At 39.4% G+C, this 144,179-nt stretch overlaps 1 protein-coding gene across 3 annotated transcripts; it reads right to left on the reverse strand.

The window, feature by feature from the left end:
- Window positions 1-9,549: 9,549 nt before the first annotated feature.
- Window positions 9,550-114,565, reverse strand: LOC132104074 (glutamate receptor ionotropic, NMDA 2D-like). Of its 3 annotated transcripts, none has more exons than XM_059509279.1 (15): window positions 114,346-114,565; window positions 104,682-104,814; window positions 93,782-94,391; window positions 85,433-85,699; window positions 79,700-80,028; window positions 67,897-68,011; window positions 66,575-66,780; window positions 63,735-63,903; window positions 63,239-63,392; window positions 54,098-54,223; window positions 53,628-53,857; window positions 52,632-52,792; window positions 19,433-19,620; window positions 17,483-17,715; window positions 9,550-16,303 (listed from the first exon to the last, which is right to left on the reverse strand). In XM_059509279.1, exons 3-15 carry the CDS (start codon window positions 94,337-94,339, stop codon window positions 13,262-13,264), a joined length of 5,778 nt encoding a protein of 1,925 aa, XP_059365262.1. In that variant the 5' UTR covers window positions 94,340-94,391; window positions 104,682-104,814; window positions 114,346-114,565; the 3' UTR covers window positions 9,550-13,261. The 3 variants fall into 3 exon arrangements, with proteins under 3 accessions (XP_059365262.1, XP_059365263.1, XP_059365265.1); XM_059509280.1 differs by lacking the exon at window positions 114,346-114,565 and adding an exon at window positions 108,021-108,132; XM_059509282.1 differs by lacking the exon at window positions 104,682-104,814.
- Between the last annotated feature and the right edge of the window lie 29,614 nt (window positions 114,566-144,179).

Below are 144,179 nucleotides of genomic sequence, written 5' to 3' on the forward strand. Positions count from 1 at the left end.
ATAAGGGAACAGGAAGTGATAAGGTGACAGACACCGTGAGAAAGGGGGACATCTAGTGGAAACCCAGGGACACAACCCAGACACTGTGACACTGATATGTCACAAAAACAAGAGCACACACACAGACATATACATATACATATATATATATATATATATATAATTTATATGGATAACTTGTAGGGTTAAAGGCAGATCGTACAGAGAGCGGTGAGAACAAGACAGAACAAGAGCAATGGGGAGAAAACATTTTTATGGATGAAAGAGAATTTTCAAACATTAGTGAAGTGTGTAATTTTTGGCCTCATAAAATAAAATCTTATATTCTTTGGCACTACTCCTGCAGTTACACACAGAAAGTTAAACCAACTGAATAGGAATATAATTTTATACCAGTTACAATTATTGCCTGTTTTCCATAACACACCAACATAGTGCCTAGTTATTTCTTACAAAAAAAAACAAAAAAACATCTCCCTTTTCTTTGGTCACTCAGTGCAAAGGCAGTCATTAAAACCTGAAGGAAGTTAATTATGAGCATTAATGAGCTTTTATGATACATAGAATCTTAGCTGGGTTAAACACTTGCACTGAAAGACAAACATACACACCTATCCATATTTGTCAAATGGTTTATAGTCAAATTAAACCGACAGTTTCGCCCCAGATCTGGCCAACATTTGGCTCACATGGATTACACGTGGGCCAGATGTGGGCCGGTTCTGGGCCGAAACTGCTTGCAGTCTGGGTAGCTGTTCATATGTTTACTTATTAAATTATTTTTTTAAAAAATCTGTTTACTGTATATGCACGTAAATATAGTGCATGGAAACTATTAAAGTTTTTGTGTGATGCACTCGATGTTTTTAGGACTGTTATTTTTTGTGGCTGTGACCCAGTTCAGGGCAGTGCTGTTCTTTGCCTCGATGTTTAGTGTGTGTGTGTGTGTGTGTGTGTGTGTGTGTGTGGCTTCGAGCTGTCCAGCTCTGCCACATCTGTGACAAACATCACTGGAACTTTTGAGGACCTCTGATGTATTGCATGATAGTTGTTTTCAGTTCTTATAACCGATCACTTTTAATCTAAAAATCTATAATCACATTTTTTCCTCAAACACTGAACAGAAAGAAATAATAAATGGTACTTTTTAAAAATATGTTAAAATCATATACCCACACACGTGATACACAAGATTCCAACTAAAAGTTTATATAGACTAATAAATTATTTCACTTGAAGCAGTTTAAAAAAAATATATCTTTAAATATTACATTTACATTTATACACAGCATCTAGGAAAATAATTATTCAAAATGCCCCATTCTTTGTGTCACGTAATGTTTCTGAAAAGCCCATGCTAAATGATAACAATAGCACAACATACACCATTATCATATATCATTATCATAAATTGATTTCTCTTCTAAAAATATGTGTGATGTTTCACTTAAAGACAGACAGACAGACAGACAGACAGATAGACAGACACTACTGTAAATAAAAAGAATATGATAATTAAAAATTTGACTAATTCAGTCAAGGATTATACAGAAACCCATTAGGTGAAATAAGTCTTTTTTTTTCTCCATAACTTAGTTCTGTCAGAAGTCTACTGAGAGCAAAAAGACACACTCACGAACTCAGAAACTCACAAGCCCCTTTAGGTCAAATACAGGCGCAAATCTGTTCTTATTATCTACATTGATACAGGGCTGCTAATAGTCTTGTTAGGAGAAACAGGCCCATTTATTAATTAATTTGACTAAATAGGATACCGAGGTGAGCCGGGAATGAACTAGGAAATGCTTAAGTGGTCAACAGTTAAAACAAGCCTCTTTAATTATCACCTTGACTTCACCATTAGTTATAGTTCAGAGAATATTATTACCTAGAATATTTCATAACTAAAGGGACATTTAAAATGACCATACACCCACTCTTGGCATTCACTCCTGCTCCCAGCAATTATCTAACAGATAGAATTGAGACTGCATGTCAGATCACAGTTTCTTGTTATCAGGAAATGTCTCAAGGCCACAGCTTGCCATTTGTATCTAACGATGTTTGGATCGCATGTTTGGAGCGGTTGCGTGTTGTTGGCACATCTCGGGTTTATCTCTCTCATGTCATTAGAGCTTGTAACCATTTATTTACCTCATTCATCATAACTGACTCCTGACAACTCATTCCCAGAAGTAAGAAAAACTTTGGGACTGTTTTGGTCTTTCAGTCTTCAGTTTCTTTTACAGTAGTTATTCATGCTTATTTTGATCTATGAATTAAGATGAACTCAAATTTTGAATTAACATCTTTTTTCCCCGATCATCTCAATGCTAATGCAAATTTTCTTGAATGCACTGCACAAAGTGTGAAATCAAGGATTTAATTAGTGTAAAAATACTGTAAATTTGGTGTTAATTTAAATGTTCATTTTTCTAATGACCTTTTCAATTTAAAAATGTATATTTTTATAGAAAATATTTAATGCAATAAGTGTTAATATTGAGATATTTTAAACTGGTAATTGAAGTAATAGTTTCTTTCCAAACCGCAGTCAATGATTTTTGTGAGTGACTTATTCATTTGAGTCAGTTCTTTTCAATCATTCAGTCAAACCACTCCCAAACTGATTAACTAGTCTGAAACAAATGAATAATAATAATAATAATAATAGACCGGAAAGGACAAAACTTATAATCTTCTGACAGCTATTTATACATACCAAATAATTTCTATTTTCATTTTGAATTTGAAAGTTCAATTCAAGTTTATTTGTATAGCGCTTTTTACGATATAAATCGTTGCAAAGCAGCTTTACAGAAAATTAAGTTACTATAATATTTAGTAGTAGCTTATCAGTGGTGAGTGTCAGTTAATGTACATATGGCAGAAATGTATGGAAAAAATCAATTAAAGACATAATTTGATAGTTCTGTATGTTGTTTCAGGGTTGGCATCATCTGAGGCCTTCTGATGGGTTGGCATCATCTCTTCTCAGATGCTCAGGATTCAGACTGGAGCTTGTGTAAATCCTAGTCACTTACCACTAGGTAAATAGGCCACTGTGTAAATTAGTGTTCAAATTGAATCAATTTTATATACATTTCTATTACATAGACTACTTTCATTTCATTTCATTTCGCTTTTATAAAATGTAATAAAATATAGGCTATATATTACTTATAGCCTACATTCAATGAGAGAATTTATGGCATTTTTGTACTTCTCTATTAGCTCCCATGCACTTGCAGTTTTCTCATTAGGGCCCGAGCACCGATGGTGTGAGTACCCTATTGTATCTGCTCTGTTTCTTATTATTAGTCTTCCGCTTCTCCAAAATGAATCGCATTTTGAGGGCTTAAACATGCTCAAAAAGTCATGAAACTTTGCACACGCGTCAAACCTGGTGAAAATTTTCGTCTGATATAGGATTCAGAAGAGGGTGTGGCAAAATGGCTCGACAGCGCCACCTATACTAAGAAAATCAACAGCCTTCCAGCTATGTTTCACGTATATGCACGAAAATTGGTACACATATGTAACACACTAATACCATCAAAAAAGACTCATGGAGCAAAATTCTAAACCCAACAGGAAGTCGGTTATTTTTAATATTATGAGCAAATTTTGTGCAATTTTTGCCATTGCCATGCATTGTATTTTAATAAACTCCTCCTAGAGATTTATTCAGATAAACACTAAATTTGGTACGCCTAATCTAAAGGCCTTTGCGATGTTAAATTGCGAAGATCTTGAGTTTTCGTCGAAGGGCGTGTCTGTGGCGTCCTGACGAATTTCGATGACATACAGACATATAGGGCCCTATCTTGCACCCAGCGCAATTGACTTTGTACACTGACGCAAGTATCATTGCTATTTTGCACCGGCGCAAAGCGGACTTTTCCCTCCACAGACGCACGTTATCAAACTACAGATTGAACTTGTGCTCCCTGGGCGGGTCGGCGCAAAAAAGAAGGCGTGATCCGGCGCAAATAGTCCCTGATGCTATCTTGCAGTTCAATAAAACTTTTGCGCAACTAACCAAAAAAAACCTGGTCTAAAGTCAATGGCGCAATGCGCATGTTATCAGATGCTATTTTAAGCGCACAATGGCCATAGTGTAGCGTGTGTGCGTCCATTCCTCTCCAGACTTCACAAGGCAATGTGATTAAGTTAGTAAAATAATTTAATTATCTTGGCATCATTATCGATGATAAATTATCTTTTGAGTCTCACATAACTCATTTAAAGAAAAAAAATGAAATAAAGCTTGGGTTTTATTTTAGAAACATGAAATGTAAGAAAGAGAAGTTTCTACTATGTCTTGCCTTTACTTATATACAGTTATGTGGTGTATGAATTAGATTCCTATCTACTTCTTTCTTCTCTGGATGCTTTAAGATTTAAATCCGATTGTAAGCCTTTAACTCTTAATTATAAATTGTATAATAATTTATCCTGGTCATTTTTGTATTTTAGAAGGAAAATTTATTTTTTATCGAAATATTTATAAAAACTATTCTGGGATTGTTGCCTTTTTATTTAGGTTGTCTTAAAAATGGTTTTGTGAATATTCCCTCTGGTCTGATAATTGTTTTACTCTCGTTTCACTTGCAAGAACCGAATTGGGAAAAATGGCATTTATGTAGGCTACGCAGTTCCATTTGAATGGAATAATATATTGGCATTTTAAATATATTATTCTGTCACGCGAAGAAGAATCATTGATTTGCTGTTGTTTCAATCTGTAAATGCTGTCAATTCTCGACCAGGACTCTTTGAAAAATAGGCATTTTAATCTAGATTACACATTTACAAAATTATTATATGCCTGTTAAACCAAAGCTTATTAGGTTGTGTTTCTCCTATCCCCATACAATGTCACCTGTGTTTTATGGCCAGACGAGAACATCTGTCTCCTCAGCTCTGCACCGCACCTGGCGCGCGCCTTGGAAGATCCGCCGTTAAAATATCGATCCGCTATGAAATATGCGCGTCTCGTCTTAAAGGGAAGGATATATGAAGCTCTGATTGGTTTATTTCATGTTACGCCCAAACCACACCTCTGAATAATGAAGCTACTTCAGACATGCCTCTTTGAAACTTGCGTCGGGCGCAAGAGTCATTTATTCCGCCGGCATAATAGCAACAGCGCCAAAGACCCGCCCACAAAGTTACTTGCGCTTTGCGCTTGATACTTGCGTTTCAGATCGTTAAAATAGGGCCCATAATGTCCAATCTGCCCCAAACTTCACGTTTAATAAGACTCTGAACCTGAACAGATTGACATGCCCATATTCAGTTATAGTCATAGCGCCACCTATTGGCAACAGGAAGTGACATATTTTACACTGCGACGAACTACTCCTAGAAATTTTATGACATCAATGTCTTTTTTGTGGTCAGTCTAATCTAAAGGCCTATGTGATGTTAAATTGTGTAGATCTTGAGTTTTTGTTAAAGGGCGTGTCCATGGCGCCATGACACAGTTTGATGTCTCACAACAGCAAGAGAAGTTGTTGTAACTCAGGCATAAAATGTTCAATCTTCCCCAAACTTCACATGTTCGATAGGAGTGCAGCCCTGTACACATCTGAAGGCCAATATTCCATTATAATGATAGCGCTACCTGCTGGCAACAGGAAGATTGACACATATTTGATATATTTCAGTTATATTGATGACTTTAAATGCATATTTCTCACCGTTCACCTTTTTACTAAAGCCACTCGCTGCCGGTGAGCCCGGGCGCGAGGGCCCGTTCATTGCTGCTTGCAGCTTTAATTCCTAATTATATCTCTCCGTTGAGAGTTTATTTATTTATTTTTGGGATGCAAATTAAATTCTATCGCGTCATTATTAGGTCTCCAAAATATCCTTCAGTCCCCGCACATATGACAGAGATTCCCCCGTCAAGCTGCCCCAGTTCAGCCTGAGAGCGCCCCCCTGCTGTCATCTGTGGCACATGCGCGGGATAAATGTATCCACCACTCTGGAGTTTATTGGTATATTTAATGCGTCAAGACAGGCGGGGCATATTTTCTTTGTATGTTGTCTGCCACTGATGTTCTTGCCCTAGATATGGCTGCAGTGGATTTAATAGGCAGAAGGCTGTGTAATTGGTTGTCATTCCAATTAATGAGCTAGCTGCTATGTTGTTGGACGTATTGGTTTGGGAATTTCCTGTAAGGAAGTATGGAAATGCTGTCCTCTTGTGGCATGGTATGAGAATGTATGGTTTTTCTATATTCCTAATTATTATTTTATATTAGGCCCAAAAATATAACACTCAACATACAGTGCAATCCAGTGTGTCTGAGACCAAATTGAAAATCAGTTATAAATTAGTAAATTAGTATTAGTATGGATCATTATCAAATTATACTTTTTTCACTCAAATTGTTATCCTATTAAAACTATTTAAATAATCATATTGCAAGATTTATGTTTGAAAAACTGAAGCCTTTTCACTAATGATCTCAGACATTCTGAGCAGTTTCTTTAAAGATCTCATTGTATACCAGCATTAATTATCATTTTGCTTATAGGCAATACATTAATTCAATATGTCAAACAACCTAGATGATAAAGGAAGCTAATTTCTTATGAAAGTTTTAAAGATGTCCTTTGAACAGAAATGAAACATTGCTACAAAAAGATCCTTGACACATCATATAGGGTTCTTTGGATTGCCAAACTGGCAGAAACCTCTGGAGAACCTCTAAAATGGAAGTCCCTGCAAGAGTTATAAAAGACACTTGAAATCAGAGCCGGATTATCCATAAGGGCACTTGGGCCAGTGCCCAGGGGCACCAACCATTCACAACAACTAGGGGGACACCACATGACACAAGCTTTAAAAATATTTTGATTTTATTTATTTTAAGTTGAGTTGGTCCACAACAAGTACGCGCAATTTTTTTTTAACGGCTACAGAAAATGAATCAAAATGGACAGACGTCAATTGAGTGGTTTTGCAAAAAGAAAGTTAAAGAAAGACAAGGACGCTACAATTCAAAATGTTCCAGGGATCGAAAGTGTTTTTTTAAACAAGTGAAGAATGAGCTCAGGACGACAATGACACAGAAGCGATTGACTGCACTCTCCCTGATTACCATTGAAGTTGAAGTTAAAAAATTACCGTCTACAGCCGCGAGAGGGCGCTCTATGCTGCTCTGTGCTCTATTATTTCAGTGTCGACTACAGGAGCACAGAGCAGCATAGAGCGCCCTCTCGCGGCTGTAGACGGTAATGTTTTCTCTTGTTTCTTGGTTCTAAATAAATGAGACTTATAGTCCAGTGCGACTTATATATGTTTTTTCCCCTTGTCATGAAGTATTTTTGAACTGATGCGACTTATACTTAGGTGCGACTTATAGAGAAATCACCTTAATTATGTCTGGAGGGGGGGGCTTTTGAGGCATGGTGCCCGTCTTAATACGGCCCTGCTTGAAATAGGTTACATATTTGAAGTTTTGTCAGTAAGGAATGGGTATTAGAGGTACCTTCAAAAGGATGATCTTGATGTTCTCCAGAGGCTTCTGACAGTGGGATGATGAGGAACCCCAAATGGTGCCTAAAGTAGGATATCTTTTCATTTTCTCAGCGATTAGCAAGCTCCTGCCCTCCACCTCTCAGGATTGGAGTAGGATAATCTCACTCCATGCATCCATCTCCTGTGATGCTGAAATCCAACTTCCACACAATAACAGGAGCTCTATCAAGATAGAAATGTTCCTGAGCGCATTTCACTAGGCGGCAGTTTATCAGTGCATTTTGGCAAATCACACCATTAAATTAATTTCAAATTAATGTTGATCATTTTATCTGGCTCTCCCTGTAACCCTAATCCCAGATTTACCTCTTTTGTCTATACGTCTGCCCTTTCCCCAATCTTTCTCACGCCTTCCTGTACGATTACGTTCATCTCTTATCTTCTTTCTCCTTGGCCTGATTTCTGCTCTACATTCTACTACAGAAAAGGAGAGAGAAAAATCTTTCTAAGTTTAGAGAGATACTCGCCCCTGCACTTGCACAACAAATAGAATTGGTTTAGTGATGAGACATAATTGAAAGAGTCAAACGTCACTCAGAGTCAGTGTTTTTTTGAATAACCTTTTGATCCAACATTGCAGTTCAGAGTAACAGCAGATGAAAAGAAAATTATATGTAAAATCCTTATGCATACTAATCAATACTCATACATGCTGTTGCATATAATCCTACAAAGTAAGCATATATCCAACAAGCCTTTTTTAACAACATTCTCAGTTTCTCCTTCCCTTTCACACTCTCCAGCTAAAGGACTGAAAGGTAAAGATTTTCTTACAGCTCGCCTCTGATTTCCTCCATTAATCTCCAGTAAATGGCCCCCATCGGTTAATTATATTCCCTCTGTGGTGGCATGGAAACAGTGTGGTTACATAAATCTTGCATTTGTTACTAATTCAAAAATGTGTGAGAGTTCACGGACTTATGATAACCAAACAAAAAACTCACACAAGGCACACATGCGGAATTCACTGCAGATCCTGGCATATTTGGAACGGAAGAATAAATGTTAGATTTATCTGAAATCCTTTGCTGATGATAGTGAATAGATAGCAATGCTACTGGACAGCCAACACCTGTGAACATCATGCAATTCAATATGGCCAAGGTGGTATTCTGTTTTCCTTGCAAGATACGAGTCACAATTTTGTAGTATTTACAGGCCTCAAAGTTCTGTAAAAGTAGGCTATTGTGACGCTGAATCAAATTTATCCAGAGGAACCTTTCATAATACAGGAGACTTAATGGAGTTAAGAGTTTTGTTTCAAATGATTCTCATTACATTTCTTAAAAGATAAAGGGCAGGCCAAAGATAAATGCCTTAAATTGTAGGGAAAACATCTAAAAAAATAAAAATTTATTTAATGTGTGTATGTGTATATATACCAGTTTTGTTATTTGTTAACTATTAGTTTCCATTAAATAAAATGAAGTAAAAATGCAATTTAGAAAAACACATAATTTGAAACTTTGCTTTAGCATTTAACTGAAATAAGTATTAATGAGTGAACCTAATACTGAATTAAATTAAATAATTAAAGAATTAAAGAATACAAAAATTAGAATTAGAAACAAAAAAAATTAAAACTAATATTAAAATAAAACAATAAATATTATAATATACAAATATTAAAATTGCTCTGTGTATAGTTAAGAGCTCAGACATTTTTTCCAATGAAGAATTTGTTGAGAAGTGTAGGCCCTGTCTAGAAGAAACATCTGATATATTAATGAGCTCTCATTTGTGATTTACAGCAGTATAAAAGGGCTCTCCCAACTCTATTAAAGCTTCTTTAAAATTCTCTGCATAAATCAAGGTAAAACGTAGGTGTCCTTAACAGTGGTTTCAAAAGGCTTTTCACGCTTTCTTTTCAAGCCCTCTCTCTCCCCAGAAACCGGGAAAACAAAGACTTACACAATTATTCACCGCGTCCGCTGTCAATCACAAACATTCTCTGTTGAGCACATGCTGAAAACAACAAAATAGACCAAACGGTGTTGTATTAAAAATCTTTTATTCTGTTCTGCTCGCAGCACAGCATAGTATAGTCTCCCATGGTCGAACGGCTCACTGAGTGGCCCCCCTGTGAGGCTCCCCTACTGAGAGGAGTATGGCACAAGAACCTAACACAGTGGTACCGGGGGGGCACTACTGTCCTGGCACAGAGTGGCATAAAACATAACTGGCTCTGCTCAGCTACATTATCATAAAGTATTACAGAGCAGCATCGCATGTGTTCAAATGTGTTTTCAGCATAACACACTGCAGCTCGGCACAGACAGAGCACACACACATACAGTTTCCAAAAAAGCCAGATCTGTGAGACACATGTGAAGACTGCAAAGATTTTGACATAGCGAGGTCAAATCCATTTGCTAAAGACCTGCTATGCTCAAAGTGATCCTAGTGTGGAGCCTACAGCTGTCCATCACCACGTCCCAAAACTTTCACCACAGTGACACATACAAACCTCAATCACAACGCGGGTTATTTGAAACATAAATTCATTGTGGTCGATGGTCAGCCATGTTATTCATAAAAACACAGTTGAAAACTGGTCTCTGATGTCAGCTGCAATGAGACGAGAGGACAAAAAGACAAAAGAAGACAAATTCAAAGATAATAATTTTAGTAGATAAACATCATATACTGTGTATATATATTTATATATATATATATGTGCAAGTTATTTGTTTAAATATATATTTTATATCTGTATGTATATATTTATATGCTGCTGCTTTGATAAGAGACTTATTCTTACAGTAATAAACAAACAAACAAAACATTTACTGTCAAAGACACTATCAACACAAGAAGACAAGTTTAGAGAAAGGCCGTTTTAAGATTCTTGGTGGTGGCAGTTCCTAATAAAACTTGTGCAATATGTCTGATATTCTGTCATTTGAAAATGAAAAGAAAAAAGACATTATCTTAAGGTCCTCACTTTTTTAGCCCAAATGTTTTATCAAAGATGTCTGCTGACTTTAATGTGCAATTGTGCACAATGGAATGGAAAGAGAAATCAAAATAATTTTGCGCAGCTAATACATGAAACATCTTGATTATCAAGTCTGCAGACAGAAATGTTTGAAAACAATACTCTTTTCTTCAGCTATATTGCTTTGCTGAACAGCTATCTAAACGTTACAAACACATATATGAGGTACATCTATATATATAAAGTAATCCAGACACATAATACACAACAAAGTTGGAGTCAATGGATATACATACATAAGCTGCCAAATATTCTAAATGTTAATGTCAATACTACTCAGAATTACTCCAAAATCTTTGACAGTGAGGCAAAGTGTTATGATTCTGGTCAGAAGTGACAAGACTTGTGTTACTGCCCTCCCAATTTCACCATACAGGAGTCATCAGTGTTTTAAAAAAAAAATAATAATTCATCATTATCTAGTACTCCAAAGTCTCTTGACATTACTGTTTAGCCCACTGACAACAGACCATACACCAATTAATTAGTACTATTTGTAAAAAGCTCAGCATACAACAAATAAGCTTCACATGGCTCAGATGCAGTTACAAGCACACACACAAAACACAGTTAGCCTGTTGGACTGTGCATGGTTCTGTGTCAAATATGCACTTAAATAAATTAATACATAAATAACAGCATACAATGTTTCAAACCAAATTGAAAGTTGTCAAACTTTACTGCTGGCTTGACAAAGCCCTGCGTGAAAGTTTTAAAAGCCTTGAGATTGAATATTTAAAGATCTATATATACTGTATAAACATATTCAGGATTTATTTCTATTTAGTCTGTTTTTTTATTTCTTATATAATATTCTGTGTGAAAAACACAAGCCTGATTAATCAGAAAAATATAAAACAAGTCAGAACAGCATGAAAGATTATACTGAGTCTGGTGGATGTAGCTTCAACATCCTCTGATTGAACACAAAGGTGCTGGAATTTTGAAAAGGCCAAAATATTTTTTTCCAATTAGAGTATGCTGGCTTTGTCAAGGCAACATCATTACAAAATTCATGAATCTGAAACAAAAGAAACTCAGTTTGTCATACTTTGCTAGCAACATTTTAAATAGTGTATAAACAAAATAAATAAAATTAAACATCGTTGACTCAGACCTGCTGCCAACACGCATTGCCCTTTGCAATATTCACAGTCATTTATAGCGATCACTTCAAAGATGCTAGCTTTTGGCTAATGGTAAAAGCTAAATTAAACAAAGATCTACCTGACTGGTTTGCTAATCAGTCTTTTCCTCACATGTAACTTAAACCTGATCTGACTTTTTTTATTTTATTTTTTTAACTTAACAGATATGTCTAGTAAAAGCATAAAACCGCAACTCTATTTTGCTCTCATTTGAGCAGTTTATTCTTGCTGCTGCTTGTACAGCTTAAGCAAACTTGCTAAGCAAGTATGGATATGATGTCCAAAACTAATAAATGGCAGAGCAGCTTGTAAAAAAAGGTGTAAAAACACAGTGTTAAACTGTAAACAGTGCTCTCCTTTGCTTATCGCTCTCTAAATGGTGACGCGTTTTTCATCACTCACTGACAATCTCGGTTAGCGAGTACAGTGCTGCAGTATGGCTAGACCTGTCATCCTGGCACTCTCAACATCAGCATTCTAAGCTACCCTAAATGGCTCCGATGAGAAGGTCACCCTCGAGAAAGCTACGATCTTAAAAGTGTCTTGGTTGCAACACACTGCGTTGTCATGGCAACATGTACATTCAGTCGAGAGGGGACGGGCTGCCACCGATTATAGGTAGTTGAAACATTGCATGTGCCCTACAGCACAGTCCTTATATTCTTTTAATAACTCAACACAACTGTTTTGAACCAGATCACAGAACATATATATTACATATAATAAAATAACTTTTAAATATAAAATATATGTATTGTATGTTGTTTGTAGTTAATTATGTATTGCTCAAGGGACGAGAATAAACACATGAGGACCTGTGAAATGGTTTCAATGGAACAGGACTGTACATCAGCTCCACTTTAGTTTGGCATTCAGCTTCAGTAAGCCAATATGTGATCAGTCATGGCTAACTTACCCTGTTGCTAGGAATACAAACACTGACAACAACACACAGAATGCTAAATGTCAGTTTGTGGAAGGTGGAGGTCAAGAAAAATGCTCTGACTGAGAACAGAAAAACGGTTTGCTACTTTCCTTTGTGAGTGCTTCCCTTGAGATATTTTGAAATATGTATATTGTATCGAATATACACAACTATTACATCATGATTCAGAGCTTTGAGAGCAAGAGAGATAAAAAGATGGGTGTGGGATGTTCAGGCTTTGTATTTTGACTTCAGAATCTCCCTTCGAAAAATCGTTCCAGAGCCATCGAGCAGCAAAATAAAATTTACCCACATTATTGACACTCCACCTTAAAGCCCGCCAGAAGTAAGAAAAGCAAAGCCAATCCCATAAAAACAGCCTCGCTAACATCAACAAGATTTGTCAGCATGGCAGTATTCCATTCTTACACAAGTAAAGAGGAAGGGCTACAATTTATGTGACATCCCAATCCAGGTTTGTCTCTGAGCATTAGAGCTTTGTGCAAGAGATGGGTGCCAGCGAAACAACCCAACTCGACTGCAATAAACCGTTTACAGTTTGTGGCATGAGCAGGTAATTTGATAGCCCCTAGGGGCTACTTGCTGATGTTCCTCATTTAATTTAATTATGTTCCTCAGACCTCACTCTCCACACTGGAGAAGTGGGCAGAGCCTCGACGAGAGCACAGGCTCTTGGTTTTAAGGGGAAGATGTGGGGATTGATACCTTTGAGGCTGGGGAATCGATCGCAGTTTCTGGTACTGGAGCTTAGCACTAGAGGAGGACAAAGAGGAGGGCTGTGGGGCACCAGGCGTAGATGAGACAACCGAAGGGGAGGACACTGATGAAGAGGAGGTAGGTAGAGGTACATGTATATGGTGAGAGGAAGAGGGTGGGGCTGGGAGTGCAGGGACCACTTGAGAGGGTAAAGATGGCGGTAGACTCTGAGGAGGGGACTGCGGTTGTCGGGACCAGTCTGAGCGTTGTGGTCTTTGTGCACTGAGGTTGGATTGGCTTCCAGATTTTGCCTGGCTCTGAGCCCGTTCCGGTTTTGATGATTGCCGTTTGGGTCTTACACTGCTGCTGAAACTATGGCAGTGAGGGAGTAGCTCCTCCTGACTCCTAGAAGTCATCCGATTCCATTTAGAGTGAGTGCTGGCAAAGTGATTGGGTGACTGGCAGGAACAGGATGTGTGAAGTCGACTCTTCTCTTGAGACCTGCTTTTAGATTTCTTTTCAGTCTTCACTGGTAATTTATCAACAGACCAGTATCTTCGAGGAGGTGGGGGAGTCAATGGAGTTGGAGGCAACTGATTTGATCCTAATCCTTCTGATCCACACCCTGTTCCTGCTCTGAAACCCAAGCTACTTTCTCCACCACCCCACCCCAAAAATGAATCATCTCTACTGTTTATGCTGCCTCCTCTTTCTCTGGCAGGGTAGGTGCCAAAGAACCATCCCCCTCCTCCAATTCCTCCAACTGCCCTTCCTTCATGACCCTCCCAATATCTCTCAAACTTACCAAACTCTCCTGAGGAACCTTCATCATCTGTGTAGATCTCAACAGCTTTTTCTCTATCCCTTTCGGATTCAGAGTCCATTCCTCTGCTTTCTCGTCGTCGCCCCTGTTCTTCTGGCCTACGTCTTTCCACTTCAGACTCCTCATTTTCTTCTTCTTCCTTGGAATCCCATTCATGAAATGACAGGCCTTCTTTCGAGCAAGGCTTAACTCTCTTGTTTTTTCCCAAAAGTGGACGATTTTCTCCACCTCTTTCTTGCTCATTTCTCTCAGCTCCTACAGACTTTCGTCTTTTATATGTGGGAAGCAAGGGTACAAATGATGATGGTGAATCGGAAGTTGGGTTTCTGCTACTCCAAAATTTAACGGTTGAAGAAGTTTTGTTTAAGCAAGAAAAATTCTTGTTGTTGGACCTTGGCCTGGAGTGGCATTGTGATTTTGGGCTTCTCTGAAGCCTTTCCGTTCCTCTACTGCCTTCTTCATCTTCTCTACCTTGATCATCCCTATCTCTCTTTACTCCATCTCTGATAATATCCCACTCATAACTCCTTGTAGAGCTTTCACTCTTTTTTCGGAGAGAGCTTCGCCTCATTGCAGGATAAGAAGAGTATTCCTGTGCTATTCCTTTTTCAAAGACATCTTTCCTGTCCATATCTACTTCCTCTTGTTCAGATCGTTTTTCCCTCTGCCTTCTTCTTGATTTTTCATCTTTTTTCTTTTTCTTTTTCACCTTACGCCTTTTACGCTCCCTTTCTTTTTCACGCTCTTCTCTCTTCTTTTTCTTTCTACCCTTCTTCCTCCTCTTTCTCTCTCTTTCAATTTCTTTATGATGTCGTTTCTCCTGCTTAACATCTCTATCTCCAGTTGCTCTTCTACACTTTTCTTTCTCTCCCCAAGAGGCCCACCACTCTTGAAGCTGTGCAATCTGGCTGCCTGCTCTGTCTCTAATCTGTGGCCTCTGTCCGCAAGGTTTACGGGGTGGTATAGGTGGTGCTGGAGGACTGCTAGGCAAGGATCGAAAAGATATCTGGGAATGACTTTTTCTCCTCCCCAAAAGCAAGCTTGACTCCTCCGTTAGCTCATCTGTGTCATAGTCCTCATATGCATCTCGTGCATCTGCCCGATATCTGAAGCTCTGTGATGATGTGTACGATGATGAAGAAGAGGGAGAATTGGATCGGGAGACTGACTCTGAAGAAAGGGATGAACTGGAGGTGCTGGAGCTGCTGGAGGAAGTGGATGTGTAGCATACATATGGAGAAGGTGAGGGTGGATTCTGTGTTGGAGAAGAGAGGGGCATAGGTATTGGCAGAGGAAGAGGAGGAGGACGACGTCCTCTTCTCCCACCACCATCCCTCATTCCATATCTGCCACCACCTCTCCTATCGAATGGAAGGATGTTTTCATACAGTGGCCCCCCTGAACCCTTCCTTTTTGAGAAGCTGCTTCTCCTCCAGATAGATTGCAGAGGTGGAGAGGGATGTGGCAAAGCAGGGTTAATTGGTAAGTGTCCAGAGGCTTGACCTTTAGTAGGTAACCGTGGGTTTCCAGAGGATTTTGTCCCTCGATGCTTAGTTTTTGGAGTTTGGGTGCCTATGTTTTGAGGTTCAGCAGAGACCCCTAAGCCTTCTGGATCAATTGGCCCATAGTATCTCTTGTACTCATTCAGACCCCCCTCTCCTCCTCTTATTCCTGCACCCCAGTGAGGGGGCATGCCTTGGAATTGTGTTAAGTCTGTTATCCCACTGTTCACACCACCAGGCTTCTCAGGGCCCACATTTGGATGTGTCCACCGATTCACAACAGCTAATCGACGATCATGCCTTGGTAGGAATGTAGAGCAAGGCATGGGTGCTCCAAGAATGGGACTGTTCAATGGCCCTAATGCCATTCCAGAATGTCCACCTGAAGGAGGGTTGCCAGGAAGAAGAGCATTGTATACCGGTGGCTGCTGGTGGTGTTGCTTTTGTTGCTGCTGCTGCTGCTGCTGTTGATGTTGTTGTTGTGCCATAGCGATTGGGGGATTGGCCACGGCTGTAGAGATCACATGAGGCGGTGGAGGAGGAGGAACCATGGAGACATGATGATATTGAGTAAGTGTGCTTTGGGAACCTCCAGGAGCTGTTTCATCCTCAAAATTGCAGCAGCTGTACATACCCTGTAAGAGATAACAAGCAAAAGATTTACTTAGCAAACAGTTCAGGATATCATACTATTCCCCTTGGTGACATACAACCTGATTTAGACACTTAGAAAATGTCTGGTTGTTTGCAAGGGGCTTTAAGGTGCTTCTCATTCTTTCCACAATGTAAACAAAGACGGATATTGATAATACAGAATGAATAAATGATCCATCTTCTATCATCCTTTTCCACCCCTATTCATTACTATGAGAGAAGTTATGGGCTTTCATAAAATCCCTCTGTGTGCGCAATGGTAATGCTGGATGTGCCATCACATTTTACAAATGACAGGAAATAAAGGGGTGTGCTGCAAAGTCCCCTTCTAAGGATTTAATGCTTGATTACAAGAGATTATTGTGTGTCATTCTTTGTCCTCAACAAGAATTGCAAAAAGAGAAATCTTTCCTTTTACTTGCAAATACATTTAAATGATTCCAGTTTTGATTCTTAGATTCATTCTTACATTTCCTGGGTTACTGATTTTAGTTTGTAGAGCTGGAATGAAATGATCATTATGACCTAATTCATGCATTTTATCACTTTCTTAACAGAGTTTCATATGAAATATTCACAAAATAAGTATATTTATAAGGGCTGTGAAAATGAATGTTAATACTTGTGATTCGTTAAATACATTTTAAAATATTATGTATGAAATAACACATTTGTTCTTTCTGAACTGACTGAAACAGTTTGGAGCCACTTTGAAAGTTTCTCACACACATGCACAAAATTCCCTATGGGAGCTCCCATTTATCAGTGGCCTAAATGACTGAGAAAATCATTATTCTACAGATTATTTATTTATAAATCAAACCCAGATGGGACGTTTAACAATTGTAAAGTCATTTGCAGCCTTTATATGATGAAATTTAATTATCACCGAAGCTCAAAAAGTGAAACATCATCCACAAATGGAACGCCATCATTCATAAATATGTTAATGTAATCATCAGTGGAGGAATGTGGGTCAGTGGTGGGGGAAGCATGCACATATATTTTGAGTCCCATTAGAACAAATTGAAGAACAATAATTACACACATTATTTAACTTTCTTTTCTTAAAAATGAACAGAATGCATTAACATTTTAATAAAAAAACAAATGACAGCCCTACTATTTATATCATCTTGCCTTTTATTTGGGTCACTCACCCGACTGAAAGCCAGTAGGAAATCCATTCCTCCAGAGCGGCCCAAACAGTGGCGTAGCTTCCAATAGACAAGATGCTCCCATGCAAACACCAGCAGACTTAGGCCCATGGCAACCAGAAGCATATAGAACACTCCCGCCATGTTGTCTATGTCCAGCTTGGAACTCATCACCTCAATCTTATCATTATGGCAGATCCCAGATAGCCAGAGTCGTTCAAGCATGTCAATTTCATCTGAAAAAAAAGGAAAATATGTGCACAATGACAGGAGATAAGAAGCATGAAAGATAAGTAGGCCTACAAACAGGGGAAAAGACAGATGGACAGAAGGGAAAAAAATAAAAAGAAAGGCTACAGAAAGCCAAAGAGCATTCTAACCCTATTGTTGGGAAAAGTAAGTCCTTATTTCAAGTCTACAGACTTAAGCTCGACAGATATAGTTTTTTTTTTTTGGGGGGGGGGGGGGGGGTATCGATATTAGGGGTTAAAAAAGATGGATACCGATATATTGGCTGATATTCTTATAGTACAGTATTCTTTTCAATTCAATTCTTTCATGAGCATGAATTCTGGGTTGTGGGAGGCTGGTGGATAATTTGAAGCAGCAGAATCGGGTGAAATATCTACAAATTCACCGACCTGGGTCGCCAGTAGCAAACAATGGAGCACACTCTACTGGACAAACTAAGTAATTACACAATTCCGAAGCATTTAATCTGATAGAAAAATATAATAATTCATATTGGCAGCATATCGGTTGCATATTCGCTGATACCGATATATCGGCGACAGGCTCATATCGGTGACAGGCTCATATCGGCCGATAATATCGGCTAAATTATATATCAGTCGGGCAGTACTACAGACAGGCTCTAGCTTCAGTTATTATTACACTGTGTTCCCAAAAAGTTGAAAATGGAAAAGAAAAAACTGCGGAAAAGAATCATGAAATGAGGTGGAAAGTGAGAAGCAGAGAAAGTGAGACTGGAGGATAATATCAGCTAAATGGAGGTCTGAAACAGCCTGGTTTCGAGGCTCTTGTGGTAAGACAGACTTGTAGAAGTTTGGAGATGAAAGGTCTAGAAAGACTAATGGACCTACCTCCCAACAATAGCCATTAGTACATTTATCAGAGTGAAAATGTCACTGTGGAAAAAATAAAAGCACAACAAGGGCATGTTTCTGGCAGAAAAATGACATATGCATTTAGATGACCGCTTTAAATTGAGGATTATTCCTTCACTAAATCCTCATTTCATATGAAACAAAGCATAAAAACAAAACCGTGCTGATCCGCAGGTTAATTGCATGTTTCAATTTATGACAATATGGCCTTGAAATATATGGCTTAGGTAAAATTTAATCATAGGAACTGAAGTCCTAATAATTGTAATTTTATTTATTAATTCAAACAAGCAAAATCAGCCCTAAGAATTTAAATCGAAATGGGAATGTGTAAAAATTAAAAATCAAGGTGTTCGACTACTGCACTATTTAATGAAGTGACACTTTGTATATTCATAATTATATTCATTTGCTGTGACAATTTTTCTAATATAATGTATCATATTTCAGTGAGACTCTTCCAGCTTCCTTTCACATTTATTCTTTGATCATTATGGGGCAACTCACTAGGTTCCTCATCGAGTTTCATCAAAGAAAAACAAGCAATGCAGGAGAAAAGCATGTGAATATGTGCATATTTGAAACAGAGAAAGGTGGAGGTACCTGAGAGAATCAGAAAAACAAGTGTAACACCACTCATAAAGGTTTCATTTCCAAAAAATTGTGCTCACTCACTATGATAACAAAACAATAGGAATGTTTGTTTGTCATAGTGAAAATCGGGGGTTTGAGACTGAGTATAGGAGATTACAACTCCACAAACAAACCACCATTAGATACACCTGGGGTGTATATAGGTATTCATTTTTTGTAAGAATTCTCTTACCATCTCCAACTAGCTGCAGGAGGGCAAGGTCTAGTGGCCGCTTCCATCGGGAGTTTTTGTGTAAGGCAATGCCATATCCTGTTGTAGCGAACACTTTGCCAGAGCCAATGGTCATTACTTTGCAGCCCTCGTCCTTACGAGCCATGTAATTCAGGACAGCTGCATCATATATGAATGCATCCAGTTTTCTTCAGAGAGAAAGAGGAAATGGAAAAAAAACAACACAAGGCATGGGTAAATTACTTCACAAGACTAATCATCACTTTATTGATTTTAAATTTGTGTGAGAGCAACTGTGTTGAAACAAAAACTGTATGTATATACCCAAACAATAAGAATTGGTTTACAAAAGATTTAAAAGTATGCCTTAATGAGAGGAAGGTAGCCTTTACGACGGGGGATAAGGAACTAGTTAGAGAGAAAAATAGAGAACTTAGGGGGAAAATTAAAAGTGCTAAACTAGAATATAAAAATAAAATTGAAAGTAAATTCTATAAGGGTAATGTAAAGCAAGCTTGGGAGGGACTGAATGTGATGATGGGAAGGAAGGGAAAGAAAACGAACCCCACTCAATCTCATAATGCATCTTTTGCTGATGAACTAAATGTATTTTTTGGCAGATTTGACACTGGTGAATGTAGCACTGAGGTTGATAGGATCTGTTCTGATATCCCCTAATATGAAAACATTACCCTGGAAGAACATGAAATTGCATACTGCTTGTCCCGCACAAAATCAAATAAGGCACCTGGACCTGATGGGTTGAATGGGCATGTACTAAAGGATTCTGTTTATCAATTGACCGGGGTCTTTACACAGTTATTCCAGCTTTTGTTAAATACACGAATATTACCAAACCTATGGAAGGTATCGACAGTTGTCCCAGTACCCAAAATTACAGGAGCAAAAGGAAAGGGTTAAATGATTTTAGACCAATATCATTAACATCTGTTTTGGGGAAATGTATGGAAAGAGTAATTATGCGGCACTTAATGTATTTTGTGAGTGATGTCTTGGATCCATTGCAATTCGCATATAAAAAAGCAAGAGGTACTGATGATGCAGTTTTAACATTATATAATTCAGTTGCTGAGCATGTACAATTAACTTCAAATTATGCTAGAATTTTGTTTTTAGATTTCACATCAGCTTTTAACACGATGAAGATTCACATTTTAATTCAGCGACTGATTGATTTGGGGGTAAATGGTGGACTTATCTGGTGAATTAAAGATTTTTTATCTAATCGCCCGCAAAGAGTGGCTATTAATGGCAAACTGTCTGGAATTATCACATTAAATACAGGAGCCCCTCAGGGAGCAATTCTATCACCAATATTATTTTCTTTGTACATTAATGAGTATAAGATAAAAAATGAGGGGTTTAGTCTCCATAAATATGCCGATGATATGGCACTTGTGGGTCTTATGAAAGTGGGAGATGTTGGTAGTGCTTCTGTATATTATGAACATGCTGAAGCACTTTTTGAGTGGTGCCAGTCGAGTGCACTGGTGATAAACACAAATAAGACAAAGAAGTTGGTAATAACTGGAGACAAGCGTAATATTTTGGGTTTGGAACCTGTAGTACTAAATGGAAATCCAATAGAATTTGTCAGTAATTTTAAGTATTTGGGGACATATATTGATGCCCAACTTAATTTTTTAGAAAATACTGATAGCATCTGTAAGAAGGCTCACCAAAGGTTACATCTAATTTGGAGGTTGAATCACTTTGGTGTGAGCAAGATTATACTCAAAATGGTTTATAAAAATTTTGTGTAAAGTATTCTGGTTTTTAATATGACATCATGGTATGGTAACCTGACTGTTGTGAATAAAGCTAGACTGTCCAAGATTGTGATTGAGGCAAGCAAAATAATTGGCAAGACACAGAGACACTTGAATGATCTTTATCGTGGAAAAAGTAAGGAAAAGGCTTTAAAGATAGTAGGGGATGTTTCTCATCCTCTACATAGCAAACTGCTGCCGTCTGGAAGACGTTATAGGCAACCACGAGTAATTAGGAATGTTTATCAATTATCCTTTGTGCCAAATGCTGTCAAGATTTTAAATGGTAATGATTGATGTGTGCTTTGTTTATTACATTCCCCCCTTTGTATTGTATTTTATGTGTTATGTGTTGTTGTATTGATGTATGTGAAGCCAGAGACAAATTTCCACTACGTGGACAAGTAAAGTAAAGTAAAGTAAACATGTAAAGACAAAAACACGGATGATCTTCAGGGAAATCCTATTTCTAAACTAAATAGCATGTAATCTGTAATTAGTGAAGCCAATCAAGCACCCACCTTAGTTCTGCACCATGCTTTTGTTGGTTTAACAGCACTGAAAATACTTTTTAGGACTTGGGATTTATTTATTTTTTTAACCTCTCTCAAAAAGTTATTTGTTGCTGCTGGCAATTGCCTTAAAAGACCAATTAATTTCCAAAACTATTTTTATCACCTTGTTTTAAGTTTTCAAGTTTGTTTTGATTTTCCCTCACAAAGAACCAGTGTAATATTTATTAATTAAGTATTTTTAGCAAAATATTCCAAGAGTTTACTCCATATAATGGACTTCTATGGTGCTCAACAGTTTGAACTTCCAAACTGTAGTTTCAATGGAGCTTCAAAGGGCTCTACACGATCCCTGCTGGTCTTATCTAGCGAAATGATCAGTCATTTTCTTAAAAAAAAATAAAAATGTATATTCTTTTTAACCACAAATGCTCATTTTTCACTAGCTCTGCGATTCACTTCATGCATTACGTTTTCACGTTGGAAAGGTCACACAGGGTTAGCTCTTTGTCTCTGTACTTCAGTTAAAAAAGGTAGGGCAGGGTGAGGCAAAAAACTCATTTTCTTCTCCAACTTCAAAATCATCTGACATTTTCTGTTTAGTCAGACAGGAACTAAATAGAAACAAACATGTGACAACATTATTGTTTTACCTTTTTTGTAAAGGGTGTTTGACTTTCTTTGCACGTTCACTTTGCAAACACTGGGTTGGTACTTCCTCCTACATCAACCTTTTCAACGTGACTATATAATGCATGGGGTCGAGCTAATGCAAGACAAGCATTTGTGGTTAATAAAGAAAAAAAAAAAATTATATATATATATATATTTATTTATTTCTTTATTTATTATTATTTTTATTTTTTTAGAAAATGACCAGTCATTTCGCTGGGCTATTCCTCAGCTAAGGAATTTCTATGACACTTTGGATTTTGCAAATATCACAATCAGAATTAGCTTTATTCGCCAAGTGTGTGCAAACACACAAGGAATTTGTTGTTTTTAGGAGTTCTTGGTACATACATACATAAATATATGACATTGAGATCAGAAATAACATTTAAATAATACTAAGGAAAAAAAATAAAATAAAAAAAAATAATGTGTATACATCTGGAACAGAACATTTTTGTACAGATTTGTGCATTTACTGTATATACAGCTGTATAAATAAAATATGTATTTACATAATACTTAAGAGAGAGTATTAGTTAGGAAATTAGCTACAGAAGACAGGTGGTAATTTCTGTGTTATGCCTAGTTCACACTACAGGATTTTAAGATTTAAGCCCGATTTGCAAGTTAACAAGCTCGCCAAAAGGTCGGACTATGATTGGAGGAAAATCAGCGGGTGATCAGAACTCTGCAATCTTTATGTGTGAACTTCTCAACGACACTTAAAAGAGTCTCACTGATGCATTGCCGACATCTCTCACAAATGACACCACCAAACAAACAAACAAACAAACACCAAACAAATATCTAAATATCTGGAATGGTCGGCCGACTCGACATATTGTTGTGTCAGGTGTCCCGACGAGCTACAGCCAATGAAGAGCAATGATCAGTGGAAACAAAACAGAAGCAGCAACATGGCTTTAAAAAAAGTTTGGACACAAGAAATGGAGCAAAATTTTTCAGAACAGATCATTACGCAAACAGCTTGCAGCACTAATTTCTTCTCGACGTCCATTTTCAAATGAACAACTCCTGTTTTACTTGTGTCATTCCCATTCCACTTCTCATGTGTGTTTTTGTGACAAAATGTGGTTTAGGGTCCGTGTAGAGTCATTGGGTGACAGGGTTGTTGTCAGCTGCTGTATTGTGTGCCCCCTTGTTGCAGATCATTTAAGTAATGTCGCGTAATGTGAACACAACGACAACTTCCAAGGCAGACAGCAAATCATGTAGACTGAATAGTCAAGTCAAGACACTTTTATTTATATACCGCTTTAAACAAAAAAGATTGCGTCAAAGCATATTGGTAACTAAAAGTAGGCTACCAATATGGAATACCAAAAACAGTGCGTCAATAATGCAAAATGACAGTTAAGGCAGTTTGTAAATGTCGCAGATATTTTTTACCTTTGAAAGGTTTTTGGTTTGTTTGTTTTGTTTTATAAATTTTGTGGTAATACTTGTGTGAAAATTGTATTGATCTACATGATAGTTTGGTAATAGTGACACCCCAGGGGGGAAAAGGAGTAATATAAGATGTATTGGTCATGTGATTTTATATTTTGCGTGCTCACCGGAAAAGGAAAAAGATAGAAGATAAGAGAGAAACACAAGGTGTCGCACACAAATCGAAAGAGGTAAAATAGAAAGAGTGTTCGAACAAAATTGTCTACTAATGTCTCCTGAGTCCCGATTGGAAAGCACACGGTATGTTTGTATGCATTTTGGTTATTGTTTATTTTTAATTTGATGTACTGTGTACATTGATTTCAGTTTTCAGTTTCGAGTGATGTCATGGTAGAATCACTTCAACAAATTTGATTGTAATTTTGGTTTATTTTTCAGTTTTTTCACGGTGTCCATTCAATTTTTGTGATATTGAATATCATGATTCCTGAAAGGAAGACATTAAAAGATTGAAGGCATCAGTTGAAGCGTGATTTTTCTGGTCTGGAAAAAAAAAACATTCAGGAGCCGTTAAAGTGAAAAAACGTCTGTTTACTTTCCCCTGGACGAGTGCAAGAGTTCATCGTGGAAAAGGAAAGATTGCCAGACCTCGATGTGAAGAGCATAGTCCAGTCGACTTCGGTGGAAAACTGCAGCTGTTGGGTAAAGTGAGGACGCCGCCATTCTACGCGATTTCGTCGCATTGAAACTATTGCATTTCGCGTGACTGCATTCCTTGCCGTGTGGAAGGGCAACGCAAGACAATAGTGCTGCAGTGACGAATGACAGCCACAAGGCGGCAACGTTGCGATGTTTTTGGACAATTCAGCTTTCAATAAGAGTTGCTACCTTTGGATTTGCAGGTCAGACTGTATCTTTTTAGCTTGAATTTTCATTTCTTGGTTGAATAACATTTATTCAAGTTAAAATAGTTAGCAAATGATTTTAACAAATGTTTGCTTTTCATACCTTTCAAGTTAAATTGATAGTGTGTAACTTGTTTAAAAATTGACATTGTGCTATTTTCTCATGGATGGAATTACAGCTTGTTAGCAGGGTAAAGCTGAATAATAGTGTAGTTTAAAGCAAGTTACCAACATGGATCAAGATAGATCAGAGAGCTGTGTCTTAGACCAAGTGATTCAAGCTCTTGAAGAAGAAAAAGCACAATTAGAGGGGAAATTAGAAACTGAGATTGATGCCATTGACAGAGAAAAATATGAAGAACGCTTAGCTGAAATTAATGCAGATCTGGAAGTTAATAAGACTAAATTCCAGGAGTCACCTTCACGAGTTGAGCAGGCAGTTAGACGATCAGAAAGAGAAAGGCGTCCAACTGAAAAAATGCTTGAGTTGAGACATGACGAATTAGCAAGAAGAGAACAGAAGTTTATGCTCACGTACTTAAACTTCAAAGCTGAAGCTCAGTTTATCAGATCCAAGCTGAAAGAAGAGTGCTCTAAAACCGGGTTAGATGATATGATGGTGACATCAGAGAAACGTGAAGCAGAGTTAAAACAAATATATGAGAGTATTCGTGCACTGAACGTCCCATCTCAAGATATAAGGAGGAGAATGGATAGCTGCACTTCAGTTACTAGTGAAATAACTGCACTACTGAAAGGACGTTGCGCAGAAGTTGGCATAAAGGAGTTTGATGCTGAAGCTGTAAAAGAAACACTCACTCAGTTACTGCAAAGAGATGACGCCAGGTCAATTTATGGTTCAACTGTATCGAGAGCTGAAAGAGATAGTCAACATGGAAGTAGTATGTCAATAAAAAGAGCAGAAGCAGCGGCACGCTTAGCTGCAAAACGTGCTGAACTAAAGAGAGAACAAGAAATATCAGCTCAAAGAAAAGAGGTACTAGCTCAACAAGAGAAGTTAAAAATGCTGGAAGAGCAAAGAGATCTTGAAGTAATGGAAGCTGAATATATTGTGTATGCAGAAGAGGAATCAAGATTAAATGCTGAAATAGAAGATTCTAAAGAAAAAGCACTATGCCTTCAAGTCAGCTGCCACTGCACCACAATAACCCTTCTTGCATCAAGAAAGAAACTTTAGCTCAACCTTGCACTGAAAATGAGCTAGAGACCAAAGTAGATGAGGTCTTGTTAGTGAAAGCACTAAAAGAATCCTTGGCAATGACTAAACTTCCAGCTCCAGAGCCATTCACGTTTACGGGTGACCCACTCAAGTTCACAGAATGGCGAACCTGCTTTAAAGCTTTGATTGAAACAAACTGTACAAGCCCAGCATATCGGTTGTTCTATCTGAAAAGGTACATAAGTGGAGATGCGCTTAGTGTACTAGAGGGAACATTTTATAGGAGTGATGAGGATGCATACACACAAGCTTGGGATGCCCTGAACAAACGTTATGGACACCCCTTTGTAGTTCAAAGAGCGTTCAGAGCAAAGCTTAATAACTGGCCAAAACTTGGACCCAAAGAATCACTGAAACTAAGGGAGTTTAGTGACTTCCTCATTTCTTGCAAAAATGCAATGCCTCATGTACATGGTTTGAGGGTTTTGGACGATTGCGAAGAAAACCAGAAATTGCTTCAGAAACTTCCTGACTGGATAACAACTCGCTGGAATAGGTATGTCACTAAAGCACTAGATGAAGAGAAGCCATACCCAAGCTTCACTGATTTTTCTGACTTTGTGGCAGAGGAGGCACGCATTGCATGTAATCCTGTTTCCTCTCTACTTGCTTTAAAACATGCAGATGAAAGGCCTGGAAAGGAGCAGAAACGTCTCAAGGCCAGTGCTCTGGCACAAAATGTTAAACCCATTGCAAAGAGTGCATTGGAAAGAGAGAAAGGCACTAAACTAAACCCTTCTGTCACTCAAGATAAGAGACAAATAGAATGTGTCTGTTGTCAGCAAAATCATTTTATATACAAATGTGAAAGGTTTGCGGCAATGCCTCTTGAGGAGAAGAAAAGGTTTGTTATGAACAACAAGATGTGCTTTGGTTGTCTCAGAGTTGGCCATGTCTCCAAAAACTGTAGAAAACGAGCTACTTGCAACATCTGCAAGCAGAGTCACCCCTCTCCACTTCATGAAGAACGCTCTCAAGGAGGAAAGCCAGAAGTGTTACCTGATGAAAGGGTTTCAACTAGCTTATGCAGTGTGGAGATCGATAAAGGTAATCACACTTCGATGATAGTTCCAGTTTGGCTCTCTTGTGCAACTAAGGACAGCACAGAAATTCTAGCTTATGCATTACTGGACACACAGAGCAGTAATACATTTATCAGTCAGGACATCTGTGACAAACTGCAAGCAAAGACAGAACCTGTGAAATTAAAGCTGTCCACAATGACTGATAGAGCTTCAATAGAGAATTGTCAGAGAGCAGTTGGACTAAGAGTGAGAGGTTATAGTCTGCAAGAGTACATCGAGTTGCCACCCGTATACACTCGAGAATACATTCCCTTGGAACGAGATAGCATTCCTACTTGCAAGAAGGCTCAGAGATGGATTCACTTGCTCAGTGTTGCAGATAAGATGCCAGAGTTGTTGAATTGTCCTGTAGGGCTTCTCATTGGCTTTGATTGTCCAAGAGCTCTAAAGCCAACCCAAGTGATATCAGGGAAGGATCATGAACCATATGCAGTCAAGACAGACTTAGGCTGGAGTGTAGTGGGATCCATAACACCCCATGGTTGCTCTAGAAAAGTAGCGGGGTTCTGTCATCGCATTTCTGTGAAGGAACTCCCAGCAATCACACCTGCTTCAGTAATCAGGACATTAGAAGCAGATTTTCGAGATACAGACTCAAGGGAAAAAACAATATCTCAGGAGGACATTCAATTTCTTCAACAGTTGGATGAAACGACTCAACACAACAAAGAAGGACATGTGGAAATGCCCTTGCCATTCAGAGAACGTCCTCAATTACCGAACAATAAGCAACTGGCTACGGTTCGTTTGAAGCATTTGAAAAGAAAATTGGAGCGAAATCCCAAGTTCAGAGAAGACTATGTGAGATTTATGGATGGTGTCTTTGGAGATGGTGATGCCGAAGAAGCAGATTCCACACCGAAAGAAGGCAACGCCTGGTACATTCCGCACCATGGGGTGTATCATCCCAGGAAGCCAGAAAAAATAAGAGTGGTATTTGACTGTTCAGCCAAATTTGAAGGTACATCTCTAAATGACCACTTACTCACAGGCCCAGACTTAACAAATGCTCTTACTGGAGTGTTGTGCAGATTTCGTGAGCATCAGATTGCAATTGTTTGTGATGTGGAAAAGATGTTCCACCGCTTTCATGTCAGTCCAGAAGATCGTGATTTCCTGAGATTCCTATGGTGGGAAAAGGGGAACACCGAAAGGGAACCCAAGGAATACCGCATGCGAGTACATATTTTTGGAGCTGCATCCTCTCCTGGTTGTGCGAACTACGGCATGAAATATCTTGCCAGCAAATATGAGAGGGACTACCCACTAGCAGCGAGCTTCATTCGCAAAAATTTCTATGTGGATGATGGACTTGTAAGCGTTGATTCCATCGAGAAGGCCAACAAGTTGGTCAGTGAAGCGCAGGAAGCCTTGGCCAAGGGAAACTTGCGTTTACACAAGTTTGTGTCCAATAGCAGAGAAGTCTTGAGTGCGATTCCAGAGAGCGAACGTGCCAGTGTTGTGAAGGATGTAGATCTGAACTACAATGAACTTCCAATGCAGAGTGTGCTGGGAGTAAAGTGGAACATAGAGACGGATACATTCTCATTCAAAGTTGACCTTAATGAAAAGGCTGCCACTCGGCGAGGAATTCTGTCAGTAGTTGCAAGTGTGTACGACCCATTAGGTTTTCTTGCTCCATATATTTTGACTGGGAAGAAAGTGCTCCAGGAGATGTGCAAACGAGGGGTAGGATGGGATGAACCTCTTCCTTCTGATCTCAAGCCAAAGTGGGATACATGGATCCATGACTTGGAGAACCTCCAAAAGATCAAAATACCAAGATGCTTCATTCCTGAAAATATGGGAAGAATCCAGAAAATAGAGCTGCATCACTTTTCAGATGCCAGCAGTGAGGGATATGGGCAGTGTTCATACATCAGGATTGTTGCTGATGTACAAGTACATTGTGCACTGGTCATGGGTAAGGCCAGAGTAGCTCCTACTAAGGTTTTCAGCATACCACGCCTTGAGCTGACCGCAGCCACAGTTTCTGCAGCAGTAAGTCATGTTCTTAAGGAAGAGCTTGATCTGAAGGTAAATGAGGAGTTTTTCTGGACCGATTCCCAGGTAGTGCTAGGGTATATCAAGAACGAAGCCCGGCGCTTTCATGTTTTTGTGGCTAATCGTGTGCAGAAGATAAGAGACTCTACAGATCCAAGACAATGGTTCTATGTGGAAACAAGTCAGAATCCTGCAGACTGTGCGTCTAGGGGTCTCAAGGTGGCAGACCTGATTGACTCAAGTTGGTTGATGGGTCCCAAATTCTTATGGGAACAAGAGATTAGCACTCATGAAAAATCCCCAGTGCTTCTTGTAGGTGACCCTGAGGTAAAGGTCCTGAAAACAGATGCCTGTATAAGAGGTAGCTTCCTTGAAAGACTCTCAAGATTCTCAGATTGGAATACAGCCCTCAATGCTATTGCTAGGATCAAAAGACTGGTGAACAAAGACAAGTCAGGGTTCATTAGTGTAGAAGAGAAAGAGAAAGCAGCTATTGTGCTCATTAAGGCAGCACAAAAGGAAGCCTTTGAAGAAGAACTGAAATTGCTCAGTCAAAACCCTGCTAAGCTGCCAAAGAACAACAAGTTATACCAACTTGATCCCATCCTCCAGAATGATCTGCTCAGGGTTGGAGGACGATTAAGAAAGTCTAACGCAACGTTTGAGTTGAAACATCCAGTAATTCTTCCTAAGGAAGGCATTGTCACACAACTAATACTTGACCATTGCCACAAGAAAACTCAACATCAAGGCCGCGGTCAAACCTTGAATGAGCTCAGAGCAAGTGGATATTGGATATTAGGTGCAAGCAATGTAGTGGCCAAGAACATCAAAAATTGTGTTACTTGCAGAAAGCTGCGTAGATCAGTCGAAGAACAACGTATGGCTGACCTTCCAGTTGACCGAGTGGAACCCTCACCTCCATTCTCGTATTCTGGTATTGACTGTTTTGGCCCCTTCTACACAAAACAAGGTCGGAAGGAATTTAAGAGGTATGGACTGTTGTTTACGTGCTTGAGCTCCAGGGCTGTACATTTAGAGATGTTAGAAGATCTTTCCACCGATGCATTTCTAAATGCCTTAAGATGTTTCATAGCAATCAGAGGAGCTGTGCGACAGATCAGATCCGACCAAGGCACGAATTTCGTGGGGGCTAAGAATGAGCTGGAGAAAGGTTTGAAAGATCTGGACCAAGAGAGGATATCTACATATCTTGCAAGCAAACAATGTGATTTCCTTATGAATGTTCCTGAAGCAAGCCACATGGGAAGTGTGTGGGAACGCCAGATAAGGACTGTTAGGAGTGTGATGAATGCTGTTCTGGCACAAGCTAAAGGAAGACTGGATGACACTTCATTAAGGACATTTTTGTATGAGGCAATGTCGATTGTAAATAGTCGTCCGCTTACCACTAACACAATAAATGACCCAAAGAGTGCTGAGCCTTTGACGCCTAATCATCTGCTCACGATGAAGTCCTCAGTGCCTCTTCCTCCTCCTGGCAAATTTGTCCGTGAAGATTTGTACGCTAGGAAAAGATGGAGGAGAGTGCAGTACTTGTCAGAACAGTTTTGGAGCAGATGGCGCAAAGAATACCTGGCCAACATAAGCCTCAGACAACAGTGGCATACGCCTAGAAGAAATGTTCACGTTGGAGATGTAGTAATTCTCAAAGACGACAATGTTCCCAGAAATGAATGGAGACTAGCTAGAGTCGTTGAGGCAAATGCAGAAGATGATGGGTTAGTGCGAAAGGTTAAACTGCAAATGGGAGAAAGTAAGTTAGGAAAAAAGGGTGAGCGATTGACAAACACATCCATTTTGGAGCGTCCAATCCAAAAAATTGTAGTAATAGTTGAAAACAGCTCTTAAACTATGAGTGTAACCACAAGGATTAGACTAATTAGTTTTGACATCTAAAATAGTAAAATTCAAACGAAGGCAAAAATAATACTGTTTATGAAAGTGTAGAAAGATGAATGAAAGTTAAGTAACAGCTCATAGGAAAATTGCAGGATTTATTTTATTTGTTCAAAATATTACTGTCATAAATCCTCGTAATTTTGGTGGCAGTGTAAATGTCGCAGATATTTTTTACCTTTGAAAGGTTTTTGGTTTGTTTGTTTTGTTTTATAAATTTTGTGGTAATACTTGTGTGAAAATTGTATTGATCTACATGATAGTTTGGTAATAGTGACACCCCAGGGGGGAAAAGGAGTAATATAAGATGTATTGGTCATGTGATTTTATATTTTGCGTGCTCACCGGAAAAGGAAAAAGATAGAAGATAAGAGAGAAACACGAGGTGTCGCACACAAATCGAAAGAGGTAAAATAGAAAGAGTGTTCGAGCAAAATTGTCTACTAATGTCTCCTGAGTCCCGATTGGAAAGCACACGGTATGTTTGTATGCATTTTGGTTATTGTTTATTTTTAATTTGATGTACTGTGTACATTGATTTCAGTTTTCAGTTTCGAGTGATGTCATGGTAGAATCACTTCAACAAATTTGATTGTAATTTTGGTTTATTTTTCAGTTTTTTCACGGTGTCCATTCAATTTTTGTGATATTGAATATCATGATTCCTGAAAGGAAGACATTAAAAGATTGAAGGCATCAGTTGAAGCGTGATTTTTCTGGTCTGGAAAAAAAAAACATTCAGGAGCCGTTAAACAGTTCATCATTGAATTCAGTGATGTCATCATCTCAGTTCAGTTTAAATAGTATCTGTGCAATCATTTGCAATCAAGTCAACAATATCGCTATAAATGTAAATGGCACAGCGTTAATAGCACAGCGATCTGCCGATGTTTTAAGCCATGTAGTGTGAACTAGGCTTTAGCTTAGTGCTGGGCGGTTTGACCAAAAATGTATATACCGTTTTTTTTTCAAAACTATACCGGTTTATGACGGGGTTTTTTCATGCATAATCAGGTGTACAATGCATTTTCTGCTGGCTGATATTTCAAGAAGTGCTTGCGGCTAAGGTGCTGGAGCAAATTGCTCGTGTTGCCTCCTTTGGCGACAATTTTAGCCCGACAGCACTTGCATAAAATGGATATTATATATGCATAATCTGCCTGCGGTGCATATGCAGTCCGCAGCACGGACTCATTGTGCTTTCACACAGGACGTGTTTGCAGTCCTCTACTGATCCGCGTCTGTTTAGTCCACAAACACAACATTTGTTCATTGTTTTGATATCATATCATGTAATAAAATATATAAATATATATATATATATATATATTTCAGCATCGTAAGTCTTTTATCACAGAACAGTAACAATCTTTCATATAGACATTAGTTTAAACTCAATAAATATAAACAACGCATTATTCATGCATTTTACTTCTAGGTTTGTATAATAAGCTGCTCAAGCAAGCGGCAAAACATTAAACACAATAATTAGCCTACTTTTCTTGTTAAAATATTTAAAATTAAAACACCACAGACAGAAACGGTCTCATGCATTTTGCATTTAAATCTTTATCACAAGCAATTCCACGGGTCTTAATGAACTTTGTTTTTCTGCTTTCATAAAAGTGAACACATATATTGTTTTCCTTGTTTATCTAAAAGTGCTCTTTTTTTTGTTTTAAACCTAGCCAAAAACCCATGTGACTGCGTTTCCATGTCAATCCATGTTTATTTTTCCCACAAACAATGCGCTTTCACTTTAATTCAGCGCCGGTGTTCTGACAAATAATGCTACCTATCAGATTATGCTACCAACACTGTATTTATCATACTGTAAGGGTAGGTTTAGGGTTGGGGTAGGTGTACATGTTAATAAAGCCTCACACCTTATTAATATCATGCATGAAGCAAAATCTGATAGGTAACACTTTTCGCTATCGAATTATGCTACCATTGGTTTTAATGGGAGGTAGCATTTTTCGACAAGGCAGCACAAATCGACAGAACACCGGCAGCACAGCAAAAATAGACTCAGTACGCTGCACTGCTGCAGAGCACCGCTCCTTGAACGCACTGACGGACCGCAACCTCGTGCAGGCGTTATGAGCATAGACTGTATAAAAACAAATATATTATAAGGTAACACCAGAGCACTGCTGTATTTACCCTCACCACGCCTTGCAGTCGCTGCTTTGAAGTGCAACATTGTAAAGGGTCCGTCTGAAACAGTGTCCCGCGGCCGCTGCGAAGCATAACATTCGTTCCGAACGCTGAGTAATTAAATACACCGGTATGGCAGTATATTCAAAATTAACATCGTAACGAGAATATACACCAGTTTTCGGTATGAACCGGTTTACCGCCCAGGACTACTTTAGCTGTAAAAAAAAAAACTTCTTAGGCCTAGATGTTTTAGTGCACAGAGATCTGTAACTGTTTGCCAGACAGTTACTGAAGTGCTCAGAACCGACTCAATAACAGCTGAGTAAAACTGTCATCTGCGCCTATGGAAGGTTGAACTTTTTCAGCTGACGAAGGAAGTACATCCTCTACTGGGCCTTTTTCACAATGGAATAAATGTGATTGTCCCACTTCAGGACCTGTGAGATGGTGGTGCCCAGGAATCTGAATGACTCCACTACTGCCACAATGCTATTCATGATGGTGGAAGTGGGGAGTGCAGGGGGTTACTCTTAAAGTCCACAGTCATCTCCACAGTTTTAAGCATGTTCAGTTCCAGGTTGTTGTGACTGCTCCAGACAGCAAGCTGCTCAAATCGGAATTTTATGAGCACACCACTTCTCTCATTTGTGTCACTTGGAGCACTTCTATAGGATCACAGCTCCTCTAACTAAAATGTCCAGTAAAATGTCTGAAACTCAAAAGTTGCCAAATAATTATTTGGCATGCCATTACTGATGTCTAAGAGCTCGTCTCTAGTAAAGCTGATTGGAAAAACAGTTACATTAAACAGGACAAACAAACAAAAATAGTAACAGTACCAAGGACTTACAAACCGAGGCAGCCATGTGCAGCACCATTTAAAAAATAAAATAAAATCACAGTTTTTAAATTACTACTTAAAGGTTACTTTTATCTATTATTTGCATTAAAAATCAAGTTTCTCAAGGATATTTAAAACAGATAAGTCAGGTGCACTGAAAATGCATTTCAATAAATATAACTGCATTTATGTGTTTTCACTTCATAAAAATACAGAGATAAATCTATAGAAAGTGTGAAGAAATGTCAATTATAAGGTACTAGGTATGCATTAATAAGCATCAAGGAAACAGTTACTACATGCATACATACTCTGTTTTTATATGCAGGTGGATACTCAAATACTCATCATGTAGTTTCTTTGCCATAAATGTGATAATATATGCGCACAAGCACTTTGCAGAATAGCTCCAAAAAACATTGATATTGTCTGGCTGCTTGCTTTGCTGAAATGAGAAGCACATACTAGGAGAGCTAATTTGTGCAAATAAACCAGATGTTAAAAAATTAATAAAAATAAAAATAAACACTACCTAAAATTATGACCGGATTGGCTAGCAGCAATTTTTGTCTGTGCAGTCACAAATACACATTTCTTCCATGGTGGAGACAGTTGAGTAACAGCTTGAAATGTGATGCTTAGAATACAGCATTTTGAGCAATAACTTTTCTAAGCAATCAGACTGAAAATTTTCAACTGCTGCATGATAAAACAAAGGCAAAAAAGGTGCCATTCTCTTTTTCAAATAATGTGATTTTTCCTTTAACACTTTTCCCTTTAATCTTATTACTCCATATTCACAGTGCTAAATAATTCAGCAGGTGAATTGCTTACAGTAAAGACATAAAAGTAAGTTGCTTTTCAGAATTCAAGAAAACTTTCTGCCTTATCAGAGTCAGGTGCACTGGTATGCCTCTTTTCTTTGATCATATTTTTCCCTCATTGTAACATGTCAACCCTTGCAGCAAAAACTTAAATTGACAGCTTATTACTGGCTACTCTTCAACCCTCCTGCTTAGCACACCTTGAGGTTATTAACAAGCTCAACTTGGCCCTCCAAGACCAGAAAGCATCACATTAGCATTCAAGGTGGCAGGTTTTGTCAGAAGCACTGTATCCAACAAAACAGAGCCCTTGGGGGGAATATGAGTCACACATTTCAGTAAGGGTGAAACCAAACGAACAGAACATACACAGACAGGTGTTTGACAGCACACTGGCCCACAGTGCAACCCAAGTAAAATAGGAAGGCAGTAAAAGCAGTAGGCAGGCTGTTGAGGTAAACAAGTGCCTCTGAGAATCAGATATCACCTAGCTGGAGACTTGTTGACTTATGGGCTGGCAGGCCTGCCTTGCATTGCACGGCTTGAAATTGAAAGTCTCATTCTGCAGGCTACAACTATTACACAAACCAAGTGCTTATGAATGACGGGCAAAAAAGCCTAAACACTGCCATTGGACATTCTAGCCCACAAACACAACCTTTTTTTGCAATGGGATGCATATTCATGCCCTTTGTATGCATAATGCAGGGACTTGAGCTTTAGATAGGACAGCCGTAGACACACACTTCTGTGCACACAGATCCTAGGGCAGTGAGGCAGTATTAGTGACACCACACTGCTGTTTAATAATTCTGGAACAATCATGGTATGAAGATAATACAGTAGCAAAAGTCGAGAGCTTGTTGATCTGAATGTGAGAACTTACTCTTGAGAAAGTGAGAATGTGAGAACTCATATTAACATTAGTATTTGTAAGTTGAAATTTACACTCACAGCTCTGATGTGAAAAGCTGAATATTTCAATTTGCACTCACAGACTGATCAAAACACCAGTGTTTTTGAATTGGAAGTTGTAGACTAATAGTTACAAATGTGTAGAATGACATTCACATCACATTCACAAATTACATACACAAATGTTTACGACATATTTACTTTTGCGGTTTACTTCAGTTTCGCTGCACAACGTCAAGTCGGCACTTAAAACCTCTCAGATCTGGCAATACAACTTCAAATTCTAGTGCTCTGACTTTTGCTACTCCTTTTGCACTATTCCTGATGCAAAACTCACTTGTGCACTTGTATATGCAGATGTGAGAGAGCAGAGCCAGGGGCGAGGCTTTGGTGCGAATGAAGACATTTTATTGGTCGATGCCTAAGCAATGAACAACACCAGCTATCGCGACATGCCAAGAAAGAAATTTGTGTTTTATGCATATGTATCAGTTATTTGTAAAACACTGCAAACAATTTTCACTGAATATCCTTAACTTTTACAGGATTTTTAGACACTGCATTCATTTTGATATTCAGGTATTATCTGGTAGACAAATAATGCAACATCTTTCATATGTATATCCTATTATTATTATTTGGTCTTGTTCCTGTCCTCGTTCTGTCTTATTAGTTTGATTGGGCATCCCATGCTCCTGTGTCTCCCCAATCATCCTCTAGGACCTTTAGGTCCTAGTCTGTGCAGTCAGTCTCTGTTGGGTCTACTTGTTGTCTACGTGTGCTGATCAAGCTCCTGTTATGAATTATTCCCAGTGTTTCCTTGATTAAAAGCTGTTAAATGTTTACTCCTGACTCCAGCGTGTTCCCTCAACAGTGTATCATGACAAGTATAAAGCAGGTGTCATTGTTAGCCTTTTATATTAATACATTAAACGTAATGACACAAGTGCCTAGATTTGAATTATACACACAACCATCCAACTATATGATTTGTTTTTGTATTTAGAGCAGCATTTTTATAGCATAAAAATAACAAAGATCATATTTAGTGTGACAGTATTAATAATAATTAGAACAGCCAAAAATACACGTAATTAAATTTAGTTTATGTTTTTTTTTTCATGTTTTTGAAAGAAGTATCTTATGCTCAATAAGGCTGCATTTATCTTATAAAGAAAACGTACTCGGTTACTAACGTAACCTCGGTTCTCTCTAGAAGAGGGAACGAGTACTGCGTCTTAGCTAAGACGCTACGGGAAAAGTCTCTTTTCACGAAATACTGAAGCAAAAAATTATCCTTAATTTTGAATAATTGTAAAGCGCATTTGCAGCAGCACACAGCCATAGACGAGATGGCTCGCTCGCTCATTGGCTGCTCTGCGGCAACTGCACAAGCCTATGGAGCGCAGGCTTCGCGCCCTTCATGCCACTTCCCGCCGAAACGGGTGTGGCCTAGCCCTATAAAGGGAGCTCGAAAAGGCTGACTCACCTGATTTATTTCATCGCCGAAGCGAACCAGAGTGAATCGTACGCACAGCAGAGAACGCAGTACTCGTTCCCTCTTCTAGAGAGAACCGAGGTTAAGTTAGTAACCGAGTACGTTCTCTTACGAGAGTTCTCTCGTACTGCGTCTTAGCTAAGACGCTACGAGAACCCCATGTAAAGCGTTGTGCGCGCAGGGATCACACACCAATAAACCTGGAAGCAACGCACAGGATTTACAGTGCACAGTCACCCGAGGGACTCACAGAGAGTCCAGGACAGGAGGGGGGGGGGGACCCTCCGTCTCATATCTAGCAGCGTCCGTAGACGCGGCAATATGAGATCACACAGTCTAGGCAAGGCCTGACCAATGTGGTAATGTGGGTCTTACGCAATACTGCCCATATAACAGTCGGCAGCGCATAACGCTCGCGATCTCAGAGTTCCAATCAGGGCCCTGATTCGACTATACTGACAGCAGCCTTGCTTGCAAGGCGGGAACCTCCAGGTTATAGAACCTGATAAATGTAGACGGCGAGGCCCAACCTGCCGCCATACATATATCCTGCAAGGAGATCCCAGTAGACCACTCCCACGACTAGGCGACGCCTCTTGTGGAGTGTGCTCTGACGCCCAGTGGGCACTGAAGGCCCCTGGAAGCATAAGCTAACACTATGGCGTCAACTATCCATATGGATAGGCTCTGTCTCGAAACAGCCATCCCTTTGGAACGTCCACTGAACGAGACAAACAGCTGCTCAGTCCGTCTAAAGACAGCGGAGCGAGAAACATAAGCTCTTAAAGCCATAACAGGGCAAAGAAGACTCGAGTCTCCATCCTCTCCTGACACCGACAGGGCAGACAGGGCAATAACCTGAGCACGAAACGGCGTGTTGAGGGATTTCGGCACATAATCGTGCCTAGGTTTGAGTATGACCCTTGAGTCATTAGGCCCAAACTCCAAGCACGACGAGCTCACCGAGAGCGCGTGCAGGTCACCCACACGCTTCACTGAAGCGAGAGCCAACAAGAACACTGTCTTGAACGACAGATGCTTGAGGCTAATCTTTGGATAGGCTCGAAAGGGGAACCTTTCATGGCCTCCAAAACCGTCGCGAGGTCCCATACAGGGACTGACGGAGGTCTGGGAGGATTCAGCCTCCTAGCTCCTCTAAGGAAGCGGATGACCAAATCGTTCCTTCCTATTGACTGACCGAGCGCTGTCTCAGAAAATGCTGCGATAGCCGCCACGTAAACTTTGAGCGTGGAGGAGGCTCTGCCCTTATCCAACAGCTCCTGTAGGAAGGAGAGAACCTCCGTCACCTCACAACTAAGGGGTGAACATCCCCGAGCTGTGCACCAGCTGGAGAACACCGACCACTTCGAGGCATACAGCCATCGTGTCGACAGAGGGTGCCAAATCGAGCCCCCGGCCTGCGAGAGGAGATCCCTCCTCAACGGCACTGGCCACGGGGCAGTGTCTGCTAACTGCATCAAATCTGGAAACCATGGTTGGTTCTTCCAAAATGGCGCTACAAGCAGTATTGAGCATCTCGTTTCCCTCACCCGTTCTATCACCTGCGGAAGGAGGGAGACGGGGGGAAAGCATAGAGCGGGCAGCACGGCCATCTCCGTGACAGCGCGCTTTCGTTCTTGGAAAAGAACGCGGGGCAGTGAGCGTTTTCGTGGGACGCGAAGAGGTCCACTTCCGCCCTGCCAAATCTCTCCCACAACAGCTGGACTGTTTGCGGGTGTAGAGACCATTTGCCCGTGGGAATGTTGTTTCTGGACAGCCTGTCTGGATCCAGATTCTGTAGCCCAGGCACATGAACTGCCCTCAGCGAGCGCAAGTTGCGCTGAGCCCAAACCAGGAGGCGTTCCGCCAACCTGTACAGGTTTCGGGACCCGAGACCGCCCTGGCGATTTATGTAGGACACCACAGACATGTTGTCCGAACGGACTAAGACGTGGTGGCCTTCGATTTGGGGACAAAAACGCGTCAGCGCGTTCTCCACTGCCAGCATTTCCAGACAGTTGATATGTTGGAGCTTTTCCCGTTCTGACCACAGGCCAAAGGATGGTCTGCCATCGAGCAGCACTCCCCATCCCGAAGTGGAGGCGTCCGTCGACACCATCTTCACTTTCTAGGAAGTCCCCAGGCTTACACCTGATTGGTACCAGTCGTTCGCTGTCCAGGGTTTCAGGGCTGTAACGCAGCTCTGATTGACCCTGAGACGCAGCCGACCAGATATCCACGCTCCGCGCGGTACTCGCGCTCTCAGCCAGAACTGCAGGGGGCGCATGCGGAGCAAGCCCAACCGAAGAACTGGAGATGCTGAGGCCATGAGACCCAGCATCTTCTGAATTTCTCTGAGCGAGACGGTCGCGCCGCAGCGGAGAGAGCTCGTTGTGCGCTGAATGCCCAACGCGCGCTGTGGCGACAGCCGCGCCGTCATGGAACGTGAGTCCAGAGCTATACCCAAAAACAGTATCGTCTGACTGGGGTTCAGCGAACTCTTTGTCCAGTTGACACTGAGACCGAGCTTCTCGAGGTGATCGAGTAAAATGGCCCCGTGTTCCACGAGCTCTGATCGTGATTGAGCCAGAATCAGCCAGTCGACCAAATAGTTCAGCACTCACATGCCTCTGAGTCTGAGAGGAGCGAGCGCTGCGTCCATGCACCTCATAAACGTACGAGGAGCCACGGACAAGCTGAACGGCAGGACCGTAAACTGGTATATCTGGCCCTCGAACGTGACGTAACGCTATCTATATTTGAAAATACACGTCCTTCAGATCTATTGACATTGAACCAGTTTCCTGGTCGTAAGCATTCTGAAACTGTGTTTCACCAATGCCTTGTTCAGCTGTCTTAGATCCAGTATGGGCCTGAGACCCCCGTCTTTCTTGGGCACTAAGCGTGCACATTTACTGCTTTCGACTCGCTGTCTGCCTGGGCAGAGCGTACGTGCACGGGTTTCGTTTTTACAGAAACCACGCGCCGTGTGTGACATAGTGTTTGTGGGCACTGAGGAGTGGGCACGTTTACTATGTAGTGCGCGTGATCGACCTGAGTCGATCTTATGGGCGCGAGCCCTGTGTGCAGGGCTGTGCTTATATGTGGAGAAGGGCACTGAGAAGTGGGCATCATCACTACATTTATAGCACCATCGGCCGTGGCCGGAACACCAGAAATAACACTCTTTTCGGGAAATATCTGGGTAGCCGTGACAACGGCTTTTGTGTGCAGGCAAGCGGGCAACTGTGCAGGCTTGCGCGTTGCAGAAAACCTTCCTAGAAGTGCTAGGAAGACTTCGGGGCTTCCGGCTTCACCGTTATCCTCTGCCGTGACTCCCGCGGCGCGGGGCGGCGCCTGGTAGAGCGAGAACGGGGTCCCGAGCTGTGTTGCTGACACTGTCGCGATGAAGCAGCTGGAGGCGGGGGGACTGAGAGCTTTGACTGAGAGCTTTGCGGGGCCGGTCTAGCGCGACTCGCTGCAGAACCGGAGCGCTTCGGCAAGAAGTGCTTAAAAGCTTGCGAAGCTTTCTGGTCCTCGACGAATCTCTCGACAAACTCGTTTACAGACGATCCGAAGAGGCCAGCAGGAGTCAGCGGGCTGTCGAGGAACGCAGCGCGCTAGCCACAAATGTCTCTCAGCCACCGTAGCGGAAGCCTTAACCCGTCCCATGGCCTGTGCAGCGGACTTAGAAGCGCGGAGGGAGAGATCCGAAGCACTCCTCAGATCCGCGAGACAGATAGCTTCAGGCCCCATCTCATCCAGCTTGTGGAGGAGATCGCCCTGGAAAATCTGCAGCATGGCCATGGTGTGTAGCGCAGACGCAGCCTGCCCAGCAGCAGAAAAGATCCGTGCGAGCAGAGATGACTTCATGCGGCAGGCTTTCGATGGCAACGCCGCTTTCGTCCGCCGTCCAGCAGAGGGCGGGCAAAGGTGCGTTGCTATAGCCTGTTCCACCGGCGGAAGTGACTGGTAGCCTCTGTTTTTAGCATCGTCCAGTGTGGAGAATGCTGGCAAAACAGACAAACGAGTTTGCGCCGAGAATGGAGCGTTCCAAGCTTTCGCCACTTCATGAAGCTCAGGAAGAAACGGGGCGGGCTTCGAGCTGGGAGAAATACGCTCATCCGGAAGAAAGCTACCGTCCAGCCAGGAACGAGAGGGGGGCGCTGGTGCAGACCACTCGAAGCCGAGGCTCGCCGCGGCCAGCGTGAGCATTCGCATCAGCTCCTTCTCGATATCAGCCCGTCTGCTGGGCCTCTGAGCAGAAGGCGCGAGATCCCCGGAGCTCGCCTAACCTTCACTGCCCGAAGCTAGCAGAGAGCACGTGTCCTCACCTGCTAAGCGTTAGCACTCGTTAGCTTGTCATTAGCGTCTTCATTCGAACCTATCGCTGTATTCTTTTCTCCTCTCGCTCCAGTTTTTCACAAGTTCATCAAACAACCGCAGTAAGAAGTTTCATCAAGCACGGTGAGTAATGGCTTCTCCCGTCATTGTTTCTTGCACCTCTTGCCACATGTACAGTTTATCTATCTCTGTCGCTGATGAGGGATTCACATGTGATAAATGCAGGGAAATAGTTAGGCTGACAGAGAAGATTTCAGAATTAGAGACACGCATCCAAACTTTAATTGAGGACAGTAAGAATGTTAGGGCTCTAGATATGGCTTTGGATGCGTCTAGCTCAGGGATTCCTGTACATTGTTCGGTTCTGGAAACAGAGCCCTTGCAGCAGGGCAACTGGGTGACGGTGAGGCAGCGTAGTCGTGGGTCAAAACACCGCTCTTCTGTTCCGATCAAAACATTAAACAGGTTCTCCCCACTCAGTGATGCACCCACTGAGAGACCTGATGAAAGTGCTCTAGTTATTGGTGATTCTATTGTACGGAACGTGAATATAGAGACACCAGCCACCATAGTCAAATGTTTACCGGGAGCCAGAGCGCCTGACATCTTGGCAAATTTAAAAGTGCTGGCTAATGCTAAACGTAAATACAGTAAGATTGTTATTCATGCCGGCGCTAATGATGTTCGACTTCGCCAGTCGGAGATCACTAAAAATAACATTAAAGAGGTGTGTGAACTTGCAACTTGCACGATGTCAGACACTGTAATATGCTCTGGTCCCCTCCCTGCTTACCGTGGTGATGAGATGCATAGCAGATTGTCATCACTCAATGGCTGGATGTCTAAGTGGTGCCCACAGAATAACATAGGTTTCATAGACAATTGGACAAGCTTTTGGGGCAGACCTGACCTGCTTAAAAGAGATGGTCTTCATCCCTCCTGGGGTGGCGCCACTCTTCTCTCTAGAAATTTGGCAAATAGTCTTCGTGTTTATACTTGACTAACTGGGGCCCAGGTCAGGAAGCAGACAGACTGGCTAAACCGACCATCTGCTAGCCGCCTCCCGTCACAGAGGTCAGTTAATTCTCAGCACATAGAGACATTTTCACCTAGATATCACACTATAGAGACTGTGTCTGTTCCCCGAACTAGAAAAAACAAAAAACGTCCAAACCAAGTTAAGATTAACAATTTAATTGAGGTTCAACAAATAAAAAACAGAAGCAATATGGATAAACAAATGATGAAGCTTGGCTTATTGAATATCAGATCCCTTTCTATGAAAACACTTTTTGTAAATAATATGATCACTGATCATAATATAGATGTACTCTGTTTGACAGAAACCTGGCTAAAACCTGATGATTACATTATTTTAAATGAGTCCACCCCCCAAGATTACTGTTATAAACATGAGCCGCGTCTAAAAGGCAAAGGTGGAGGTGTTGCTTCAATTTATAATAACGTTTTCAGGATCTCTCAGAGAGCAGGCTTCAAGTATAACTCGTTTGAAGTAATGGTGCTTCATATAACATTATCCAGAGAAACAAATGTTAATGATAAATCCTCTGTTATGTTTGTACTGGCTACTGTATACAGGCCACCAGGGCACCATACAGACTTTATTAAAGAGTTTGGTGATTTTACATCCGAGTTAGTTCTGGCTGCAGATAAAGTCTTAATAGTTGGTGATTTTAATATCCATGTTGATAATGAAAACGATGCATTGGGATCAGCATTTATAGACATTCTGAACTCTATTGGTGTTAGACAACACGTTTCAGGACCTACTCATTGTCGAAATCATACTCTAGATTTAATACTGTCACATGGAATTGATGTTGATGGTGTTGAAATTATTCAGCCAAGTGATGATATCTCAGATCATTATTTAGTTCTGTGCAAACTTCATATAGCCAAAATTGTAAATCCTACTTCTTGTTACAAGTATGGAAGAACCATCACTTCTAACACAAAAGACTGCTTTTTAAGTTATCTTCCTGATGTATCCAAATTCCTTAGCATATCCAAAACCTCAGAACTTGATGATGTAACAGAAACTATGGACTCTCTCTTTTCTAGCACTTTAAATACAGTTGCTCCTTTACGCTTAAGGAAGGTTAAGGAAAACAGTTTGACACCATGGTATAATGAGCATACTCGCACCCTAAAGAGAGCAGCCCGAAAAATGGAGCGCAGCTGGAGGAAAACAAAACTAGAGGTATTTTGTATTGCTTGGCAGGAAAGTAACATATCCTACAGAAAAGCATTAAAAACTGCTAGATCCGATTACTTTTCTTCTCTTTTAGAAGAAAACAAACATAACCCCAGGTATTTATTCAATACAGTGGCTAAATTAACGAAAAATAAAGCCTCAACAAGTGTTGACATTTCCCAACATCACAGCAGTAATGACTTTATGAACTACTTTACTTCTAAAATCGATACTATTAGAGATAAAATTGCAACCATTCAGCTGTCAGATACAGTATCATATCACACAGTGCACTATAGACCCCCTGAGGAACAGTTCCACTCATTCTCTACTATAGGAGAGGAAGAATTGTATAAACTTGTTAAATCATCTAAACCAACAACATGTATGTTAGACCCTATACCATCTAAGCTCCTAATAGAGGTGCTTCCAGAAGTCATAGATCCTCTTCTGACTATTATTAATTCCTCATTGTCATTAGGATATGTCCCCAAAACCTTCAAACTGGCTGTTATTAAGCCTCTCATCAAAAAACCACAGCTTGACCCCAAAGAACTAGTTAATTATAGACCAATCTCGAATCTCCCTTTTCTGTCCAAGATACTAGAAAAGGTGGTATCCTCACAATTATATTCCTTCTTAGAGAAAAATGGTATATGTGAGGATTTCCAGTCAGGATTTAGACCGTATCATAGTACTGAGACTGCTCTCCTTAGAGTTACAAATGATCTGCTCTTATCATCTGATCGTGGGTGTATCTCTCTATTAGTTTTATTGGATCTTAGTGCTGCGTTTGACACAATTGACCACAAAATTCTTTTGCATAGACTTGAACACTTTGTTGGCATCAGTGGAAGTGCATTAGCATGGTTTAAATCGTACTTATATGACCGCCATCAGTTCGTAGCAGTGAATGAAGATGTATCCTATCGATCACAAGTGCAGTATGGAGTACCTCAAGGCTCAGTACTAGGGCCGCTACTCTTCACGCTCTATATGTTACCCTTGGGAGATATCATCAGGAAACATGGTGTTAGCTTTCACTGTTATGCTGATGATACTCAACTCTATATTTCTTCGCAGCCCGGTGAAACACACCAATTTGAAAAACTAATGGATTGCTTAGTCGATATAAAAAACTGGATGACAAGTAATTTCTTACTGCTAAATTCTGAAAAAACAGAGGTGTTAATTATAGGACCTAAAAACTCCGCTTATAATAACCTAGAACACTGTCTAAGACTTGATGGTTGCTCTGTCAATTCTTCGTCATCAGTTAGGAACCTAGGTGTGCTATTTGATCGCAATCTTTCCTTAGAAAGCCACGTTTCTAGCATTTGTAAAACTGCATTTTTCCATCTCAAAAATATATCTAAATTACGGCCTATGCTCTCAATGTCAAATGCAGAAATGTTAATCCATGCTTTTATGACCTCAAGGTTAGATTATTGTAATGCTTTATTGGATGGTTGTTCTGCACGCTTAGTAAACAAACTACAGCTAGTCCAAAATGCAGCAGCAAGAGTTCTTACTAGAACCAGGAAGTATGACCATATTAGCCCGGTCCTGTCAACACTGCACTGGCTCCCTATCAAGCATCGTATAGATTTTAAAATATTGCTTATTACCTATAAAGCCCTGAATGGTTTAGCACCTCAGTATTTGAATGAGCTCCTTTTACATTATAATCCTCTACGTCCGCTACGTTCTCAAAACTCAGGCAATTTGATAATACCTAGAATATCAAAATCAACTGAGGGCGGCAGATCCTTTTCCTATTTGGCGCCTAAACTCTGGAATAACCTACCTAACATTGTTCGGGAGGCAGACACACTCTTGCAGTTTAAATCTAGATTAAAGACCCATCTCTTTAACCTGGCATACACATAACATACTAATATGCTTTTATTATCCAAATCCGTTAAAGGATTTTTAGGCTGCATTAATTAGGTAAACCGGAACCGGAAACACTTCCCATAACACCCTATGTACTTGCTACATCATTAGAAGAATGGCATCTACGCTAATATTTGTCTGTTTCTCTTTTGTTCCGAGGTCACCGTGGCCACCAGATCCAGTCTGTGTCCAGATCAGAGGGTCACTGCAGTCACCCGGATCCAGTATGTATCCAGACCAGATGCTGGATCAGCACCTAGAAAGGACCTCTACATCCCTGAAAGACAGCGGAGACCAGGACAACTAGAGCCCCAGATACAGATCCCCTGTAAAGACCTTGTCTCAAAGGAGCACCAGGACAAGACCACAGGAAACAGATGATTCTTCTGCACAATCTGACTTTGCTGCAGCCTGGAATTGAACTACTGGTTTCGTCTGGTCAGAGGAGAACTGGCCCCCCAACTGAGCCTGGTTTCTCCCAAGGTTTTTTTCTCCATTCTGTCACTGATGGAGTTTCGGTTTCGGTCCTCTGGCTTGCTTAGTAAACAATGTATTTTGTTTAAAGCGCTATATAAATAAAGGTGACTTTGACTTTGACTCTTCCTCTGACGCGGCCCTGAGATCCACTTCCTCGGAAGACGCGGCAGCAGACAGCGGGCGCTGATCATCGGGAAGCGATGCAGGGGAGGCCGGTGAAGCAGGGAGAACCGGCGAGCTCGGTTGAGCTGGAGGCGGTTCCAGTAATTGCTGGGAGCGGCGCTTTTTACGGCACTGCGGCGCAGCGGAGGATGCAGGCTCGGAGAAGAATGCCAGGCGAGTCCTCAGAGTCACCATCGGCAGTAGCTCGCAGTGAAGGCAGCCGCCATCAGCGAGCGCTGCATGATCCTCACCCAGGCAGGAGACACAGATGACGTGACGGTCTCCTTCGCTGAGCGGGGCTCTGCACGAGCCGCACGAGGGCATCTTTAAAAAGACGCAGCTCTTTTACGAGTGTGTGTCGCAGGGCGAACACACACAAGGATATAAAAGGATATAGCCGGAGAGCGCAGCAGGAACGGCAGTGGAAGGCGGCGAAGGCCAGCGGCTTCAGAAGTGGCTCGTCCCGCTGAGATGCTTATCAGACGGCGCTTGCTTCCTCTCGTGATCGAACGATGCGTGAGCTTCGCTGAAGAGATGAAAAATCAGGTGAGTCAGCCTTTTCGAGCTCCCTTTATAGGGCTAGGCCACAGCCGTTTCGGCGGGAAGTGGCATGAAGGGCGCGAAGCCTGCGCTCGATAGGCTTGTGCAGTTGCCGCAGAGCAGCCAATGAGCGAGCGAGCCGTCTCGCCTATGGCTGTGTGCTGCTGCAAATGTACTTTACAATAATTCAAAATTAAGGATAATTTTTTGCTTCAGTATTTTGTGAAAAGAGACTTTTCCCGTAGCGTCTTAGCTAAGACGCAGTACGAGAGAACTCTCGTAAGAGAACAACAACAGTTTATTATTACAATAAAAACACAAATATTGTGAAATATTATCACAATTAAGTAATCAATTAAGTAACTGTTTTATAATTTCATATATTTTAAAATGTAATTTAATCATGTGTGAATTTTCAGCATCATTACTCCAGTCATTCCTGTCACATGATCCCACAGAAATCATTCTAATATGCTGATTTGTTGCTCAAGAAACATTTCCTACTGACATCAATACTAAAAACAGATGTTAATATTTTTGTGGAAACCATGCTACATTTTTTGACAAATAGAATATTTAAAAGCATATATTTAAAAACAGCATTCATTTGAAATAATGTAAAGGTCTTAAATTTGGAAAGATTTGATGCATCCTTGTTGAATAAAAAGTACTGAATGGTAGTATAAGTTTCCCTGAACATTTAAAAAGACTGCCCTGTTATGGCGAATTGCTTGTGATTTATAAGTCACTTTGGATTAAAATCACTTTTGATCACTTCTATATTTTTTTTTATACATATTGATCTCTGCTACCACTGAATCTAAATCTGTCTCTGTCAGAAAGAGATGCATTAGCGAAAACACTGTGCTATTTATGGAGGCTATATCTCTAACACCAAGCATTTCTGCAGACTCTGTTGATTTTCTTCTTGATTCCTTTAATTCAAATGTTAACAATGTTATTGATGAAATTGCCTTAGAAGAAATTGGTAGCAAAATTTTGGAAGAAATAGTACAGCACCTCAAATTGTCAACCTGCTATCTTGACACACTTCACACATATTTTTTTCAAAAGGGTACTTAACTGTTTAGAAGCAGATCTCTAAGAAGTGAAAAAATACTGTGTTTTTTTACACGCGAAACATGAACATGTTATATTTGGGGTGGTGTTGTTTTATAATTTTCCGTTTTTAAATTCCTTTTTTTTTTTTTTATTGTTGCGATTATTATTATTTTTTATTATTATTATTTTCTTTTCAAGTCAAGTTGAGCTTAATTGCCATTCTGCTACATGTGTGGACATTAGGGGTGTAATGGTACGTGTATTCGTACCGGACCGTTTCGGTACAGGGCTTTCGGTATGGTGCACGTGTGTACCGAATGATGGAATGCAATATTTTGTGTGCGGAACATAAGAACATTTTTGTGTTTCCAAACGAACATATTAAGTGGCGGATGTCTCCGCGTTCAGCGCAAATCCCGCCCTGCAGCTGATTCTAAGGCCGGTGACACACTGGCTGCGTGGCGTTACTGCTGCGTGTCAGTTGCGTGACGGCTGCTTCGTGTTTTCTGTGTCTTTACACACCAGAATCGTGCCTGATGCGGCGCTGGCGCGCTGCTGCTACTGTAGGTTACATAGAGGGAGGCCGCCGACAGACCAACAATATCTATACTTCATGTTGAGCATAAATATAAAGCCTACTGATAAAGGACACCGTCAACAGTATTGACGGCAAAATAGACTGTTTCACAGGTGCAATATGCCAGTGTGTCACCGGCCTAAAAGGTTTTCAAAAGGCATCACGCGAGTGTGAACATCACTACAACTAATAAAAAAATGATTGTAATTCAAACGCAGCTCCCTTCGGCATTTAAACAGACCTTTGCTCTTAATTCTGATCGGTCCAACGCAATAACGAAATCTGAGCAGGTATAAAAACTGAAACTGTTGATGCTGCACTTCACACTTTGGAAAAGTTATATATATTTTTTAAATATGAGCAGGCCTACAAGCTGGGATTGGTAATGCTGCACTGTAATCATAGTTATTTATTTATATTTTTCATTATATTTTATTATATGATATTGGTTTGAGACTGAGAGTATTTTATTTAGTGGAGATTACTACATAAATACAAACATACAATAATTAAGTAAAACTATATAAACCTATACACAACTAACCTTCTGACAGATTTTGACTAAGTATACTATACATAAATGTTTGCCTATACATAAACTATACAAATGCTTAACATAATACTGTACATGTGCAAAGAGAAACATCATAAGTCAAGCAGCTGGCTGGGGAACAGTGCAAGATGTTTTTTAGTGCATGAGCATTTAAACAATCCCAAAACTCAGTAATATATGTATATGTACACACAGCAGTGTGTGTGAAAAGTGTCCAGTGCACATAGAGGAAAGTGTGTTACTACAGGTGGTTTGCACAGGCCCACTCTCCTGTGTGTAGCACACTTCAAATTGCACACACACACACACAAACATTGTTACAGGAGGTAGGGGGTTTGTGTGGTGTTACAGAAGTGAGCAGGGTCATCTGAGTCCAGGGCTCTCACAGCCTAGGGGAAAAAACTGTTGAGCAGTCTGGAAGAGACTGTGGGAGGGATGGGTGGGTTCCTTCATGATACCGTTGGCTTTGCTGGAGCATTGTGGAAGGAAAATGTCCAGGATGGAGGAGAGAGGGGCACCGATGATCTTTGCAGGTGTGTTCACTCTTCTGGAGGGTCTCGCGGTCTGCTGCACTAGAGGTTCCATACCAGGCACGCTCTGAATTGTTCCCCTATAGAATGTGGCGAAGATGGGTGGAGGGAGAATTGCTCTTTTCAATTCTCAAAAGTGTAGGCGCTGATGTGCCTTCTTGGAAAGCGACATGGTGTTGGTGGTCCAGGTGAGATCCTCTGTGAAGTGAACCCTCAGGAATTTAGAGCTGCTGATATTCTCCAAAGTCAAACTGTCAAAGGTCAATGGGGGGTGGTCAACGGAGTTTCTCCTGAAGTCCATCACAACCTCCTTTGTCTTACTCACATTGAAGGACTCAAATTGAGTCCACTCCATTCAGCCAGCTGTGCCACTTCCTCTCTGTAGTGCATTTCATCGCTTTTGCTGATGAGAGATACCACAATTGTGTCATCCGTGAACTTGATGATGTGGTTGGAGCTGAACTTGGCAGTGCAGTCATGGGTCAGCAGCGTGAAGAGCAGCGGGCTAAGCACACAGCCTTGTGGAAAACCTGTGCTCAGTGTGGTAGTGCTAGAGGTGTCGTAGCTGACTGATGACTTCCAGTTAGAAAGTCCAGGATCCAATTACAGAGGGAGGTATTTAGGCCAACAAGTTTAGTTTATTGAGCTGTTGTGGGATTTTTGCACTTCATCATGATTGGAGTCAGTGCTATAGGATGGTAGTTGTTTAGACAGGACACAAGTGATTTCTTTGGTACCGGTATGATTGCTGTGGATGGGGGACGACTGCCTGGCTCAGCGAGGTGTTGAAGATATCTGTTAGGACATCTGTTAGCTGTGCAGCACAGTCTTTCTGTACACGGCCAGGTAAGTTGCCGGGACCGGCAGCCTTGCTCGGGTTAATAAATGGCATTTCAAACCATGAATAAAAGTGGTTGAGTGCATCCAGGAGGGATGTGTCACTGTCACAGGCCTGTGGCAGGGGCTTGTAGTCTGTGATGGTCTGAATGGCTTGCCACAGGCTCTGTGTGTATCTGCTATCTGTGAAGTGATTGTTGATTTTTTGGGCATATGACTGTTTTGCATTTTTGTTGCCACAGGACAGATTGGCTTTTGCTGTTTTGAGGTCTGCTTTGTCTCCTGATCTGAATGCTTTATATCTTGGGTCTTTAGAAGCCCACGAACCTCTGCTGTCATCCACGGCTTCACTGTTTCAGTGTACTCCTTCAGGTCTGTGTCATTGTTGTAGGTGGCTGCCATTCATCTGGCCAAATTGTGATGAGTCTTTCAACTGGTTTGGCGAGTTTCAGAAGTGGTCTGTACGCTGGAATTAGCATAGCAGAGATGTGATCCCAGTACCCTAAATAGGGGCAGGGTACAGCCTTGTATGCAGTATTTTCTGTTGTGTAGACAAAGTCCAGTGTGTTTTTTCCCCTTGTTGCATAGTTCACATGTTGGTAGAACTTTGGCAAAACTATCTTTAAGTTTATGTGGATGAAGTCTCCAGCTATAACGAAAAGCCGTCTGGGTTACTTATTTGTTGTTCGTTGATGGTGCTGTACAGCTCACAAAGCACGTCCTTGGCATTTGCACACGGGGAGATGTAGACTGCGACAATAAAAATGGCCGTGAACTCCCAAGGCAGATAGAACGGACGTACACACACAAGCCACCCCCGCGTGTCTTACATTTACATTTAATCATCTAGCAGACGCTTTTATCCAAAGCGACTTAGAAATGAGAACAATAGAAGCAATCAGACCAACGAGAGAATGACAACAGTATGTAAGTGCCATGACAAGTCTCAGTTAGTCTAACACAGAACCCGTAGCTACGTCCCCCCCCCCCCCCCAAGAATAGGATAGACAAGAAAAGAAAAGGTAAGTGCTAGTATTAGTTGGTCAAGTGCTGGCAAAAACAGTGCTGTGTCTCTGTCCGTTCAGTAGCAGGCAAGTCCGTGCAGCTGAATAGCGGAGTCTGAGATGGTGTCATTTAGCCATGTTTCAGTGAATACAAACACACAACAATCCCTTGTCTCATGTTGTGTAGGCCGACTAAGTTGAATTAAGTCCAGTTTATTTTCCAGAGAGGGAGTGTTTGTGAGCATGAGTGATGGAATTGCTGTTCTAATGGAGTTAGCCCATAGCCTAGCTCATGTGTCTCCATGCTTGCCGTGCTTCTGTACCCTCTCACACAGTCGATGTCGCCGTTTTGTGTGGGTAGCGTCAGTAGGCCAGGCTGTGGTCTCGGGGTTTCGACTTCAGCAGCAGACAGAGGCCTCGTAGGTTCTCAGTAGTCACTGGCAAAAGCTGATGTTTGTACACACTGCCGATTTCCAGAAGGCTCTGTCAATCATAGATGTGTTTCAGAATGTTTATCCGATGATTTTGCGATAAGATGAGACTGTTCGAAGATGAGGAAACAAGACTAACGATAAAAAAATAGTTTTTGGGACCCGGAGTAGCCGCTGCGTCCAACCGTGTTGTTATCTTGGATCTTGTAACAAAACATTTTTTTATGTAAAGCACTTTGAATTAATATTGTGTATGAAATGTGCTTTATAAATAAACTTACCTTGCCTTGCCTAAAAGCAAGAGCTAGATGAATAAATGTCAAATCTAAGTTTGACTGCAGTACATTAAACGAGATATATCAATACCACACCTGCCCTGCAAGCACAAATCCAGTTGAAGACATAGCATCCTGTGGAAGTAGTAATGCCTGCTGAATGTTTTGTCCTTTCAGTGACATAGCACTAAGGAGGAAAGACAATCTTTACCCCCTCCTTCAAAATAGAGGTGAAAAGTGACAGCCAAAAAAATTAATTAACTCCTCTGTTGTGATCCATCATGTCATCCATATCAGTCAATTACCTGTAAGCACATCTGTTTTCCCCCTCTGCTTAAAAGAACATTGTGATTCATTGGGACAAAGCACTTTTGTGGTCTGATTTAGGATGAGGATTAAAGCTCAAGTTTGGCAGATTTTTCATTTGCCACGTTGGCTACTACTAAAACACTTCATTATACAGTTTATGCCTATGAATTAGTGTTGTCTTTCACGATGGTCGTCATTCACTCACCCAGTTTTAAGGTTGTCGATGGCCTCTTCCACACCTCTCTGATTGTTCCGCACCATGTACTGATGCATGTTGGGGTAATTGCTCCGTATATTCTCCTCCGTACTCCCATTTGGGACAGTGCCAAAGCGTAAGGGAGGATACTGCTCTGTGGGCTGCTGAAACTGAACACAACATTAGGAGATTAGGTTTCTGAACTAACTTTGAATGGAAACGCTAAAGTGTGTGGTGGGAGTAAAAAGAATGAAAATCAAATAATTGTTTCATATGATTATAGGCAGAATATTTATTTGCATAATTTGGCCCCAACTGCTCCACACAAACAAATGTCTGGTTCAAATGCAAATGAGACCTATTTAAAAAAAATATTTATAGTGTGTATCCATATCACTGCAATGTAATTTATTGCTGCACAACCATTAATTCAGCTTATACTAAATTTTGCTCACAGCTCAGCTAGGTTCACATCAGTTGAAATTAAAAAAAAAAAGATAAATTTAAATTAAAATATATTTTAATTTCAATAAAGATGACAAACAAAATCACGGAATGTTGCTTTAGCTAAACTAAACTAATAGAATAAAGTAAATAGTAACTAGTAAAAATCTGTACTTAATGTGTGGAATGAATAATGAATAAATTAATAAAAAAAATTCTTTAATACTTGCTAGCTCTGAAAGGGTCCTGTTTTACTATAATCTATGAATATCCCTTTAAGTTAGTGATAAATGGTCACCCAAGCCATAAAATAGGCAGAAACAATTCTATATCCAATAATTATAAATAGTAAATAATTATACATTTATAAACTGCAACAAAAAATCCTTAATATAACAATTATTTTATTTGCAAATAAATATTTATTATCATGGAAATAAAACAATCATATTCATAACATAATGTTTCCACACAAGTATGACCTGTATAAACTCAGCTCAACGTGATAACAAAAAAGCTGGAAATTTGTTACAAAATAAAATCACTTGTATCATTGCCTACCTTCTTATCACTGAGGCCAGACACAGTGTCGATGTACTCTTCTTGGATCATGAAAGCAGCCAGGTTAGCAGTGTAGCTGGCTAGGAAGATGACAGCAAAGAAAGCCCAGACCAGCACCATTATCTTACTGGTGGTGCCTCTTGGGTTTTCCACCGGAACAGAGTTATTAAACACCAGAGCCCACAGCAGCCAAATAGACTTCCCTATGGTGAACTTTGAACCTCCTGCCTCTGAGGGAAGAATAACACAGGAAGGCCAAGTGAGACATGTTTAATTATGACATAGTAAGTGATAACAGCAAGTATAAAGGTAGACAACAAAAAGACACATGAGAAAAGGAGGAACACAGCTCGAGGTAAACTCTGGAAAGTGCTTACAATGATAATAACAATCTGTAAACAAATCCTTCATTTCTGATTGCAATTATGAATATACCACGAGCAAAACCTTTAAATTTATAAACAACATACTCTTTCCACTCTGTAAGCTTCGGTTATATCCAACAGGGCTGAAGAATTCGAATATGAAGACGGTCACTGCTACCACAGACAGGCACATGACGAACATCATCACCCAAACAGCTGGGCTGTACGGCTCTATAATGGTGGAAAAAATATACAAATGAATGGATGACAATTCAAACTATTTAAAGGGATCATGACATTTATAATATATATATATATTTTTTTGTGCCAATATGTTTATAGTTTAGAATTTGCTGAGTATTGCCCACACTATCTAAAACCCTTAGAATTAAACAGCTAATTTATCTGCCTCTTTGCAAAGCCTGACTTAAACAGCTAATCTATGGAAAAAAAGGTGCTATACAAACTTTTGAAATCAGATTTGAAATGATAATCACATTTTATCATTCTTCTTGTTTAGGAATACAGGTGCTGGTCATATAATTAGAATATCATCAAAAAGTTGATTTATTTCACTAATTCCTTTCAAAATGTGAAACTTGTATATTATATTAATTCATTACACACAGACTGATATATTTCAAATGTTTATTTATTTTAATTTTGATGTTTATAACTGACAACTAAGGAAAATCCCAAATTCAGTACATCAGAATACTTGAATATTGTGAAAAGGTTCAAGATTGAAGACACCTGGTGCCACACTCTAATCAGCTAATTAACTCAAAACACCTTCAAAGGCCTTTAAATGGTCTCTCAGTCTAGTTCTGTATGCTACACAATCATGGGGAAGACCGCTGACTTTACAGTTGTCCAAAAGACGACCGTTGACACCTTGCACAAGGAGGGCAAGACACAAAAGGTCATTGCAAAAGAAGCTGGCTGTTCACAGAGCTCTGTGTCTAAGCATATTGATATAGAGGCGAAGGGAAAGAAAAGATGTTGTACAAAAAGTGTACAAGCAATAGGGATAACTGCACACTGGAGAGGATTGTGAAACAAAACCCATTCAAATATGTGGGGGAGATTCACAAAGAGTGGACTGCTTCAAGAACCACTACACAAAGACACACTTTTTGAATGGAATTATTGAAATAAATCAACTTTTTGATGATATTCTAATTATATGACCAGCACCTGTATATCCAGTCTATCCTAATTCCATACTACATGCAAGCTTCTGAAAACCCAATAAGTGTCACTGCAGGCAAAAAAAAAAAAAAAAATAGGCACCAAATTATTATAATTTTTTTTTTAAGTGCCACAGAATTGTTTATTACACAGAATCTGTGCCAATATCACAGACCATAACTATGTCAGCGTCATTTGGCCATTTGAGTGTAGTTTGGACTCCTCCTCAATTTATCCTATAAATGTTTTCATATGTCCTTCACACATTTAGTCTGTTTTTCTTCATCAGTAACATGCAGTTATATAAGGGGTGTTGAATTTTATCATTAGATCCTTGCATTGTTTCTTATTATGAAGACAACAGATTAAATAAAACATGAATATGGAATATAGAACATATATTTAGCAAAATGCTCTTCTTTAATTGTTTTTTTCCTAGCTGACTAATGAGCTTATGGATGTCGAATAATTATTCAGTGGTAAATGATTGTTACATGGCATTGTTTACAAGCTTTACACGTTTTCCGCAGTTTGAAATACTGAAAAAGCGATTACACAAGACAAATAATAAAAGATAATAAAACCTGCGATTATTGGACAGCAAGTGCGCTACAAATAATATGAAGTTCACACATCAACCAAACACAGCATTTAGACTAAAGATCTTTGTAACAAGAAGCCATATTAGTAATGAATATAAATTAGGATTGTTTACAACATTGTTAATGTCCACACAACTAAAAACCTGGCATTTTCTAATTTGTTCAAGTTGTGCACAAAATAGAATGCACGCAAAACAAGCAGTAAAAAAAGGGAATTACATGCAAATCTTCAAGCTAGTGGTGACTTCAGCATTAATCACAAATGAATATTTTAGGTCACAAATGCAAATGTTTTAGTTGCAGTCTGCCGCCCTGCACTGACATGCAAAAAATCAGAGGAGGAAGTTCAATGTATTTATTTAAAAAAAAAACATTTTATATAATATAATATAATATAATATAATATATATATATATATATATATATATATATATATATATATATATATATATATATATATATATATACACATACACAGTCGTGGCCAAACGTTTTGAGAATTACATAAATATTAGTTCTCTTACGAGAGCTCTCTCGTACTGCGTCTTAGCTAAGACGCTACGGGAAAAGTCTCTTTTCACGAAATACTGAAGCAAAAAATTATCCTTAATTTTGTATTTTTGTAAAGCGCATTTGCAGCAGTACACAGCCATAGGCGAGACGGCTCGTTCGCTCATTGGCTTGTTCTGCGGCAACTGCACAGCCTATCGAGCGCGGGCTGATGCAACATCAGACCAATAAGGGTGCTTCGCACCCTTCTTGCCACTTCCCGCCGAAACGGGTGTGGCCCAACCTATAAAAGGAGCTCGAAAAGGCTGACTCACCTGATTTTTCATCTCTTCAGCGAAGCTCACGCATCGCTGGATCACGGAGGAAGCAAGCGCCGTCTGAGAAAGCACATCAGCAGGACGAGCCATTCTGAAGCTGCTGGCATCGCTGCCTTCCACTGCCGTTCCTGCTGCGCTATCCGGTGCCTATATCCTTTTAATTCTGTTATATCCAAGCTGTTCTTTATCTGTGTGTGTGTGTGTTCGCCCTGCGACACACACTCGTAAAAGAGCTCGCGTCTTTTTTAAGATGCCTTCCTGCGGCTCGTCAGAGCCCCACTCAGCGAGGGAGACCGGTACGTCATCTGTGTCTCCTGCCTGGGTGAAGATCATGCAGCGCTCGCGCTCGCTGACGGCGGATGCCCCCACTGCGAGCTGTTGCCATGGTGACTCTGAGGACTCGCCTGGCCTTTTTCTCTGAGCCTGCATTCTCCGCTGCGCTGAGGCGCCGTAAAATCATCGCTTCCAGCGTATTCCGGAACCGTCTTCAGCTCAACCGAGCTCGCCGGTTCGCCCTGCTTCACCGGCCCCCCCTGCATCGCTTCCCGGTGGGCAGCGCCCGCTGTTTGCCGGCGCGTCGTCCGAGGAAGTCGATTTCAGGGCCGCGTCAGAGGAAGAGGACACGCGCTCTCTGCTAGCTTCAGGCAGTGAGGGCTGGGCGAGCTCCGAGGATCTTGCGCCTTCTGCTCAGAAGCCCAGCAGACGAGCTGACATCGAGAAGGAGCCGGGGCGAATGTTCGTGTTGGCCGCGATGAGTCTCGGCCGCGAGTGGTTTGCACCAGCGCCCCCCCTCTCGTTCCCGGCTGGATGGTATTTCCCTTTCGGATGAGCGTACTCGTTCGTCTGTCTCACTAGCATTCTCCACACTGATGATGCTAAAAACAGGAACTACCACTCACTTCCGCCGGTGGAACAGGCGATAGCGACGCACCTTTGTCCGCCCTCTGCTGGACGGCGGCAAAAGCGGTGTTGCCATCTAAAGCCTGTTGTGTGACGCTGCGTCGGCACTACTAACGATGGCTGTCTCAGCGTTTTCTGCAATGCGCAAGCCTGCACAGTTGCCGCTTGCCTGCACACAAAAGCTGTTATCACAACAGCTTCAGCAACGCAGCTCGAGACCCCCGTTCTCGCTCTACCGGCCATCGCCCCGCGCCGCGGGGACCGCGGCAGAGGATTACGGTGAGGCCGGGAGCCCCGAGCCCACTGCTCAGTGCCCATCTCCACATATAAGCACAGCCCTTCACACAGGGCTCGCGCCCATAAAAGCGACTCAAGTCGATCACGCGCACTACATAGTCGACGTGCCCACTCCTCAGTGCCCACAATCACTATGTCACACGCGTCATGTGGTTTCTGTAAAAACGAAACCCGTGCACGTTCGTCCGGCCACGGCCGATGGTGCTATAAATGCAGTGACGATGTCCACTCCTCAGTGCCCATCTCCACATGTAAGCACAGCCCTGCACACAGGGCTCGCGCACATAAGATCGACACAGATCGGTCGAGCGCGCTGCATAGTAAACGTGCCCACTCCCCAGTGCCCACATACACTATGTCACATACGGCGCGTGGCTTCTGTAAAAACGAGGCCCGTGCACGTACGCTCTGCACAGGCAGACAGCGAGTTGAAAGTGGCATATGCAGCCCACAGTCACTCGCAGACATATCGAGTCCCACGGGACCTGCTCAGCCTTCCCCCAGTCGGTTAAGCGCCGGGACGGGGTCGAGGAGGAGCGATCTGCCCGCTGTGATCAGCGCGCTCCCCGCCTCAAATGCGCAGCACACCCGAGCGCCGCCGTTGCCCGGTCAACAGAGCGCGCTTCGCATCCAGCCCTTAGCCATTCATGCAGATGCATGGTCAGCGCATCCAAGGGTATCGGATTGGGTGCTAGGCATTATAAAGAGAGGCTACTCGCTACAGTTTTTTTCGACGCCCTCCGCGCTTTTCAGCGCACGTCGAAACTACGGTCAAAACAGAAGTAGCACACATACTTCGAGCCGAAATATCAAAACTGTTGAGCAAAGGGGCTGTAGAGCCTGTGTCTCAAGCTCAAAGCGAGGGGGGGGCTGTACAGCAGATACTCTCTGGTGCCCAAGAGAGACGGGGGTCTCAGGCCCATACTGGATCTAAGACAGCTGAACAAGGCATTGAGGAAACGCAGTTTCAAAATGCTTACGACCAGGAAACTCCTCGCGCAGATTCGCAGAGGGGACTGGTTCATGTCAATAGATCTGAGGGACGCGTATTTTCAAATACAGATAGCGTCAAACCACAGGCGATATTTGAGATTCGCCTTCGAGGGCCAGGCATACCAGTTTACAGTCCTCCGTGGCTCCTCGTACGTTTACGAGGTGCATGGATGCAGCGCTCGCTCCTCTCAGACTCAGAGGCATACGAGTGCTGAATTATTTGGACGACTGGTTGGTTCTGGCCCGATCACGAGCGGAGCTCGTGGACCACAGGGCCGTTTTACTCGATCACCTCGAGAAGCTCGGCCTCAGTGTCAATTGGGCGAAGAGTCCGCTGAACCCCAGTCAGACGATCCTGTTTCTGGGTATAGTTCTGAACTCGTGTTCCATGACGGCGCGGCTGTCACCACAGCGCGCGATGGGCATTCAGCGCGCAGCGAGTTCTTTCCGCTGCGGCGCGACCGTGTCGCTCAAACACTGTCAAAAGATGCTGGGTCTCATGGCCTCAGCATCTCCGGTTCTGCGGCTGGGCCTGCTCCGCATGCGCCCCCTGCAGTTCTGGCTGAAGGCTCGGGTGCCGCGCAGAGCGTGGGCGTCTGGCCGGCTGCATTTCAAGGTCGATCAGAGCTGTGTTGCGGCTCTAGCACCTTGGACAGCGAACGGCTGGTACCGATCAGGTGTAAGCCTGGGGACTTCCCCGAGTGTGAAAATGGTGTCGACGGACGCCTCCACTTCGGGATGGGGAGCGCTGCTCGAAGGCAGACCGTCCTTTGGCCTATGGTCAGAACGGGAAAAGCTCCATCATATCAACTGCCTGGAAATGCTGGCAGTGGAGAACGCGCTGACGCGCTTTTTTCCCCATATCAAGGATCACCACGTCGTAGTCCGTGCGGACAACATGTCCGTGGTGTCCTACATAAATCGCCAGGGCGGTCTCGGGTCCCGAAACCTGTGCAGGCTGACGGAACGCCTCCTGGTTTGGGCTCAGCGCAACGTGCGCTCGCTGAGAGCAGTGCATGTGCCTGGACTGCAGAATCTGGGTCCAGACAGGCTGTCCAGAGGCAATGTTCCTACGGGCGAATGTTCTCTACACCCGCAAACAGTCCGGCTGTTGTGGGAGAGATTTGGCATGGCGGAGGTGGACCTCTTTGCGTCCCACGAAAACGCTCACTGCCCCGCGTTCTTTTCCAAGAACGAAAGCGCGCTGTCACGGAGATGGCCGTGCTGCCCGCTTTATGCGTTCCCTCCCGTCTCCCTCCTTCCGCAGGTGATAGAACGGGTGAGAGAAACGAGATGTTCAATACTGCTTGTAGCACCTCTTTGGAAGAACCAACCATGGTTCCCAGATTTGATGCAGTTAGCAGATGTCGCCCCGTGGCCGGTACCGTTGAGGAGGGACCTCCTCTCGCAGGCCAGGGACTCGATTTGGCACCCTCAACCGGAGTTGTGGTCCCTCCATGTGTGGGCGCTCAGCGGTTACCCGCTGATCTCGCAGTGGGAGTGCTAAATACCATCACTCAGGCTAGGGCTCCGTCGACACGACGTCTGTATGCCTCGAAGTGGTAGGTGTTCTCCAGCTGGTGCACAGCTCGAGGTTATTCACCCCTTAGTTGTGAGGTGACGGAGGTCCTCTCCTTCCTACAGGAGCTGTTGGATAAGGGCAGAGCCCCATCCACGCTTAAAGTTTATGTGGCGGCCATCGCGGCGTATTCTGAAACCGCATCCGGTCAGTCAATAGGAAGGAACGATTTAGTCATCCGGTTCCTCAGAGGAGCTAGGAGGCTGAATCCTCCCAGACCTCCGTCAGTCCCTATGTGGGACCTCGCGGCGGTTTTGGAGGCCTTGAAGGGTCCCCCTTTTGAGCCTATCCAATCGGTTAGCCTTCAGCATCTGTCGTTCAAGACAGTATTCTTGTTGGCTCTCGCTTCTGTGAAGCATGTGAGTGATTTGCACGCGCTCTCGGTGAGCCAGTTGTGCTTGAAGTTTGGGCCCAATGACTCAAGGGTCATACTCAAACCTAGGCACGGTTATGTGCCGAAATCCCTCAACACACCGTTTCGGGCTCAGGTTATTGCCCTGTCTGCCCTGCCGGTGTCAGGGGAGGATGGAGACTCGAGTCTTCTTTGCCCTGTCAGGGTTTTAAGAGCTTATGTGTCTCGCTCTGCTGCCTTTCGGCAGACGGAGCAGCTGTTTGTCTCGTTCGGTGGACGTTCCAAGGGAATGGCTGTTTCGAGACAGACTCTATCCAGATGGATAGTTGACGCCATAGCGTTAGCTTATGCTTCCAGGGGCCTTCAGTGCCCGTTGGGCGTCAGAGCACACTCCACAAGAGGCGTCGCCTCGTCGTGGGTGTGGTCTACTGGGATCTCCTTGCAGGATATATGTATGGCGGCATTTTGGGCCTCGCCGTCTACATTTATCAGGTTCTATAACCTGGAGGTCCCCGCCTTGCAAGCAAGGCTGTTGTCGGTATAGTCGAATCAGGGCCCTGAGGGAATTCTGAGTTCACGGGCGCTATGCGCTGCCGACTGTTATATGGGCAGTATTGCGTAAGACCCGCATTGCCACATCTACGGATGCTGCTAGATATAGGACGGAGGGCTTTTTCCCTTTTCTGTCCTGGACTCTCTGTGAGTCCCTCAGGTGACTGTGCACTGTAAATCCTGAAATATAATTACAAGCACTTCATATGTTTCAAAGGCTTTTATCGACAATTATATGACATTTATGCAAAGAGTCAGTATTTGCAGTGTTGGCCCTTCTTTTTCAAGACCTCTGCAATTCGACTGGGCTTGCTCTCAATCAACTTCGGGGCCAAATCCTGACTGATAGCAACCCATTCTTTCATAATCACTTCTTGGAGTTTGTCAGAATTAGTGGGTTTTTGTTTGTCCACCCGCCTCTTGAGGATTGATCACAAGTTCTCAATGGGATTAAGATCTGGGGAGTTTCCAGGCCATGGACCCAAAATTTCAACATTCTGGTCCCCGGGCCACTTAGTTATCACTTTTGCCTTATGGCACGGTGTTCCATCGTGCTGGAAAATGCATTGTTCTTCACCAAACTGTTGTTGGATTGTTGGAAGAAGTTGCTGTTGGAGGGTGTTTTGGTACCATTCTTTATTCATGGCTGTGTTTTTGGGCAGAATTGTGAGTGAGCCCACTCCCTTGGATGAGAAGCAACCCCACACATGAATGGTGTCAGGATGCTTTACTGTTGGCATGACACAGGACTGATGGTAGCGCTCACCTTTTCTTCTCCGGACAAGCCTTTTTCCAGATGCCCCAAACAACCGGAAAGGGGCTTTATCGGAGAATATGACTTTGCCCCAGTCCTCAGGAGTCCATTCACTATACTTTCTGCAGAAGATCAATCTGTCCCTGATGTTTTTTTTGGAGAGAAGTGGCTTCTTTGCTGCCCTTCTTGACACCAGGCCATCTTCCAAAAGTCTTTGCCTCACTGTGCGTGCAGATGCGCTCACACCTGCCTGCTGCCATTCCTGAGCAAGCTCTGCACTGGTGGCACTCCGATCCCGCAGCTGAATCCTCTTTAGGAGACGATCCTGGCGCTTGCTGGACTTTCTTGGATGCCCTGAAGCCTTCTTTACAAGAATTGAACCTCTTTCCTTGAAGTTCTTGATGATCCTATAAATTGTTGATTTAGGTGCAATCTTAGTAGCCACAATATCCTTGCCTGTGAAGCCATTTTTATGCAACGCAATGATGGCTGCACGCGTTTCTTTGCAGGTCACCATGGTTAACAATGGAAGAACAATGATTTCAAGCATCACCCTCCTTTTAACATGTCAAGTCTGCCATTCTAACCCAATCAGCCTGACATAATGATCTCCAGCCTTGTGCTCATCAACATTCTCACTTGGCCACGACTGTACATTGTACCAATTGAGCTACAGGTGTTCCTGTACCATAATTGGTAGAGCATTGCGTGAGCAGTGCAAGGTTGTGGGTTTGATTCCCAGGGAGCACATGTTAGGTAAAAAATGTTAACCTGAATTAAGTAAGTTGCTTTGGGTAAAAGCTTTGGGTAAAAGCGAGGAAAATTGGATGATGACAAGACCATCTTAGCTATTAACAAAAAAGTTAATTGTTAGGGAGAGGCCAAGTTGGATTGCTAAGTACAAGATTATATAAAGATCCTTCTTAATAAACATTACCATTTGGCGGTGTGCCTAAAGAGTCAAAAGATAATCAGCAAAAAATGTTGCAAATACAAAATTTTACAGTAAACATGATATATAACACTAAATCTAAATAAATTTTAAACCTGTAGCTCAACTGGTACAGCATAGTGCTTGCAAAATCAAGGTCAAGAGCTTGATTCCGAATGAAAGGTGCATTCAGATACATTGTTTTACTTTGGATAAGTGTCTGCCTAAAAGTAAAAATGAAGTCTGGTGCTCCCTCCTATTCCCTTACCTAGGAAAGCAGATGGTGACACTGTGCCATTGCTACGAGAGACCATGACACTGATGCCAGTCTCCACAAACGGAACAGAGAATTCCACAACCTCTGACCTCTCTTCATTAATAGTCAAGGAGCCGATTGCCATGTCAGCCCGCTTGGACACCACCTGGTGGGGAAAGAGGTTAATCAACTACGAACAGAGAATGTGGATTTTAAAAAGTTTGTCAAAGTAGTAACTAACCTTTATGGACTACTTAGTCTGAATATTAAATCTGAATGTTAAATTCAGTTAAATCAGAATGTAGCTTAGTTTACACATTAAAAAAAAAAAGTTTCAGATTTGTTGTATAATTTATATTCAAAAACATTTGCCTCCATATTATGGCCTGGTGCCTTATCGGTGTCACAATTCAAGACAAAAAAAACCCTGCTGCACCTGAATTCAGTCAACTTTGTGATAATAAAATCAAGGTGAACAGAGAGTCGAGAGATAAAATGAGGGCCTGACCTCCCCGACCATTCCATTCCACTCTCCATCTATGTTCTTTCCATGCCTGCCATTGGTCACCAGATAGAGGTCGTAGGTGAAGCCTACTATTTTAGCCAGGCGCTTGAGAACATCAATACAGAAGCCTTTGCAGCAGTGCTTTGTGGAGTGAATGACCTCAACAACCATGCTGTAATTGAAAAGAAGAAGAGAAAGACATAGAAAAGGAAAAAAAAAACAGAAAGGGGACAGTGACACAAAAGAAAGAAATAATCGAGAGAAAACAAGTAAAAGAAACGAAATGAACATCCCTGCTTAGAATTCAGTGCTTTGTCACCTAAGGCTAACACATAATCTGAGGTCTATCAGCATAAAGTATAAGATTCTTTAAAGTAAATTGTCTACTGTTTTAAAAACAAGCACTACTTAATAGAAACTGGAGCAGTGATCAAACAGGAAAATGTCATTATCTAAAGATTGAATTATTTATATTTTTGTATTTATTTTGCCTAATTAAAGTGACTGCACCACAGCAATAATTACTGTAAAATATACACTGGAGGTGAAAAAGCAGTCATTAAAGTGTCTATTCATAAAAAAAAAAAAAAGTTCCACAATTTGAAATATGCGACGGCGTATTAGTTAAAAAATCTAAGGGCCCTATCATACACCCGGTGCAATGCGACGCAAGGCGCAGCGTAAGCGTGTTTGCTAGTTTCAGTCTTGCGCCGTTCGCATTTTCCCATCCAGCACCACGTCGTTTAATTAGCAAATGCATTTGCACCCATTTGTGTGCCCATGGGCGTGCTGGTCTAAAAAAGAGGTGTGTTCAGGCGCATGCTGGCACATTGCTATTTTAAGGAGCTAAAAATAGACTGCACCATAGACCAACTCAAATCTGGTCTAAAGTCTGGCGCAATGTTTTTTCTTTGTTATTTAAAGAGCGTGTTAGTATAGGCGGGTCCACAAAGTGCGTACACGCTGCTTATTAAACACAGGGATGCACAGCAGCACACAAACATGGCAAATATTAAAAAGTAAAGGATTGCAATGCATAATTTTTTGTAGGCTAATTAAATATATATATATATGCCTACATGTCATAATGGATAGTCATCGCATGTATCAGAATTAGGCTATCTGTTTGCTCGCACACGAGCAGCTCCGTTTCATCTCGGAGACGCATTCTGTCTTTGCACTTGTCAAATTCCGCCGTGTAAATAGCAAATCCTTCATGGCACGAGTGCAACTGGCTCTTAAAGGGAATGGAAGATGAGACTCTGACTGGTTTATTGCACGTTACGCCCAAAAAACACCCATTACTCATTAAGAGAAAAGGGACAACCCATTTAGACCATGCGCCTGGGCGTGTCAACAGTTTTTCCATCGTTAAAATAGCAAAAGTGGATTTGGACACGCCCTGAGTGCACCTGCGCCGTGCGCTTTACACTTTCCATTTAGATATTTAAAATAGGGCCCTAAGATTACCAGAAAAAAAGTGAAATACTTCGCGTAAAAAGTTGAAATATTACAAGAATAAAGTCAAAATACTTCGAGAATAAAGTTGAAATGTTTCAAGAATAAAGTCGAAATTATGAGAATAAAGTCGAAATAACAAGAATAAAGTCGAAATACTTTGAGAATAAAGTCGTAATACTGCGAGAATAAAGTCAAAATATTTTGAGAATTTAAATCGAAGAAATTAAAGTTATATTATTTTGAGAGTAGGCCTTTATTGCGCATGTAAATGTCCTGGATTGAGAGCATGGGGAGAAGTTGCAGGCCACCGGAATTGATTTGAATATTGTTGCATCCAAATGGCTGCATCACCTTACTAGGATGAGGAAGAGTCAGTATCAAGGACTCGCGGAAACAACTTAATATCAAGAATATGATATTTATTAACAGACTGAACAGGAACAACTTTTTATCTTAACATCAGCTCACACACCCAATCGACATTCCTTTGGGGGCTGCTGTAGCTCTCTTATTTAACACTTTTTTTAATACAATACAAATATATGTGGGATTATTAGCAGAAATCATACTGTGTCATATTCGCAGGGACAGTATGCTTGGAAATAATATTTCATATTTTCCATTGCATTCATTATTTGTAAAGTGCCAGCCACCCAATAGCAATAAGATTTGTGCTTTTGATAGACCTACTTTTAATTTCTCAGCTTTCAAAATCAGTTTTATAGCGAAACACAAATTGTGTCTTAGAATGTGTTTTTCAAGCTCTTTAATGATCAGATCGCTGTATTTATGTGAAACAATTCATTAAATTAAATGTTTTCTTAAGTTTTCTTTGTGAAAATTCGAAATAAGTGAAAATTTATTCTCATAATATTTTGACTTTAATCTCGTAATATTTCAACTTTATTCTTGTAGTTTTATGACTTTATTCTCGAAACATTTCGTCTTTATTCTCCTAATATTTCAACTTTATTCTCATAGTATTATGACTTTATTCTCGAAACATTTTAACTTTATTCTCGTAATATTCGACTTTAATCTCGTAATCTTAGATTAAAAATTTTTTATAACATGGAACTAAAACGCTGTCGTAGAAATAATATAGATTTTTTTTTTGTGATTGAGAAATTCTGCATTTACATAGAGTAAATGAAGTAAAGTGCTCTAACATAGAACTATCCTTGATCAACCTCTTCCATTTATATGTGCATTTCTAATTTATTCAAATTCCGTAAGTGCCAGTGACAGGACAGGAAATGAATGCCCCTGGGGTAATGTGAATGTAATTTGCAATATCTGCATATTCACTGACACATTTGCCAAAGTGATAACCCCAAAGGTTGAACATTTCCAGTCTAAAAATCCACAGACTGAACCTTGACCTGTTGTTGAGTGGCAGACGGCATGGCACAGAGTCTCTGATACAAGAGCCTGTTCCAGGATCAGCAGGCTCTACAATGACAAACGGCCTCTCCTCCAGAGTAACCACACGCAGGTGCTGGGAGTCATCCAGAGGTTTGAGGAACAGGCCGTAACGGGACCAGGGAGGGTAACGCAGACGGAGCACTCCATTTTCCCACCAACCTACCTACAACAATAAGAAGATACCATTAAAATGACACAAAAACATTTCTGAGACTTCAGACAGATGCAGAATATTTCATAGTGGCACGTTGAATATGACTGGTGTAGGCATCTGACATTTTCAACACAGTTTGTGAATGTAGTGCCAAGTTTATTAAGTAAGAAACTGAAGCTGAATCACATATAAAATGTCTGTCTTCCCAAATGACAGCTATTTTATCTTTCAACAAGTCATGTAAACCCAAACCTTTCAAAGCTACTGCAGCATGGCACCTTTTTAACCTCACACGATTCCCAATCCCAAGTGTTAACCATCCGTCAGTAAACATGACCATTAAATATAATAAACTAATATACTTTTGTTCTAGCTCGACAATGAATGATTTCAATTTCTGCAGCTCCACTGGCACGGTTCTGAAACCAGCCACTAAAAGTGCATGAATACCAAAAACGTTCCTGCAAAAATCTATTATTTCTTATGGCTTATTGACGTTTGCCAGGAAAATGCTGTACTTTACGTGCAATCATTTGCAATTGCCACTCAATTGCATTCAAGTGCATTGCTCTGTAAACAATTTCCCTTTCGAGAGTAATTTAAACTAACAGACAAGTTATTGGGAAAACAGGAACGTTGTGAATTACACAATAAAACATAAATAAGCATGTATAAAAAAAGGTATGACCTGCAGACTATTCATTTTTATAACTTTATTTTTACCATGAATTCATACATTTTTAATAGAAGGAGAGAGAGATTACAGTGAACTGCAGGTTGATAATTTTGCTGCATTATATCATAAATGTACTAAAAGTATATCAAAAATCAAGCTTAGTTACGTTAATAACACAGTTTATACATTATAATACAATTAAAAAAATTGTGTCAATGCAACTTTCGGGCTTTGCACAAAATGTATTGTAATGTAATGCAAATGTGCATATATTTATTGTTTGATGCACTTCAGTCCCTTCTGTATGTGACACAACGATTCATTTCGAATGCATTCTACACCAGTCACAAGGCAAAATGTGATCTCACTTGGGAGCTGCATTTAAAACAGTTCAGTGATAACCATGAATGTCTAAACACTTTTAAGCATACTAATGGCTCCACCCCTACCTCCTCCCAGCCTCTTCCTGCAGTGTAGGAGATTACATCCAGGAGCGGATTTGCCAGATAACCATCATTATTAAAGGAATAGTCCCGTCCAGATAGAGTTATGTTACTGAAAAACCTGCAGGAGGAGAAGAGGGGGAAAAAAGCGGGGTGATAAAGGAGGAGTCTGAGTGAAAGTGATAAAGAGAAGGAGAGAGTGCAGTAAGAGATAAAGAGTGATAGATGGGAGTTCCATTAGTCACCTCTCCACTTGGGGTGGTGTGTGTGATTTGTGCTGAATACTTAAGGGATTCTTAAGCAAACCCTCTCTGCTGAACATTAAACAGAAATGACAACACTGAATCGCAATGAACATAAAAAAGACATTCATTTACAGAACGACCGAAAACTCAAGATATGACTGCCTAACCAAATAAATCAATAAATCAATGAATGCAGAAGAAAAGAGACTGAATGGAAGGATTAAAAAAACAAATGCAGAAAGTAAAGCTGAATGAACGAACAAACAAGCTAAATTTTGAATGAAATATGAATGAAAAAAATAGTTGATGAATTAATGAATAGCTAGGGTGAATGTATACTGCATTTGTGAGGAGATAAAAAATACCTTGGAAAAAGGGTAGATGGATGCATAAATGAATTTTGCAAAATGAAGGGTGCTGAAAGATGAATTTCCCAGATGTATAAATTAGGAAATGAATAAGCAGAGAGAAAAGATGGATGAACAGTCGGATACAATATGAATGAGAGTAAAAAGGATCAACTTCATGAATAAACGTATATCTGCCTAACCAAATGAATTAATCAATTAATTAATACAGAAAAAGACAAAAAAAGGCTGAATGAATGAGTAACAAACAAGCAAAATTTTGAATGAAAAAAATGGATGAATGAAACAACAAATAAACGAAGGAGAGGCGCATCTATTTGTGAATTGATAAATAATATATGGATTTTATTTATAGAAATTAGAAAATAAATAGATACTTTTGGAAGAAAGGGTAAATTCATAGATGAATAAAAAATTAAGGGTACTGAAAGATTACATGAATGTGTAAATTAGGGAATTAATAATAATAATAATAGTCAAGTCAAGTCACCTTTATTTATATAGCGCTTTAAACAAAATACATTGCGTCAAAGCAACTGAACAACATTCATTAGGAAAACAGTGTGTCAATAATGCAAAATGACAGTTAAAGGCAGTTCATCATTGAACTCAGTGATGTCATCTCTGTTCAGTTTAAATAGTGTCTGTGCATTTATTTGCAATCAAGTCAACGATATCGCTGTAGATGAAGTGTCCCCAACTAAGCAAGCCAGAGGCGACAGCGCCAAGGAACCGAAACTCCATCGGTGACAGAATGGAGAAAAAAACCTTGGGAGAAACCAGGCTCAGTTGGGGGGCCAGTTCTCCTCTGACCAGACGAAACCAATAGTTCAATTCAAGGCTTCAGCAAAGTCAGATTGTCCTGGTGGTCGTCTGAGACAAGGTCTTTACAGGGGATCTGTATCTGGGGCTCTAGTTGTCCTGGTCTCCGCTGTCTTTCAGGGCAGTACAGGTCCTTTCTAGGTGCTGATCCAGCATCTGGTCTGGATATGTACTGGATCCGGGTGACTGCAGTGACCCTCTGATCTGGATACAGACTGGATCTGGTGGCTACGGTGACCTCGGAATAAGAGAGAAACAGACAAATATTAGCGTAGATGCCATTCTTCTAATGATGTAGCAAGTACATCGGGTGTTATGGGAAGTGTTCCCGGTTCCGGTTTACCTAATTAATGCAGCCTAAAAATCCTTTAACAGATTTGGATATTAAAAGCATATTAGTATGTTATGTGTAAGCCAGGTTAAAGAGATGGGTCTTTAATCTACATTTAAACTGCAAGAGTGTGTCTGCCTCCCGAACAATGTTAGGTAAGTTATTCCAGAGTTTAGGCACCAAATAGGAAAAGGATCTGCCGCCCACAGTTGATTTTGATATTCTAGGTATTATCAAATTGCCTGAGTTTTGAGAACGTAGCGGACATAGAGGATTATAATGTAAAAGGAGCTCATTCAAATACTGAGGTGCTAAACCATTCAGGGCTTTATAAGTAATAAGCAATATTTTAAAATCTATACGATGTTTGATAGGGAGCCAGTGCAGTGTTGACAGGACCGTGGTAATATGGTCATACTTCCTGGTTCTAGTAAGAACTCTTGCTGCTGCATTTTGGACTAGCTGTAGTTTGTTTACTAAGCGTGCAGAACAACCACCCAATAAAGCATTACAATAATCTAACCTTGAGGTCATAAATGCATGGATTAACATTTCTGCATTTGACATTGAGAGCATAGGCCGTAATAATAAAAAGTAAACAGAAAAAGATGGATGAATGGACAGGTCAAATAAAAAAATTTAATCAGGAATTATACTATCAACTATCAATAAATAAACAAATGGGATGAATGAATGATAAAAATGAAGAATGGACAAAAGGGTAAAAATGAATGAATGAAAAAATAGAGAAAAAACGTGTTTAAACTGCACTCATGGAATAAATAGGGGAATTCAGAATAAACTGATAAAATTTGTATTTATTTATGTTTTCACTTATTTTGAAAAAAATTATGATGGATGCATGAAAAAAGCAAGGGTAAACAAAAGGATAACCTTCACAGAGGAATGACTGAATGAGTCTATAAAAGAGGAACTGGGTGGATGGAGGATGAATGACGTGCCCTAAGGCACTGCTGCCACAGCTCCGACTGCACTTTTATCACACTTCCAGATCGGCGGCAAGACACTGCAGTCATCTTGCCAGTGGCTTGTTTTCAATATTCAGTGTTAGGATGCTGCCGAGATGCTCTTGTTAGTGGCCATGACAACTAGGAGCACGAGAGTAGCACTGAACCTCTAGAACAGACGCGAAACGTGAACATCACAACAGAGTATCTTTCTCCGCTGCGCGTGTGGAAGCTGCTCCTCTGGTTGGGCATTTGTCAGCAGTTTTCTTTACACTGCTTATGTGGTAATGGCCAGAGAAAAAGACTCTTTCAATCAGCTTGTATTTTCATTTTTTTATTTTAGCCCATCAATGCACTGGACGCTCTGCTTGTTTTTATGACACGTCTCATGAGTCTTCCCACTTCAATCTTTGGGAGAAATTGTACTTGATATCTGATCCATAATTTATGTCAGGGTCTATATAATAGATTATGTTCATTTCAAAAGCGACGGATGCAATGACAGCTACAGTGGGCTTCTGGTTTAATGCCCTGTTTAATAGATTGTGAGGAATATTGCTTAGCTAAACTTAATTCCTCCATCTTGAAACGGCACACTAAACACCTTTAGAAATACAAAATGATGATTCTAAAAAGCACAGTTTATTTATAAGGGAATCATATTCGAGTTTACAAATCACTCTCAAACTTCTTTGATCAATCACACTTCGGCAATTAAAGAAAACGCCCAATTCTGAATAATTAATTTTTCCTCGCACTCATTTCGAGAGTGCAATGGAGAGTGTGACAATCTTAACAACCTCGAGTCGGTGATGCCAGCACTCACACTTTCCTCGTTCCCTCACTCTAGACCCCTGTAAGGTTGTCATAGCGACACAGCCATTGACATTACATGTGTTCTGCTAATGCCTTACGTTGAGGGGTGAACAAACAACCTAAAGCACAGCACGTGGCAGAATACAGATGTCACTTGTGTCAGCACAATGAAGATGTGAAAGAGAGAGGCAGGAAAAGGAAGGGAGCGTGAGCCTGACACAAAATGGAAATGTAGCAGTGATGTACTGTCACATGGAATGTGAAATGAAGCAGTGGGGGGAAAGTGTGTGGCACACACACCAGGACAGGAGAAGGAGAGATGTGGAACGTTTAAACATCAGAGGGGTGTTTAAACATCAGAAACATTTGAGGGGTTTTAATGTGTTCATTAAAGCTGCATGAGTATGGTGATGAGCAGAGGCACTGCCCTCTGCAGCTGTGTGTGTTTGAAAGAGGGAGCATCTCGAAGCAATATGGCTGTATACACTCACAAGATGGTTTCCATATGATCAAAAGTAATAAAGAGAGAGAGGCTATGGAATCTAGTGAGATTTAGACAGCATTTTTGGGGTTCACGGACAGGTTCAAAAGTTAATCTAAATGGCTAAAAATGCTTTCTCTGTAAGAATGTTCATGCTCACCCATGATGATGCCCAAAAACATAAGTAGGAAGGAACATTCAAATATGCCTACTAAATTTCAAAAGTGCTGTCGGAAGGAATGTTCAGGCTCACCTGTGATACCCAAAACGCTTTCTAGGCACAATTAAGATGCCTGTGATGCTCAAAAAGGGACTCTAGGGTTATCCAGCCAAAATAACATTCTAACGGGCCTCAAAAGATGTAGACACGAATGCAACATTCAAACACATTCATCTAGTGAATTTTTACATGCAACAGTTGAAAATCTGTGCAATAGAATGCAAAAAAAGAGTTCTGTTTGAACTGTCCCCAATGATGCCTATGGACATTCAACATTCCTATCCTGCTTAAAAATGCTGCTTGTTGAAAACGTCTGGGTTGGAGCATTCAAATACATACATTTTGCTCAAAAATGGTCAATGTAGGAATGTTTGAAAGCATCCACAATGTAACATTTTCATGTGCTTAATACCTCAAAATAACGAATCTAAAAATCATCCCCCAAAATATTGGCTAAGGACAAGTAATGTGCCCAAGGTGCCCAAAAATGCGGTTCGTAGTAACGGTCTAGGTTGGAGGCTTCAAACACATCATGTCCAAAAAAGCAGTCAAATGTTCCAATGATGCCCAAAAAAGGCCTGTAAGGTTATCTAAAGCTGTCTTGGCAGGAACACTCTACCAATGCCTGCTGTCTATGAATATTTGAAATACTGTGCATATACTGCCCAAAACTGCTGCTTGCTTAAATGGAATATGTCAGTGTCTTCAAATATATCTATAATTCTAAAAACAATTCATTTTCAGAAATGTTTAAAAGCACACATGATGGAACATTTGCATGTGCCTAATGCCTAAATATGCGTTTAGGAACATTTGAATATGCCCGTGATGTCCAAAAATTGTGGGATCCTTCAAATGCATCTATAGTATAGTGCCAAATTGTAGAAATGTTTGAATATACCTGCAATACAAAAAAACTAAATCCAGGTAGCAATGTTCAAAACTGCAGTCAAAGAATGTGCAGCTGCCCAAAAATATTATTTGTAGAAACAGTCTAGCTAGGATCCTTCGAATGCATTATGTCCAAATGATACCTATGATATCAGTGTAATTTGATCCCAAAAATGGTATAATATTTGAATGCATCTACAATATGATGGCCAAAAACGAAGCCTATGCAGGAAAAGAAGGAATATTTGAATGCACCCATACAGGAAAGTTGCAATGTGCCTGTGACGTCCAAAAAAAAATGTCTAGATAAGCAGCTCACTAGGTTTTGAAATGCAACCAGAGAGAGAGAGAGAGGAAGTTGGCCAAGTTGGCTGAAGACATCGATACTGCTGCGACATCCTGCACAGACAGCATGAGTTAATAGGAGGAAGTGGGCGTAAGAGTGAGTGAATGAGGGATGGAGCAGACCTTGAGTGAGTGAAAAAGTGAGAGTAAGATTGAGTTTGAGTGTTTGTGGGTGAAGCTGGGTGGCTGCGAGATCAGTTCCGCTGGTGACAGTCTGTGATATTTCCCCCTGCATTCGGCGCACCATAACCAATTATCCTATTTACATGCAAAGCGACACTGTATGCATGCTTCTTTAGAGCTGCCCACAGGGGGAAGACAGGAGTGGAGAGGAAAAATTAAGGGATGAAAAGCAGGGGGACGGGAAAGAATGAGTGCAAGAGTGAACGAAGAGTATGACATGAAATGGAAAGAAATGAAATTAGAGCGGGGACATAATGTCGAGAAGGACAGTTATTATGAAAGAGTGCAAGGACTGAGAAATGCAAGGGCATGAAAGTGTGGGTGGACGTGAAAAAGAGGCAAAATAAAAATGACAGGAAAACGAGTAGGGGGATTTGAGAGACTAAAAGAAATCAAAACAATGAGAAACGAGAAAAACAGCCCAAAAAGAGGGTGAAAAGGTTGAAAGGAGAAAGGCAATGAAGGGTGAATAACAGTGGGCAGGAGTGCAGGTGAGCATTCATCACACTCCATTAACTTAAGCAGTAACAAAAAGTTAGCAGTAGGGGGCAACAGGTCTGTTCTGATATGCTTACTCATAGCAATGCCAGCACTCTTGTCTCCTGCTCTAGCCTCTAATGGCTGATTTAGGAACAGCTCTCGGCTCATCTGCTTCAGGATTTAATCTGGAGTGACTGCATTATACTGTTCCCAGAGCAGACGTTCATATGGTGAGATGGTCAGACGAATCTGAATAATATACAGTAACCGTATATGTAATCTGTGAACTAGTGCCATTGATTGACTGCTGATAGTGCTGGAATATAATGAGGATAGAGAAATATAAATCAAATCGATATTCCATTATTTCATCAACTCAAAAGTGGATTGTAGATAAATCCTATTCATACTAGAAGGTGTTTTGTAACTCTCAAATATCAAGTATCGGTGGTTCATATGGCTCAGAAAACTTCATCAATATCAAACAAAATAAGGCAAGATGATCCATGAATCTCACCACACTTGTGAAAAATTTTCAGGTCATATTTCTATGGGAGCCCATTTCTGCCACAGAATAAAAACTTAAAAAGGGAATGGTGACTTTTAATCTTGTAGTTCTGATTTATTTCTCAGAATTCTGTTTACATCTCACAAATCCTTATTTATTTATTTTTTTGTATGGAAGCCTGTTTCTGGCACAGAATAAACTTTTTTTTTTCAGATTTGAGATACTGTATATACTCAGAATCGCAAGTAAAATATCACAATACAGTGGTGCAGGTATGACATCAGAACCCAGAAGACTAATTTGCCGCTACTTCCTTTAAGATTTTCCTATGGGGTTTTATAACGGAATAAAGCCTGTGGCAAACATAACTTGACGATACTTTGATGTTTTGTTCTGCAACAATCTGCACACATACCCCAAACTGTCTTATCTACTGTAGTTATCTATTAGACATACATTTAAAAAAATAAACATAACAGCTTCAAAATTTGCATTTCAGTATGGTTGTGTGCAGCTTATAAGTTGTTGAACAAAATGTCAAAGTATTATCAAATTATGTTGACCACAGGCTTTAATTTTACTCATAAATTTAAAAACTCCACTATTAAATCCCATAGGAAAATCTTGAAGAAACCAGAGGCAAATTAGACTTCTGGGTTCTGACATCATACCTGTGCCACTCTATTGTGAGATCAAAAGTAACAACTACCTTTATTTTTTATTCCATGGCGGAAACAGGCTTTCATATCTTACAAATGAAACTCAAAATAAAAGAATAAGAAAATATATTTAGCTTAAAGAAAAGGTAGCCTTTTTGAAGGACCATTGAAGGGATAGTTCTATCAACATTTACTCAACCTCATGTCATTTCAAATCTCTATGACTTTTTTTGTCCATAAAATTAAAGCTAATGGGGTCCAAATGAACACCGTCTTTGCATCATGACATTATTTTCTTGACAATTTCCCTCAAATTGTCATTATCACAACGTGGCAAAGAAACAACAACAACAAAAAACACACACACTCACTCATTACTGTACTGTTAAACAAATAATGGCGTATTATTAAATTGGTAAGGTCATTTAATGATTTCCTAATGAGAATCACCATTGAAAATAATGAGAATTACCAAGAAATTCAAAAGTAAAATATCCTGATATACAGCTGTAATGAGAACGTGGAATGGAAATATGCTTAATTGTCATAAAAAATAATGTCACAGTGTTACAATCTTAATAGTACTAAAAATAGGCATGATGCAAACTAAATTTTTTTTTTCTGGGGGTTGGAACTATAATATGATCCAGACATATTGGAGACCCATCGGTTTAAAAAAAAATAATCAGAGAACAAAATTGTACTCTGTGACTAACCTATAAAAAGCTACACAGAATGTGCTAATGGTGTCATATTCCTCTACTCCTTAAAGGGGTCATATGATGCGATTTTTTTTCCTTTCTCTTTGGAGTGTTACAAGCTCTTGGGGCATGAAGAAGATCTCTAAAGCTGCAAAGACTAAAGTCTCAAATCCTAAGAGATATTCTTTATAAATGGTAAATGGACTGCATTTATATAGCGCTTTCAACAGACCACATGGCCATCCATAGCGCTTTACAAGTTGCCTCACATTCACCCATTCAAACACCGACTGTGGTGTCAGCCATTTAAGGCGCCATCCAGCTCGTCGGGAGCAGTTGGGGTTAGGTGTCTTGATCAAGGACACCTCAACACTTGGTCAGGTGGAGCCGGGGATTGAACCACCAACCTTCCGGTTTGTAGACAACCTACATGAACCACTGAGCCACTGCCACCCAGTCTAACCTACTCTAGACTGCTCAAAAATGTTAAGACTCGTCCACACTCTCCTAAAACGTCTCGTTCTAACACACCCCTACATCTCTACGTCACTAAGTGGAAAGATGTGTATAAGGGCGCCCAAATGTACACACAAAGAAAGAAGGCGTATTCCCTCTTATTCCCTCGGTTGCTGCCGCTGCCATTTCGTCAATGTGTTTTATTGTCAAAGCCTTCCAAGCTTCTGATTCACAGCCTGTAAGTACATTATTTATATTGAAATAATTTGCCAGTGATGATTCAAATGCGAGTTTTGAGCAGTCTAGAGTAGGCTTGTTTGTTGTTTCTCAGATCACAAATGCAGACATGGTTTTATGCTTACACAGAGCGATTCACAACGTAACGTGTAAAAAGACAGTATAAGTCATTATAATCAGTAATTATGTCCCAACTAGATGAAACAAATGCCTCGTTTGTAATGGGTTTTTATTGGTTTTGTCTCGTCAAGTGATGTCCAAATCGCAAACAGAGAGGAGTAGAGCAGAGCAGAGTGGTCTCATGCTACTGGCCTGGGAGACATATGCTAAGGGACGTAACATTCCCGTCACACGTTTGAGTCATTCGGACAAACACAACGCACTGGATAGCTGGCAAATCAGAGCACACCTTGCTTTTAAGACCGATGAGCCTTGTAAAAATGTATGCATTTCAGAAGGTGGCGCATAGAGGAGAAACAATAATGTTCATTATATGGAAAATAATGTGTTTTTTTAACCTTAAACCGCATAAACATTGCATTACACCAAATAAACAAAATAATGTTCTTTTTAACAGCATGATGATTACAGTGTACAGGCTGTCCGTTGACTCTCTGAAGGAATAGCTGTTGCAATCATTTGAGGTAGAGAAATTTTCAGGTGAAGAGAAATTCATTTAAAATATGGATCATTTTGGTTACACCTATAGACGGTTTCATCGGGAGCACGCGCCTGGCCCTAAGTTAACTTTCGGTCTGTGTTGTGTATATTCGTCTGGCTAGCCGTGCCATCTACAAATGCAGTTAAAGATTAAGGTGATGAGTAGACTGAAGTTGGGCTCACGTGGTTGTGCTGTGGGATGTGTTTCCCAAACATTTATTTATTTGTGAAGACTCGCCACAATTTTAAAACTGATCGATTTTCCAAAAGGCTTCATTGAATAAACAAGAGCACGTACTGCACGTTTAATAATACTAATTAACTTACATTTATATGTTTAAATATCAAAACGAGGCACGGGCATCGATTTGCCTTTTCATTAAGTCCGCCTGATTTACACAGTAAACATATTTTGTTTATCATCAAAAAAATATCTACTCTAGACTAGAGGGACCTGGCTGTTGTTATTGATTCTATTTGGAAGTCTACAGGAAGTTAGGGCCACAAAAGCGTGCATGCGGAGTAACGGTTATTTATGTTGTTGCCGTTGAAACCGTCTATATGCAGATGTCACATCAAACAAAATCTGATGATTGATAATGGTGTTTGTAGAGTGGGTTGAGAGAACGCTCAATATGAAAATTAACCGGCCGGGTCAGCTAACCTAATCTGATGGCACGTTTAAGTGATTGACATTCGAAGGTGGTTAAAGGATTTATGATTCTCTCAATTCATGTCATGAACACTTCTGAGAGAGCTCCCCCCACCATAAAAGACCTTCGACAATGCTGTTTGAGGCCACAGTTTTTTGGAGCGTGATTTGTGAGAAGCATGACTGACAGGCAGCAAATCCCTGCAGTGTGGGCTATCAAACACAAATCAAACGCATGTTTAGTGTGTGTGTGTGTGTGTGTGAGACTGAACACGTGTGGCCTCATTGGGGTGATGGGTGAAAAGAGACCCAGGAAACACAACAAAGGTTTTTGGTACAGTCATCACAGTTGCACTGTTTGGCACCGCTCTTTGAATTTCTGTGCTGCAAAAGATGAAACAGGAACTTATTTTTTTTTTTTGCCGTTTATGATGCACCCGGTTTAGGGCCATTTCCTCTAACAGTGTAGTGTTCATACATAATTAACAGCAATGATGCACAGCCTGAGATTTCAGCTTGTTTTAGGAGTCTGTGGGGAGATATATTATAACAAAAATGTAATAAATATTTATTATCAAATAAATGCTTTACAATTTTTTGAGTGGAACGAACCAGGACTGGATTTGGTTCAGTACTTTTATTCTTTAAAAATGCAGCTGGACATTCTTCTCCCTGCTCAATCATGTGCAGATCATGGTTTCAAATAAATACTTGTTCATGATTATCTAATGACGTCATAAAATTAAGAGATGTGTTTTGTGGATTCAAGTTTTAGCTTACATTGAAAATGAAACTGCTTGCTAATTTCACAAATAATTACAAAGAAACATCAGGTAGCACATTAAAGGGGTCATATGATGCGATTTAATGTTTTCCTTTTGTCTTTGGAGTGTTAAAAGCTGTTCGTGCATACAGAAGATCCATAAAGTCGCAAAGATGACAGTCACAAATCCAAAGACATATTCTTCTTTATAATAGTGAACGCTCAGCCATACCTTCCTAAAATGCCTCATTCAGACACGCCCCCACATGTCTACATCACCTTGTGGGAAGATCTCCATAACACCGCCCAATATTCACGCAAAGAAAGAAGGCGTAACTTTTATTCTTATTGTAGTAATGTTGTTGCCACCACCACAATGATGTGGAGATGCTGTTAGTTTTGTTATCAAAGCCAAACTATTTTGTTTAGCCTTCCAAAAGAGAAAAGTACAACCAAAATATTCGAGTGTGTGCAGCGCATTTTACGGAGGAAAGTTTTCTGAACATGGTAAGGGGCTTAACATTTCCATCACACGCTTGAATAATTCAGCCAATCACAATGCACTGAATAGTTAGCCAATCAGAGCACACTTTTCAGAACGTTGAGCTTTGTAAAAATCGATGCATTACAGAAAGGCATTACAGAATTTTTAATTCAGTAAGGGGTAATAAAGGCTAGAATCAATGTTTCCACGAAAATATTAATTGTTCAAAAATAATAATAAGAAATGTTTCTTTAACACCAAATCAGCATTTTAGAAAAATATCATGTGCCATGGAAAACTAGAGTAATGATGCTAAAATAATGCTGAAAATTTATATTTTAAATATATTACAATAGATAATTATTATTTTATATTGCACAATGTTCACAATATTTCACAATATTACTGTTTTTACTTTTGAACCCAAAACATTTGAATGGTGGTGTATATTGTTCTTCTTTCTGTTTGTTTTTGGATGAGACAGGGATGTACACCAAACAAAGCCATGAATTTGTCAGCTATCAAGTAGATTTTCTCACCTGATCCTATCCGGCACCCTCTGTGTTTGATTTCCATCCATCATACAGTTTCCAGCATAGCTCGTCCCTCGGGCCCCACCATACTCCCTACGTAAAGCCATAGCACCGTGCGTCAATACCGACACACCCTTTGCAATTCGCCGTCGTGGCTCGTCCCTCCATCCTTGGGGTCGCACAGTGAAAACAGCCTTGGGCAGACCCTCAAGACCAAGTCCAGACAGAGCCGGGCCCACCGCAAACCACATATGTGAAGGAGTAGCCTGCCCGGATGCCCATGCAGCTTTAAAAATGTGCTCTGCCTCTTCCTGTGAGCAATATAGGAGCCTCACCTGTAAAGAGTGGCAGAGCAAGAAAGGATTAAGTATTCAAAGGAACCACTTTTTCATTTTAAAGTCGACATAAAATTATAATGCATTTACTCATTCATGGTTTTGTTGTGCATGATGATCAGTGGTGTAAATTATTGCATAGAAAAATAAGAACAAAATATATATATATATATAAAAAAAAATTCTTTAGTCATGCAAAGAATATTAAAATAAGCTAAAAAATAAATATGCTGACTTTAAGAGACACCAAAATATTAAGTAATAAATAAGCATATTAAAAAGCATCAAGCTCAATAAGCTCTTCCTGGCTCCTCATACTTCTATGATTTCAGAGATCTTCCTATCGGAACAGAGTGGTTCGGTCAGCTTGTTATACAGTACATGTACTAACTCATGTTCTTCAATATCCTTAGCATTATAAACCTCAAACCAGGGAAGTGGTGTATGAGGGCTTTTTCTTCACATGTTTCAGAAAAAGGTCAGAGAAGTCAGACATCTTAAAATTACTTTGATGTGCAGGGGTGTTGTTTTTCTTGCTGGAGATGGGTTGCTTATCCCACTTGTCGACATGTAGCCACAGGCTCCTGACAGGGAGATAAAACTACTCTTGAGGGTTGTTGACTGGTGACCTGTACTTCTCCAAAACTTCCTACAGTTAACAACTGTAGTGAAAGTAGAAGTGTGGAATCACTAGATCTTCCAGCAGGGGCAAGACTAGTCTTTGGATACTGGACTACACCCCCAGATGTTTTTTCAGTGGTCATGAGTCTTATTTATTTTTATGTGCAAAAAAGCTAAATAAATGGGCAAAAATAAATGAAAATCCTTAAAACTAAACATCTAATATTTTTGGCACTTGCAATTGATGACAATGCAAACTTTGACATGTTGTTGGCACTGTAGATGGTTCCATTCATTCACGTTTTAACCTGAGAGGCCTAAGCATTGATATTCATGATGCAATATTTAACCCTTTAACATGTCTTTATTACACGGCTCTGTGGAATACTTGATTCTGGAAGCTTTGCGTTTGTTTAGCTGATAAAATATTAAAACTTGATTCAAAATGGTGTACAATTATTTAATTATGTCATCCTGGTATTGTGGACTCACTTTTCTCATTTCTTACAAACGCAGCTGCTGCCATTTTGCTATGATTGTTTTGTGCGCTGTAATGGATTATAAGATAACTAAACTGGTAAGATTTTAAAACATTTTCGTCTTAAATCCTTTATTGCCTTAATTATTTATGTTGTGTAATAAGTGGTTTGACAGCACCGTTTCCCTTAAATGTCCGTCTAGTTTGAACTTGCCGCTTGCTCGCAACTGCTGTTCACGAAAGCTCTGCGTTCAAATATTTCAACTCAAGATCAATATTTTGCGTCTAATTATTTACTTATGTGGCAAGTAGCCGTGTAATAAGCATGGGGTCCTGATCACCCTGTCTGGGTTTATTCTGAGATAACAAACGGCTGGATGTACATTATCCCTTACACAATATATATAATATAATTTAAAGTATAATTTAAAATTAAAAAGATGTGCAAAATAAAATTTTACCACTGTTTTTAAACACTAAGTGAAAGCTTTGAATTGTAAAAAAATAAAAAATAAAAATAAAGTGATGAAAAGTGAATAAATTTAATTATTTAAGCATTTAAACACTGCAATAATTATTCATATAATATCATATTTTAAATATAATGTATTTATTTTCAATACCTATTAATAAAATTTCATGGTTATAGCAATTTTTTTTTTTTTTTAATTGTGTCAAATTTTTGTAAGTTTAATATTTCAGGTAATGCAAGCATTTTCCAACCACTAGAATATCAATAAGAATTGCGTCAGCTGACTTTGACTTCAGCGTTAATATTCTTTTTTTTCTAAATTTTTAGAGAATCGTCTGCTGTTATGTGCTGTTTTTCCCTACATTTGGCAAAAAGTATTTATTAATTCATTGCTTTATAACTGTTGCATTTCTTCCATGCAGGGTCTCTGAGGGTTTAACATGTGAAGGAGGAATGGATTATAGCCGTTTTGATAATGGAGCTTGTCGATAACATCTGCACTTTCATGTACACTGTATTTTTGTAATTTGAACAGTATTTTACTGTAAATTTCTTCAGTACTGTGAAACAATTTACTGTAAACTACTGTAAATTTACAGTAGTGAACTTACCCGCAAAAAACTGTCCAATAGCAAGGGAGATTTCTTTTTTCTTTTTTTTTTTATTGATGGTGGAAGTGGAAGGAAAAAAGGACAAAGGAGAAATGATATACCGTTAACTCAACAAAAAAGTTAGTATATTATTTCTGTTTTATGTAAAACTGAGATATTTTAAGATGTTTTCATCTGTTTACAGCAAACTGACATTATTCATCGTCTCGTTTTTCATGTCGGGAAGTGGAGCCTTTTTTTCTGACTGTCGGCCAGAATGCCGCCATAATGGTGGTAACATCGACTGGTGAGTTAATTAACGTCACGTAAATAAGTCTAAATAAACTTTAGTTAAACAGAGAAACACTTTGTACATTTTGCTGCGCTTTAATGCAAGTTAGCCAATCTAGCGAGTCTTTAAATTAACCTTTACCGCGAACTAACGTGCAATACTGAGGGGTAAAGGGGCAACACAACTGTTTTAGTGGAGATTGTAAACAGTATTTTCTAGTACTTTTTCAAATTTATAGTCTGGATGTCGTCTGCAACATCGGAGGTGTATTTTGGAGCCTCTTCTTGTGAATTGCATAGTTTCGATAACTGGTAAGTTAATGTCAGTTAGCCGAAGTCAACCATTTGAACACAGAGAAGCATAATACCTTTTCTACACTGCCTCTTTGTTGCAAGTAAGGTAATTATTTTCAAATGCAATTTAAGTTAGAAAAATGTACACCAATGTTGTATGTAACATCAGAGATGGTCCATAAATTCAGTCACAGATTCAGAACATCGAGCTGACATGAAATAATGTTACTGAGGAAAACTGAGTTAAGAAACACTACTGTTAAGTACATCTTTCTTATTTTATTTTCAAGTTTGTGGTCTTGTTGTCAAGTTGGATCGAAGGTGTGTTGGAGTCTTTTCTTGTGTTTGCTATCATAGTGGTGGTAACAACAGGTGAGCATCCACCAACTACTAAATTACGTTAGTTAAATTAGCCACGGGCTGCTGTTCTCCACTAACTCACAGAACGAGTAGACTTTTTAAAGGCAGGAATGGGCTAGCAATATACACTACTAGTCAAAAGTGTTTGATAGTAATATTGTGATAATATTGTGAAATATATATATATATATATATATTTAATATAACTGCTTTCTATTTGAATATATTTTAAAATTTAAATTTAAATTAAACTAATGCTATTTTTTTATGGGGTTGGGGTGATAAAAAAAATCATAGATTATAGCTTTTTACAGGTATAAAATGTTTAAACTAAATCAAAAGAACCTCTACAGTACTGATACTGTAAATGAGAATATGGCAATAATACTGTTAAGTAAAATACAGTAAAGACATCACTGTACTGTAAATTAAAATACAGTAATACTACTGTAATACATCCAGCTGCTAGTAAGTTACTGTAAAATTTACAGCAATCTCTTTACAGTGCGTCTGTTGGGCCCTTACTAGGGTTGTAGGGGTGGACAATTTCTGGTAAATTTCCGGAAACTTTCCAAAAATACCTGTAATATTCAAAAAAAAAAAAAAAATCCTGGAAAGTTTCCAAAATGTCTGGAATGTTTCCTAAATTGACTGGAAATGTTCCACCCTAGCCCTTACAAAAACCGAACTGACATTTAATAACTGTGAGAATTCACATTGCATCTAGCTGACCCCAATTTTTTTTTCCATGTTCTTTTCCATGCAGGAACTGTGACAGGCACTTTGAATGTGCTCCTGTATCATTCACTGATTAGGGTTAGAAAGTCTGGGTGCTTGGAAACTGTAGGGAATTAATCAGTCAATTGTTGAACATTGAGGATGTCTAATGGCATAGCCAGTCCTGTGGGGAATTGAGTTGGCCACCTTTGGTTCAGATGGAGACTGTCATTTAATGTCATGCTTCTCAGTAACATTACAGATGCCATCCCCCCTTTCGTAGGCCACGCGACCTCCTTCTCTTTGGGAGTCTTCACGTAAAGGCCAAAGAATGCAAGAGAGTGAGAGAGAGAGAAGAAAAAGAAAGAGTGGAACCAATACCTGAGTGATGTGGGAGAAGGTTAATCGAGAAATTAAGCTGGAAATATGGAGGAAGTGACTTATCAAACGCATGAGGAGCTTTACCTTATGTTGCTGATTTTGGAGTGCTGTGGAATAATTGCTCTGGGGCATTAGAGCTGTCTTTTTTTTTCTTTTTGTTGTCATATTCATATTTCTATAATTAACCAAGAATGATTTGGTAATACAGTTGTTTAATTGTGCTGGCAGAGAAGCCACTTTGAATTAAAAAGGGGGAAAAAATGAAATAAGAGCTGGTGGAGTAGGAATGATAATTCAATTAAAGGAAATTAAACCATTGAAGAGAATGAACTTGACAAATCGCAACTGAGAGAAAGAGCTTCCAGTGCAGTTCACAAAATGGACTGATTTATATGAAGATTTGAAAAAAAATTACAGATTAAACAAGTATGGAATTTGTGAAAACGTTGGAATGACCAAGTTTTTGGCTTTTAAATGTATGCTGCCCCAATAATAAATTAAAAACAGTCTCTCTCTCTAAATGATCACGATAAGATAATACTAATGTTATGACAATTACAATAAGATAAGAATAGGATCTCATTAAAAGCCTGGGATTTAAACCTGGAAATTAACATTTTGTGATTTAAATAAAATACGTAAAAATTACTTAAAGTGAGATCTAAAAATCTGATCTTATTAAAGATTTCTAGGCATTGACCCTAGAAATAAACCTTTAATGATTTAAAATGAATGAATATGTATGAATGAATGAATCTGGAATTGAACCATTTTAGGATTTAAAAAGTAAAATAAATAAAAATGTATAATATGGCACTATTTCAAATTAATCAAAAGTAAGTAAATTTGAAACACTGGTCATGTGATTCCTTTGTACAGACAGTCTCTTGTTCTTTTTTCTATTGATGCTCAAGATGCTCTTTGATCATTCTCAGATCATGCTGGAGAACATGATCATCAGGTTTCAAACAAACTTGTTGAGGTCAAGCAGCTGCTTGAGTGCTGCTGTCATTAAAGCAAAAGAGAGACAAACCACATCTAATCTGGTATGTTTATTTTTAAACTAAAATGTTCATTAAAATATTTGTTCTGATAATAAATTTGTCAGTGAAATTTTTTAAATTGCAAAAGCACACAAGATAGAAGCATTGTTTCTAGTGGTTTCAGACCTTTGGAATCAGTTGCATTCATATTCCTGACCTGTGCTTCATTCTCTTTCAGCAGCCTGCGTGTACGAACCCCACCCGGGTCATCAGTCAGGTTGAGCATCACCACGCTCTTTCTCTCCCAGCCAATGAAGGAGCCATCTATCATGCCTTCTACCATGGCCAGGAAGTCCTCATAGCCGTGGTGGCGTGTGGTAACCACAGAAAAAGCCGTCCAATCAAACTCCTCCAGAACTTCAAAAATGACATCCAGCTGCAGGCCAGTGGAGCACAAGAACTGCAAGTAGACGGAGCCGCTCTCCTGAAAGAACAAGAAAATATGGGTAAATATGGTAAAACTTTCCAACATTATATTTAGCATAAATAGTGAAACTTCTAAAAGGACCGAGGCATCACAAAAATTTCACGTCCCTTTCCAGCCTAAATTTTCTATGATCATCAATCATCTACAACCCCAATCTACAACATCGGGTCTTTTTCTCTTTCCTATAATTTAGCCTCTGCTTCTTAGTCATTCAGATCAGTATAGTCATTCTTGATACCCACACGAAATGACGTAAAGGATTCATTGCTATTCATAAGCCTGTGTTTCAGGTGACATTAGTGTCCTTGGCTGCTTTAGGATTCGAAACAGTCAGCTCAGCTTTGCTTCAGCTCATCTCAGCATCTTTTTTTCTATACCCTGGAAGGTGACCATTCCACTGCACAATCAAAGAGATTTATTACTCTGACATAAAGCCGTATTTCTGATAGTGAAAAATAGCAATGCTTAGTCTGGCACTTGCTAATGCATCATAATCATAATCAAATATATCAAGAATGTGGCATGACACATGTTTTCTGCCTGCTGGTGACACTGGCCATTAAATGAGAAGTGTGTTGAAAATTCTGACGAGCTATGAAAATTCTGAAAATTCAGAAAATTCATGAAAATTCTGACGAGCTATGTCTGACCTCTGTAGATCTTTGAACGATCATTTCTGGGCAGATGTTTTGTGTATACTGCAGCTGTTAACACCTCACATTAGAGTAACTAGTGTAATTGCAGTGATGCATATTACAGACAAAATTACGTAAATCTGCATGTTAACAGCTTTATCTGAAAAAAAAAAAAGATTAGTTTATAGAAAACCTTTCAAGTGTATTTATGCCTTTAGAGAAGTTTACATAGAGAAGTGTGAAGTGCTCTGCGAGAATGAGGGCTTTGTGTCTGTGCATTAAAAACCTCTGGGTTAAATACGCCTGGCTTATCTGCACAAAAATACATAGTTTTTTGTATAGCTTCCCTTAATATAATTTCATTTGCTAGGGTTGATGGGTTTACACAAACCTTCACCCTGTCAGAGCGAGCGAAATGATGTGACCATACAAGATGGCCTCTGTTTTATTAAACAGCTGTCAGTGCACACAGTTAGCATATACTGCTGACAGCTTTGTTGATCATAATGAAGGTGACCTCCGATGTCTAACATAGGAGATAATACAACATAAATTGGTGTTACATCTATTTGTGAAAGTGAATATTAGCTTATATTTTCATATACTGACCTTGGCTTAAGCATATATTTGCTGGTCTATAACCAGTTCTGGGTAGATGACTTGCAAAATTGTAGTCTGTTACTGGTTCCAAATTGTATGACAAAAATTTTAGTCAGTAACGTAATCCATTACATTACACATTTTAGGTAATATAATGCCAACACGTTAATATCATTGATTTAAATAGGACAATCTTGAACAATATTGATATAAAAATACAAAGAGAAAGAAAACAGTTTTCATTCAATATATTTTTAACAACATGAAGTGCATTGAACACTACATCAAGGTTTCTCAAACTGGGGTTGGTGAAGGAAAAATAATATTTATTAAATTATTACTATAACATATTGACTCCATTGTTATCTTTTCACAGACATTATTACTTCTGGATTTTAATTAATTAGATTTTCAAGAGCCAAACTAAAATTTTTATCTACATTTTCTGAGTCATCTATATATGATTTAATTATTTTGTGACTGCAAAAACAGCCTATTCAAGTTCAGTATTAATCTATTTATTTCTATAGTTTTATAAAGATTGAAATAATAAAAATTTTATGAAGTCAAATCAATGAGCTATCATCTGTGTTAAATGTGTAACCCAGCCTGCTGGGTAAACAAGCACCCCAACTTGTCAGATAAGATTAACACAGCATGTCTTCGGTCTATTATTTACTCAACATTGTGTTTAAAAACTACTCAAATTGGCTTGATTTTTGTCACTCAACACGTTATATTACATATTCATTACAACACAACATCTCAAATATGCAAAACAAGTGTTCATACAGTGTGAGCAAAGGATAAAGCCAGGCTATTACATTGAGTCTTTCAAATAATAACCAGACAGAGGAGCTGCAAACCTGGTGAGGAGAAAAATGTCACGACTGCAGAGCATTAACCAGGCATAAAGGCTCACCTCCGCTCTATATTTAAATGAAGACTAGCTTGTAAAAGCTCAAAGAGCTTACAGTAGTACTGTAACTTGCAGCACTGCAGCACTTTAAATGGGCCAGGTTACATTTTCCACACTTCTACATTGCCTTCAATAAATTTTATACATCAAAATTGGAGTGGGTATATGTCTTTTCTTATATTTTACTGAAAGCAAGAGTGGGGGAGAGAGTCATTTCAGACCTTTCTGATGTACATATTCAAAGAAATTAAAATATTTAATTAAAAAAAAATTAAATGGTATTTATAATTGATGGTGATGATGTTTTTTTAAATTATTTACAAATAATAATAATAATAATTCCTATTTTTCAATGTTTGCATTTATTTAAAACTAAAGCAAAATGCAATTCTCTATTTCCATTTTATTCTTTTTGGGGGGAGTTCGAGTGCCTGAGGTCTTTGTGTTTTCAAAAGAATCCCAGTACTAATAGACTCCAGTCTCTTCTGATGCTGCAGCTTTGATTCGGCTGAAATCAATCTACATTGAGCACTTGAAACTGGATTTGCAGCCTGCATTAAATGCATTGGAGGTGGGAAGGTTTAGATTAAATTGCAAAACAATACACAGTATATTAAACACTACTAGATTAATTTAAACTCTAAATGACCCAAGATGTAAATCTAAATAAATCTATATGCTAATGAAGTACCTTCTGTTACCAATTACATTCTGTCTACTTGGAGAATTGGAACAGTCTGCTCTGAAACTTATAGATCAAATCTATACAGGTAAGAATATAAAATCAATTCTTCTTTTCCCCTCAAAAATGACCTATTTAAATGTGACAGTTTTTTATATGAACGCGATTGTTTTAGGAGTGGAAATTTAGATCCTTTGTGTCTATTTCTCACACATATCACATATAGATAACTGAAGTGTATAACAATTTAAATGGGTTGACTTCTTTGAGGAACACTTCAACAGCTTTGCCCACTTGTAATCAGATGTCACAGCCTTTGAAATGACTGGATTCCACAATGATAGATTTAATGCTTTTGCTAGGGAGATCTGAAAGTCTTTAGGATGTACTGCAGTGATGCATGACTCTCACATATTTTATAGCATTGCATAGCTCTGTATTATAATTGTGTAGCATCCGAATCCTGCTGGTTTCATATGCGCACACTGTGCTTGAACCAGAAGTTGTTCATGTGCTAGTTTGTGCCCCTGAGACAGCAGTTATTGTCTGTACTGCATTATGTGCCATATTGAGGTCCAGATGGGCCAAGATATTTTACTTCATTTAAAAGCTTTTAGAAAATAAAATCGACCCTGGAAGGCTATAGGTCTAAAAATTACACCGAAAATCTGCTTAAAACAGAAGCAATATGCAATTTTACATTTATTTTTCTTTTTTTTTGGAAGGAGAGCGAGTGGCTGAGGTATTTTTGTTTTAAAAAAAATCCCAGTACTAACAGACTTCTGTCCCTTCTGATGCCACAGTTTTGATTCGGCTGAAATCAATCTACATTGAACACTTGAACAGCATTACATTTTGCAGCTGTGATGAGTGCCAAAATAGTGTCTGAAACATCTACTTTCTTCTCACATTAAAATATTTAACCACATGATCTAATTAATTACTGGCCTAATTAAACCAGTTAAGAGACTCCTTTGTGCCGTGCTCTGGTTGGTGGTTTGTGAAGAGGTAAAATAAGTCTCTGGAGACATGCCCTGCGAGAGAGTTAACTCCATGGCTCCAAACCCACGCTCTCTCCAATTCGCAACACATGAGCTTTTCTAAGTGTAGTTAATTAAAGCAAATGAAAATGTAATGTAATATTTTTCCACAGGAGAGAAATGCGGTGGCGGAGAGGCTGTCTCCCGAGTGTGAATACAACAACATAGGTAGCCTGAAACTTATTCGAGTTTAATTGGTCATCTTAATTATGCGGAAATCTTATTAAGTAGTAAGACACACTGAATTTTTTTTGTCCACCGTCACACGTGAGTGGCAGATCCCGGTTTGCTCGGAATGAATAATTTAAGTAGGGATTTTTCCAAACAAGCCTTGTTCAAAAGGAGAAGAAAAAAAAAAAGTGCAAAACAGACAGAGATTTTAAATATTGTAAATCCAGGGCATGTGTTGACAGCATGAGGCTTAAGTGACTAAAGAGACCTTCAAAAGGCACCTGACTGAGTCATTTCAGCACATAATAGATGCACCGCATGTGTTTGTGTACGAATAATACCTGCACACTGTAAACACAGTGGGTACAAAACAATCTTCACATGATTTTCAGTTACTGATGGCACATTACTTTGAAAATACAACGTCAACTTAATACTGTACATACTAGTTTACATTTAGAATAAAGGTGCTTTAAGCCGTTTTCTTTGGAATTCATCAAATCAAATCCTGACAATCACTCAAATGTGTCCTGAAATATCTTACCTGACACCCCAAGGCTCTATTAACAATCTGGGAGTGGCCAACACCTTTTCAACCAATCAGAAATCCCCTCTGCATCTGCCATTCTGAAATGTTTTTGGAGAGTGGATACAACTTTGGAGGGCAAAAGGTACAATATTCTCAAGACATGGTTGAATGATGGAACATCACTTTCACAAACCTCTGCCCTTCTCCCTCTAAGCCAAAATTTACATAAATTCCAGTACGTATAGATGTAATTAAAGAATTACCTACCATAACATTAGTAAAACATTTTACTGTTGTACACAGGCCTCTTACACAACAGTTTTTTTTTGTTTACTAGTGCTTAATACTTTGAATAATTACCCACTGTTTCACTAAAATTAGAAGAGGCATATCTGGGGACAGCTCAGTGCTTTTCCAGGCTGCTGAGAGCAGTGTACATCGGGAGAACAACTGTGTTCATGGCTGAAAAATGACCAAATAGCTTACTATTACCTTATTATCTCTGGGGGAAAGTGTTATTGTGCATTCCAGAAAAAAAGAAAAAAAAGAATTAGGTCTAAAGAAAATGGTAATGAGCTTTAGTTTATTTTCAATTACAGTCGTGGCCAAAAGTTTTGAGAATTACATAAATATTGGAAATTGGAAAAGTTGCTGCTTAAGTTTTTATAATAGCAATTTGCATATACTCCAGAATGTTATGAAGAGTGATCCGATAAATTGCATAGTCCTTATTTGCCATGAAAATTAACTTAATCCCAAAAAACCTTTCCACTGCATTTCATTGCTGTCATTAAAGGACCTACTGAGATCATTTCAGTAATCGTCTTGTTAACTCAGGTGAGAATGTTGACGAGCACAAGGCTGGAGATCATTATGTCAGGCTGACTGGGTTAGAATGGCAGACTTGACATGTTAAAAGGAGGGTGATGCTTGAAATCATTGTTCTTCCATTGTTAACCATGGTGACCTGCAAAGGAACGCGTGCAGCCATCATTGAATTGCATAAAAATGGCTTCACAGGCAAGGATATTGTGGCTACTAAGATTGCACCTAAATCAACAATTTATAGGATCATCAAGAACTTCAAGGAAAGCGGTTCAATTCTTGTAAAGAAGGCTTCAGGGCGTCCAAGAAAGTCCAGCAAGCGCCAGGATGGTCTCCTAAAGAGGATTCAGCTGCGGGATCGGAGTGCCACCAGTGCAGAGCTTGCTCAGGAATGGCAGCAGGCAGGTGTGAGCGCATCTGCACGCACAGTGAGGCGAAGACTTTTGGAAGATGGCCTGGTGTCAAGAAGGGCAGCAAAGAAGCCACTTCTCTCCAAAAAAAAACATCAGGGACAGATTGATCTTCTGCAGAAAGTATAGTGAATGGACTGCTGAGGACTGGGGCAAAGTCATATTCTCCGATGAAGCCCCTTTCCGATTGTTTGGGGCATCTGGAAAAAGGCTTGTCCGGAGAAGAAAAGGTGAGCGCTACCATCAGTCCTGTGTCATGCCAACAGTAAAGCATCCTGACACCATTCATGTGTGGGGTTGCTTCTCATCCAAGGGAGTGGGCTCACTCACAATTCTGCCCAAAAACACAGCCATGAATAAAGAATGGTACCAAAACACCCTCCAACAGCAACTTCTTCCAACAATCCAACAACAGTTTGGTGAAGAACAATGCATTTTCCAGCACGATGGAGCACCGTGCCATAAGGCAAAAGTGATAACTAAGTGGCTCGGGGACCAGAATGTTGAAATTTTGGGTCCATGGCCTGGAAACTCCCCAGATCTTAATCCCATTGAGAACTTGTGGTCAATCCTCAAGAGGCGGGTGGACAAACAAAAACCCACTAATTCTGACAAACTCCAAGAAGTGATTATGAAAGAATGGGTTGCTATCAGTCAGGATTTGGCCCAGAAGTTGATTGAGAGCATGCCCAGTCGAATTGCAGAGGTCCTGAAAAAGAAGGACCAACACTGCAAATACTGACTCTTTGCATAAATGTCATGTAATTGTCGATAAAAGCCTTTGAAACGTATGAAGTGCTTGTAATTATATTTCAGTACATCACAGAAACAACTGAAACAAAGATCTAAAAGCAGTTTAGCAGCAAACTTTTTGAAAACTAATATTCATGTAATTCTCAAAACTTTTGGTCACGACTGTAGACTGCACAAAGGGGTCTGTCTGGCTAGCCTAGTTAGCACCAGCTGCTAGATGGGGGCAGTCAAAAAGTGTTCAGCAAAACAAATAAGAAAGTTGGAGGCATGACATACACCTTGATGTGAAATAAAATGAATAAATAATTATAACACAAAGTTTAAATGAAGTAAAAATCAGCAACCAGTGGAACCAAATAAATAAGAGACAAAATTAAAAAAACATCCCAAATCACCTTAGATAAATGACAAAGGTCAAAAGGCTTTTCAAAATCCATAATTTTGCCAAATGCTTTTGCATTTCATTTTGACACGAAATCTTACATCATCATCTTGTCCGTCTCACCTCACTCTTCTTGTCAATCAGCTCAACTCACTCTCCTCACGAGATAAATGAAATTTGAATCCAGCAGCTTATCTATGATGCAGCTGTCATTTGGCATGTTCAGTTTTTAACTTTAGTGTCTGTTCTCTAACTGAACTAAATTATTTTTACTACTCTAAAATTCAAAATGACAGTGGGCAAGTGATGTAACCGGTGTTACAGCTTAACAAGGGTAACACCGTCAACACCAACTATCGCAGAAAGCCTAGTGTGAACCCTGTCCTGCAGCCAATTTTAAAGATTTCACTAGTCATGTCAATCACACCATTGATTGCCTACACAACACTGAAAAAAATATTAACCCCTAACCTTAACCTACACCTTAACCTTAAATATACTGTAGTGTTGGTAGCACATCCTAATAGACAGAATTACCTTTTGTTTGCAATCAAGTCTATAAAGCCTTTTCTTGACATGTGCATGACTGAATTGACCAATGAAATCGGCTGTGGTTTAAAAAATACTCCAGCCAAAACTTCGCTTTGAAACTTACACATGAAATGAAGCAGAGGCACAGAGTTTTACAAACTTGTTGCATGAGTTTCACAAAGCACTTACATCACGCCTCACAGAGTGCTGACAGTTGGCTAGAAGCTATGGTTCATAGTTTTAAAATATTAATATTTTTCCCTCACACACACCTATCGTTCCATTTCAGAAGACACTGGTTCACCAACTGGGGTCGTATGGAGTACCATTGTGTTTATACTGTGTGGTTTTTTAAGTGTCAACTTTGAGGGACCAACAAAACATGGACACATAGACTCACAAAGATGGATTATATTCCCTAAAATGTCCATTTGAGTTCCACATAAGTAAGAAAATCATATACATCTGGATGAATAAATAATTAAGAGAATTCTTTCTGTTTAGAGAAACCATTTATCTTGTTTGGGGAAATCACATCTAATATATCCAATATATGAAGAACCATTAAATCTTACGCAACATGAATGAATCTTAACTCTTACCTGTGGCTCCCTCCCCAAGCCAGCCCCTCCTCCAACGGCAATCACAGGCACTCCTGTCTGGGCCGAGACAAATTCCAGCATAGGTGCTAATGGTGCCCGGTTGGGCGGTGGTGGCTTCTCTTCCTCAAACACAAGGCCTTGTAGTGGAGTGGTAGCCAGTAACTCACACAACTGTAGCAAGAGGCTCCCAGGACTGCTCTCGTTCACGGCCAGCCAGATCACATTCGCGGGTCCCCATGGCGTCATCACGCTCTCTCCCACCTGTCCTGACCAGGCCCGACTCAGAAAACCTGTCCCCGAGTTGCTGCTGCTGCTGCTTGGCCCGGCACCAGATCCGGAGCCTGTCGAAGAGGCACCGCCCACACCCCCCACCCCGGCACTCGTTTCCGGGAGGTGGGAGGAGCCGGAGTGGACTACAGCGATGTTGACTCCGCCCGAAGCCCCTCCAGAGTCCCTCTCTCTCTCCCGGGGGCGGAGCAGCAGTGGGGGTGAGGGCTGGGCCGGCCCAGTGCACGCCAGCACAGCCAATAAGAACGAAAGGGCAGGCCTTGCCGCCATGACACAGCCAAAGAGTCACTTGGGTGGGTAGCGTTTTATGCAGGAACGAGACCTTGAGGGAGAAAAGAAAGAAGGACTGTTAGAAACAACATAACTGAACTGAACAAAGGGAAAACATGAAAGGCAAGCCATCACCATACGGTCCATTAGCATCAATTAGGACACCACTAGATACCAAGATACATTAACCTCGGCAGCGGTATTTTAGTCTGCATGGGGATTGGAGAAGAAAGCTAACTTGTCTCACCTGCCTGAACCCCACCATTCCCCAGGGAACATGGGAAACCATTACTTCTCTCGCACTGATTCATGCATTAGATCTTTCAATGCAGGAGAGAGTTTCGATTCTCTGCAATAAATCTGCCTGGTCGTAAAGCGTTTATCCCTGCCTGGGTAGATCCAGAACAGACTGAGTAAATAAAAGTGGATATAAAGAAGAAGAGAGGGGATGAGGTCGCCCTCCGCACCTTTTGTTTGTGTTCCTCACACGGAGCAAAAAAAGCAAGAGCACACAAGAACAAGAGAGGGAGGGAGAGACAGCACGCTTGTGCTGATACAAATGGAAGGCCATGTAAGTGCCAGCAACACCATGAATCATTTTCTAGTCACTTTGTACACCAGCCATCAAAACCTACCCACCCATCCCTCCGCCTTAGCTGTAGATGTGCACGTACACACTCTCTTTGATTAACATCCCACTAAACACACTTATTTACACACAACTACCTGTACGTGAGTGCACAGACAGGCAATAGTGTGATATACCATTTGATGTATAGCACGAACATACCTATACTAGCTCTAATGTGCATATTAAGTAAGGCACTGACTCAGGGATTGGCAGCATATTCACACACCCACAAACGCAAATGCACATCTATTTCGCTATCATACTGGCTACGTTTCAGTCTGCTAATGTCATAGCTTTGAACCAGAAGACATGCTGACGTCATAATTTCTTCTCTCATTTAGCTCCTTCTCTCTCCTCCATTAATTCTCTTTGTGTTTTTTTTGACACTGGGAAAAAGACACACAGAATGGGGGATTAAGACTTGGGAAAGCAAGATCCGTCTGGGAAAGACCAATGGTGGGGGAGGGGGTATTGGGTGAAAAAAATTAAAGAGATCTGGACATTTGGATGGAAGCAGAGTGTGTGAAGTGGGAATAAAGAGAAGTTCAATAAACGTAAAGGACAGATGCCTAAAAGGGAGTTTTGAGTAAAAGCAAAAGAGCCTATAAGAGGGTCTGCTGCATAATTCAGCACATCATTACTGCATAAACACTGGCCTACAAGCAAAGACTGCAGTGGCGAGAAAGCGAGAAACACTGTGGACAAAATGGAAGAACACAAACAAAATGTATTTGACTCTTGTGTTATTATGACCTGTGCACATTACTTCAAGTGAATGTCAGGCTTTTGAAAGGGCTATAGGTTTCAGCTCTCATTCATTGTGTTGAAATCCAAAGGGACTGTAGACCAGAGAAGGCGACTTCTTTGTACATCAAGCATAAAAATCCATTAAAATTTGAACTCCGCTTCAAAGAAATACGTAATGGAGGAATAAGAAAACAATAACCCGTACAGTAGAACGAGTCTAGATATGAACATCTGTTCTGGATAGTTAACTATGATTATAAATGAAGCTGTGGAGGTATAAAGCTCCTTATGTTTGATTAATATGGGTTATTAGTAAGATAGCGCAAAAAAAAAAAAAAACACCTCAGGCAAAATCATCAGAATCATCAGGCGGTAATGCATTACACATAACGAGAGTTACATTATTAGACTACTATTGGTCAAGTACTAGTCAAGTAATGCATTATTTTAATCTAATATCTAAGCTATTTTTTCAAATAAGTAACGCCAGTTATTTAGTTTCTCATGTATTGACTGACAGCACTCCTGTCCTCATGTTGAGAGAAATCAGGAGCAAGTGCAGAGGTGTTGTGTGCACTGTGTGAACATGACGTTACTGTAGTTCTAGACTAAATGACAACATGTATTTACTCCTCTCACTCGCACAAAATCCGATTCAGTATTCCTCAATTAATAAAAACAATCAAATGCAAACTCAGGACACGACGCAATAACGTTCCATAAAAAGCAACTAAGTAATGTAGTTTTAGTTACTAAGTAATGTTAGTTACTTTTTTAGGAAGTAACGCAATATTGTAATGCATTACTTTTAAAAGTAAATTTCCCCAACACTGCTTCTAAACATGCAGTAAATTGAAAAGGAGGTTAAATATTTGAGAGGTTAAATATCTAGGCACTATAGATATTTCCAAAGGTGTTTTTTTTCAATCCCAGACTAACATGGCAATGTAATTAAGGGCAATTATGAACCCTGCAAAGGTGCAAAAGTAAAAAATGTTCAGCTTTGTTTGACGCAAAAGTCTGGTTTGTTTATACCAAAGAACTGCATGACTTCTCATGAAAATTAGTTTGAGGGTTCTTGTCATCTAGGCCAGTGGCTGTGCCCTAAGGAGGTGTGCAGCACGACTCCTAAAACATATATATTTTTTATTTTTAATATGCAAAAATAATGAATACATTTACTTCAAGACTTCATTAAAATAGTTATTGTTCTAGGTCTCATTTATAAAATTCTATTTTTAATTTTAAATATACATTCATGCATCTAAATGACTCCTGCATAGCCAGCACTGTTACATCAGTAGTGCAGAATGTGAATAAGTAATGTTCGCTTGTGCTGATACAGTATACCCACAAGTGCGTATAACACAATTTTACTCTGGGCAAAAACCAAGCCGATCGACAAAATGGCAAGATGATAGTCTGTTTGCCCTTAAAGTCTGTGAGCTTGACTTTCTAAAGACAAGCTTAAAGAGTGGGCTGCTTTTGACTCTGGAACACAGAATTCAGCTACAATATCGACAATGAAACCAGACAGCTGTTCATGTGCTTCTTAAAAGCAATGGGATAGTTCACCCAAAAATGAAAAATCTTGTCATAATTTACTCATCCAATGTTGTTCCAAACCCGTATGAGTTTCTTTATGTTGAACATAAAAGAAGGGATTTTGAAGAATGCTGGTAATCAAACAGGTGATGGTCCCCATTGACTTCCATAATATTTCTTTCCCTACTATGGAAGTCAATGGGGACCAACGAATGTTTGGTTCTTAAAAAATATATTATTTTATATTTACAGTAGCATAAGAAAGACATTTTGGGGTGAACTATTCCTTTAAGACTGCTCTAAATTTATAAATTTAATTTTATTCAATATGAATGTTTTGAAATACCCTTGAAATAAATTTGCAATATCGAAAAGGTAAAGCAAAACTTGTTCCCAATTGTTATAAGAATTGTAAAGCTCGTCACATCAGAAATTAGTGTGAAAGCAGACTAGGGGAGAACAACTGAAATTGGGTAAGGACTGAAGGAATCATTCAAAGTGTGAAAACACTTTAAGTCAGGCAGTTTGGCCAGTCAGTGACTGTCTGGTGATTAAGACTCTGTGCTGATAACGCAGACATCACAAATGTGATTCTGGGCAGGACTGACACATAAACTGGGTAGTTTCTAAGTGAAGCCTAACACAATCAAGCCTTTCATCAAGACGCTTAATACCATGTTGCTCTAGGGAAACAGCTCCTGCCATATGTGTACTATATTGTCTGCTAAATGAAACCACACTGGCGACTAAACTTGTACATTGAAATGAAAAACCACAAAGCACTTCACAATCATTTAGTAATTATTACAATGTTTTGTTTGTTTTCAATTGTAGTTCAGAAAATATACATTACTTAAAGCTAGATGTTGTGACAAAGTAGCTGATGAAAGACAAAAATGAACTAAATGCTGCTAAACACAAGATATACTCCAGTCTCAGAACAATCCACAGGTCTAAAATAATCAAACTATCACCCCACAATTGAACACGTCTAACATATTCAAATTATGCTAACAATTTAAATTATAACATAAATACATGTAAATAGTATGTACAATTCTAAAGGGACAGTAATGCAATTTTTATTGTTGTGTGAGTTCATGTTGTTTGCCCAAGAGTATGACGGCAATAAATATTTCAGTCTCGACAAATCAGTTGAGGGTTGATAAGCAGAATTGACAATTCTGGAGCGAGTGACCTCATGATGAAATGAGTCAAAGAGAAAATGTTTTGTGGCCAACTGTAAAAGCAGTATATGTTTTCTGCATGGTGACCACATCTTGGCACATCACTGCTCTCCAATATGTACTGTAAAGACAGTTTCTGGTGCTCAAGAAGCTTAATCAATAATCTTAAGCAAAATGAGTAAAATTAGCATTTCTACAAAAAGATTCACGATATAATAACCCTAGTAAAACATCCTATGCAATATATTTATTTCATACTAAGTACACTTAAAATCCATTAACATTTATTGACTTAACACTTACTGATATGAAGTTGTAATTACACTTTATTTGGAGTATTTCTGTATTGCATAATACATATTTCTTAATATTATGCGTAAAATTAGTTTTAATAACTATTAATAAGGATTGTATGATCTCTGTATAATATCAGTCTTTAAATGCAAGATATTTAAATTGTACCTGTAGTATACTTGCAATAGTTCCACTTAGCATGGGCCAGTAAGAGATTTTGATGGTATAACAACCTTACGCAAAAATATCACAGTATCACGGTATTGTTGTTACAGCTCTAAAATGAGATATTTTTTAATGTCTTAAAAATGACAAAAAGTAATAATAATAATAATAATAGTAAAAAATTCCACTTGAACTCATGTGACAGCACCATGTCACAAAGCAAGAGTGATAAAGAAGTGGCTCGAAGATCATTAAATTGAAATTTTGGATTGTTTTGGAGCTTGACAGCCATAGCCTCAATTCACCTTCAATATATGAAAAAAAGAAGCAGGAAATTCTTAAACTCACCTTTTGCGTTCTACTAAAGAAAAGAAGAAGAAAAAAATCACACAGATTTGGAATGACATGAAGGTGCATAAATAATGACAAAATTGCAGTATGGTTCTTTGAGTATTTCAGAACTACATCAAACAAGATAAACTGTGGAACTTGTCAAGGTAACTGAAGGGCGAAATAAGAGCTACTCGTCGCTTAACAAGCAAGTTCTTCTCAGTGTGGTTCAGCTTGAGGTACTAGCATAGGTGGCAATAAATTTGTGGAGTTCTGTATACGACTGACTGACTCTAAGAAATTGACTGGCTTGGAATCAGTTCTCCTCATGACTTGCCAGCATGCATATAACTTGGCATATCCTAGAAAAACATGATCCGTTCACAAAGCTAACAAGGATTTATAGCCTTTTTTAGTCACAGGTATTCTACTTCCGAAATTACACTCTTTTCAAAACAGCAATTTGTACTTCTGCAAATGTCTAAAGCTAAGTACAGTGCTTTGACAAGCACTGGTTGTGCTTTTGGTAACCGCAGAGCAACCTTTTTGTCAAAGAAAAAAAAGAGCTTTACTCACAGCTCTGGAAATTGCTGCCTCTTCAGGGCTTTTTCATGTTAATAATGCACTTTTGAATAATATTTATTCTCTAAAATGACATCTCTGGGATCATTCATTCTTCAGCTGTGCCCCCATCCCTCCACCTCACGAGGATTTAACTGCAGGTAAATTTACAGCAGCACACTTTTATCAGTCTTGAATGACTATAAAAATCGCTCAGTGTTCATTCATTCAGTGAACCCCTATAAAAATTCCGGTATGGCACTGTAGCATCTGTGTGGGGGGTTTCGAGTAGCTTGCTAATTTCTTCTTACATGTGCAAGTTGCTTGTTGGGGGAAAAATAGAGGGCTGAACAGATGGTCACTTGTTCAGATCATAGGTCTGCAGTGCAATGCTTTCCAGAGAAAAGCACTCATCTGAAATGACTCTTTTGGGGGGAAAAAGGAAAAATAAATAAATATATAAGAGATGATAATCCGGGTAGCCCCATGTCATGCATCATCATCTGAAAAAGCCCACCATGAACTTCTTCCTTGCGATTTTCAATGTCTGGGCAGTATTGAATGCAGTATCTTCACAATCAAAGCCTCTTTTTTTGTGAAAGACCTGGATGTTGTGAAAGCCGCCATCCCTGCAGGTCTTTTTTTTGTTGTTGTTGCTGCAAGGGATGTGGGTAGATCACTGTCTGCGTTGCGCAGCGCTGTCTAACATGCACTGGTCTGTGATTTGGACATGGTGATGAGTTATGGTGGAGTCCACGGTGTCTCATCTAACAGCACGAGCCCTTCATCATTCACAGCTCATGGTGCAGGTTTTTAAAGACTTCTCTGGATGCATTCAACAATTTCTTCAAAACCCATTTCTTTCTGTAACATTCAGAATGAAATCCATTATATATACTTATATATATATATATATACATACACATATACACACACACGCACACATTTTAAAAATAGAGGTGCCAGGGTGAACTGAAAAGCAATTTTAGCAGCAAGGCCATAGAAGAACCATTTTTGGTACCCCAAAGAAACCTTTAGTGAAGAAGAAGAATCTTTTCCACTTTGTCACTCTTAAAAACAAAAGGCTCCTTCTTGGCATTTTCTTTGTTTATTTTTGAATCTTTAATATTAATGGATTAGAAAACGATTATTTTAAAATTGTTAAAATTACAAAATCTCTAAGAATATTTCACTGAACGGGAATCAAAAATGGTTCTCCTATGACACAGCTATTAAAAACCCTCTTTAGTTAATTCAGGTACATTTATTTTTAAAAGTGATTTTGTGCAAAGGGAAGGTTCCCAGAATGTTGAAGTTTCTTCATGGAAGAATACTTTCCAACAAAGAATCATTTGAAAACTAATTCTTATCAATGAACGGCAGGCCTTAATTTAATCCAGTGGAATTTATTGGTTTGTGAAAAGTGGGTGTTACTTATAAGAATGGGGCCAGGTGGAAGCCGTCGAAAAATAAGAGGAATTGGCAGTATCAAATAAAAAGAAGTCATTACGGAGATGGAGCAGGTTATTACATTTTGATGAAATAATACAAATAAATAAACAAATTTTTTCCCTTTTGAATATCATGCATCAATGAATCATGCAAAATGTAACCATTGATGTCTATCAAGCAAGTAAATAAGGTCAATTCTGATTTCATGTCGACTTTAACAAAGATGGATCCCACTGCCCTTTCCAACAGTTCCTATTTCACAGAGAATAAGACTATATGTGGTTACAATACAGAGTTCAGAGTGATATTATTGTACAGTACAATGCAATACATGAGAAAACGTCCACCCACAAATGTCACTCCAGAGTTTGTGTAGGTCACCACAGTCACCCGCACGCAAGTTTTAATGACATAATATGCAATATCTTTAAACCCTGTTGTTAATTACTTTGGATAATTAGCAGAGCAGAGACCCCATTCATTGAATACATTACAGAGAGGAACCTTGACGTAATTTGTCATCCCGTTGGTCTTGCTAGTGCAAAAGGGCACACACACGAGTGCTCTCTAAGCCATCCAATAACCTTCTCTGTGGAAAAGGATTCTATAGTGAGGTGTTATCTTTGGATTCACAATCAAGCTGAAGATCCCCTCCCACAAAACACATCCTCTTAGCTACACATTGCACAACCTTGACCCAAAAGAAAGGAGAAGAAAAGTGAAGAAAAACAAATTAAATTCTGTCAAGACGAACTGCTTTTCACGGCACTGCAGGGCCCCTGTTCTGACAGAGATGGAATTTCATGCAGCTAAAGATGGCTTCCTCTCACTCATGCCCAGCCTTGTCCCTCGCAACAGGGGTGACACTCCGTGTGCTACACACTCCTAAAAAATACTAATTCATATGCCGAGGTGCCAGTCCGCTACAGGGGACCTCCATCCCCATTGCAACAGAAACTAACTTCAGAGTTTGTCTTGACACAAAAACCCATCTTTACAGCGTTAAAATTAATATTTAATCACACATTTGTTTTGAATACGATAATGCCATCAATCGCACATTTGTTTAGCGTACAATAATTGCATCATTAGTTCTCTTTCAGAGGCCCACCTTCATGAAACGACATCTTCATTCAGTTTTCCACACAGTTCGACAAGTTCACCAGCGCAAGGAGTATGGAATTGCAATTTATTGCACCACAGACACATTACTTCAAGCATATTCTTCAAGAGCATGTCAGCAGATTGTACCTGAGAATCAGCAAGCCCCGAAGCACAATGAAGTTATAGGAGGCAAAATATAACATGATACATTGTTGGTAAAAGAAAATCTCAGTTGATGCACTGGTGCGATCTTTTGTATCAAGAAAAGGATGACGTGATGAAAAAAAAGTATTGTTGTAAATGAGGTGTTAAAAAAAAAGAAAAAAAAGGATGTTACAGTATCTGTGAAGCTCCAAGCATCCAAGCATATGAATCGACACGTGCCGGCCAGCTCTGCTGTATTCTGCAACAAGGGGAAAATAATCAACAGGCATCACTGTGACCTTGTTTCCAGTGTTCTTAACAACCATTTGGCTAATTAGATGTAGACGAGGCTAGGGAAATGAGGGCGAAATTCAGCATGGCTGTATTTTACAGGAAATTACAGACTGCAAAAGGTGAAAGAGGTTGCGAGCTAAAGGAAAGAGTGAAAGCAAAATATATAGGCCACAGACAGGGAGGAACAGACATGACATAAAAAAAAAAAATCTGGGAGCGAGACAGGGGGAAAGAAACCATGAGAGGAGGAACAAGAAATATGAGGACAGCCAAGGACAGTAGGAAAAAGGTCTGATACAGGGAAGAAAAACAAGCAAAAAAAATGCTATAAGTATGCTAACAAAACTCTTTTTCCTACCTTTCGTCTTGCAAGTGTTTCCTGTGTTTTTCACCAGGGCTTAAATGGATTCAGTATTCCTTCTTCTGTTTTTTTTTATATTGCAGTCTCATTTGCCTGAGCTAATGAGCTGATATTTAGCTGGCTCAGACACAGGCTCTTAAAGAGAGCTGCTGGGAATTGCAGGCCAGCCGGGGGCCTCAGGGCCCACTCCACCACGCAGATTGGAACTCTCACACAGATCTGATACAGGGTCAGTCACTGGTTTTCAAACACTATATCATTTCAATTTTAGCAAAAAATGCACTCAACCACTTTCAGCACATGTTGAGATTCCTTGCATAGCTGACATTAAAGTATATCTGATAAATAGTCATAAACAGTGTAACTCACTTCAGGCTTTAATGAACATGAGCTTTTTTTTTTTCTAAAAATGCAACCTTTAATTAAAACTGGGTCAATCTCACAAAATCTAGAACATGCCTAATTCATATTTCAAACCAAAATGGAAAAGGAATAACATTTTGCATACATCAAATTATAAAAAATCAAAAAAACAATTTCAAGGCAACGCCCTAATGCTTATATCTAATGAATGAATTAATCAATTAAACTCGTTAAAAAGTACAACAGAAATTATATATTTAATGTATATTGCATATGTATTAATAAAATTACAAAAGAGATATAGTTCTTAAATATATATAAATAAATAAATATATAAATAAATAATATATATATATATATATATATATATACACACACACAGTACGGACCAAAAGTTTGGACACACCTTCTCATTCAAAGAGTTTTCTTTATTTTCATGATTATGAAAATTGTAGTCACACTGAAGGCATCAAGGGCTATTTGACCAAGAAGGAGAGTGATGGGGTGCTGCGCCAGATGACCTGGCCTCCACAGTCACCAGACCTGAACTCAATCGAGATGGTTTTGGGGTGAGCTGGACCACAGAGTGAAGGCAGAAGGGCCAACAAGTGCTAAGCATCTCTCGGGGAACTCCTTCAAGACTGTTGGAAGACCATTTCAGGTGACTACCTCTTGAAGCTCATCAAGAGAATGCCAAGACTGTGCAAAGCAGTAATTAAAGCAAAAGGTGGCTTTTTTGAAGAACCTACAATAGAATATGACATTTTCAGTTGTTTCACACTTTTTTGTTATGTATATAATTCCATATATAATTCCACATGTGTTAATTCATAGTTTTGATGCCTTCAGTGTGAATCTACAATTTTTATAGTCATGAAAATAAAGAAAACTCTTTGAATGAGAAGGTGTGTCCAAACTTTTGGTCTGTATTGTATATTATAATCTAATAAGACATTATTTAAAATCATAATATTTGTGAAGAAATTCCAACACAGCGGAAATTACTACATGATGAATTTGATATGAGCGAGTACTCCGTTCTGGTCGTAAACTGTAGATTTTTAGCAACGGATGTGGTCAAGTATAATAACAACAAAAAGGGCAAATGTTTCATTACATGAAGGAAGAATTCAACAAAGAAAGCTGTAAAATGACAACATTTACCACATCAGGCCACATCACTGCAATCTCCAAGGCTGCAGTCGATCATGGGGCTGTCGAGTATAATAGAACTGTCCCTGATGACATCTACTAGTTATCTGTGGTGTGTGTGGGCCACACTGTGCCATTCATATTTCTGATGAGAAAAAAAATACACACACAAACACACACACACATAAACATACATATAGTTAGATCTTCGCTGGAGACCGAAAGATTAAAAAAATATGACTTAGGATCAATGTATTTTTAATCAATAAGGCTGTATTTTAAAGGTTAGGTTTGAGGTTGTAGTATAGCTTTATGTTTGTTACCCTGATGCAAGTTAAACCGCACACTACACATGTTACTCTCCTTACAGGGTTGACACAATACCCAAATTGTAGTAGTTCAGTACACATACCACACTGAGACTGCATGTAACAAATTTCCACAGCAAAATCTAGTAATATTATACACTTCATTTAAAAAAGTTAAATTAAACAAACAAACAAAAAAATTGGCTTTAGGCATTTCTAATAAAAATATGACTAATAATAAAACAAGGAGAAGGAAATAAATTAAGAACAGCAAGTGATTTTCATGACAATACTGTTGTTTGGTTAAAATAACAACATTAGCACTACATGCTGCACAAACAGATCCAATATTTTACAGAAATCCCATTTTTGTGTGTAAGTGCTCTTCACAGATCATGCAAATACATTCACATGACAAGGTTCAAAAGCAACTTGGTAGAAAAATACCAATATTTTTGAATCCCTATTTCCCACTGTAATATGATCTACAACCCGAATTCCGGAAAAGTTGGGACGTTTTTTAAATTTTAATAAAATGAAAACTAAACGAATTTCAAATCACATGAGCCAATATTTTATTCACAATAGAACATAGATAACGTAGCAAATGTTTAAACTGAGAAATTTTACACTTTTATCCACTTAATTAGCTCATTTAAAATTTAATGCCTGCTACAGGTCTCAAAAAAGTTGGCACGGGGGCAACAAATGGCTAAAAAAGCAAGCAGTTTTGAAAAGATTCAGCTGGGAGAACATCTAGTGATTAATTAAGTTAATTGATATCAGGTCTGTAACATGATTAGCTATAAAAGCTTTGTCTTAGAGAAGCAGAGTCTCTCAGAAGTAAAGATGTGCAGAGGCTCTCCAATCTGTGAAAGACTGCGTAAAAAAATTGTGGAAAACTTTAAAAACAATGTTCCTCAACGTCAAATTGCAAAGGCTTTGCAAATCTCATCATCTACAGTGCATAACATCATCAAAAGATTCAGAGAAACTGGAGAAATCTCTGTGCGTAAGGGACAAGGCCGGAGACCTTTATTGGATGCCCGTGGTCTTCGGGCTCTCAGACGACACTGCATCACTCATCGGCGTGATTGTGTCAATGACATTACTTAATGGGCCCAGGAATACTTTCAGAAACCACTGTCGGTAAACACAATCCGCCGTGCCATCAGCAGATGCCAACTAAAGCTCTATCATGCAAAAAGGAAGCCATGTGTGAACATGGTCCAGAAGCGCCGTCGTGTACTGTGGGCCAAGGCTCATTTAAAATGGACTATTTCAAAGTGGAATAGTGTTTTATGGTCAGACGAGTCCAAATTTGACATTCTTGTTGGAAATCACGGACGCCGTGTCCTCCGGGCTAAAGAGGAGGGAGACCTTCCAGCATGTTATCAGCGTTCAGTTCAAAAGCCAGCATCTCTGATGGTATGGGGGTGCATAAGTGCATACGGTATGGGCAGCTTGCATGTTTTGGAAGGCTCTGTGAATGCTGAAAGGTATATAAAGGTTTTAGAGCAACATATACTTCCCTCCAAACAACGTCTATTTCAGGGAAGGCCTTGTTTATTTCAGCAGGACAATGCAAAACCACATACTGCAGCTATAACAACAGCATGGCTTCGTCGTAGAAGAGTCCGGGTGCTAACCTGGCCTGCCTGCAGTCCAGATCTTTCACCTATAGAGAACATTTGGCGCATCATTAAACGAAAAATACGTCAAAGATGACCACGAACTCTTTAGCAGCTGGAAATCTATATAAGGCAAGAATGGGACCAAATTCCAACAGCAAAACTCCAGCAACTCATAGCCTCAATGCCCAGACGTCTTCAAACTGTTTTGAAAAGAAAAGGAGATGCTACACCATGGTAAACATGCCATGTCCCAACTATTTTGAGACCTGTAGCAGAAATCAAAATTGAAATGAGCTCATTTTGTGCATAAAATTGTAAACTTTCTCAGTTTAAACATTTGCTATGTTATCTATGTTCTATTGTGAATAAAATATTGGCTCATGTGATTTGAAAGTCTTTTAGTTTTCATTTTATTAAAATTTAAAAAACGTCCCAACTTTTCCGGAATTCGGGTTGTATAAAATCTGTTGTCTTCATTTGATGCCTAATTATGGGATGAAATTAGACTCAAAATTATTGATATTTTTGCGTGCATCTATTAATGTACTACATCAATTTTATATATGTATCTTATGAACCACAAACAAATGCCTTTCAATTTGATTCGGGATTAAATGATTGTGCAGTGATTTGTACATATACAGACATGTTTGCGAATGAAAATGTTCAGTTCTGCATTAATATATCATAAACTGCTCATGCAAAAAGGAATTCATGCATATGTGGATCGGGTGACACGCGTGCACTAATTGACGTCTAGTTCAAGTCGATCTTGTTCTGTTTATTTGGATTTTGAGACTTCATTTTCACAGTTTTCAGCATTTCACGTCCCACGCACACACAACTACTAATGAACAAGGCCCAGTGCAATTCATTAACGTGTACACGATTTGAAAAATTTGCGAATGTGCGTCACTACACTGAAACAAATGCTTTTCAACCGGTGTCTGCAGAGTTAAGAATTACATTAATGTGCAGCATTTTGTTCAAATAGAGAGATATTTGTGAATACAAATGTTAGTCTTTTCACGTCGCCTGATCCACAAATGCACATTTTAATCCCTACATGCACAAATTATGATAATGATAATTTAATACAAACTATAACATTTGTATATGTCTCTATTTGAACAAAATGCTGCACATTCATGTAATTCTTAACTCCGCAGACAGCGGTTGCACTGTTGCTTTTATCGCCTTGCTCTTTACCCACTAACAAATGCAAAATGGATGCATGCTTCATAGATAACTATGACTGCATCATTAATAAAATTAGCCGCACCCATTAATGGATTCTGCAGCTAGATTAGAGATGCCATTGAACCTGGAACAGTGCCATCAATGAGTGTTATATCTTTGTTATGTTTGGCTGTAACATTAAATTTACTGATGGTCTGCCAGAAGCCTACCATCTCGGTTCGACGACCTGAAGCGATAACTTTCCTGGGCATCAGTGGAGCGGCTCATCTCGCTCACTGGTATATGAAACTGGCAGCTGCTCAACTAGAATTCCTATAAACTGAGATTTGTAAAAACCCAAATCACAAAGCATTCACTAAATGGACATAAACATGAAGAAGACAAGATTTGGCACAATCAGTATGCACCACAGTGTCTTCAAACAAAATGAATCTAGCTCAGACTTTAGTGATTGATGTGCTCTCCACTTTAAGCCTTGATTGACTGATGGCATTAGAGTGAGTAAAGCATGTTAAGATAAAGCCAACGTGGGTCACTCAGAATTCCAGCTGTGGTCTGAGTTTCTTGCAGCTTCACTTCACTGTTGATATAAAAGTCATAACCATAAATTCAACCTTCATATAATCTCTGTTTTCATCCTGCAATCACATCCTTGTTTTTGAAGTCTTGTTGTCTTAATGCTGTCTCAAAAAAATTGCATCTCCAAGAATATTGTCCACATGCATCAACTAAAAACAACATAGTTCATGCACTTGGTATTCGTATTAGTCCCTGACCAGATAGCATTCCCAGACTCCCAGAAAAAAAAAAATTGTACACAAAAGACAAATCTTGGCCATGTCGAATATGACAGCGCAGTTCCCTGTTTGCCAATGCACTTAAATGAAGATGGTGGAGTAATGGTCTGGGCAGAAACATCTGGCTGTGATGCTCTAGTCTGAGAGCATTGTTACGGCTAGAGGCATTGTTAGTGCAAAGAGGACTAAAGTAATAAAATGGTTGATGATAAATAATAAACAGAAAAGCATTGACAACACACCTGAAGGCTTATTTCATTACACAAGGACCCTGCACTTTATTAGAGCTAATGAGAAACAATCCCAGGGTAAGTGTTACAGTTGAATGCTTCATAATCACTCTTCTCATCCTTTGATACTGATGTCATTGGATTTATCTGTCAAATGGGCTTCTTCATCTTCAGTACAATCACTTTAAGCGTGGCTTTGACAAGCAAACCGTATGGCTTCTGAATGCTAGCCTGACATATGTTCCAAGCTATAACAGGTTTAGGGAACTAGCTGGTAAGAAAGAAAAAAAAAAAAAAAAAAAGAGGCTTCCCAATTGTTTAGCACTTTATTTCTCTCAGCAATGTGATTAAAGAGAGAGCAAACAGGGACTTTTGTGAAAGTCTCATGCTTCTCTGGATTTTTCCTTAAAAGAAAAAAAACACAAACAATCTCAAGTGTCTCCTTTAGTATTTCAAAGAGAGCTCAATAATGTCACAAAATGCTCTCAGATGTACCCAGGAAGTCCGCCTTTAAAAAGCGATGATTTCATTATGAATTTTCATCAATTTCCTCTGAAACCAAATGATCTGAGCTACATCCAAATTCATGCATGTATGTATGTGTGTAACCTTTTCTTTGTAAAGTTATATTCAACTTCAACCACCATGACAACATAAAGCCTAAAATTACTGTAAAAATCAATTTAAACAGCTTTACAACCCATAAATTGGTCCCATTCCCTTCCAATGTAATCGTCTCACTGCAACCTTGATATATTTTTTTTCTTTTATAAAAAAATAAATAAAATTTAGGCTTAAATAATTTTGTGGTAATGAACATTATAATACAAATACTTTTGCTTAACTTGTACCTAAAATATAAATGTAAAAAAATCTGAGTCCCCTGAGCTCTGACAGAGCAACCTCCAAACAATAAAAATTTCCTATGGAAGTTTATTTTTTTTTTTATTTACCTCAGCAAAGAACACATTTACCATAAACATTAAAAAAACAGTCCTGTCCAAAACAAATTAGCCTCTTGCCATGAATACGTAATAAATTAATGCTTCCTCCTTGAGTTAAAAAATGAAAAGAGCAGAAAAAAAAAAAATCATCCATTACATCAAACACAAAGCTGTATCCCACTCAGGAGACAAAATAAAAATAAAAAAAAAACTTGCAAAGGTGAGGAGCTTAATTTGAATCATATCCCAAAGCCCAGTGGGTTGGAGGAGAGAGTGGAGCACCAAAGAGTAAATGTGACAGTAGCAAGCCATATTGCCCTACGCTGAAAATCCCATCTGTGGAGGCCCCTGGGATTTAATTTAAATTGCTTGCAGGGAGCCAGTTTCTGTCTCACTCTCTCAGGGGAAAGAGAAGGAGGGAATCCCTGCAAACCCCACCCTACCATCCTCCCGCCTCCACAAGATATCATGTCAGATTAATTCAAATCCAGGATGAGCTTGGCTAGCTTTGGTTTCACAGGCTCTGGACTCCAGAGCTCAGACTTCATCAAGCACAAATGCACAGATAATTTACAGCTGATTTCAAAGCCTGATGTTAACAGAGTGCAAAATAGCACTTCGCCCTCGTTCCATTCTCACTAATGTACTTACTTAGATGAGCAATCAAGCCCAGCGGAGAAAAGACAAAGACATCTTTCGACCAAATATCTCACCTGAGACGGGGGGACAAAACTCAATGGGAATAAAGTTCAAACTAAGGCAACATATGAGAGTAGTGCACTTTCTGGAATCAAACTAAAAATCAGATGAATAAATACATCTGGGGAGTCTCTGTTGGTATTAAGAAGGAAGTGTGGAGCTATCCATTCACAGTGATCAGAGCACATCGGGGTCTGGGCGAGATACAGAAAATGTCTGTTGCGCATTGGAAAAGACTGTGTTTAAATATCATGTCACTCTGTCACGGTACAGCGGGGGTCTGGGTGTTTTTTCTCAGCCAAATAAAGCAAAAACAGGAAATTGAATAGCTAAAAGGAAACCTGAAATACTAGTCGGAAATAGATGATACACTGAACTTCACTTCATTAAATGTTTAATTTCCATTTTGGGGGGATTCAACAATCAAGGGTTTGATTAAATTATATGCAATATGGTTATATTTGCACTTTCTGTGGCAGTCACAAGGTTGTCACTGAGTGGAACATAAAATGATGGAAGGCTTAAGCTATTTGGAATTGTGGCTTTGTTGCACCATTGACTTCCTGTCACATGCCTTTGAGGTTGACCTTGCGGAAGAGCCAAAACCATGCCTTGACAAAGTTGGATCGAAAATTAAATTATTGTTTTCTGAGAGTATCTTGGGAGTATGAATGACACTACAATTTGCATGTGGACAGGAGTTTATGAACAAAAGTAAAAATAAGGTGAAACCACATCACTGAGACAGTGACTTCCATTATTTAAAAGCTACATGTGCACAATGAGGGCTTCCAAAAGAGTTTGGTTCATCACACTGAGCATAATATCACTTAACTTAACTACATTTATTCTTGTTAGCTGCAAATGGACAATGTCTGTTCTCCTTGGTACATCTATAATGTTGAAATATGAAAGAAAGACAAATCTCCTCAGTTTCGCAGTGGGCCAGCCCCAGGCATCAGTAAGTTGAAATATATCACAGACATAAACATCTTGCACTTTATGTGCTTCAAAGCTAGCAGTTTGCTGCTTCAGCGTCTTTCCTGGTAGCATACACAGGGTTTTTCTAAAAGGAAAATGCCTGCTATTTCCAGATGCAGCCAGGGCCTGAGTTGTTCCTCCCAGTGATCTCACTGCTGAACAGTGTGAAGACAACATCAACAAACAGGAATCGTCAAGGAGAAAAACAGGAAAAGCAGGATGCAGAGCTGCTAAAAATCATTAGCACTCTAGTTCTCAGAGAAGCTGCGCTGCCAAGATTTCAAGTCTCACTTTGCATAGCGTAGTATACAAATCCTATGGTAACAAGTAATGCCGACTGGTACCATCCTCTTCATTTAGATTCAATTCCAGTGTTATATGCCTATGAGTTTCAGACCGTAGGAACTGAAGGATATAGAAGTTATTTTAACCATACCACGGTGAAAAGGTTTGACGAGCCTTTAATGGATCCACTTACAAAATTAATTTACCCGTCTCATCTTACTAGTTAAATAATAGACATAGAAATATTCAGTATCTTTGTGGATTTTAGAAGCCCATTTTTGGACACCTGTTGAGACATGTCGTGGAATATAGAGAGGCTAATAGCTTCTATATCTCTTTTTTGACATTTAATTAAGTTTAAAGGTCAAGGTAAGTCCTTCTGGGGGGTTTTCGGGTATGATTAAAATCTATTATTTAACTTACTACAGACTCAAGGCAAATACAGGTGTATTCTGTCGGGGCCCTGAAAAGAGTATCCACACCCTAATCCGGCAAAACACTCCTGTTCATCACACAATTAAATGATGTAATGGAAAATATAAGCACGTCACACAAGTGGTTTAAAATCTAATTAAAATTATTTGTTAAAAAAAAAAATATGTGATTTATTTTTTCAAATATGTCAAAATGTGTTATTTTAATTCAGTTCTGTCTTAAGATCAGATGTAGAGACCGCCCTGCCACAAAAAAATTAAAATAAAAAATCAATGATAATGTAGTCACATTTAAACTGCTCTGAAGTCTTGTGAAAAAAATATTAGTCAGTCTCAGTCTTGTATGCTGGATGATGTAACAGCTCTGATGCATAGACATGACAGGGCTGGACGTAGGAGGTGGCTCCTCAGAACAGCTGGGGTCTGGCAAGCACCAAATCCCATAGGGATGGGGCTTGAAAAGGCTAGGGGAAAGCAGGACGCAGTTTGGCTTCTCTCTCACTTTCTCCCTGGGATGTGCCTTTTCAAGACATCTAGGCCAGCTTCCTGTTGGTCAGTCGTCCCAAAATGCCCTCAAGCTGTGCTGTTTCAACTGAAGCATGTCAAGGTTTTTTTTATTTGTGTGTGTGTGTGTTTATATGGTGGGTGGTTATGTTCTTGGAGTCAACAACTATAACCTGGGGAGGACTTTGAAGCAGCAGCAATCTCTGAGACAGACCAAACGGTGAACCCCTCCTCCAGTATCACCGGCACCTTCCTGCCATCTTCAAAACCTGTCAGCCACCTTTAGGTGGCTCCTGCAAAAACCTGGCTTTCCCATGGGGAATCGTCTAAGACTGTCAAACGAACTCTAATGCCTCAGACAGGTCACCAGCACAACTTCAACGTTTAGGAAGGAGGTGGCTGAAGGCTTTGTGAAGTACTGTCAAATACACTGAGTACCCTATATAAAACCTAGACATTGAGAGCTGGGTGTGAGAAACGAGTAAAACAGCAGCGGCACCAAAAGTAATTGAACCTAGGACCCATATGACATTCATAGCAATCAAAGCATTCTGATATTTGCAGCAATGTTAAGCCCGCTGAACAATAAAAGTCAGCTTATTGCTCCTAACACATGCAGATTTCTTGGATCTTGATTGCCCAGTAACAAGTGGCACAAAAAAGGAGGCAATCTGAGCTACAAGAAAGAAAGCACCTCAATTAGGCTACTGAACTGGCACACTGGCTCTGATATTACAGACTTAATGAAATGAATTGGATTGGATTCTCGCGTTGGAAAAGCATTACATTCATTTAAAGACTATACTGTGACGTGTGACCTATTTTAATATGTTACACTTCTAAAACAAACTATATTCCTGTGAGTTTCAGCAATGACCCCATTACTGTGTTTTATATGAGGAAAAAACACGTTTTGAAAAAATAAAAAAAATAAAAAATAAACCTTTAAAATGTCGCGGTATTTTTGCACTTGCGGCTACACACAACATGACGAAAACTGATTAATCATTTGATCGCAACTCAAACAAAAAACACACAAGCAGAAACAAATGACTGCATTAAAACTGCAGTGTTTTCACATGAACGTTAACAGTCATAGGCCTATATAAGACTATTTATAACAGTATGTCAAGGAAATTCGCGCGACCACTTGTCAGACAAAACACTGGAATACGGAATGGCTGTACATACGTGCTCTCCTCCGTGGACTGCTGCTCTCGGGAAGGAAGCATGCTAGGATTTACCCATGTCTGTGAGATAAAGTTAAGACGCTATTCTTGAGCCCGTAGGGTAAGAGTCACTACTATCCTATATGTGCTTCGGATGTCTAGGTTATAGTCGGTTTAGTTGGACAGCGAGAGAGAGAGAGAGAATAGGGAGAGAGAGAGAGAGAGAGAGAGGGAGAGAGAGAGACCTTTCGTTATGTGCACGCGCATCAATGACAGAGGGGTCAAACCCCTCGCGCACCGGCCGGTTGTCGCCTATCCATCAAAGTGGATATGCGCACGAGACACAGGAGCGATCCGGCGCTGACGCAAAAGCGTGTCTCGCGCTTGTCCCTTTTGCCAATTTGAAGGGCACAAATCCGTTGAGGACTTGACCAAACACCCCACACGAAAGCAAAAAAACAAAACAAAAAAACAACAACCAGCATACTCACTGTTTTTCAGGATCCAGACGCTCTGCTCTCCCTGCGGCACTTCGTCACTTGTATATCCATTCCACTGCTGCCCATTTCCAAGACGTTTCCACCCAGTATGTTACAGTATGTTACTAAAAAGAAAAAGAAAAAGAAAAAAAAAACCGTACAAAAAAAATTGTACGCACACACAGTCTCGACCTCTCTTTACTCAGCCTGTCTACATGTTGCTGACTAGCCCTCTCCCACCCTCCTTACCTCCCCCCTCCCCTCTCTCTCTTTCTCACTCACTCAGTCTCTCTCTCCAGTTATTTTGTTTAAATTCAGTATATACGCCCCGTCACCTAGCAGCCTCTCTCTCTCTCTCTCTCTCTCTCTCTCTCTCTCTCTCGCGACACGTGTTGAATGCTAAACTTGCAGTTGTGGACGGTTGCAGGAATGTTTTAAAAGCGCCTGTGCACGCGCCGCTGGCTTATCACTATGCAATCAAGATAGTTATTATAGCCCGCTTCCTCACGCCTCCTCCCGTGCTTTAAATCCAGCCGGGATCGTTCCCGCTTTTTTCTTACAGACCAGGAGACGCAACTTAGCGTCTAGCCGCCAAAAAGGAGAGGCACCAGAGATATAAAACGCTTGATCATTACGACCAAACTGTTCTCTGACCTGGGATTATCCGTTGCTTGCTGTCATTGTGTTCCACAGAACGCTAGAAAAGTCATTTTTATAAATCGTTAATTTGTATCAATCCTTCATGGGGTACTCCTCCTACCGAGCCGGTCATTTTGTTGTCCTCTGCTGGACATCTGGGTGTTGAATGCTGCAGAGAACGTGAGTGCTCAGCACTCTGCTGTCCTGTGACTCCTGTCTGAAGGTAATCACTTTATGCTGTAGATGTGGACAGACTGGGAGATGCAGCAGAGCACGTTCGGGTGACTGGAGATCCGGTGTGTGATGAGCAGAAAGGTGTGATTTTGTCAAATTGAATTTCATCTGGCCACACCCCGCTGGACGTTGAATTGAATTGACAGGAAGATACATTTATTTAATTGGAATAAAAAAGGTCAAAAAGAAAATTTATATAAAATGTATTAAATACACTGATATACAAATATATATTAAATAAAAATTCCATTTGTTGGCATTTCAAACCTTTTTTAACACTGTAAAAGTGTTTTAAAATTTTACACCCCCAAAAAGCTAACATTTTACTATAAATTATCTTTGCCTTATATGGTAGAAAGTAGAAATGGTATATTTCAAACATTATATTTAAATTTATATAACATTTTTTCTACATAATTTTACTGTCAGATTTATATTTTAAAAAATGTACAGTGTATCTGTCTGTATATCAGTGCTATATTATATCATTAAGATACTATTATAATTGTATTCATATTTTGAATGAATAAAAGTTTTTATTTTTATATTTTATTTTTTCAGTTGAATTTTAAAGTTTTAGTCATTTAGTTGTATGTTTTTGTAGTTTTTTTAGTCTTTATATTTTTTATACATTTTTTATTTTAGTTTTAGTTATTGTAGTGTATTGTAGTGCATTGTTAAAATAAATTCAAGTGAGAATTGTTGCTAAATGTGCTAAATAGCTAAAGTATTGTATTTATATATTTTTTATATTTTTAGTTTTTTTTTACTTCATGCTTAAATCTAACTAGAAATATTTCAGTCTATTTATCAGTCTATTGGTATCTGTTTGTCTATCTGTAAAACTGCTGTTATTTAAAAAAAAAAAAAAAAAAAAAAACTTCAAACAAACCTGTTAAGCCAAAATTAAATGTTTGTCGTGATGAACTTTTTTTTTCTAGTTAAAATTATATGAATATTATATGGCTGCAGTTGTGTCAGTTCTTTTCGTTTTAATTCTACTTAAATTCAAATTGGATTTCTCAATCCTGTTATCCAGTTTCTATTCAGAATTTAAAAGCCATGCTCAATTCACTTCTGAATGGCACACAACCCTGGTGTGCCTGTGTGGGTGTGTGTGAGTGAGCAAGCGAGAGACGCATGGGCCAAGAGGTGTGTATCTATGTGTTATATTTGTGTGACAGATTGACAGTGTGAGTGTGTGTGTGCACAAGTGTGACTGAGAGGAAGATTGCGGGTGTGTTTGTGTGCATTCTGAAAAGCTGCACATGATTGTATTTCCACCCGTCTGTATTTGTCCATAAATACTCAGCAACCTTCAGTTGCCTTCAAATATTAAAAAATAGCTCTAATTAATTTAAAAGCACAGGACTTGCATCCCATTTTTGTATGGTCTAGCCAGTAATTGGAGGGCAGGGCAGTGACCTCTGTTGGCAGTAACAGTATGATATTTTTATACAGTGGAGACTGAGCCCAAACACAGTTCTGAGATGAAGCCCCTTGTGTGGCACCAGGAAATAGAATTATGCAGGACGAACTGTGTAGAACTAATGTGAATTTTATGAAAATTGCAGTCTACTTCCGTAAAATCTAGATATGAAGCTTCTAACAGTTTCCCTGCTATATTATTTTAGCTTCTACCAAAGGCAAGTGAAAAATGTAGCTGTACAGGAAGCAGGTCTCTGTCATTATGACTCATTCATGTCGTAATCATTCTTTATACATACTCATTGAAGTATTAGTGGAATAAATGGCTCTTTTCTTATTTTCAGTGGCATTGGCTAGTGAATGTGTCCATCCAGGTGTATCTATGCCTGGTTCATCTCTAAAACTTTAAGTCATTACTTCGAGCCAACAACAAAATCAGCTGTTGTCACTTTCCAGTGGAGAACCATTTTATCAGCAGTCTTACACTGCAAGCAAAGAATGAGAGTGCTGTTTCCTGTACAAGTTTTCCCCTTTACTGAGTCACTATATATGTACAGTAGAGGGAAAAATGTAATCCCAAATCTGCACCAATGGAGATAGAAATAGATCAAGGTTTTAGCAGGATATATAAAGGTATATATTGCCAAGGTATAGATTAGCCAACCCATAAGATGCCTTTTATTTTGTGGAACACACAAGTTGTTGTTTTGCAGAACGGCCAAAATGTTCCATACAACAAAAATAGACTAAATGATGACTGTTAAGCTACAAAAAATGAGAATAAAAAATAAAATCAAACCAAGAAAGTCATACATAGCATAAAATATCAGTAATTTTCATTTTAGGTGAACTATTCCTTTAATGCAGAGTAATCTGAAAAGTAACAGGTGCATGTTAATGCTTTAAAGAAGAGTGTGACATTCTCATATTGATATTATTTCATATCACTTGTACCGTGCAATTTAGCTTTATTATTTTACATGCTCAGACAGGAATTATGTGTTTTAAGGTACAGCCTCACAACCTATTTATTAGTTTTGTCATCTGCTATTAGACATTTATACACTTAGCTGGGGTGGTGCTAGCGCAGTGGATAAGACACATGTCTTTGGTGTGAGAGACCGGGGTTCGAATCCACTGTGAGACACCAATGTGTCCCTGAGCAAGACACTTAACCCCTAGTTGCTCCAGAGGTGTGCGACCTCTGACACATGTGGCAGACCTCTGACACATGTGGCAATTGTAAGTCGCTTTGGATAAAAGCGTCAGCTAAGTGTATAAATGTAATGCTATTAGAAATGGCAGAAACTTATTTTTAATGTTAATGATTTACTCAAATACAAACAGCTAGGGGGCTTTACGGCTTTGCACGATGTGCATATTATTTTGTTTACAGTGAGTATATTATTTATGAACCTTGGGATTGCAGTTACTGACAGAATCACCTGATTTGTTTTGGATATTAAGACAACAGTTGGCAAGTGTGTGTTGTTCATATCAGAGATAAAACTTTTACATGTATTAAGAGTTCTGAGAATATGCCAAATTTAAAAATATATATTTTTATTTTTTATTTTATTTTGTTGTTTTTGTAATTAACACATTCTTTTGAATAAATGAAAAATATTCAATTTCTGTATCACTAGTGTTACTAAACAGAATAATGAAAAATAATCATTTATTTTAATAGGTTTCTGCTTGAGTTTCAAACACCATCTGAATAAGGTGCTGACCTGCAATGCTAGACTGCAGTGTTCACATTTCTATGAATCACAACATTTCACTCTTGGGTATTTCACGTGTGTGTGTGTGTGTGTGTGTGTGTGTGTGTGTAAGAGAGATAGAGACACTGTGGCTTCGTTCAGTGTCGATCAGGCTTTTAGAAAATCACAGAAAACAGAACAATTAAAATGTAATAAATGTATTAATAAAAAAAAATAATAAAGTATCAATGGTGTTAAACAATTAATTGCAGGTTCTAACAGCCCTACACTCAGAAAATTCTGTAAAAAAAAATAGAGCCCAGTGTAACATTGGGAGGCGTAACACAGTAGTGGATCCAAGTGCAGGCTTTTATTAGAATCATGTCAAAACAGGCAGGGTCAAACAAAAGTAAACGGGTATAATCCAGCGTTATACAAAAGAGCAATCCACAAAACAGGCGAAGGTAAGGGCTGGCAGCAAACAATAAAAAATCTGAAACAGACCATGGTCAAAAACCAGGCAAGGCAACAAGGAACAAGGGAAACACAGGAATTAGGGAATGCTACAGGCTAGACAATACTGAGCCATGACTAGCCGCGTTTCCACTGTCGGGCCAAGAATGGGCATGTTACTGCGTGCCAGGGCCAGTCGTGTTCCCACTGTCAATTCCGGTGCTTGATCGTGCCTCGTCGGTGCTTCCTCGGGGCCAACAGCCCAGGTTTTTTGGCCCGATGAAAACCTTGGACCAAAGCGGTCAGCTGGGGCTAGAGGAGTGGTTATGAACAAAGGCAGAGTTTCTCCGCATCTGGAGAGCATCAGCACTGCGAATCATTTCATAAAGCCAACATCTATAACACCAGCATTAAAAACTTTCTAAAATAAGTTGAGCTCAAAACTCACTTTCAGTCAGCAGCCAGTGTTTGAAATAATTTGATCCTGTGTGGATTATAATCACCATACAAGGCAGAAATATTTATAAGCGATGCAAAAGACTATGCACGTTAGGCATTAACGTTTCCATAGTAAACATGGTAAATGCGACCACTTGAAGAAATCAGACTTCAGCTTCTTATTCTCTATCACAATCGTGTATTTATTTAGTAACATATTTTAAAGTCTCGTCTCAAGAGTTTAGCTCTAGGCTATGTCATAATTAATGTTTTTTTTGTTGTTGTTGTTCGGGAGCTTAGGTGTTGGGGATTGCCCCACTGATTGCTAGTTTTTTAATGGAGTACACTTCTGTACTCTGATCAGGGAGGAGTCATCAGATTTCGTTTCCACTTTTATTTTGTGCAAGTTTCAACCTTGTACACATGACAGTATACAACTGAGGTAGTTTCTGTAATAAACAAATAAACAAAATAAATGACTTGTCTACATACTGTTATGATTCAACAGTAAATTACAAATGAAACATTATCAACAACTCTCATATATCCACTTAGAATACTAAGAAAGCAAGGATATAAACTATAGAAATAAATATAATAGCATAAATCACATTATGCTGCATTATAACAACAGATAACAAACTGTAAAATATAGGATTATGCACATAAGGGGAAGAATTAAACATATTCATATTGCAAATATTAGTGGTATTAGCATCCGTGCTAGCGTGAGTGCACTGATAATTATACAGATCATAAAACAGCGGCAATATTGGCTTAGTCCCAGAAATATTTGCCGCGCACACAAACATTCCGCATTAAACATAGAATCGTGTTATGAACTTACTTTGTCAGTAACTTTAACTTGCACTCAAGGATGTTGCACACGAGTGGAAAGTCTGCACACGCTATGAAACTCCAGCTACAAAAACTTCGGCTGCTGCGCTTGCATAGCAGAGAATACCTCACTTAGAATCGTATCTGCTTCAAACTACGTATAGCGCATTTTCCGTAACTTAACACATTAGCAGAATAAATTACAGACAATAAGAGAAAAACCATAAAGAATTCACAACATTAGGCTATATAAAAATATAGAAATTATCATTTCTAAATGTGATGTATATAGGCTACTGTGACTACAAATAAATAGAAACAGACTTGAATGAATAAGCAGGCTATGTTCATAACGCTTTGTTTCTGTGTGACTCATTTTCAATCCTGATAAATTATTTCTTTATGATCAGTGTCACTTATTATAGTAAAACATTGATGCTTTTGGATTTAAATATTTAACAAAGCATGCAAACAAACGGCCACTTTTATAATGTTCATTTTGTGATCGCGCTAGTTTTAGTGACTTATTCTTATTAGTTTTCTGATAACTTCTCTTTGTTGGTAAAATGATAGGGTTGCATGACGTTGTTCCTGAGAGGCGTGTAAAGGGCAGATTTTAGTGAAGCACAGCAGAGCTTCTGGCCTGACGGTGGAAATGCAGCGCTGTTTCGGCCTCGGTGCTACAGGTCCGAGGCTATTAGCCCCACCTCACCCGTTTGAAGCATTGGCTCACACTAGCCTGACGGCTATTGAATGGATAACCAGGCTATAAATAGGGTGAGACTGATGGAGGTAACAAGACACAGGTGAATGCAATAGGTGATGATGAGTCCAGCAAAGAATTATGGGAAATTTAGTCTGTGAGACTGGCAAAAGTCAGGGGTGGAGTGCCCTCTGGTGGAGTTCATGCTGGAGCTGGAGATCGTGACACCCAGTGCTACTGTGTTAATATGGAGACATTTTTTGTATTGATTTTTCACAAGTGGTTTACCTTTATCTTTAATTACATACTGCATCGAGCTAGGGCTGCTCCGATCACGATCGGCCGATCGTTAATGCCCATCTCGTCAGTAAAGCCGGTTCTCTAATCAGCGGTAAATTCCATCAGGTGCCTGATTTCACATAGAGCAGCTGTTACTACACAGAGCCATTGTTAACTGAGAAGATGTGCAAATAAACGTTCATTTTCAGCATTAACGATTGGCCGATCGTGATCGGAGCAGCCCTACATCGAGCTATGTTTTAGGGTTATAGGAAATGTGCGTAAACTAATAATATAATGGCCTGAAAGAGAATTACAAGAGTCATTGCTCTTTTACTACTGAGTTTGTTTTCTTACAATGTAGTATATTTTTGGGGTTTTCTGAATATCTTAGTCATTCCCATAGCTGAAGTTTTTTAAACACCAAGTTTATTCAGTCTTTCTGAACCATCCTCCAGCATAAGTTGTCCTCAAGAACTCTTCTTGTTCTCTTTTTAATATTTCTGAGAGGCTCTCCAGAGAGTCAGTTTAATGTTCAAGCTCCTCTATTATGGACAGCCAGCTAAAACTCTCATTTTCCACACTCCACAACGGGGCATTAAATGAACATATATTTCTGATTTAGTGGATAAAAATGATGTATGAGATACAACTGACACCACAGTTGATTGTTGAACAACAACTCATATTATTGGTTTAGTATATTATACTAACCAACTTAATAAAAAGAAACATCATCTAAACCTAATGTATCTTCAGGTCATTCACACACAGAAATACTTTACACATATTGTGAAATGTTAAGTCAGAGTCATGGATTCATCCTGAATAGAGTTTAAAATCATGCAAACAGCATTTATATACTTGTTCTAACCTCTTTTGGCTGTGTGATGGATTTGAAAAACAATGATTTTTATTTCCTGAAAGACAAGTTGTTTCTAATTAGAGTTTCAGCTGAGCAAAGGCACATTTTTTTCTGTGTCTTTTGCATGTCCAAACATATTCTCAGAAATGATCTGACTTGTCACCACCCCAGTGCTAATTACCAATGATCACATTCAATGAGCGAGGAAAAAGAGCAATCAAGTGCTCTGGTGTAATGAAATTCACCACCGCAGAGAGTGATTTGCCCTGATAATTTGTCTTTGAAAATCAACATGGAGCTAGGCAGCCATATTTGTCAAAGGCGCTCACAGCTTTATGTTTCAGAAGCAGTCTAGAAGGTCTTGAACCTGTAACTGTGTGCTGTAATAGCCTGATGGGCTTTATGATTAGCCCATCGAGCTGAAGACCCAGGCCTGTTCCCTCAGGGAATGCAGTGTTCTCTATCTCTCTTTCTTTACTTAGAGCAGAGCTCATCTTTATAATGCTGTCTGCGGTGGTTTCTTTTAAGAGAGAGCTCATTTAAGTTTATGAGGGAAGTCTTCAGATAAGTATATTCTGAAGAGGAGTTTGTCGAAGGGGAATTAAACTGAAAACCCTGACAGCCATGCCATAAAAGAACCATTTCGGGTTCCCTAAAGAACGTTTCAGTGAACAATTCTTAAAAGAATTTATTTTATTTTTTTTAGTGGGAAGAACATTTTAATAATTTGTCTATCGGTCTCTCTATTTATCTATGTGAAAACTACTCAACAGGGAGGGCCAGGTTGTTGGATACCTTATGTAAATATGTGGCATCATGTTGTAGTGAATGTGACAGACATAATTCACCATTGTTAAATGTAGTTCTGTACACTGTGTTCTGCATAACTGTTCAGGGATCGTGGTCCCTTTAAATGTTCGACTGTCTAGCATGCTCTCAGCTTCAGACGATTTCCAATGTCTATTGGCCAGTTTCCCAGCCCTCACTCAGCCCACTTTCTCTTCATCTACTGTGAAGCACGGTGTGGAGCACCATCTCGCCACTACTGGTCCCCCCGTCTACGCCCGCGCTCGGCGCCTCGACCCGACCAAGCTTGCCGTTGCAAAAGGCTGAGTTTGCAAACATGGAACACCTGGGCATAGTACGCCGATCCGACAGCCCGTGGGCATCACCCCTTCACATCGTCTCCAAACCTGGCGGCGGCTGGCGCCCGTGCGGCGACTACCGGCGGCTTAATGAGGCAACGGCACCTGACCGATACCCAGTCCCGAACATACAGGATTTTTCAGCACACCTGGCTGGCAAGGTAATTTTTTCCAAGGTGGACCTAGTCCGGGGATATCATCAGGTGCCGGTACACACACTGGACATTCCCAAAACGGCAGTGATCACGCTGTTTGGTCTGTTTGAGTTCCTGCGCATGCCATTCGGCCTTAAAAATGCCACCCAATCTTTCCAGCGCCTCATGGACTCAGTTTTGCGGGACCTGCCTTTCCTTTTTGTGTACTTGGATGACATCCTGGTGGCGAGCACGTCCAAGTCTCAGCACCTGGCGCACCTCCGAACCCTCTTTGAGCGGCTTAGCCACCATGGACTAATTGTCAACCCTGCCAAGTGCCACTTCGGTCTCTCCACCATCGATTTCCTAGGACACAGAGTCACTAAGGACAGGGCAGTTCCTCTCCCATCAAATGTGGAGGCAGTCATACAGTTCCCACGCCCGCTCACTGTCAAATCCCTGCAGGAGTTCCTCGGCATGGTGAATTTTTATCACCGTTTCATCCCTCGAGCCGCTCAGCTCATGGGGCCCTTGCACAAGGCCTTAAAAGGTAAACCCAAACACGCTGTGGACTGGACTGAGAGCAGAGTCAAGGCTTTTGATGCCACTAAAGCAGCATTAGCGAACGCCACCATGCTGACACATCCTTCTCCTACAGCCCCCATTGCCATCACCTCGGACGCCTCTGATTATGCTGTCAGTGCGGTTTACGAGCAGTGGGTAGGTGGGGCCTGGCAGCCGCTGGCTTTCTTTAGCCGTCAGCTGCGCCCTGGTGAGCGGAAGTACAGCACTTTCGACCGGAAGCTGCTGGGTATCTACCTCGCCATTAGACACTTTCGTTTCCTGCTGGAGGGCCAACACTTCACTGCTTTTGTGGACCACAAGCCGCTGACTTTTGCCATGGCCAAGGTGCCTGAGCCGTGGTCCGCCCGCCAGCAACGGCATCTGTCTTACATTTCAGAGTTCACCACAGACTTGCAGCACATTGCCGGTAAGAGCAACCACGTGGCGGATTGCCTATCACGGGCTCTGGTGGGGGCAGTCCATCTTGGTTTGGATTACAACAGCATGGCCGTGATTCAGACCACAGACCCAGACGTGCAACGTCTGAAAACCTCGACTACAGGGCTGCAGATCAAGGATGTGGTTTTTGGCAATGCCGGCACACCGCTCCTGTGTGACATCTCCACAGGTAGTCCGCGGCCTATCGTGCCCTCGGGGTGGAGGCGTCAAGTTTTTGATGCCATCCATGGTCTCTCCCACCCAGGGGCGAAAGCGTCACAGAGGCTTGTTTCAGCAAAGTTTGTGTGGCACGGCCTCAAGAAGGACGTTAGGGACTGGGCTAACACCTGTGTTGAGTGCCAACGGGCCAAAGTACACCGCCACACTAAAGCCCCGTTAGAAACATTCCCAGTTCCTGAGAGGCGTTTTGACCACGTAAACGTGGACCTGGTTGGTCCTCTGCCCTCCTCTCAAGGTTTCACATATTTGTTAACCATGGTTGACAGGACCACCCGCTGGCCTGAGGCTGTACCACTGACATCGGGGGCATCTGTCGAGATGACACGGGCATTTATTGGCACCTGGATTGCCCGTTTCGGCACTCCTTCGGACATTTCCTCTGACCGAGATGCACAGTTCATGTCCGAGCTTTGGAACGCTGTCACACAGAGCCTCGGAGTGAGACTCCACCGCACGACTGCACATCACCCGCAGGTTAACGGACTCTGTGAGCGTTTTCATAGATCGATGAAGGCTGCCCTGCGTGCTAGCCTCAAAGACAGCAACTGGGTCGACAAGCTCCCGTGGGTGATGCTAGGGTATCAGGACTGCACCAAAGGAGGACCTTCAGTCCTCATCCGCTGAGCTTGTTTACGGACAACCGCTGCGAGTACCAGGGGATTTTGTCCCTAGCACCACAGTTCCCTGGTCTGCCACTCTCCAGCGGTCTACTCTACTGGATAATGCGAGGTTTTTTGCACCTGTTCCTACTTCCTGTCACGGCCTCCCTCAGTCGCACATCCCCGCTGGACTTCAAACAGCCGACTATGTTTTCATTCGCCACGATGCCCACAGAGGACCGCTACACCCGCCCTACGAGGGCCCGTTCCGGGTTCTGGAGACAGGGGACAAACACTTTGTGGTGGACAGGGGTGGCAAACCGGAACGACTCTCCATTGACCGCCTTAAACCGGCTCATTTGGACGTGGCCAGACCCATTGACCTGGCCCAGCCCCCACGACGTGGACGGCCTCCTGCTCTGCCCCCACCCAGTGCTCCCACACCACCCAAGCCTCCCACACCCCATGCCCCTCTCCCGGGTAATGACGGTACACCAGCTGCAGTGGGGCCTCCTCGACCTCCGGTACAGCGCAGTCGCTGTGGCCGGTTGATACGCCCACCCCTCCGTTGACAGTTGGGTTTTTCTGATACGGTGAATTCTGGGGGGACATGTGTAGTGAATGTGACAGACATAATTCACCATTGTTAAGTGTAGTTCTGTACACTGTGTTCTGCATAACTGTTCAGGGATTGTGGTCCCTTTAAATGTTCGGAATGCGTGATGACGTAACACGCCGATCAGCGCCATTGTTGGATTATTCTGTTTTCTGCTTAAAAATAAACGAGACACGCATTTCGTGTGCTCAAAGTGAGAAGTTGTCCCTTGCAAATTACTGCAATTTCCACAATGTTTCAATTATGCTTATGGTTATACTATGATAATTTCTGAATTATCTGTTTTGGCAGCTTAATATACATAAATCAGCTGTGTGGACTGGTGGAAAGCAGCTTTGCATTGTGAATGTTAAAAGTATGCAGTACACTGAAATATTTTATTTACATCTTATTTACTTATAACCTTTTAAAAAATAGCAACACACCACTCAAAGGTTATTTGAGTACTGAACTGCTGACCACACAGAGCAGAACAAATCTATTTTATTATATAAAAGTAAAGCCCTTTAAATGGTGCTATTACAAGGATGCTTTTGTCAAACATCTAGTCCCCACTCTAGTGTGTGTTTTGTCAAGCCATATTCAATTCATTATATTGATTACAGTACTTAGGGGAGTGCCAGTTAGTGCTGGAATACCCAAATGAAATAATTTATATTCAAGGCAACAGCCCTTCCCTCAGCTCACCTCTTCAGTGAGAAGTCATTTCCCTCAGAGTCCATTTTAGCATCTGCTAGTGATAAAAAATAAAATAAATAATAATAATAAATACACATACATTTTCTATGAGGCCAATCTAAAATTAAATTTGGATTTTCAAATCTAATCAGGTTTTTCAGGCTGTCATTTTCTGCTTGAGCCAAGTTCAACTCAACTTTCTTCTGTTATTTTAGTAGTATTTATTAATATTTTAAATTGGCTTATATATATATATATATATATATGTATATATATATATATATATATATATATATATATATATATATATATATATATAGTTTTTATTGTAGTAATTTTTTTACGTGCTTCTTCGTGCTTATTTGTTCAACTAATATTTATATATTTTATTTCATCTTTATTTCAGTTACTGAAAACTTTTAGTTAACAACACTGCAATGAACTTAAGTATGTTCCAAGTTTTGTGGGTTTTTTTATTTTTTATTTTATTTTTTTAACTTTCATATTTTTTATCTTGGAATTTTTACCCAAAAATGAAAATTCTGTTATTCACTCACATTTGTGTTAGCGCTGCAGGTGATTCATTGGTTTACATAAAAAAAAAATAGAAAATGGTTGAAAAAGATATTTTTCTCTAGTCAACAGAAAAAATAAAAATAAAATAAATAACAGTAAACGGATTTGGGACGACATGAGGGTGAGTATATAATGACAGAATTTTAATTTCATGTCATTTGAGTGACATACTCCTTTAAAGCCTGTTCCAACATGTTCCACTGTAATTTTTTTACACTTATATAGAGTCAGTGTAAACTATCTGCCACAGCCTTCTCTTTTATACACATGGTTGTTCACATGATTCACAGGATTTTTATATTTTCGGACACTGTTTGCTCGCAGGCCTTTTCCCCTCATTAATCTTAATTAACATCATGCTGGAACACATTCATTAGCATCTACCTCCATGCACCTGTGATTCGAGTACATCTCCATCTCCTTGCAGGGCTGGCCGGCCATTGTTGTGTGAGGGGACTGGAACAGAGCAGAACGTAATCATGCATGTGTCACCTCCATCTCTCTACTCACGGTCCCCAAGAATGTTTTCCCCCCTCTCGCTCTCTTCGACAGTTGCTGGAGGCATCCCAGCTGTGATTGATGGGCCGATATCCTTTGTCATTATCAGATAACAGCATAGATATCTTGTGAAGAGAGTACAGTGATGGTTTAATGGGAGCTCTCGTCACATTCGCTTTTCCACCGGCGCATTGACAACGTTTTACATTTTCCCTCAATTGTAGTTCGTTAGAATGACACGTTTGGTGAATGCCTATTCACAGGGTGACGCTGTGATCAATATCTTATCATTGCTCTATTAAAATGTGATCCTTAAAGTGGGTCACTGGGTAGAGCGTTTGAAATACAGCAAAGAAACACATGAGAGCCATTAGACAGTCATAGACTTCACATGCTGATAGTCGTAAATTAACTGTCAAATGGAGCAGCTATTCTAAAATATCATGACTCACTTTTCAATTCAAGCTAATCGGTGCGCCACTTATGAGCTTGCTCGAAATTCTGTCTGGTGGCTCTAGGGAGCTGACCTGTTCAGATGTGCATCAACATCATACAGTTGCTTATGTGTTGCTAGAGGGAATTTCACCTCTGTTATTTCATTTCCTTCCATGAATCTCAGTACTATCTCTATCATCTGTGAAGTGACTTGTACAGCAGATTGAAAAAGTGGTGCAGTGTTTGAATATTTACTGTCCCAAATAGCCTACTAGCTGTTGATCACTTTGCAAATACAACTAGTCCACTGGATCTCTAACTATTGTCCTTGTCAGACATACACTCACTCCATACTAGCAGCTTTTGAATTATTAAAATCTGCAATGTTCTCACTGAGGCTTAGTCGTTATATCCTACACAGTGGGATTCTAATTATTTCTTCCATCAATAATAAAATATTATTGCTTTGAATTTCCCGCAGAGTCTTCCCAAATTGCTAAGTATCAAGTAAAGTCTATATCGTTGACTTTCAGTTTGCACCATATAGAGCCAGACAGCTGCAATGCAGCAGATACACTGTAAACATGTCAAATGATTTGCATTAACTGAAAATCAATAGACATGGACATCATGGGAGAATGGCTCGGGTGTCATTCTAACAATCCTAAATGCAAAGTGGACTAGATTAAAAAGCATTAATAGAAAAAGCAAGCTGCCTTGTTGGCGGCAGCGAGCAATGTAATCATTCATTCTTCCTCTGTGAAGATTATAAATGGATAGGAACAACATGCAGAGATGTTCTGAACAATACCGGGAGTGGGAGTAATTATGCTTTATTGAGTTTTCGAACATCTTGCGATTCAAAATGATTACAATAAAGACAGCCCTCAAAACCAACATGAATCTTAGATAAATTACATCGAAGATTTCTTTGATTTTGCTGTTGCTGATGCTTTGGAACATCAAGTGCTGAGTCACACTTTAAACAAGGCAGGACGTTTCATGCAATCGTTGGCATTTTAACACCATATTTTACTTTAAAAGCTTGCGTATATTTCAAAAGTCGTTTGGTTATGTTACAGCCGCATCTCTTGCAGTCTCTCATGCAGTATCCTTATGCTTCAGTCACACCACTCTCTACAACAGCATGTTTTCAGGCAAGGCTTGTTGAGTATGTTGTTTTCTCTTTGAACTGCAAAATGTGCGAAGAGGATTGCTTGCGAAAAAACATTGATTCCAGATTCCAGTGTTCAAAAGAGAGTCTACAGAGAGAGAGAGAGAGAGAGAGAGAGAGAGAGAGAGCTGTGCAGAACAACCTGTCCTCTATGTAAAAGAGCACACCTGCGGTCTGTATAATGTGTCGTTGACATTACTTACAGCAGGGGGCAGCACTGAACAACACACACACTTGTACCTCAGCAGTTCAGGCATTCCAAATAGTTTAATTATGCAGAGAATGGTGACAGTTTATAACTCACTCTCTTTTTTTTCTCTCTCCCTCTCTTTTCCAATGAATGCATTCATCTCTTCTCGTATCTGTCTTTCCATCCAACATAAGCACAGATATAATTCATAACTTCTTGCATTTGCCCAGCACACTGTTTCCAAATAAATCAATGCATACATTCCACCAGACATTATGTGTGTTTTTGTGCGTTTGTGCGTATTTTATATATATATATATATATATATATATATATATATATATATATATATATATATATATATATAATACACACACACACACCACGTTCATTCAGACGCCAACGTGAACACGCATACAAGCACACACCCTCACTCCTCCTCATCCTCTGTCTGACAGATGGGACAGGCCACTGCCAGCTTGCATTCCCCTGAGAGTGGCCAACACTATCTGATGGAAGAGAGCAAGAGAGAGAGAACAGGAAGACAGAGTGGTGTGAGTGAAGGATATCATGATGACAGACTGGTCTATAATAGAGAAAGACAGAACAAAAGCAAGAAACGGAGGCTTTAGTCAAAAATAAGATATTTGTAATAACACACATGTAAGTGAAGAATCGTAATAATTGATTGGTTAGTCTTCATACAACCAACAAATAAATAGCCTTTTCTTTGTTGAATGTTAAATGTGTAGCAAATTGTACACCTATTTTAAAAAATATATATCATAATTTTTTTTTAAGTAAATTATGACATTGTCAGAAATCTTTGAGGGAAGGTAGGGATGATCCTTTCATTCAGTATTGTCACCTAGCTGCTTTGGCTGTGATTGTAATGATACTGGATATATGAATGTGACATTAAGCTGCAGAATGCTGCATATGTGCTGATGGGATTTTCAAATTGCATGACAGAATTTATAGGATTATCATAATGAGCGCTGGTAAATAAATTATTTTGAATCAAATCTGATGCACACAGGACCAAAACAAAGACAGTTCTCACATACCTGTTATTTAATAGCCAGTGTTGTTTTTTACAGCATTTCATATTATATTTAATTTAGTTTAATTTAATTTGCTTAATCATCTAATGCACACAAAGTTATTCTTGAAAAACTATTTCATAGCATTATTTCAAAATTAATATCCATTTTTCATACATTATAATGTGATGCATCAATACAATTGTACAAGTTTGATGACTGTTTTAGTTTTGATATTTTAAATATGTACATCTTTTATTTATTTATTTATTTGATAAAATAGCATAGAATTTCTGTATTGACCATGACATAAAAGCAATCAGTATTATTCCAAATTGTAATATTGTAATATTGTAATATAAATATATTTGGAATTAAGTTGAGATTAAAGGGGTCATAAGATGCTGCTAAAAATAACATTATTTTGTGTATTTGTTGTAAGTCAATGTGTTTATGAGGTTTAAGGTTCAAAAAACATTATTTTCTACATACTGTACATTATCAGAATCAGAGTGAGTTTTATTGCCAGGTATGTTTACACATACGAGGAATTTGTTTTCATGATAGAAGCTCCGCAGTGCAACAGAATGACAGCGACAGAACAAAAAACACATAATAAAAGAATAAAAATGACAATATACAAATTGACAATTGTATGGCAGGTATATTACAAAAACCAGATGGCAACAGTTCAAAGAGGGAGTGTGCAGGATGTGAGGGGTCCAGAGTGATTTTGCCAGCCCTTTTGCTCACTCTGGATAAGTACAGTTCTTGAATAGAAGGGAGGGTTGTACCAATGATTCGCTCAGCAGTCCGGACTACCCTCTGTAGCCTTCTGAGGTCAGATTTAGAAGCTGAGCTGAACCAGACAGATACTGAAGTGTAGAGGATGGATTCGATGATGGTGGAGTAGAACTGTTTCAGCAGCTCCTGTGGCAGGTTAAACTTCCGCAGCTGGTGAAGGAAGTACAACCTCTGCTGGGCCTTTTTCACAATGGAGTCAATGTGAATGTCCCACTTCAGGTCCTGAGAGATAGTGGTGCCCAGGAACCTGAATGACTCCACTGCAGTCACAGTGCTGTTCATGATGGTGAGTGGGTGAAGTACAGGGGGGTTTCTCCTGAAGTCCACGATCATCTCCACTGTTTTGAGCGTGTTAAGCTCCAGGTTGTTGAGAGTGCACCAGACAGCCAGCTCTTTAACCTCCTGTCTGTAAGCAGACTCATCACCGTCCTGAATGAGGCTGATGAGTGTGGTGTAATCTGCAAACTTCAGGAGCTTGACAGAGGGGTCCTTAGACGTGCAATCGTTAGTGTACAGGGAGAAGAGCAGTGGGGAGAGAACGCAGCCCTGGGGAGCTCCAGTGCTGATTGTACGGGTGCTGGATGTGTATTTTCCCAGCCTCACTAGCTGCTGCCTGTCTGTCAGGAAGCTGTTGATCCACTGAAAGACGGAGCTGGGCACGGAGAGCTGAGTTAGTTTGGGCAGTAGGAGGTTTGGGTTGATAGTGTTAAATTGTTAAATTATTGTTGCTTGAAATGTACACTGATTGGCCAGCTCTCCAGTGTGTTGTGATTGGCCGAATGCCTCAAGCATGTGACGGAAATGTTACAACCCTTGTCATACTGTGAAGCCATTTCCCTGTCCAACGAGACAAAACCAATAAAACCCATTACAAACAAGGCATTTGTTGCATCCAGTGGGGACATAATTACTGATTATAATGACTTATACTGTGTTTTTATGTGTTGCATTGCATATCACGCCACATAAACATAAAACCATGTTGTGATCAGATGTTACAAAATAGTTCCTCTTTCATACCGAAACACACAGCGTCAACATGAAGGTGGCAGCAACAATACTACATCAAGAATCAGTGTTACGCCTTCTTTCTTTGTGTGAACATTTGGGCTGTGTTATGGAGATCTTCCCACACAGTGACGTAGACATATGGGGCTGTTTAAATGAGGTGTTTTAGGAAGGCATGGTCTAGTCATAACTTTTAAAAAGAATCTTTGGGTTTGAGACTTTAGTCTTATGTACACACAAACAGCTTGTAACACTCCAAAGAGAAAGGAAAACTTGAAATTGCATCATAGGACCCCTTTAAAAAAGATGCAATTAGAGATATTAAAGATTTTGCTATAATAAATTGTATTTTAATGAGAAATCACAGTATGCAATATAGAAGCTAAAGTATATATACATACACACACACATATATATATATATATATATATAAATTTCCCATACACACAAATTGTATTTGTAGAAAACGTGCAACATACACACACACAGACACACGTACACACTCAATGAACTTGAAAGCTTGAAAGCTTAAAGACAGATAATAGATAATTAACCACTACAAGCGAGGATGTATTGGACTATAAGTGTGGGTTCTCAATAATGCTGTGTAAGGAGGGTGAATCACCAATGTGGGGTATAATGAATGTCCAAACACCTCAAACACCTAGACGACTCAGGACTCAGTAACCTTTAGTACCGGTCAGTAGGCTTTTACACAAGTTTATATAGATTTCACCTATCTTTGTTGAAGCAAAGGGCTGATGGGAATCTTTGTCATAACACTGAGCTCAGCAACAAAAAAGTAAATAAATTTGAAATCTTATGGTAAAGTCATTGAATTTGTAAAATATTTCTACATTATTAGAAATTACATTATTTCTACATTATTATGTGTGCGTGTTTGCTTGCCTGACATGAGCACTGAATGTGCATAATGTTTTATCCTATCCATAATATGTCAGATGCATATAAGCTCATTTCACTGGCCTAGATTATAGAGAAAGAAAGAGTGAGAGAGCTAAAGTGAGAAAATAGAAAGGGATTGTGGGGGCGTTTGGGAGGCTGCAGGGACGGGCTGTCACTGGTTGAGAAGACATTTGTGGTGTATGTTGTGTGGTTATTAATGTAGTTCCCCAGCACCAGGAATCTGCCCACAGAAGCCATCACATACTCTACGAGAGCTCTCTCATCACTGTTACATCAGTCTCTCAGGCTTGGAGGAATACTTACATACATACTATCAAACACAGACAAACAATGCATACTCACTTAGCTACAGACAAATACATGTGCACACACACGAGCATACATCATAATCTTAATGGGTGCAGCTCCTGAGTCAGAGTGAAACTGTTTGTGCACAATTGCGCAAATACACGAAACTCTGCTCAGATTAAAGGGAAAGTTCGCCCTTACATAAACATTCTGTCATTAATTACTCACACTCATGTCATTCCAAACCTGTAAGTCCTTCCTTCATATTTGGAACACAAATTAAGATATTTTTAATTAAATCAGAAGTTTTTGACCCTGCATAGACATCAAGGGAACTACCTGTTCAAGGCACAGAAAGGTAGTGAGGACATTGTTAAAATAGTCCATGTGACATTAATGGTTAATGTTAACCGTAATGTTAAAGCTACGCTAATACACAAATAATTACTTTATTCTTTGCACACAAAACTTATTCTCGTAGCTTCATAGCATTACAACTGAACCATTGATGTCACATGGAATATTTTAACGATGCCCTTACTGCCTTTCTGGGCCATAAAACATTTCAGTTGCGTTGTTGTCTATGGAGGGTCAGAAAGCTCTCGGCTTTCATCAAAAATATCTTAATTTGTGTTCTGAAGATGAGTGTAGGTCTTATGGGTTTGGAACGTCATCAGGGTGAGTAATTAATAACGAATTTTTTTGGGTGAACTATCCCTTTAAGTGGTACATATTGAAGACCAGTTGACATCAGACTGCAATGCACATTTTTACCTTTCATGGAGGTTCAACGTTCACAAGATTTTGAGCTCCTAATTTTAGAAGATAAGCTGATCAACTTGCAAACATTGATCTGATTTGAATTACTTACAACCATTTTAACTGTCCATATTATTATTGCAGTTTACCTTAAAAAAAATAATTTAAGTTTATAAAACTTAAGATACACTTACTAACTTGTCAATGCTGGCAAATGACCATGGCATAAGCAGGATAATGCAGAATTATATACTGCAAATTACTTTGTAAAGCATGCATTTTGTAATCTGTATAATGAAATGTAATCTGTAATGTAATGAAAACTGAATTTTCAACAGTCATTACTACAGTCTTCAACAGAGAAAATAGCAACAAATGGGTGGGGAAATAACAAGAGAACTATTGCTTGAATTGACTGTTTGAAATCCAGACTTGGACTGAAACAATAATTCAATATGAAGTGAGAATTCAAACACAAAGCGTTTACATGACAGTTCTACACTTTTTTTTTTTAGTTCAATCACTGCTTTTTGTTTGTCCAGAGAGAAAGAATATGGTTGAGAAGCTATGTCCTAGTTTATAAAGCAGCTAAGGTATAAAGTGGGATCAGACAGTACCAACAGGAGAAAGAAACTGCTCAGCAGAGTCCAATCCTTGTGATGGACAATTTCATATGTGAGACTCCTAATCACAGTTTCTTATTATGTTTGCATTGAACTTGCATGTGTTTTATGTAGATGCATATTTTGATGTGAGTGTGTGTCCTCATGCCACATGACTTCAATTAAACATGGACTCTCAGTGGAGATAATTAGAAAGGATGTTACATCTCAATATAGCCACCAGTGAACCAAAAATTATCACTGTACAACACCCTCATAACCAACAACAAGCTCATTTATACACACCAGTCTATGTTTACACATTCCTTAAGGAGAAGTCAGCATTTGCACCTGATATGCGTTTATCAGTGCTTTTATTTGCAAGCTTTTCCTGTCATAGAATTGTTGATTTGGTGCAACGCATTTCAAAATGAACGTGATGTTTGAATTTGGAACACTGCAGAGTTTAAATATCTGAAAGTCTTTGAATATCTGCTCCATATTTATTAAAGCATGCAAAATTTTATTATTTGATTGTATTAAGATAATGAGTTACATTTTGTAAGGTAATTGAATTATAATAGCAACCAAATTTTTCTTGTTTTTTGAAAATAACTGCATGGAAAACTACACTGGGGACTTGTGATGTTGCATTGCCCAAACCTGATTTGTATACGGTGGAACTCCAAATAAGCAGCATGCACAAATGGGAATTACAAGAACCCGAACTTAAAATTAATTCAACGTCTAGCAGCCACAAAATCAAATCCCACTCTCCACGTTTTTTTTTTTTTTCTGTGGCTGTGAAAGAACTGGTGTATTTGTCAAAGTGAGGCGATGATAAACAAAACCTTAATAAATAGTGCCACTATTGTAATACAGCCGATAGTTCTTTTTCTTGGGGCACAACACATTTTGAAGAGAAACTGACTCACTAGATCTGCCTGTTAGTCCAAATTAGAATCAGATAACAACTGTGTAAAAAGTTAGATGGCTTTTTTTTTTTTGCAGCATTGTATCACCAATTTGCATTTCACTCTCGATACTTTGACCTTTATAATTTTTTCGCCTTTTCTTTTAGCCTTTTTGAAAGCGAAGGTATAGTGAATGTACATTTCCCACAGCAAATGTTTTTTCCCCACAGGGTACAGTTAGAGCCCTGTTTTCAGTAAGTAATAAGAAGCCGAATTCTGGAACATGAAGCTGGCTTACATATTATGGAGAGTAAAATAATAATAAAAAAAAAAATACATTTATATGATTATGTGTTCCAAAAGAAAAACAAAATGTTTAATTTGACAAAGACATGGTTATTGAATTTAACAGGAGCAACTGTAACGCATAAATTGTAATAATTTGCTGCATCTCAAATACCATCAGATCTCAAAATTATATCATTAAAATGTAATATAATTGAAATGACAATAACAGTATTCAGCCAAATACTGGAAATGAAGCAATACTCATTACACATTTACAATGTCCTGACATTTACTCTAGCTTCTCTGTGTTTATCTCATTGGTAGTCAAAACGGATAGACAACAGAACATGACAGGGAACAGGATCAGAAAGCAAAGCAAGCTGTTAATACAGACTCCTATCCCTCTTGGACCCCAAGGGGTAGCAATGCCTAATCAAACATGTCTGCCGCATCATCCTGCTGTAACTGATTGCATAAACATCCTCATATTTAAACAGTACTTGGGTGTGGATAATATACATTGGGTATAGAAAAGAACATTTTGTTGCTTTGCAGCCTGAAATGAAGACGGACACAGTTTTTGTTTTATCCAGCTGTATTTACTCAGTGCAACTTAGAACATTACACTTAAAACAAATCATGATATGGACTAGTATCTGTAAATATTAAGCCGCAAAAGTCGATTTAAATATGAATCCTACATGTTCTGCATGTCTCTGTTAATGAGTGGCGCAGAAGTGCGGTAAATTTTTTTAGTAATAATCGGACAACATTTCTTCCATGTTTTCATTTTAATAGTAAATCCCCTTTGTTTGCCAAAAAATAAAGTTTGCTTTCAATAATTAAAAGATAAGTGAAATGAATGTTTTAGAGGGAAAAAAATTCATAAGGCTACTTTAAGATTTTTTTAATATATATAAATTAATTTGTTTTATGCATTCAAATAATTAGACATGCAAAAATCACAGAATTTGGTAACAATAAAAAAATATGGTGAGAAAAATATTTAATAGGGCCCTGAACATCAAATTTTTGTTCAACTTTTAATACATTTATGTGAAAATGTTAAGGTTGCAGAAGTGAAAGTGAATCAAGGCAGGTGCTTTTTACTGTTTTTGCCACAGTGCACAGAATGATGAAAATATTAGGATCTTAGTCTTAGGTTTTGCCATCACTAGTGTACACAGTCATGGTGGTGCTTTAAATGAGTTTTCTTACAGGTCAGGCTTCTCATAGATGATTTTCACCATGCTGAGTGTCAAAACACTAAAGCATAGACATCAGCAAGCAAACATGCTCTTTAAGAAGTTTGTTTGTTTGACAGTCGAGTCTCCCCTTTAAATGCCCCATGCATGAAAACATTTAAAATCACGAACCCACAAAAAAGACTACAAAATGCAGCCTGACATCAGCCACAACACCAACAACTACTGTGGGCTGCATCCAAAATCTCATTCTCTCTGAGCAGGTACTTATTTTTACTAAAATTAAAAGTAAATTGTGACTAATAAAAAGGAATTTTCAATTAAGTATGAATTTGTGTAGTTTGCATTTAAAACTGGACAGACTACATTTGTCATGTTGTCATTGTAGTGTGACCAGCGACGTGGCCTCGTGGGATAAGTTATGCATCCAATGGATATGCACTTCCGAAATAGTGGCCTGATTTCACAGACAGGGTTTAGACTAAGCCAGGATTGGGCCATAATTCAATTAGGACATTTAAGTAATTTTTATAAAGTCTTATCTGAAAGTCCCATTATAATTCAAAGTCCCAAAAAGTCTTAATTCATATGTTTGTTGTAATCAATCCCCAAGTTCCTAGCAAGTTGGAAGATCCATATAAAGATGACAAGCGAACGATGAAATGAAGAGCTTTGTGAACAAAAGGAAATGATAAAACTTCCTCCACAGTCTTCATATCAAGGACCTTAATCTCCCAGAGAACAAAAAAGAAACCATATTAAACATTCAAATAACACTTCTAGTGCAAGACATAATTCAAACACAGTTCATACCAAACCTAGCTTCAGTTACTTTCAGATGAGCATAAAACATAAGTTTCTCAACAAGGACTCCGAAGTTTGAGCACATGGCAAGCCAATGCTTCAGCCTCTGCATGCTGTACCTTCTTCTACAACATTGCATGGCTTATACAGAGTTATAATACACTCCAGTGCCCCAGTGATGAAGAAGAGAATAGTATGACATTCTGCAAAACTCTATAAAAAGCGTTAGAGAATGTTATATGTCATTCATTAAAACAATTTTATATGTCTTTTTCTCTATATTTCTACTTCTGTATTATATTGAATTATTTAATGTTCTGCTTTTCTTATGTTATGTGTAATTCCTATGTATCATATACTGTATGTTTGTCTGATGTCTATACTTTCTTCTACACTGGAAGCTTCTGACGCCAAGACAAATTCCTTGTGTGTGTAAACATACTTCTGACCTCTAAAATAACCAAACTTTAACTAAATAAGTGCAGATCCCCTAAGCGCAGCAAGGCTGCATTATTTGATCAAAAAATGTATTCAGTCAAAACAGTAATATAATGAAATATTATTATTATGTTTTCTATTTTAATATATTTTAAAACGTAATTCAAGGCAAAGCTGGATTTTCAGCATCATTACTCCAGTCTTCAGTGTCACATGATTCTTCAGAAACCATTCTAATATGCTGATTTGGTGCTTAAGAAACATTTATTATTATTATCAATGTTGAAAACAGTGCTGCTACATATATTTGTGGAGATTTTGTCAGGATACTTTGATGTAGAGAAATTTAACAGAACCTTAAAAGAACAGCATTTATCTGCAAATCTTTTGTAAAATATCTCTTAACTATTACTTTTGATCCATTTAATAAATCATTGCTAAATAAATGTTTTAAAAAATACATTTTTAAAAGAAAGAAAGAATCAAATTTGTATGTTTTTAGGTTACAAACTAAAGAGAAATGTTTAAACTGATCATTTGTAGAATTATTCATTGATGTATTTTCCTAAACAGTAACTAAAACTAGCCAATGAACTAGCTTTGGGATCCAAGGTGCATAAGATTTTGTCAGGGGGTGTCGAAAAACATGATTAAAAACTGTATCTCCCATGTGAGCACCGCAGTTCATCCATCTGGAGCACATGCTAATCACTAGACCACGGCGCCAACTAGTGCTTCCTGTTGGCACCTATGGCATCAGGTACTGGGTGTGCAGGTGGAGTGAACCCATATGCTGACAGCACTGTGGCTTTGCCAACCACTGGCAGTGCCACGACAGTGAAGATGTGCATAAAGGAAGAAAAAAAGAGAGGGAGAGGGAGACTGTGACGGTGTGTGTTGTGTCTTGGCATGTCAGCAGAGTGCCAAGCTAAAGGACATCATAATTATCACAGATAAATCATAAGTCATTTTGACAAGCCCATGATAGCTTTATTAATTAAATGCACTATATCTTCCTGAGCGATGACAGGGAGAGAACTGATGTGCTCTGGTACTTACCTTGTCAGCCCATGCTGGGTTTCATTGACTAGTGTGTGCGTCTGTGTAAATGTGTGTGAGTTTGTGTGTCTGGGAGAGAGAAAGAGAGATAGATGCCGTGAGAGGAGAGCTGCTTAGTTCTTTAATTGAGCAATCAGGCAACCGAGCCTTGCTCAGCTACAGCTGCCACCCACACAAACACACTTATGCATTTCTCACTCAGGAAAACCTCTTGTTCAGGTCACATGGGGTGCAAAAAAATTCAGATGGTACATAATTCAAATGAATGCCGAGATCTCTACAATCGCACACCTGACCACATTTCCAGGCGGCCTAGCATACAAGCACATACGCATGCTTTCAGTCATATTGTTGAGCAACGGCTGACAAGCATAGCCTCATTACGCCCCTCTCCCGCTCTCTTTGGCTCTTATTCTCTCATTTTCGCTCTTTCACACACACTCATACACACCAGCAAGAATTCACACATAGGGCTCTTCACCTCATCCACCTAGGCAGAGGAAAACAGGCCCTCCCTACTACCATTCTGGTCTCCGTGGCAACAGCCAATCAAGTCATGTCTCTGAACAGGCCTGCCAGTAGAATAACAGGAGACAAGAAACAGCAAGAGATGGTCGGGAAAGAGGCTTAAAGGCAGAGAAATTATTTCAGAGCAAAAAGACAAAGCTTGAGGGCAAAGGGCAAAGGTTCATTTGATGTATTTTTTATATATATATTAAAGTCAAGTTCATATTTTAATGCAAGTGAGATGTGCACAAAACTGCTGAAATTAAATTTGATTTAATAAGATCATTAATTAATTAAAATTATTTTAAAATTACTATTTGTTATTAATATTTTAAATTATTTTATATTCTTAAATTATATATTAAAACAGTGCTGGGGTGTGGGTGGGTGGCCGCCATTCAGTTGTTAATGTGATCTAAATGTTTTTTATTTACATTTTTCATTATATAATTTATTATTAAATTATATATTAACATTTACTCATGATGAAAGCAATTACAATTTATTTCATACTCAAAAATATTTTAGAAATACAAATTTAATTTATTTATTGATCATATTTTCTTAATAATAAAAATAACCTGCTAGGGTGTTGCTAAGGTGATCTTAGTGGTTTTAGTACATTGCTGTGTGGTTTCTTTTTGCCCCAAATTGAAAACACTCAAGCCTAATATGATATTCTGCTGTATGATATCACCAAATATAACTCAAATACTTCCTTCAGTGTAAATAAATGTCTTTTTTTATCATAATCAAATGTGCTTAGAAAAGTATGTACGAGTAACATTAAAAGCAAAAACAAGTGAGAAACCACAGCTTCTGTACACCTTCAAGTGAGACATGCAAGACATAAGGTAAAACTGCTATACTTTAATAAATCGCATGTTGTTGTGTGGCTGCTTATTTGCTTAAATTAAAGCACTCAGCCCTAATATGATATTCTGATATATGATAGTATATCAGAAACTACAGCTTTTGATTATCTGTGCTTACAACTTCAAAATGCAAGATTTCAGCTTATTACTCTGCTTAGCCAATATATTATTCTATCAATAATTTGCCCAGTCACAGTTCACAGAGTTGTGGCTCTTTCTCACTCACGACCCATGTCTTGCTACCTTAGAGTTGAGAAATGTATCTCAGATGTGCCTTTTTCTCTAGGTTATTTGAAGGCGAGAGGCTTAAGTATTGAGCTGAAGGTGCTTATACTTTCTGTTGCTGCCACTCTGGACACTGACTGAATAAATGAAGTGGAAGTGGATCTTTCTGGCTTCTTTTCTCCTGTTTGCCATGCAATGTGTTTGAGTAGCAAGCAAGAGGTCTTGTTGTTTGGCCAGAGCTGTCTTCAGATGAGTGAAGACAGACACTGTGGCATCAGTAGTTGGACTCTTGAGAGACCTTTATTAAATAAAATAAATAAATAAATAAATAAAAAGAGAGATGCCAAGGAGAAGTGTCAATGTAGAAGTTGTGAAGTCTATGGGGTATGAAACAATATAAAAGTGAGATATTCTCATTGAATATGGGAAATGCAAAGGTCAGGTTGAGAGGCGCAAGGCCAGGAGGTCATCAGGACTGAGAAGAATACTTTTTTCCCAAAAGCGAGGTGCAGTGCAAGATTTATGACTGCAGTGACGAGGCATAATAAACAGCACATGCTCCATCACGTGCTGCAGCCTGCCAGTATTGCGGCATTGCCGTGCTCCTCCTCACCCGCTTCTGTTATGATCCTGGACCTGGGCCAGCAATAGAATTTGGCGATAAGCCATAATTTTAGGGTACGATGATATTGAGTAAAAAAACATTTGACTCAGCAAGTGTTTTTGGGTCAAAGACAAAATGGGCTTTTCAAGCAACAAAACAATGAAAGTTTAATACAGCTTTTTTCTGCATATTAGAATGTGTCCTGTTTAATTCTATTTTTTTCTGAGCAAAAAATAATGACTATCATACATTTTTTACCATGATGCCATACAGTGTAAGAATAGTTTGTACACCAAAAATCCAGGAATATTTGGAACAAGAATCATTAGATGACTCTATTTAAGGATCACATTGCAATCTCAAAATACTAATTCATTGTCATTTTAAATCTTTACCAATCTTTGCCACTATCCTTCAAACCACTAGGTTATACCCATTTATCAGCAAGACCTTTTTAATCATTTAAAATGTAATAACATTTAGTATTATCACTTATTATCAGAGGTGTCAAGTAACGAAGTACAAATACTTCGTTACCTTACTTAAGTAGAAATTTGGGGTATCTATACTTTACTTGAGTAATTATTTTTCAGCCGACTTTTTACTTCTACTCTTACATTTTCATGCAAGTATCTGTACTTTCTACTCCTTACATTTTAAAAATAGGTTCGTCACTGCTATTTCATTTTGGCTTGTTTTCATTCCGGCTTGTCATCATTCAAAAAAAAAAAAACAAACAAAAAAAAAAAACCTATCCAGATAAATCGCGCCATCTGGATGGAGTGAATTTGATTGTGGTTGGATGAGAAGAAGTATATACCATTCCGACACCCTATTGGTTTGTACGCGATCCATCGCACCTGCACATGACACAAATCACATCACACTCCAGCAAGGACATAGCCAGTGTTGAGTTCGTTTATCAAAAAATATATTTCTTAAAAGTAGGGTTGGGTATGGAACTGGCAGGGCTGGACTGGGACAAAAAATCAGCCCTGGACTTCATCCAGACCGGCCCACTATGCATGTAAATATGCGCACGCGCACACACACAAACACACACACACACTACATGTCTATACATACATTAATCTGCATGTAAAATTACTGATTTGAATGTATTACTATCAAAACCAAGAAAAAAAACTATTAAAATAATAAACAAAGAAACTGTAAATGATTTTATCAGGCTTTATTTTAAATACCTAAACGTCTTAATTTATGTGCTTCCTATTATTCTAATAGAAATATTAATGCTTAGAGTACACAATTTCTGCTGTAACTATTTCATGTGCTGCAACATAACACTTTTTTTTTTTATATTAATTTACACAAATTACCTCTGACCGGTTGGCTGCTTATGGTAGGCTATTAAGACCACTGATCTACAGTAAACGTGATTTATAAAGACCACTGATCTACAATAAAATAAAAGAGTAATTAAGACAAAGAACATTGTGTAGTGATTTATATTTTTTTCTTAACATAATCAAAGGCCTTTAAAAATCCTTGAAGTAGACTGGCTTATATATTCAAATGCAGAGCTCAATGCTAGGGTTCAAAACTGTACTTGCCCTGCCAAAAATAAATACATAAATAAAAATAAAATTGCTATTGTTTTCTTTGTAAATAAGCTGCAATCTCATTTCACAATTCCAATTTCAACACCACAATAAACACTAACTATTAAGTTCAAACATTAATGAAGACAAGTGAACAGTCAGCAATAAAATAAGAAAGAATTATCATAAATAGCACCGTTTTCAGGTGCAGATATTGCATAAATCAAATGTAAAATACTTCACTTACACACACACACACATATACATACATACATACATATCCTTGTTAAAGCTGTTATTCAAGAGCATTGAGTTATTTCTCTTTGTCTTTTGTTCACATTAATGACACAGACTGACATGTATAAGGCTTCTGCCTGGCACTTTAAGGGATTTTTTTCTCAATTGATTACAAATTGAAAAATATATATCTCACATAAATGCTGTAAACATACAGAGACATAGAGCATCAGCTGGTATTATTAAAGGTTAAAAAATTAAATATAATGCAGTTTTCATTATAACAACAATTATTTAATGACAGGGTAAATGTGTAACGTTCTGTGACATAATTGTTCTCCTGCTGTTTTGACTGATGACTGATTGATCGATATAATTTATGAGGCATATATACATTTCGGTAAGTTATAATGTATCTTTAAACAGAAAGTAACAGATGATCGGTTTACTTGAACTGAGGCGCTAAAGCGATCTGTCACGTCATATTTTCTAAAGCCAAAACGGTATTGTCTGAATTTTGTAATAAAATGGACAGAACCTGAGAGCTGAGAATTTTAAATGTCATTTATATAGATCAGTGAGTGGTGGCATATTACAGCTGGAATATCCTACTTTTTGAAACAAACAATGCAGTAGCCTACGTGTATCATTACATTTCTGTCTCACCTCAGCAGTAAAGTCCCGCCCTGCTGACATCTTCACTGAACTCTTTTGCCTTCCAGCAAATAATTTATTTATCTTGACACATTTGGTGGCATCTGCCTCAAAGTGCTTGTCGTTTTCTCTCTCTCAACTTTCGGCCCCTCCTTTTAAGGTCCGTTCACACCAAGC

This window comes from Carassius carassius, chromosome 25 (assembly GCF_963082965.1).
Source record: "Carassius carassius chromosome 25, fCarCar2.1, whole genome shotgun sequence".
NCBI classification, from domain to species: Eukaryota; Metazoa; Chordata; class Actinopteri; order Cypriniformes; family Cyprinidae; genus Carassius; species Carassius carassius.

What these genes read in the sequence shown, in the direction of transcription:
- LOC132104074 (XM_059509282.1), bottom strand. Translation starts at nt 94,339, where the DNA reads ATGGCGGCAAGGCCTGCCCTTTCGTTCTTATTGGCTGTGCTGGCGTGC. An exon ending in GGAATGGAATGGTCGGGGAG is followed by an intron (nt 63,393 to 63,734) that starts GTCAGGCCCTCA and finishes TTTCCCCACCAG; the next exon opens with GTGGTGTCCAAGCGGGCTGA. An exon ending in GTCACCATCTGCTTTCCTAG is followed by an intron (nt 54,224 to 63,238) that starts GTAAGGGAATAG and finishes CCACCATTATAG; the next exon opens with AGCCGTACAGCCCAGCTGTT.